The sequence below is a fragment of the Salmo salar genome, chromosome ssa28 (genome assembly GCF_905237065.1).
Source record: "Salmo salar chromosome ssa28, Ssal_v3.1, whole genome shotgun sequence".
In the NCBI taxonomy this organism is placed as follows: Eukaryota; Metazoa; Chordata; class Actinopteri; order Salmoniformes; family Salmonidae; genus Salmo; species Salmo salar.
The window spans coordinates 16,384,675-16,528,853 of record NC_059469.1 but is presented as its reverse complement, the minus strand read 5'-3'; the positions used below and the strand labels follow the sequence as shown (position 1 = coordinate 16,528,853).

At 43.9% G+C, this 144,179-nt stretch overlaps 8 protein-coding genes across 20 annotated transcripts; 4 read left to right on the top strand and 4 right to left on the bottom strand.

The window, feature by feature from the left end:
• Positions 1-35,279: 35,279 nt before the first annotated feature.
• fam20a (FAM20A golgi associated secretory pathway pseudokinase) lies at positions 35,280-44,978 on the top strand. 2 transcript variants are annotated; one of them, XM_014179767.2, is made up of 12 exons: positions 35,280-35,349; positions 36,402-36,881; positions 38,523-38,701; positions 38,840-38,890; positions 40,965-41,043; positions 41,166-41,258; positions 42,448-42,563; positions 42,737-42,917; positions 43,119-43,228; positions 43,431-43,512; positions 43,602-43,661; positions 43,864-44,978. In XM_014179767.2, exons 2-12 carry the CDS (start codon positions 36,487-36,489, stop codon positions 44,141-44,143), a joined length of 1,626 nt encoding a protein of 541 aa, XP_014035242.2. In that variant the 5' UTR covers positions 35,280-35,349; positions 36,402-36,486; the 3' UTR covers positions 44,144-44,978. The 2 variants fall into 2 exon arrangements, with proteins under 2 accessions (XP_014035242.2, XP_014035243.2); XM_014179768.2 differs by having other exon boundaries at positions 35,284-35,349; positions 36,574-36,881.
• A 924-nt stretch (positions 44,979-45,902) lies between these two features.
• prkar1ab (protein kinase, cAMP-dependent, regulatory, type I, alpha (tissue specific extinguisher 1) b) lies at positions 45,903-57,482 on the bottom strand. Of its 4 annotated transcripts, none has more exons than XM_014179785.2 (11): positions 57,212-57,482; positions 53,401-53,638; positions 53,045-53,212; positions 52,712-52,803; positions 52,516-52,577; positions 52,363-52,409; positions 51,782-51,940; positions 51,462-51,522; positions 48,816-48,937; positions 48,649-48,730; positions 45,903-48,405 (listed from the first exon to the last, which is right to left on the bottom strand). In XM_014179785.2, the coding sequence occupies exons 2-11, from the start codon at positions 53,572-53,574 to the stop codon at positions 48,233-48,235; spliced, it is 1,140 nt and encodes a 379-aa protein (XP_014035260.1). In that variant the 5' UTR covers positions 53,575-53,638; positions 57,212-57,482; the 3' UTR covers positions 45,903-48,232. The 4 variants fall into 4 exon arrangements, with proteins under 4 accessions (XP_014035260.1, XP_014035259.1, XP_014035258.1 ...); XM_014179784.2 differs by lacking the exon at positions 57,212-57,482 and adding an exon at positions 56,921-57,107; XM_014179783.2 differs by lacking the exon at positions 57,212-57,482 and adding an exon at positions 55,062-55,201.
• Positions 56,042-65,049, top strand: LOC106589602 (WD repeat domain phosphoinositide-interacting protein 1). Of its 2 annotated transcripts, none has more exons than XM_014179780.2 (12): positions 56,042-56,412; positions 60,236-60,318; positions 60,996-61,165; positions 61,430-61,526; positions 61,611-61,708; positions 61,950-62,042; positions 62,636-62,706; positions 62,846-62,953; positions 63,140-63,304; positions 63,405-63,512; positions 63,749-63,894; positions 64,033-65,049. In XM_014179780.2, exons 1-12 carry the CDS (start codon positions 56,336-56,338, stop codon positions 64,149-64,151), a joined length of 1,335 nt encoding a protein of 444 aa, XP_014035255.1. In that variant the 5' UTR covers positions 56,042-56,335; the 3' UTR covers positions 64,152-65,049. The 2 variants fall into 2 exon arrangements, with proteins under 2 accessions (XP_014035255.1, XP_014035256.1); XM_014179781.2 differs by lacking the exon at positions 56,042-56,412 and adding an exon at positions 57,106-57,387.
• Positions 65,050-65,468: 419 nt separating this feature from the next.
• Positions 65,469-80,752, bottom strand: LOC106589598 (arylsulfatase G). Of its 4 annotated transcripts, XM_014179774.2 has the most exons (14): positions 75,521-75,578; positions 75,255-75,397; positions 74,323-74,565; positions 73,847-74,034; positions 73,671-73,718; positions 73,413-73,530; positions 67,982-68,128; positions 67,127-67,323; positions 66,968-67,048; positions 66,740-66,848; positions 66,465-66,585; positions 66,241-66,331; positions 65,926-66,065; positions 65,469-65,605 (listed from the first exon to the last, which is right to left on the bottom strand). In XM_014179774.2, exons 3-14 carry the CDS (start codon positions 74,550-74,552, stop codon positions 65,510-65,512), a joined length of 1,566 nt encoding a protein of 521 aa, XP_014035249.1. In that variant the 5' UTR covers positions 74,553-74,565; positions 75,255-75,397; positions 75,521-75,578; the 3' UTR covers positions 65,469-65,509. The 4 variants fall into 4 exon arrangements, with proteins under 4 accessions (XP_014035249.1, XP_014035246.1, XP_014035248.1 ...); XM_014179771.2 differs by having other exon boundaries at positions 65,481-66,065; XM_014179773.2 differs by lacking the exons at positions 75,255-75,397; positions 75,521-75,578 and adding an exon at positions 80,671-80,752 and having other exon boundaries at positions 65,481-66,065.
• On the top strand, positions 74,898-85,521 carry LOC106589594 (monocarboxylate transporter 7). Of its 5 annotated transcripts, XM_045710404.1 has the most exons (8): positions 74,908-75,057; positions 78,972-79,081; positions 80,652-80,814; positions 81,044-81,298; positions 81,695-81,838; positions 81,943-82,071; positions 83,871-84,893; positions 85,090-85,521. In XM_045710404.1, exons 4-8 carry the CDS (start codon positions 81,061-81,063, stop codon positions 85,398-85,400), a joined length of 1,845 nt encoding a protein of 614 aa, XP_045566360.1. In that variant the 5' UTR covers positions 74,908-75,057; positions 78,972-79,081; positions 80,652-80,814; positions 81,044-81,060; the 3' UTR covers positions 85,401-85,521. The 5 variants fall into 5 exon arrangements, with proteins under 5 accessions (XP_014035233.1, XP_045566360.1, XP_045566361.1 ...); XM_045710405.1 differs by lacking the exon at positions 78,972-79,081; XM_045710403.1 differs by lacking the exon at positions 80,652-80,814 and having other exon boundaries at positions 74,909-75,057.
• A 3,467-nt stretch (positions 85,522-88,988) lies between these two features.
• LOC106589209 (archaemetzincin-2) lies at positions 88,989-89,382 on the bottom strand. Its single transcript, XM_014178930.2, has 2 exons — positions 89,247-89,382; positions 88,989-89,140 (listed from the first exon to the last, which is right to left on the bottom strand). The coding sequence occupies exons 1-2, from the start codon at positions 89,370-89,372 to the stop codon at positions 89,006-89,008; spliced, it is 261 nt and encodes an 86-aa protein (XP_014034405.1). The 5' UTR covers positions 89,373-89,382; the 3' UTR covers positions 88,989-89,005.
• Positions 89,383-97,975: 8,593 nt separating this feature from the next.
• On the top strand, positions 97,976-100,070 carry LOC106589608 (protein FAM104A). The gene is made up of 3 exons (XM_014179791.2): positions 97,976-98,651; positions 99,157-99,280; positions 99,373-100,070. The coding sequence occupies exons 1-3, from the start codon at positions 98,635-98,637 to the stop codon at positions 99,607-99,609; spliced, it is 378 nt and encodes a 125-aa protein (XP_014035266.1). The 5' UTR covers positions 97,976-98,634; the 3' UTR covers positions 99,610-100,070.
• Positions 100,071-104,048: 3,978 nt separating this feature from the next.
• Positions 104,049-117,491, bottom strand: LOC106589601 (neuronal pentraxin-2). The gene is made up of 5 exons (XM_014179779.2): positions 116,767-117,491; positions 108,743-108,962; positions 107,141-107,385; positions 106,669-106,848; positions 104,049-105,343 (listed from the first exon to the last, which is right to left on the bottom strand). Exons 1-5 carry the CDS (start codon positions 117,220-117,222, stop codon positions 105,107-105,109), a joined length of 1,338 nt encoding a protein of 445 aa, XP_014035254.1. The 5' UTR covers positions 117,223-117,491; the 3' UTR covers positions 104,049-105,106.
• Positions 117,492-144,179: the final 26,688 nt, after the last annotated feature.

Below are 144,179 nucleotides of genomic sequence, written 5' to 3'. Positions count from 1 at the left end.
CTGACACTGACACACACTGATACTGATACTGACATACACTGACACTGACACACACTGATACTGACACACACTGATACTGACACTGACAAACACTGATACTGATGCTGTCACACACTAAAACTGACACTGACACTGATACTGACACTGACACACACTGATACTGACACTGACACACACTGACACTGACACACACTGGATACTAACACTGACACTGATATTGACAATGACACACACTGATACTGACACACACTGATACTGACACACACTGATACTGACACTGACACACACTGATACTGACACTGCCACACACTGATACTGACACTGACACACACTGATACTGATACTTACACACACTGATACTGATACTGACACACACTGATACTAACACTGACGCACACACTGACACTGACACACACTGATACTGACACTGATACTGACACTGACACACACTGACACTGATACTGCCACACACTGATACTGACACTGACACACACTGATACTGACACTGACACACTGATACTGACACTGACACACTGATACTGACACACACTGATACTGACACTGACACACGCTTATACTGACACACACTGATATAGACAATGATACTGACACTGACACACACTGACACACATTGACACTGACACACACTGATACTGACACACAATGATACTGACACACACTGATATTGACACTGACACACACTGATACTGACATACACTGATATTGACACTGACACACAATGATACTGACACACACTGATACTGACCCACACTGACACTGACACTGACACACACTGATACTGACACACACTGACACTGACACTGACACTGACACACACTGATACTGACACACAGTGACACTGACACTGACACACACAGATATTGACAATGACACACATTGATATTGACACTGACACACACTGATACTGACAAACACTGATATTGACACTGAGACACACTGATACTGACACACACTGACACTGACACTGACACACACTGATATTGACACTGACACACACTGATACTGACACACACTGATACTGATACTGACACACACTGATATTGACACTGAGACACACTGATGCTGACACACACTGACACACACTGACACTGATACTTACACACACTGATACTGACACACACAGACACACACTGATACTGATACTGACACACACTGATACTGACACACACTAACACTGACACACACTGACACACACTGATATTGACACTGACACACACTGACACTGACACACACTGATATTGACACTGACACACACTGATACTGACACACACTGACACACACTGATACTGATACTGACACTGACACTGACACTGACACACACTGATACTGACACTGACACACACTGACACTGACACACACTGATACTGATACTGACAGACACTGATACTGACACTGACACACACTGATACTGACACTGACACACACTGATACTGACGCTGACACTGATACTGACAATGACACACTGACACACACTGATACTGACCCTGACACACACTGATACTGATACTGACACAGACTGATACTGACACTGACACACACTGGATACTGATACTGACACACACTGATACTGACACTGACACACGCTTATACTGACACTGACACATGCTGATACGGACACTGATACACACTGATACTGACACACACTGATACTGTCGCTGACACACACTGATACTGATACTGACAAACACTGATATTGACACTGACACACAATGATATTGACACTGACACTGACATTTATACTGACACTGACACACACTGATACTGACACTGACACAGACTGATACTGATATTGACACTGACACACACTGACACTGACACACGCTGATATTGACACACACTGATACTAACACTGACACACTGATACTGACACTGACACACACTGATACTGACACTGACACACACTGATACTGACACTGACACACACTGATACTGACACTGACACACACTGATACTGATACTGACATACACTGACACTGACACACACTGATACTGACACACACTGATACTGACACTGACAAACACTGATACTGATGCTGTCACACACTGAAACTGACACTGACACTGATACTGACACTGACACACACACTGATATTGACACTGACCCACACTGACACTGACACACACTGACACTGACACACACTGACACTGACACACACTGACACTGATATTGACAATGACACACACTGATACTGACACTGACACACACTGACACTGACACTGACACTGACACACACTGATACTGACACACACAGACACACACTGATACTGATACTGACACACACTGATACTGACACACACTAACACTGACACACACTGACACACACTGATATTGACACTGACAGACACTGACACTGACACACACTGACACTGACACACACTGATATTGACACTGACACACACTGATACTGACACACACTGACACACACTGATACTGATACTGACACTGACACTGACACTGACACACACTGATACTGACAATGACACACACTGACACTGACACACACTGATACTGATACTGACAGACACTGATACTGACACTGACACACACTGACACTGACACACACTGATACTGACACTGACACACACTGATACTGATACTGACACACACTGATACTGACACTGACACACTGATACTGACACACTGATACTGACACTGACACATGCTGATACTGACACTGATACACACTGACACTGACACACACTGATATTGACACTGATACTGACACTGACACACACTGACACACATTGACACTGACACACACTGATACTGACACACACTGATACTGACACACACTGATATTGACACTGACACACACTGATACTGACACACACTGATACTGACACACACTGACACTGACACTGACACAGACTGATACTGACACACACTGACACTGACACTGACACACACTGATATTGACACTGACACACACTGATACTGGACACACACTGACACTGACACACACACTGATATTGACACCGACACACACTGATACTGACACACACTGATATTGACACTGACACACACTGATACTGACACACACTGAAACACACTGATATTGACACTGACACACACTGGATATTGACACTGACACACACTGATACTGACACACACTGATATTGACACTGACACACACTGATACTGACACACACTGACACACACTGATACTGATACTGACACACACTGATACTGACACACACTAACACTGGACACTGACACACACTGATACTGACACTCGACACACACTGACCCTGACACTGACACACACTGACACTGACACACACTGATATTGACACTGACACACACTGACACTGACACACACTGATATTGACACTGACACACACTGATACTGATACTGACACACACTGACACCGACAAACACTGACACTAACAATGACACTGACACTGATACTGACACTGACACACACTGACACTGATATTGACACACACTGACACTGACACACACTGACACTGACACACACTGATACTGACACTGACACACACTGATGTTGACACTGACACACACTGATATTGACACTGACACTGACACTGACACACACTGATATTGATACTGACACACACTGACACTGACACTGACACACACTGATATTGACACTGACACACACTGACACCGACACACACTGATACTGACACTGACACACACTGATACTGATACTGACATACACTGACACTGACACACACTTATACTGACGCTGACACACACTGACACTGACACACACTGATACTGACACACACTGATACTGACACTGACACTGATACTGACACTGACACACACTGACACTGACACACACTGATACTGACACTGACACACACCGACACCGACACACACTGATACTGACACTGACACTGATATTGACAATGACACTGATATTGACAATGACACACACTGATACTGACACTGACACACACTGATACTGACACTGACACACACCGACACTGACACACACTGATACTGATACTGACACACACTGATACTGACATTGACACACACTGACACTGACACACACTGATACTGGATACTGACACACACTGATACTGACACTGACACTGATACTGACACTGACACACACTGACACTGACACACACTGATACCGACACTGACACACACTGATACTGATACTGACACACACTGATACTGACACTGACACACTGATACTGACACACACTGATACTGATACTGACACACACTGATACCGACACACACTAACACTGACACTGACACACACTGATACTGACACTGACACACACTGACCCTGACACTGACACACACTGACACTGACACACACTGATATTGACACTGACACACACTGACACCGACACACACTGATATTGACACTGACACACACTGATACTGATACTGACACACACTGACACCGACAAACACTGACACTAACAATGACACTGACACTGATACTGACACTGACACACACTGACACCGATATTGACACACACTGACACTGACACACACTGACACTGACACACACTGATACCGACACTGACACACACTGATGTTGACACTGACACACACTGATATTGACACTGACACTGACACTGACACACACTGATATTGATACTGACACACACAGACACTGACACTGACACACACTGATATTGACACTGACACACACTGACACTGACACACGCTGATACTGACACTGACACACACTGGTACTGATACTGACATACACTGACACTGACACACACTTATACTGACACTGACACACACTGACACTGACACACACTGATACTGACACACACTGATACTGACACACACTGATATTGACACTGACACACACTGATACTGACACACACTGAAACACACTGATATTGACACTGACACACACTGATATTAACACTGACACACACTGATACTGACACACACTGATATTGACACTGACACACACTGATACTGACACACACTGACACACACTGATACTGATACTGACACACACTGATACTGACACACACTAACACTGACACTGACACACACTGATACTGACACTGACACACACTGACCCTGACACTGACACACACTGACAGTGACACACACTGATATTGACACTGACACACACTGACACTGACACACACTGATATTGACACTGACACACACTGATACTGATACTGACACACACTGACACTGACAAACACTGACACTAACAATGACACTGACACTGATACTGACACTGACACACACTGACACTGATATTGACACACACTGACACTGACACACACTGACACTGACACACACTCGATACCGACACCGACACACACTGATGTTGACACTGACACACACTGATATTGACACTGACACTGACACTGACACACACTGATATTGATACTGACACACACTGACACTGACACTGACACACACTGATATTGACACTGACACACACTGACACTGACACACACTGATACTGACACTGACACACACTGATACTGATACTGACATACACTGACACTGACACACACTTATACTCGACGCTGACACACACTGACACTGACACACACTGATACTGACACACACTGATACTGACACTGACACTGATACTGACACTGACACACACTGACACTGACACACACTGATACTGACACTGACACACACTGACACTGACACACACTGATACTGACACACACTGATATTGACAATGACACTGATATTGACAATGACACACACTGATACTGACACTGACACACACTGATACTGACACTGACACACACTGACCCTGACACTGACACACACTGACACTGACACACACTGATATTGACACTGACACACACTGACACTGACATTGACACACACTGACACTGACACACACTGATACTGATACTGACACACACTGATACTGACACTGACACTGATACTGACACTGACACACACTGACACTGACACACACTGATACTGACACTGACACACACTGATACTGATACTGACACACACTGATACTGACACTGACACACTGATACTGACACACACTGATACTGATACTGACACACACTGATACTGACACACACTAACACTGACACTGACACACACTGATACTGACACTGACACACACTGACCCTGACACTGACACACACTGACACTGACACACACTGATATTGACACTGACACACACTGACACCGACACACACTGATATTGACACTGACACACACTGATACTGATACCGACACACACTGACACTGACAAACACTGACACTAACAATGACACTGACACTGATACTGACACTGACACACACTGACACTGATATTGACACACACTGACACTGACACACACTGACACTGACACACACTGATACTGACACTGACACACACTGATGTTGACACTGACACACACTGATATTGACACTGACACTGACACTGACACACACTGATATTGATACTGACACACACAGACACTGACACTGACACACACTGATATTGACACTGACACACACTGACACTGACACACGCTGATACTGACACTGACACACACTGATACTGATACTGACATACACTGACACTGACACACACTTATACTGACACTGACACACACTGACACTGACACACACTGATACCGACACACACCGATACTGACACACACTGATATTGACACTGACACACACTGATACTGACACACACTGAAACACACTGATATTGACACTGACACACACTGATATTAACACTGACACACACTGATACTGACACACACTGATATTGACACTGACACACACTGATACTGACACACACTGACACACACTGATACTGATACTGAACACACTGATACTGACACACACTAACACTGACACTGACACACACTGATACTGACACTGACACACACTGACCCTGACACTGACACACACTGACACCGACACACACTGATATTGACACTGACACACACTGACACTGACACACACTGATATTGACACTGACACACACTGATACTGATACTGACACACACTGACACTGACAAACACTGACACTAACAATGACACTGACACTGATACTGACACTGACACACACCGACACTGATATTGACACACACTGACACTCGACACACACTGACACCGACACACACTGATACTGACACTGACACACACTGATGTTGACACCGACACACACTGATATTGACACTGACACTGACACTGACACACACTGATATTGATACTGACACACACTGACACTGACACTGACACACACTGATATTGACACTGACACACACTGACACTGACACACGCTGATACTGACACTGACACACACTGATACTGATACTGACATACACTGACACTGACACACACTTATACTGACACTGACACACACTGACACTGACACACACTGATACTGACACACACCGATACTGACACTGACACTGATACTGACACTGACACACACTGACACTGACACACACTGATACTGACACTGACACACACCGACACTGACACACACTGATACTGACACTGACACTCGATATTGACAATGACACTGATATTGACAATGACACACACTGATACTGACACTGACACACACTGATACTGACACTGACACACACTGACACTGACACACACTGATACTGATACTGACACACACTGATACCGACATTGACACACACTGACACCGACACACACCGATACTGATACTGACACACACTGATACTGACACTGACACTGATACTGACACTGACACACACTGACACTGACACACACTGATACTGACACTGACACCGACACTGACACACACTGACACTGATACTGCCACACACTGATACCGACACCTGACACACACTGATACTGACACTGACACACACTGATACTGACACTGACACACTGATACCGACACACACTGATACTGACACTGACACACGCTTATACTGACACACACTGATATAGACAATGATACTGACACTGACACACACTGACACACATTGACACTGACACACACTGATACTGACACACAATGATACTGACACACACTGATATTGACACCGACACACACTGATACTGACATACACTGATATTGACACTGACACACAATGATACTGACACACACTGATACTGACCCACACTGACACTGACACTGACACACACTGATACTGACACACACTGACACTGACACTGACACTGACACACACTGATACTGACACACAGTGACACTGACACTGACACACACAGATATTGACAATGACACACATTGATATTGACACTGACACACACTGATACTGACAAACACTGATATTGACACTGAGACACACTGATACTGACACACACTGACACTGACACTGACACACACTGATATTGACACTGACACACACTGATACTGACACACACTGATACTGATACTGACACACACTGATATTGACACTGAGACACACTGATGCTGACACACACTGATATTGACACTGAGACACACTGATACTGACACACACTGACACTGATACTGACACACACTGATACTGACACACACTGACACACACTGACACTGATACTTACACACACTGATACTGACACACACAGACACACACTGATACTGATACTGACACACACTGATACTGACACACACTAACACTGACACACACTGACACACACTGATATTGACACTGACACACACTGACACTCGACACACACTGATATTGACACTGACACACACTGATACTGACACACACTGACACACACTGATACTGATACTGACACTGACACTGACACTGACACACACTGATACTGACACTGACACACACTGACACTGACACACACTGATACTGATACTGACAGACACTGATACTGACACTGACACACACTGATACTGACACTGACACACACTGATACTGCGACGCTGACACTGATACTGACAATGACACACTGACACACACTGATACCGACCCTGACACACACTGGATACTGATACTGACACAGACTGATACTGACACTGACACACACTGATACTGATACTGACACACACTGATACTGACACTGACACACGCTTATACTGACACTGACACATGCTGATACGGACACTGATACACACTGATACTGACACACACTGAGACTGTCGCTGACACACACTGATACTGATACCGACAAACACTGATATTGACACTGACACACAATGATATTGACACTGACACTGACATTTATACTGACACTGACACACACTGATACTGACACTGACACAGACTGATACTGATATTGACACTGACACACACTGACACTGACACACGCTGATATTGACACACACTGATACTAACACTGACACACTGATACTGACACTGACACACACTGATACTGACACTGACACACACTGATACTGACACTGACACACACTGATACTGACACTGACACACACTGATACTGATACTGACATACACTGACACTGACACACACTGATACTGACACACACTGATACTGACACTGACAAACACTGGATACTGATGCTGTCACACACTGAAACTGACACTGACACTGATACTGACACTGACACACACACTGATATTGACACTGACCCACACTGACACTGACACACACTGACACTGACACACACTGACACTGACACACACTGACACTGATATTGACAATGACACACTGATACTGACACTGACACACACTGACACTGACACTGACACTGACACACACTGATACTGACACACACAGACACACACTGATACTGATACTGACACACACTGATACTGACACACACTAACACTGACACACACTGACACACACTGATATTGACACTGACAGACACTGACACTGACACACACTGACACTGACACACACTGATATTGACACTGACACACACTGATACTGACACACACTGACACACACTGATACTGATACTGACACTGACACTGACACTGACACACACTGATACTGACAATGACACACACTGACACTGACACACACTGATACTGATACTGACAGACACTGATACTGACACTGACACACACTGACACCGACACACACTGATACTGACACTGACACACACTGATACTGATACTGACACACACTGATACCGACACTGACACACTGATACTGACACACTGATACTGACACTGACACACGCTTATACCGACACTGACACATGCTGATACTGACACTGATACACACTCGACACCGACACACACTGATATTGACACTGATACTGACACTGACACACACTGACACACATTGACACTGACACACACTGATACTGACACACACTGATACTGACACACACTGATATTGACACTGACACACACTGATACTGACACACACTGATACTGACACACACTGACACTGACACTGACACAGACTGATACTGACACACACTGACACTGACACTGACACACACTGATATTGACACTGACACACACTGATACTGACACACACTGACACTGACACACACACTGATATTGACACTGACACACACTGATACTGACACACACTGATATTGACACTGACACACACTGATACTGACACACACTGAAACACACTGATATTGACACTGACACACACTGATATTGACACTGACACACACTGATACTGACACACACTGATATTGACACTGACACACACTGATACTGACACACACTGACACACACTGATACTGATACTGACACACACTGATACTGACACACACTAACACTGACACTGACACACACTGATACTGACACTGACACACACTGACCCTGACACCGACACACACTGACACTGACACACACTGATATTGACACTGACACACACTGACACTGACACACACTGATATTGACACTGACACACACTGATACTGATACTGACACACACTGACACTGACAAACACTGACACTAACAATGACACTGACACTGATACTGACACTGACACACACTGACACTGATATTGACACACACTGATACTGACACTGACACACACTGATACTGATACTGACATACACTGACACTGACACACACTTATACTGACGCTGACACACACTGACACTGACACACACTGATACTGACACACACTGATACTGACACTGACACTGATACTGACACTGACACACACTGACACTGACACACACTGATACTGACACTGACACACACTGACACTGACACACACTGATACTGACACACACTGATATTGACAATGACACTGATATTGACAATGACACACACTGATACTGACACTGACACACACTGATACTGACACTGACACACACTGACACTGACACACACTGATACTGATACTGACACACACTGATACTGACATTGACACACACTGACACTGACACACACTGATACTGATACTGACACACACTGATACTGACACTGACACTGATACTGACACTGACACACACTGACACTGACACACACTGATACTGACACTGACACACACTGATACTGATACTGACACACACTGATACTGACACTGACACACTGATACTGACACACACTGATACTGATACCGACACACACTGATACTGACACACACTAACACTGACACTGACACACACCGATACTGACACTGACACACACTGACCCTGACACTGACACACACTGACACTGACACACACTGATATTGACACTGACACACACTGACACTGACACACACTGATATTGACACTGACACACACTGATACTGATACTGACACACACTGACACTGACAAACACTGACACTAACAATGACACTGACACTGATACTGACACTGACACACACTGACACTGATATTGACACACACTGACACTCGACACACACTGACACTGACACACACTGATACTGACACTGACACACACTGATGTTGACACTGACACACACTGATATTGACACTGACACTGACACTGACACACACTGATATTGATACTGACACACACTGACACTGACACTGACACACACTGATATTGACACTGACACACACTGACACTGACACACGCTGATACTGACACTGACACACACTGATACTGATACTGACATACACTGACACTGACACACACTTATACTGACACTGACACACACTGACACTGACACACACTGATACTGACACACACTGATACTGACACTGACACTGATACTGACACTGACACACACTGACACTGACACACACTGATACTGACACTGACACACACTGACACTGACACACACTGATACTGACACTGACACTGATATTGACAATGACACTGATATTGACAATGACACACACTGATACTGACACTGACACACACTGATACTGACACTGACACACACTGACACTGACACACACTGATACTGATACTGACACACACTGATACTGACATTGACACACACTGACACTGACACACACTGATACTGATACTGACACACACTGATACTGACACTGACACTGATACTGACACTGACACACACTGACACTGACACACACTGATACTGACACTGATACTGACACTGACACACACTGACACTGATACTGCCACACACTGATACTGACACTGACACACACTGATACTGACACTGACACACACTGATACTGACACTGACACACTGATACTGACACACACTGATACTGACACTGACACACGCTTATACTGACACACACTGATATAGACAATGATACTGACACTGACACACACTGACACACATTGACACTGACACACACTGATACTGACACACAATGATACTGACACACACTGATATTGACACTGACACACACTGATACTGACATACACTGATATTGACACTGACACACAATGATACTGACACACACTGATACTGACCCACACTGACACTGACACTGACACACACTGATACTGACACACACTGACACTGACACTGACACTGACACACACTGATACTGACACACAGTGACACTGACACTGACACACACAGATATTGACAATGACACACATTGATATTGACACTGACACACACTGATACCGACAAACACTGATATTGACACTGAGACACACTGATACTGACACACACTGACACTGACACTGACACACACTGATATTGACACTGACACACACTGATACTGACACACACTGATACTGATACTGACACACACTGATATTGACACTGAGACACACTGATGCTGACACACACTGATATTGACACTGAGACACACTGATACTGACACACACTGACACTGATACTGACACACACTGATACTGACACACACTGACACACACTGACACTGATACTTACACACACTGATACTGACACACACAGACACACACTGATACTGATACTGACACACACTGATACTGACACACACTAACACTGACACACACTGACACACACTGATATTGACACTGACACACACTGACACTGACACACACTGATATTGACACTGACACACACTGATACTGACACACACTGACACACACTGATACTGATACTGACACTGACACTGACACTGACACACACTGATACTGACACTGACACACACTGACACTGACACACACTGATACTGATACTGACAGACACTGATACTGACACTGACACACACTGATACTGACACTGACACACACTGATACTGACGCTGACACTGATACTGACAATGACACACTGACACACACTGATACTGACCCTGACACACACTGATACTGATACTGACACAGACTGATACTGACACTGACACACACTGATACTGATACTGACACACACTGATACTGACACTGACACACGCTTATACTGACACTGACACATGCTGATACGGACACTGATACACACTGATACTGACACACACTGATACTGTCGCTGACACACACTGATACTGATACTGACAAACACTGATATTGACACTGACACACAATGATATTGACACTGACACTGACATTTATACTGACACTGACACACACTGATACTGACACTGACACAGACTGATACTGATATTGACACTGACACACACTGACACTGACACACGCTGATATTGACACACACTGATACTAACACTGACACACTGATACTGACACTGACACACACTGATACTGACACTGACACACACTGATACTGACACTGACACACACTGATACCGACACTGACACACACTGATACTGATACTGACATACACTGACACTGACACACACTGATACTGACACACACTGATACTGACACTGACAAACACTGATACTGATGCTGTCACACACTGAAACTGACACTGACACTGATACTGACACTGACACACACACTGATATTGACACTGACCCACACTGACACTGACACACACTGACACTGACACACACTGACACTGACACACACTGACACTGATATTGACAATGACACACACTGATACTGACACTGACACACACTGACACTGACACTGACACTGACACACACTGATACTGACACACACAGACACACACTGATACTGATACTGACACACACTGATACTGACACACACTAACACTGACACACACTGACACACACTGATATTGACACTGACAGACACTGACACTGACACACACTGACACTGACACACACTGATATTGACACTGACACACACTGATACTGACACACACTGACACACACTGATACTGATACTGACACTGACACTGACACTGACACACACTGATACTGACAATGACACACACTGACACTGACACACACTGATACTGATACTGACAGACACTGATACTGACACTGACACACACTGACACTGACACACACTGATACTGACACTGACACACACTGATACTGATACCGACACACACTGATACCGACACTGACACACTGATACTGACACACTGATACTGACACTGACACACGCTTATACTGACACTGACACATGCTGATACTGACACTGATACACACTGACACTGACACACACTGATATTGACACTGATACTGACACTGACACACACTGACACACATTGACACTGACACACACTGATACTGACACACACTGATACCGACACACACTGATATTGACACTGACACACACTGATACTGACACACACTGATACTGGACACACACTGACACTGACACTGACACAGACTGATACTGACACACACTGACACTGACACTGACACACACTGATATTGACACTGACACACACTGATACTGACACACACTGACACTGACACACACACTGATATTGACACTGACACACACTGATACTGACACACACTGATATTGACACTGACACACACTGATACTGACACACACTGAAACACACTGATATTGACACTGACACACACTGATATTGACACTGACACACACTGATACTGACACACACTGATATTGACACTGACACACACTGATACTGACACACACTGACACACACTGATACTGATACTGACACACACTGATACTGACACACACTAACACTGACACTGACACACACTGATACTGACACTGACACACACTGACCCTGACACTGACACACACTGACACTGACACACACTGATATTGACACTGACACACACTGACACTGACACACACTGATATTGACACTGACACACACTGATACTGATACTGACACACACTGACACTGACAAACACTGACACTAACAATGACACTGACACTGATACTGACACTGACACACACTGACACTGATATTGACACACACTGATACTGACACTGACACACACTGATACTGATACTGACATACACTGACACTGACACACACTTATACTGACGCTGACACACACTGACACTGACACACACTGATACTGACACACACTGATACTGACACTGACACTGATACTGACACTGACACACACTGACACTGACACACACTGATACCGACACTGACACACACTGACACTGACACACACTGATACTGACACACACTGATATTGACAATGACACTGATATTGACAATGACACACACTGATACTCGACACTGACACACACTGATACTGACACTGACACACACTGACACTGACACACACTGATACTGATACTGACACACACTGATACTGACATTGACACACACTGACACTGACACACACTGATACTGATACTGACACACACTGATACTGACACTGACACTGATACTGACACTGACACACACTGACACTGACACACACTGATACTGACACTGACACACACTGATACTGATACTGACACACACTGATACTGACACTGACACACTGATACTGACACACACTGATACTGATACTGACACACACTGATACTGACACACACTAACACTGACACTGACACACACTGATACTGACACTGACACACACTGACCCTGACACTGACACACACTGACACTGACACACACTGATATTGACACTGACACACACTGACACTGACACACACTGATATTGACACTGACACACACTGATACTGATACTGACACACACTGACACCGACAAACACTGACACTAACAATGACACTGACACTGATACTGACACTGACACACACTGACACTGATATTGACACACACTGACACTGACACACACTGACACTGACACACACTGATACTGACACTGACACACACTGATGTTGACACTGACACACACTGATATTGACACTGACACTGACACTGACACACACTGATATTGATACCGACACACACTGACACTGACACTGACACACACTGATATTGACACTGACACACACTGACACTGACACACGCTGATACTGACACTGACACACACTGATACTGATACTGACATACACTGACACTGACACACACTTATACTGACACTGACACACACTGACACTGACACACACTGATACTGACACACACTGATACTGACACTGACACTGATACTGACACTGACACACACTGACACTGACACACACTGATACTGACACTGACACACACTGACACTGACACACACTGATACCGACACTGACACTGATATTGACAATGACACTGATATTGACAATGACACACACTGATACTGACACTGACACACACTGATACTGACACTGACACACACTGACACTGACACACACTGATACTGATACTGACACACACTGATACTGACATTGACACACACTGACACTGACACACACTGATACTGATACTGACACACACTGATACTGACACTGACACTGATACTGACACTGACACACACTGACACTGACACACACTGATACTGACACTGATACTGACACTGACACACACTGATGTTGACACTGACACACACTGATATTGACACTGACACTGACACTGACACACACTGATATTGATACTGACACACACTGACACTGACACTGACACACACTGATATTGACACTGACACACACTGACACTGACACACGCTGATACTGACACTGACACACACTGATACTGATACTGACATACACTGACACTGACACACACTTATACTGACACTGACACACACTGACACTGACACACACTGATACTGACACACACTGATACTGACACTGACACTGATACTGACACTGACACACACTGACACTGACACACACTGATACTGACACTGACACACACTGACACTGACACACACTGATACTGACACTGACACTGATATTGACAATGACACTGATATTGACAATGACACACACTGATACTGACACTGACACACACTGATACTGACACTGACACACACTGACACTGACACACACTGATACTGGATACTGACACACACTGATACTGACATTGACACACACTGACACTGACACACACTGATACTGATACTGACACACACTGATACTGACACTGACACTGATACTGACACTGACACACACTGACACTGACACACACTGATACTGACACTGATACTGACACTGACACACACTGACACCGATACTGCCACACACTGATACTGACACTGACACACACTGATACTGACACTGACACACACTGATACTGACACTGACACACTGATACTGACACACACTGATACTGACACTGACACACGCTTATACTGACACACACTGATATAGACAATGATACTGACACTGACACACACTGACACACATTGACACTGACACACACTGATACTGACACACAATGATACTGACACACACTGATATTGACACTGACACACACTGATACTGACATACACTGATATTGACACTGACACACAATGATACTGACACACACTGATACTGACCCACACTGACACTGACACTGACACACACTGATACTGACACACACTGACACTGACACTGACACTGACACACACTGATACTGACACACAGTGACACTGACACTGACACACACAGATATTGACAATGACACACATTGATATTGACACTGACACACACTGATACTGACAAACACTGATATTGACACTGAGACACACTGATACTGACACACACTGACACTGACACTGACACACACTGATATTGACACTGACACACACTGATACTGACACACACTGATACTGATACTGACACACACTGATATTGACACTGAGACACACTGATGCTGACACACACTGATATTGACACTGAGACACACTGATACTAACACACACTGACACTGATACTGACACACACTGATACTGACACACACTGACACACACTGACACTGATACTTACACACACTGATACTGACACACACAGACACACACTGATACTGATACTGACACACACTGATACTGACACACACTAACACTGACACACACTGACACACACTGATATTGACACTGACACACACTGACACTGACACACACTGATATTGACACTGACACACACTGATACTGACACACACTGACACACACTGATACTGATACTGACACCGACACTGACACTGACACACACTGATACTGACACTGACACACACTGACACTGACACACACTGATACTGATACTGACAGACACTGATACTGACACTGACACACACTGATACTGACACTGACACACACTGATACTGACGCTGACACTGATACTGACAATGACACACTGACACACACTGATACTGACCCTGACACACACTGATACTGATACTGACACAGACTGATACTGACACTGACACACACTGATACTGATACTGACACACACTGATACTGACACTGACACACGCTTATACTGACACTGACACATGCTGATACGGACACTGATACACACTGATACCGACACACACTGATACTGTCGCTGACACACACTGATACTGATACTGACAAACACTGATATTGACACTGACACACAATGATATTGACACTGACACTGACATTTATACTGACACTGACACACACTGATACTGACACTGACACAGACTGATACTGATATTGACACTGACACACACTGACACTGACACACGCTGATATTGACACACACCGATACTAACACTGACACACTGATACTGACACTGACACACACTGATACTGACACTGACACACACTGATACTGACACTGACACACACTGATACTGACACTGACACACACTGATACTGATACTGACATACACTGACACTGACACACACTGATACTGACACACACTGATACTGACACTGACAAACACTGATACTGATGCTGTCACACACTGAAACTGACACTGACACTGATACTGACACTGACACACACACTGATATTGACACTGACCCACACTGACACTGACACACACTGACACTGACACACACTGACACTGACACACACTGACACTGATATTGACAATGACACACACTGATACTGACACTGACACACACTGACACTGACACTGACACTGACACACACTGATACTGACACACACAGACACACACTGATACTGATACTGACACACACTGATACTGACACACACTAACACTGACACACACTGACACACACTGATATTGACACTGACAGACACTGACACTGACACACACTGACACTGACACACACTGATATTGACACTGACACACACTGATACTGACACACACTGACACACACTGATACTGATACTGACACTGACACTGACACTGACACACACTGATACTGACAATGACACACACTGACACTGACACTCACTGATACTGATACTGACAGACACTGATACTGACACTGACACACACTGACACTGACACACACTGATACTGACACTGACACACACTGATACTGATACTGACACACACTGATACTGACACTGACACACTGATACTGACACACTGATACTGACACTGACACACGCTTATACTGACACTGACACATGCTGATACTGACACTGATACACACTGACACTGACACACACTGATATTGACACTGATACTGACACTGACACACACTGACACACATTGACACTGACACACACTGATACTGACACACACTGATACTGACACACACTGATATTGACACTGACACACACTGATACTGACACACACTGATACTGACACACACTGACACTGACACTGACACAGACTGATACTGACACACACTGACACTGACACTGACACACACTGATATTGCCACTGACACACACTGATACTGACACACACTGACACTGACACACACACTGATATTGACACTGACACACACTGATACTGACACACACTGATATTGACACTGACACACACTGATACTGACACACACTGAAACACACTGATATTGACACTGACACACACTGATATTGACACTGACACACACTGATACTGACACACACTGATATTGACACTGACACACACTGATACTGACACACACTGACACACACTGATACTGATACTGACACACACTGATACTGACACACACTAACACTGACACTGACACACACTGATACCGACACTGACACACACTGACCCTGACACTGACACACACTGACACTGACACACACTGATATTGACACTGACACACACTGACACTGACACACACTGATATTGACACTGACACACACTGATACTGATACTGACACACACTGACACTGACAAACACTGACACTAACAATGACACTGACACTGATACTGACACTGACACACACTGACACTGATATTGACACACACTGACACTGACACACACTGACACTGACACACACTGATACTGACACTGACACACACTGATGTTGACACTGACACACACTGATATTGACACTGACACTGACACTGACACACATTATATTGATACTGACACACACTGACACTGACACTGACACACACTGATATTGACACTGACACACACTGACACTGACACACACTGATACTGACACTGACACACACTGATACTGATACTGACATACACTGACACTGACACACACTTATACTGACGCTGACACACACTGACACTGACACACACTGATACTGACACACACTGATACTGACACTGACACTGATACTGACACTGACACACACTGACACTGACACACACTGATACTGACACTGACACACACTGACACTGACACACACTGATACTGATACTGACACACACTGATACTGACATTGACACACACTGACACTGACACACACTGATACTGATACTGACACACACTGATACTGACACTGACACTGATACTGACACTGACACACACTGACACTGACACACACTGATACTGACACTGACACACACTGATACTGATACTGACACACACTGATACTGACACTGACACACTGATACTGACACACACTGATACTGATACTGACACACACTGATACTGACACACACTAACACTGACACTGACACACACTGATACTGACACCGACACACACTGACCCTGACACTGACACACACTGACACTGACACACACTGATATTGACACTGACACACACTGACACTGACACACACTGATATTGACACTGACACACACTGATACTGATACTGACACACACTGACACTGACAAACACTGACACTAACAATGACACTGACACTGATACTGACACTGACACACACTGACACTGATATTGACACACACTGACACTGACACACACTGACACTGACACACACTGATACTGACACTGACACACACTGATGTTGACACTGACACACACTGATATTGACACTGACACTGACACTGACACACACTGATATTGATACTGACACACACAGACACTGACACTGACACACACTGATATTGACACTGACACACACTGACACTGACACACGCTGATACTGACACTGACACACACTGATACTGATACTGACATACACTGACACTGACACACACTTATACTGACACTGACACACACTGACACTGACACACACTGATACTGACACACACTGATACTGACACACACTGATATTGACACTGACACACACTGATACTGACACACACTGAAACACACTGATATTGACACTGACACACACTGATATTAACACTGACACACACTGATACTGACACACACTGATATTGACACTGACACACACTGATACTGACACACACTGACACACACTGATACTGATACTGACACACACTGATACTGACACACACTAACACTGACACTGACACACACTGATACTGACACTGACACACACTGACCCTGACACTGACACACACTGACACTGACACACACTGATATTGACACTGACACACACTGACACTGACACACACTGATATTGACACTGACACACACTGATACTGATACTGACACACACTGACACTGACAAACACTGACACTAACAATGACACTGACACTGATACTGACACTGACACACACTGACACTGATATTGACACACACTGACACTGACACACACTGACACTGACACACACTGATACTGACACTGACACACACTGATGTTGACACTGACACACACTGATATTGACACTGACACTGACACTGACACACACTGATATTGATACTGACACACACTGACACTGACACTGACACACACTGATATTGACACTGACACACACTGACACTGACACACACTGATACTGACACTGACACACACTGATACTGATACTGACATACACTGACACTGACACACAATTATACTGACGCTGACACACACTGACACTGACACACACTGATACTGACACACACTGATACTGACACTGACACTGATACTGACACTGACACACACTGACACTGACACACACTGACACTGATATTGACAATGACACACACTGATACTGACACTGACACACACTGACACTGACACTGACACTGACACACACTGATACTGACACACACAGACACACACTGATACTGATACTGACACACACTGATACTGACACACACTAACACTGACACACACTGACACACACTGATATTGACACTGACAGACACTGACACTGACACACACTGACACTGACACACACTGATATTGACACTGACACACACTGATACTGACACACACTGACACACACTGATACTGATACTGACACTGACACTGACACTGACACACACTGATACTGACAATGACACACACTGACACTGACACTCACTGATACTGATACTGACAGACACTGATACTGACACTGACACACACTGACACTGACACACACTGATACTGACACTGACACACACTGATACTGATACTGACACACACTGATACTGACACTGACACACTGATACCGACACACTGATACCGACACTGACACACGCTTATACTGACACTGACACATGCTGATACTGACACTGATACACACTGACACTGACACACACTGATATTGACACTGATACTGACACTGACACACACTGACACACATTGACACTGACACACACTGATACTGACACACACTGATACTGACACACACTGATATTGACACTGACACACACTGATACTGACACACACTGATACTGACACACACTGACACTGACACTGACACAGACTGATACTGACACACACTGACACTGACACTGACACACACTGATATTGACACTGACACACACTGATACTGACACACACTGACACTGACACACACACTGATATTGACACTGACACACACTGATACTGACACACACTGATATTGACACTGACACACACTGATACTGACACACACTGAAACACACTGATATTGACACTGACACACACTGATATTGACACTGACACACACTGATACTGACACACACTGATATTGACACTGACACACACTGATACTGACACACACTGACACACACTGATACTGATACTGACACACACTGATACTGACACACACTAACACTGACACTGACACACACTGATACTGACACTGACACACACTGACCCTGACACTGACACACACTGACACTGACACACACTGATATTGACACTGACACACACTGACACTGACACACACTGATATTGACACTGACACACACTGATACTGATACTGACACACACTGACACTGACAAACACTGACACTAACAATGACACTGACACTGATACTGACACTGACACACACTGACACTGATATTGACACACACTGACACTGACACACACTGACACTGACACACACTGATACTGACACTGACACACACTGATGTTGACACTGACACACACTGATATTGACACTGACACTGACACTGACACACATTATATTGATACTGACACACACTGACACTGACACTGACACACACTGATATTGACACTGACACACACTGACACTGACACACACTGATACTGACACTGACACACACTGATACTGATACTGACATACACTGACACTGACACACACTTATACTGACGCTGACACACACTGACACTGACACACACTGATACTGACACACACTGATACTGACACTGACACTGATACTGACACTGACACACACTGACACTGACACACACTGATACTGACACTGACACACACTGACACTGACACACACTGACACTGACACACACTGACACTGATATTGACAATGACACACACTGATACTGACACTGACACACACTGACACTGACACTGACACTGACACACACTGATACTGACACACACAGACACACACTGATACTGATACTGACACACACTGATACTGACACACACTAACACTGACACACACTGACACACACTGATATTGACACTGACAGACACTGACACTGACACACACTGACACTGACACACACTGATATTGACACTGACACACACTGATACTGACACACACTGACACACACTGATACTGATACTGACACTGACACTGACACTGACACACACTGATACTGACAATGACACACACTGACACTGACACACACTGATACTGATACTGACAGACACTGATACTGACACTGACACACACTGACACTGACACACACTGATACTGACACTGACACACACTGATACTGATACTGACACACACTGATACTGACACTGACACACTGATACTGACACACTGATACTGACACTGACACACGCTTATACTGACACTGACACATGCTGATACTGACACTGATACACACTGACACTGACACACACTGATATTGACACTGATACTGACACTGACACACACTGACACACATTGACACTGACACACACTGATACTGACACACACTGATACTGACACACACTGATATTGACACTGACACACACTGATACTGACACACACTGATACTGACACACACTGACACTGACACTGACACAGACTGATACTGACACACACTGACACTGACACTGACACACACTGATATTGACACTGACACACACTGATACTGACACACACTGACACTGACACACACACTGATATTGACACTGACACACACTGATACTGACACACACTGATATTGACACTGACACACACTGATACTGACACACACTGAAACACACTGATATTGACACTGACACACACTGATATTGACACTGACACACACTGATACTGACACACACTGATATTGACACTGACACACACTGATACTGACACACACTGACACACACTGATACTGATACTGACACACACTGATACTGACACACACTAACACTGACACTGACACACACTGATACTGACACTGACACACACTGACCCTGACACTGACACACACTGACACTGACACACACTGATATTGACACTGACACACACTGACACTGACACACACTGATATTGACACTGACACACACTGATACTGATACTGACACACACTGACACTGACAAACACTGACACTAACAATGACACTGACACTGATACTGACACTGACACACACTGACACTGATATTGACACACACTGACACTGACACACACTGACACTGACACACACTGATACTGACACTGACACACACTGATGTTGACACTGACACACACTGATATTGACACTGACACTGACACTGACACACATTATATTGATACTGACACACACTGACACTGACACTGACACACACTGATATTGACACTGACACACACTGACACTGACACACACTGATACTGACACTGACACACACTGATACTGATACTGACATACACTGACACTGACACACACTTATACTGACGCTGACACACACTGACACTGACACACACTGATACTGACACACACTGATACTGACACTGACACTGATACTGACACTGACACACACTGACACTGACACACACTGATACTGACACTGACACACACTGACACTGACACACACTGATACTGACACTGACACTGATATTGACAATGACACTGATATTGACAATGACACACACTGATACTGACACTGACACACACTGATACTGACACTGACACACACTGACACTGACACACACTGATACTGATACTGACACACACTGATACTGACATTGACACACACTGACACTGACACACACTGATACTGATACTGACACACACTGATACTGACACTGACACTGATACTGACACTGACACACACTGACACTGACACACACTGATACTGACACTGACACACACTGATACTGATACTGACACACACTGATACTGACACTGACACACTGATACTGACACACACTGATACTGATACTGACACACACTGATACTGACACACACTAACACTGACACTGACACACACTGATACTGACACTGACACACACTGACCCTGACACTGACACACACTGACACTGACACACACTGATATTGACACTGACACACACTGACACTGACACACACTGATATTGACACTGACACACACTGATACTGATACTGACACACACTGACACTGACAAACACTGACACTAACAATGACACTGACACTGATACTGACACTGACACACACTGACACTGATATTGACACACACTGACACTGACACACACTGACACTGACACACACTGATACTGACACTGACACACACTGATGTTGACACTGACACACACTGATATTGACACTGACACTGACACTGACACACACTGATATTGATACTGACACACACAGACACTGACACTGACACACACTGATATTGACACTGACACACACTGACACTGACACACGCTGATACTGACACTGACACACACTGATACTGATACTGACATACACTGACACTGACACACACTTATACTGACACTGACACACACTGACACTGACACACACTGATACTGACACACACTGATACTGACACACACTGATATTGACACTGACACACACTGATACTGACACACACTGAAACACACTGATATTGACACTGACACACACTGATATTAACACTGACACACACTGATACTGACACACACTGATATTGACACTGACACACACTGATACTGACACACACTGACACACACTGATACTGATACTGACACACACTGATACTGACACACACTAACACTGACACTGACACACACTGATACTGACACTGACACACACTGACCCTGACACTGACACACACTGACACTGACACACACTGATATTGACACTGACACACACTGACACTGACACACACTGATATTGACACTGACACACACTGATACTGATACTGACACACACTGACACTGACAAACACTGACACTAACAATGACACTGACACTGATACTGACACTGACACACACTGACACTGATATTGACACACACTGACACTGACACACACTGACACTGACACACACTGATACTGACACTGACACACACTGATGTTGACACTGACACACACTGATATTGACACTGACACTGACACTGACACACACTGATATTGATACTGACACACACTGACACTGACACTGACACACACTGATATTGACACTGACACACACTGACACTGACACACACTGATACTGACACTGACACACACTGATACTGATACTGACATACACTGACACTGACACACAATTATACTGACGCTGACACACACTGACACTGACACACACTGATACTGACACACACTGATACTGACACTGACACTGATACTGACACTGACACACACTGACACTGACACACACTGATACTGACACTGACACACACTGACACTGACACACACTGATACTGACACACACTGATATTGACAATGACACTGATATTGACAATGACACACACTGATACTGACACTGACACACATTGATACTGACACTGACACACACTGACACTGACACACACTGATACTGATACTGACACACACTGATACTGACATTGACACACACTGACACTGACACACACTGATACTGATACTGACACACACTGATACTGACACTGACACTGATACTGACACTGACACACACTGACACTGACACACACTGATACTGACACTGACACACACTGATACTGATACTGACACACACTGATACTGACACTGACACACTGATACTGACACACACTGATACTGATACTGACACACACTGATACTGACACACACTAACACTGACACTGACACACACTGATACTGACACTGACACACACTGACCCTGACACTGACACACACTGACACTGACACACACTGATATTGACACTGACACACACTGACACTGACACACACTGATATTGACACTGACACACACTGATACTGATACTGACACACACTGACACTGACAAACACTGACACTAACAATGACACTGACACTGATACTGACACTGACACACACTGACACTGATATTGACACACACTGACACTGACACACACTGACACTGACACACACTGATACTGACACTGACACACACTGATGTTGACACTGACACACACTGATATTGACACTGACACTGACACTGACACACACTGATATTGATACTGACACACACTGACACTGACACTGACACACACTGATATTGACACTGACACACACTGACACTGACACACGCTGATACTGACACTGACACACACTGATACTGATACTGACATACACTGACACTGACACACACTTATACTGACACTGACACACACTGACACTGACACACACTGATACTGACACACACTGATACCGACACTGACACTGATACTGACACTGACACACACTGACACTGACACACACTGATACTGACACTGACACACACTGACACTGACACACACTGATACTGACACTGACACTGATATTGACAATGACACTGATATTGACAATGACACACACTGATACTGACACTGACACACACTGATACTGACACTGACACACACTGACACTGACACACACTGATACTGATACTGACACACACTGATACTGACATTGACACACACTGACACTGACACACACTGATACTGATACTGACACACACTGATACTGACACTGACACTGATACTGACACTGACACACACTGACACTGACACACACTGATACTGACACTGACACACACTGATACTGATACTGACACACACTGATACTGACACTGACACACTGATACTGACACACACTGATACTGACACTGACACACGCTTATACTGACACTGACACATGCTGATACTGACACTGATACACACTGATACTGACACACACTGATATTGACACTGATACTGACACTGACACACACTGACACACATTGACACTGACACACACTGATACTGACACACACTGATACTGACACACACTGATATTGACACTGACACACACTGATACTGACACACACTGATACTGACACACACTGACACTGACACTGACACAGACTGATACTGACACACACTGACACTGACACTGACACACACTGATATTGACACTGACACACACTGATACTGACACACACTGTCACTGACACTGACACACACTGATATTGACACTGACACACACTGATACTGACACACAATGATATTGACACTGACACACACTGATACTGACACACACTGACACTGACACTGACACACACTGATATTGACACTGACACACACTGATACTGACACACACTGATATTGACACTGACACACACTGATACTGACACACACTGACACACACTGATACTGATACTGACACACACTGATACTGACACACACTAACACTGACACTGACACACACTGATACTGACACTGACACACACTGACACTGACACTGACACACACTGACACTGACACACACTGATATTGACACTGACACACACTGATACTGATACTGACACACACTGACACTGACAAACACTGACACTAACAATGACACTGACACTGATACTGACACTGACACACACTGACACTGATATTGACACACACTGACACTGACACACACTGATACTGACACTGACACACACTGATGTTGACACTGACACACACTGATATTGACACTGACACTGACACTGACACACACTGATATTGATACTGACACACACTGACACTGACACACACTGACACACACTGACACTGACACACACTGAAATTGACACTGACACAGACACTGACACACACTGATATTGATACTGACACACACTGACACTGACACACACTGACACACACTGGTACTGACACTAACACTGACACTAGTAACAAACAATAACAGCACTACAGACACAGCCTGACACAAAGGAGCTTGGAGCTCTCTCTCTCTCTCTCTCTCTCTCTCTCTCATTCACTGTCCTCTCTCTCTCTTTCTCTCTCTCTCTCTCTCTCTCTCTCTTTCTCTCTCTCTCTCTGTTTGCCATTTACAACCAGAACCTTATTTCCCTCCCCTCCCTCTCCCCCAGGTGTCTCTGTGTCACCAGCTGTATGGGGACATCCAGAGGATGATGAAGGCGAGAGAGGAGGCAAGTGTTTTGGGGCGTGTGCACAACCTTCCAAGCCCTGGACGTGCAGGTGAGTCAAGGTCAAATGTCACAAACCAGCATTCCCTCCGAGCTATAGTTGATTCATGTATTGCATTACATTGTATTGTTACTGGGTTTATAAACATTTGGTTGCTAAGGGACTTGACATTTAAATCTGGGTTACTTACACCAGTATTATAATAGCTATTACCAGTAATATAACTGAAAAAGACCAATGATCAATGCAGAAGGAATTTTACAGCATAACTCCACATCCTTTAGGCAAATATTCTGTGATCAGAAGGACTGGAGTAGAAGAGGGAGCAGAGGAGGAGGAAGAACATTGCTGTTCTATTTCGGAGAGGTTTTTGGGGAGAAAAGGTATTTGTCTGCACTGTTACATAGCGACGGAGTTTGGATGCAGTTTCTTCTCTCTCACCATCTTTCTTTATTTCCCCTTCTCTCTCCCTTCCTCTATTTGTCTCTCCCTCTATTTCCCTCTCTCTGTCTCCCTGTGTTTGTTGTGTGTCTGTTGCCATGCTCTGCCTGAAGTGAGGGATTTTGACCTGCTGACTCAGTGATGGTCAGTGAGGGTGGAATGGAAAGAGCAAGATAAAGAGAGGTTTCAAAAGATTCTCAGGCTTAGAGGGAATTATTCCAACAAAGAATGGCAGAAATGTTTTGTTCTTCGAACGTCAGTCCTAAGCCTGCATGACAAATGTATTCTCAACCTGAACTTTGAACCTCACACTCTTCCTTGAACCTCCTCCCATTCCCTCTCATTCCCATATCACTCTGCACCTCCTTTACCCTCATCCCCTCTTTTTCTCCCTCTTCTCCTCTTCCCTCTCATCCTTCTGTCCCAGGACTGTCAGGAGGTGTTCTTACCGGAGGATTTACCTTTGAGCCTGTGGATGCAGTGTCAGGCTCTGAGGTGTATGAGTGAAGTGGGGCTTAGCTCCCTACCGCTGTCAATCAACAGATCAGAGCAAGAACAGGAAGCCACCTGACCAGTCTCCTCTTCCTCCTCCTCCTCTTCCTCTTCTATCAGATCAGACATTGGGATGTCTGTCTGTGATTCTCCCTGCTGTGTCTGGCCCTGGGTAGAACGCTGTACCTCAGAAATGCACTCATGCACCTAGTAATGTCCTGTGTTTAGTACGCTGTAGGGCACTGTATACATGCCAACAATGGGACTACAGTACGTACTATAACACCTCAAATAAGCTAGGCTAGCTTCATGGTAAAGAAAATATGTTGGAAAATGAAGTAAGGTCTTTCATATCTTTCAGTTATAATGTCGCTTACTTTGTCTTTTACCCATGGACTTTCTTCACACCTGAAATAACCCCTTAGTTTGAAAACAAACACAATGACAAAACAGCTCAAATGCGTGTTTTTATACATACCCTGATTCTAGTCTACTGTTATCCCAGGGAGTGCGTGTGAGTCAATGTGTCTGGTGCTACTGTATCAGTGACGTGCGGTAAGGTCGGTGGCTGGGTAAGCACTAGCGTTTAGCAAAGCTAGTTTTACTCACAGATAAACCTTGATGAAGCTTAACGTTCACCATAAAACAGATAGCGCCCAACAACCAGAGTGGTTTAGGCTATTAACTGAAATTGACCCCCCAAAAAATCACAAATTGTAAATACCAAAGTAGCAAAGATACACAACCGAAACCTCTGACGGCGACATATTTCAATTTCATCCGACAAAATGATACACTACTGAACTGCTCAGCTATAGACCGATGTAGCATCCACAGTTACAACTGATAGGTGGCACTAAAATACCAATATATGGACACAATTCATCCGAATAGTCCAAAGCCTTTCACAATGGATTTACAATTCTTCCAATGATCATGGCTTTTCCGTGCCACTAGTGTGAAGTGAAATAGCTGGCTAGCTAATTAGATGCGTGGCTTTCAGATCACAGACATCATAAATAAAACATAATGTCCAGGATACATATAGATATAGCGAGTTACAACTAAATAGCTAAGCGAAATGTTACATTAAAATTAAACAAACCAATGCATGGCATAGTCAGCTAGCTAGCTGCTAACGTGGTCTGAAAACAACAATCAAAACAAGTATTTCATAGTAGCTATAACACTCACATACATATTTACAACTAAATAGCAAACGCGACATATCACTTAAATATCTAGCAAGATATATAAGCTATGTCTTACCTTTTCAGCCGGTCGGTTTTGAATCCCTAAGCTTAGCTAGCTAGCAAGCGCTTTCCACTTTGTGAATGCAAATACGAGGTTCACACTTGACACTGACACAAAAAGTCATTCCCATTCCTTACATCCACAAAGCAAAAGTAAATGTCCAAGATCTGTAAAAGTCTGGGTAAAACGTATTAACTGATAATGACTTTTCAGACAAGTGGACAGTCTAATATTCATTTCTTTAATGCAGTTTAATTAAGGAATTAAAAAAAAGATATAATCATAAAAACGACCAGAATCATTAGGAAAAAACATGAAATAAACCATAAAGAATTAAAATGTGTTATATAATGTAAAAAATTATTTGGCTTTTCATTAACAGCTTTTTTTATTAGATTATCACAGTGTAAGCACGGTGTACCCTTACTGCACGTCACGGGGTACTATGTTATGGCAGGGCTGGCGTCCTTACAGGGTAATGCGATACAACTTTGACTAAACTACTGCAAGGAACTCTAGAGCATTCAAGGTCAGTCGCTGTGCCATTTTTTTCTCCTCTCTTGTCCTTTCTCTACTTCTTCATTGGTTTTATCTGTCACATTTCTCTCTCTTTCTTCCCCCACTCTCTATCTCTTTCTCTCTCTCTCCCTCTATCCCTCTCTCGCTCCCTCTCTCTCTCTCTCTTTCTCTCTCTTCCTCCCCTTCTTCCTCCCCCCTCCCATATTTTTCCCATCTCTCTGTCTGACCTGTTTGGCACTATCATCTCCCACAACATGTTCTGGTTCTCATGACATCATCGCAAAGACCAAATAACAGGAATCAGGGTGAGTTGTGATGACAGGTGTACATAAAATACACCACCCACTGGGCACAGACGTCAATTCAATGTCTATTCCACGTTGGTTCAACGTAATTTCATTGAAAGGACGCGGAAACAACGTTGATTCAACTAGTGCGTGCCCAGTGGGCAGGCTTCACTGTGTAAGAAGAAAAGAGACTAAACCTTTATCAGCACAATTACATTTTTTACAATATTATCCATCCCATCCTCATCACTGCACATTTTAATTATAGCAGTAAAAACAATGACGTACAACCTGGGTAGTTTTGTTGGGTTGTTTTCTTATTCTATTTCCCCCCTACTTATTGCCTTCGTGTGTCCTCCTTGTGTATTTCCCCAAAGCCAGAGTTATGCTATTTTACACTTGGTTTTCTGGAGAGAGAGTGAAACAACATTTCTAGTAGGAGCAGAGCAGTGTTTGTGTCGGGGATAAAACAGAAACAGACAGGGATAGCTCAAAGCAAGTAAACAACTCACGGTTCATACTTACACAGACATTATATGTTGCTTTCGGAATTATCAGATGATAATGTGGAGGTATTATGAATTGAACCCATATTATAATTTAAAAAATGATTTCTCTCTATCAGTGTCAGGCTACCAAGGTTTATTTTAAGGGGACTGTGACAATAGCCTTTTAAGGAGTCACATGCAAACAACAGTTTCATTAAATGGAAAACTCAGTATGTTGTGAAAAAGCGTGGTCGTCGCCTGTCTAAATAAAATGCTTATTTTTACATCAAACATTTAGGTTTGTTAGAACAACAATAGCTGCTCATATTTTCATAGTTGTGGTATTCCTAGCACTTCTAGGGAGTGCTCACTTCACTCATTTTAGTGTCTTCACACAGAAGCACTTTAACCGCTAAAAGGTCAGGTTATGGACGCCTTTCGGTAATTTCCAACATCAATCAAGGAGAGTCTGGGTCCATTTTCTCCTTCTCAGCGAGAGAGTGAAACCCCCCCAGAGAATGAGTTCCACACACACACACCCAAACACATGACAGATGTTTCTAAAATACCACAGTAACAACAACACACAGATGGAGTCTGGGAAATACCCTCTGAGTTTCTTGCTGCTCAGGGAATGAGAATAACAAATGTAGTCTACTGTGACTTTTAGTCGTGCCATTGAAGAACCTTTTCTCCCACTGAAACAGCAGAAGCATAAAAAAGAGTGTATGAGTGTGAGTGTCTGTCAACGCTGTCTTACTCTGTGTGGGTAGACGTATTCTAGCTCTCTTCACCATGCTCTCGCTCTCTCTCTGTCTCCCTCTCTCCCTCTTGCAAGTATGACAGAGTAAGGGAGGAGTGTGTCCGTGTGTGTGTGTGTGTTTTCATGGGAAGTGGGACGGGGAGGAAAGTGCTGTTGGAACAGTGCCTAGGAGCTGAACATAGTGAAGCTGAGACGAAAGGAGGGAGGTGTGTAGAGGAGAGGAAGAGTGCGGCAGCAGTGTAGAGGAGAGGAAGAGGGCGGGAGCAGTGTAGAGGAGAGGAAGAGGGCGGGAGCAATGGAGAGGAGAGGAAGAGGGCGGGAGGGAGGGAGCAGTCTAGAACAGAGGAGTAAAGGAGAGGAAGACCGAGAGGAGCAGAGGGGAGAGGAAGAGGGGGAGTGGATCTGACTGAGGAACAGGTGAGAGGAGTTGAGATTACAGGAGATGGGTGGAGAATAATAGAATAAAAGAGGTGCAAAGGGGGAGGAGTGGAGAGAGACGAGAGAGAGGTGAAGAGGAGAGAGAATGGAGGAGAAAAGAGGAGAGAGGGTGTTGAGAGTGTTGTGTTCACACCCGACTCACCCAACGGAAGAGAGGAGAGCAAGAGACAGATGACCAGAGACAAGGCAATCACACTGAGACGGTTGACTTAACACACCCACCAACGCACACACACGCCACACACACACACACACACACACACCACATATACACCACACACACACACACACACACACACCACACATACACCTAAAGAGAGCAACTCAGACACATGCACAAAGACTGTAAATCTGTTCAGACACATGTACAAGTAAACACACAGACAAACACACAGACAAACACACAGACAAACACACACAGACTTTCACTTTTCTCAGAGAACACTGTTCGCTAGGTCCAGAGGAATGCGTTCAGGTGGACGAGAGGCGACCAGGAAACACACACTGGACTTGGACCTGCAATCTCCCACCAACAGCCGTGTAACAAACACACACACACACACCGTCAGAGCAAGACCAGGAGGACAGAAGCTGGACTGCACTCTACATTCTGCTGTGACAAGAGATGGGCACACACTCTCGTCACAAAACAATCTGTCACTTGGAGTAACACACTGTTCCTCATCTGATCTGAGCCAGAACGGAACCAAGCACCTGGAACCTGGAACATTGACTGTGTCCAGCACATGCTTTGGGCTTTGACCACCTTCATCCAGGAGGATTGCACACAGACAGAGACCCAGATCTAGCCTCTGACCTCTCACCTGTAACCTGTGGCTGGCGGTGTGACGGCTTGTCTACTGTGGAGCAGCACCTACTCTCTTTCTCTGTTCTCTCTGGTCTCGCTCCTTACATGGTCTCGTTCTTTAGTCTCACTGTCTAGTTTATTATCTTGGTCTCTCTCTTCTGTCTTTTAAGACTTCTTTGGTTACTCTCTCCATCTTCTTGTTCTCTCCCGTGTCTCACCCTAGCCACTATCTCTCTCCTCCAGTCTTTCTGGTCTCGCTTCTGTCTCTCCCCTCCATCTCCCTCTCTGTCTCCTCACATCCTCCCGCTATGATGCTGAGGAGAGACCGTCTGCTCCTGTCTGTGACCCTCACAGCCATCTTCACTGCTGACCTCTACTTCGTCCTGCTCCCCAAGCTCCGCCACAGACAACCAGGACCAGGTGATGGAGGCTGCATTTGTCCCTCCTCCAGGGGGACTAACTTCACCATTGCTGGGTACAGCGGCCTCACCACCCCCTGGCCCTCCAACACCACCTCAATGGACCTCCAGGGGATGGAGGTCAGAGCTACGGACAACCCTACAGATTGGGGCTCGAAGCTGGGGAGGCTGTTTGCTCACCCCCTGTATAACATCCAGACACCGGAGCTGGTGCTAGAAGAGAGGCTGTTACAGTCTGAAGAGGTAATGGGGTATTACAGGAGGAAGGTTTCGCGCTGGGAGAGGTGAGTACAGTACACACAGCCCTGAGTTTAGACATTTCTCAATGTTTTGTTGTGGTTGTGATTTAGTTTTGGTGGGACTAGAAATGTTAGGAGACATGTGTGTTTCCCCACTGTGGCTTCGATATGGTGGAGGGGTATCCCTGAAATTACAGCTGTGGATCCCTGACACGTGCATAAACACACCGTTCTCTTTCTCCCTCTTTCTCTTATTCTCTCTCACACACGCACGCACAGACACTCAAGCATAAGCACGTCGACTCAAAACGTTTTATCTTAGGCAAGCAATTTTTCCATAAAGACTAACCCCGTAAAATGTCTTTAAAGTCGATGTTGTAAACAGCATTTAATGGTGGTCTGGAAGCAGTACTCCAACATCATTTGAGAGGCTATGTCTGGATCTCCCTGTGCTAGGTAAACAAGACCCTTAAACCTGATGAAATCCTTTAAACCTGTGAGAGCTGAACAGACTGTAGCTGTCTTGACTCCTGTCTAACACTGTCCATCACAGCTCAGTGCATTCCCCTCAGAGAGATCCTGTTTGGGCTTCATTGGTGGAAAACCAGAAGAAATATGAAGAGAGGAGGTTTCTACCCCCTTGGCTTACTTTTAAATGGCACATAACAATAGATACCCCAGGGCTTAGAGTCTTGCAAAAATCTTGCAGCAGCCTGTTAACAGAAGAGAAGTGGACTTAACAAGAGGATGGATGGTTTTCATAAGGACTTCTGGGGAAAGTTTTGACTGTTTTATTTGGAGGCTGAAATAGAGCAGTTATAGTTTACAAGTCAACCACTACGATTTATGGTGTGTGTGTGTGTGGGTGGCATACAACAATAGTTTGAATCAAGACCACTGAAAGCCAGCTGCTTGGTTCCTAGTTTCTAGTTTCTGGGTTTGTGGTCTCCGGTTGTGGTCTGTGGTCAGCCTTCCTGTGACGACCCCTCCTGTCATCTGACCACAGCAACTGATGATGTTTGAACGCAGAGAAGCAACCAACCCTCCCACCCACCGTGGTCAGAACTGGCACAACGGTGCACCAATGCACATGCTTCCCAAACCTCCTTAATGGTTTGAATGTTTGCTTTGGATCCGGGGTGATTCCTGCCCTTACTTTAAGTGTTTGTTCCTGTGGGGATACATACAGAAGTGTCAGGAGAGGAAGGAAGGGGGATTTCTAAGTGAGGGCGAACAGCTCGGAAGCTTCGAGAGGGAGTCAGAGAGTCCAAGAGAGAGGTGGCGACTGTTTACTAGGCTTTAGTTTGTCTGGAATGCTGCCACTACAAATGTTTTCCTCCGAGAATAATCTGCATTTGTCTTTGACTGATTACCGCTGACTCTATTCTCCTCTGTGGAAATACCCTAAAGGTTTGGATGATTGTTGGTCCGGTGAAGGAGCTGTTGTCCTCACCATGGATGTTGCAAGTGTATTTTTAAAGGCGCTTTCAATAAAGTTTGATTTGATTTGATACTGTATGAGTTTCACAGTGTGTATCACAGGCTTTCAAGGATAACTCCACTGTTTTGCATACTCTAACTCTTCTCTCACCCCCTCAGGCATACATTATGACGTTGTACAGCAAGGGCAAGGCTATGCATAAACTTAACACCACTGTAACACCCCTCTCTCTCTCTCCCTCCCAGGCATATGAAGCTGTACAGCGAGGCAGCAACGTTGCTGGAACACCAAGCGACCTTTGACCCTGAGGCCAGCTGGCTGAAGTTCCACCTGGGTATTAATCGCTACGCTCTGTATGCCCGCGAGGACCCCACAATCACCCGCCTGCTGAAGGACATGCAGTCCACCACCGTCATCAGCGCAGGTTGGACCTGTTGTATGAGTGTTATAACCATTCATATAAGCAGTATTCATATGAGTGCATGCAGGTGCTATAGGACCCGAAGCTTTAATCATTTATATGATTGTTATAGGTATTCATTGCAGAAATGTCTTTATGCAGATTACACTCAAGACGAAAAGGCCCTCAAAGGAGCGTGTGACTGTACCCGGGGTAAGGTCCAGTGCTGTCTTGTCTACGTATCTGCTCTGTTTTGTTCCTCTGTGATTTATGTGTTTTGTGTTCTGTGGTGGAATATTCTATTCAAGTGATAGAGACTTGGTCATTTCTTCAAACAATCATCTTTATTCAATATCGATTAATTATGGCAATAATTAAACCGTCGACTCAACACTCTTGACTGTTGGGTTGAGAGCCTACCCTTTACAGAACATGCTGTTTCTTATATACCTGATACCAAGATTGCTCAGTCATAGCTGGTTCAACTCCCCCCATATAGATTGGGGGCACCATAAGCCACTTTGGGTTCATCCTGTGGTCATCTGCTTCTGGTATTGTCTCCCAGATGCCAGGATAATTAGGACTACTGAGGCATTTGTTCTGTTCCTCCAGGCTAACTCTATCTCAGTGACACCCACCACATCTGATCTATGGAAGGCCAGCTGTAGGTTTTAATCACCAAGCCATCACTTAATCAGTTGCCAGCCAAAGCTCCATAAAGACTTCTCTCAGTTAACTCAGAAAGGAGAGAGAGTCCTAAGAACCTTACTCTATTAAATAAAACAACCATTTGGTGCATAAATATAACATCATCTTGTAAACCTGCTACCACAGTTCTTAGATGCATTCCATTTGCTTAACAAGTTTCCCATGAGGACAGGGAGAGAAAAGAGAGAATCAGTTGACGCGGTCATCTTCATGACTGGTTCTTTTGTAGTTTTGCTCCCTCTGTTATTTCCTTTGGTGCTCAGCCGTGCTATCAGAGCCGAACACCCAGTCGCACCACCGACAAGACTTTTGTTTTCATCTGGTTCCAAGCTCCATAAATTAGCATCATTTTAATTTCTCACACTCTCCAGATCTTCATAAGTCACATCCCTGGAGACAGAGAGCAGAAACAGACTCATTTAGTTCAAAGGAAGAGTGTTCTTTAAAAAGCTTTATCTCATGAAGCAGGAGAGTGGGGAGATGCTACAACAGCCCACACACCGGCAATCTCCACAGCTTTGCTATACCTTCAAGCAACAAACAACTCAGACCATGGATACACACTCACACGCTCACAGAGAGACAGACAGACAGACAGACAGACAGACAGACAGACAGACAGACAGACAGACAGACAGACAGACAGACAGACAGACAGACAGACAGACAGACAGACAGACAGACAGACAGACAGACAGACAGACAGACAGACAGACAGACAGACAGACAGACAGACAGACACAGCAATCTCATCTAACAGGGACCTGCAGCCGGCTGCATTCCAAGATTTGTAGAGCTTCCAACCACACTCCCTAAAAACACACAGGTGGCTCCAACCACAGCAACAACACAAACACACTTCCAAGAACCCAAAATCCCTCTATTCCTCTGTTCCGCTTTAAAAAAAAAAATTATTTATGGCTTTTTCAACCACTTCTGGAACAGTTGAAATAGCAACAATGTTCCCTTTGCACTTCAAAGCTTGTTTGTGTCTGTTTGATTTCCCTCCAGTTAAACACAGCGGAGAGAGATTGTAAACTATTAATAAGCCACAACTTCAGAAGACAGCTGAATCAGCTGGAATCAAGAGGAGAAGTGTGTATCTTTATGGTTACTGGTTAGCCTTGCTTTCTGCCACGCTATGCTAAATACCCTGACATACTAGAGAAACCCTACTGAGTGTAGTTCTCCATCTGTGGAACCATTACAGCCTCTGTCATGGTCTTATCATTGGGAACAGGTCCAGGCTGAAACAGATCTAGAGCAGAGAAAAAAATATCCAACAGAATCAAATAGAAACCCCAAGGATTCGAGCTGCAAAATAAACTTGGGTCAGATTTCCGGCCAACTATGTGTTTTTTGGATAGGATTTCTAGCGAGCTTAGCTTTGCCAAGCTTTCTCTCTGTACGAGACGAAGAGCTGCCGAGAGAGACACAGAAGCTGAGGGCAGGTGGTTGGCTGAGTGGTTGGTTAGAGAAAAGGCCTCATTTAGTTCATTTAATTTCTGATCCGTCACTGTCTCTCTCTTTATCTTTCATGTTCTCTCTCGATCTCTTTCTCTCTCTTTCCCGGTATCAGTGGTGAAGCCCAGTGGATACCACCTCAAGCTGGCCCTGAAGATGCAGAACTTTGGCAAGGCCATGTTCAAACCCATGAGGTGATTGTTTTTTGGGGAAATCAATCAGGGGGAGTGCTCTGGTTTGTAGTGATATTTTGAACAGTGCTGTAGTTATATGAACCCCTCGTTAGCAACTCTCTCCTCTCATCTCCTTCTCTCAGACAGCAGAGAGACCAGGAGACTCCTGATGATTTGTTCTACTTTGTTGACTTCCAGAGACACAATGCTGAGATTGCTGCCTTTCACCTGGACAGGTAACCTTGGCAATCTGTACTCTCCTCATATTTATTTCGTTTTTTTTAATTCAACCTTATCTTACCTGGAACTCTCTCGCGGATTCAATCTATTTTCTGAGAAAGCATATAAGAAACCTTCAAATTGAATGATTTTCAAGCATACTGTATTTCCCAAGTTGCCTCCCAACAAACAGATCCTAAAATGTGTACCTCTGTATACCTTTGATTGTGAAAGAGTGTCCTTGGGGAGATTAAGGCCTCTCCACTATTTCAACATGTCTCCTTCCCAAGCCAAGCATTTTATTTCCACAGACTTAGGTGTAATTACTGCTGTCTACTGTAAAGTCTCTCTAACCTCCATGCCTCCAGATTACTGCACATTAACTGAAGTGACTCATCAGTCACATACAGTCATTTGAGTCACAGCTTATCAACCCAAAACCGCACAAGACAGCAAGTCAACGTGGTTGATATACCTTGACGCACAACAACATTATGGATGGGTGTACATGGGTGTAGGCTAATAAAGCTCAAAGACGTTATCAAGTTATTACGTTCCATACATTTTTACCTCACAATATGCCATTTAGTCAATTTTGAATTTCACGAAGTGGAAAAGAAGAGAAGAAAAGAAAGAGTAAATGCTCGGTTATCATTCATGAATTGAACACTGTGACTCTACACTACCGTACTGTCTAAGGCTAGATACTGTATGTCTAGTCTGTCTGTGTGTTCCCACTGTGTTGTGTCTCTGTCTCTGTGTTGTGTCTCTGTCTCTGTGTTGTGCCAGAGGCTTTATCATTATAAGGCCCAATCAGCAGGTGAGATACGCAGCACCTCAATAACATCTACAGTATTTAGTCTCAGATACACACACTGATGACTGTTATTGAGACACACAATTCTGTCAGACTGTAAATATGGCCCTGGGGGCTGTTGCCACACATCAACAACTGCTAGACTACACAGCGGGGAACGGAGGCAATTACATAGGCGTTATTATGGATAGAAATCTGTAAAGATGAATTCAATTCCTGTGACTTTGCCTATGTCAACTGAGGTGAGAGATTGCAGGAGCTATGAGTTCATCTGACTTTCTATTGTTTGTTCTGTTCAGAATGGAACTCTTATTTCTACAACTCTGAGTAGCAGAAGATGTATGAGTTTGCGTTCATCAGAATGGAACTCTTATCTTTCTCTCTTCTAGAATCCTGGACTTCCGGAGGGTACCACCAGTGGTTGGCAGGCTGGTGAATTTGACAGGGGAGATTCTCCTGACCACTCACAATGAGGACCTAAGGAGTGTGTTCTTTACCTCACCAGGTAGGCATTGCCCTACTGGAGCAATATAGTTCCACAATAAGACTATTTGGCTTGAGAGTCTAAACACCTGCTACCTAGATCTTAATGAATTAGTCTGTGATTAAAAGGCGAGGATGAATACTGCTGGTTTAAACTAATCTACAGTATATCTATCTATATTCTCTTTCAAACAGCGAACAACACGTGTTTCTTTGCTAAGTGTCTGTACGTGTGTAAGACGGAGTATGCAGTGTGTGGGAGCCCTGACCTGCTGGAGGGCTCCATGTCAGCCTACCTCCCCGGTCTCAGCATCGCCCCTCGCATCTCCATCCCCAACCCGTGGATACGATCATACACCTTCACCGGCAGGGAGGAGTATGCGCACAACCCTTACTTAACACTGAGACCTACTGTCGTCACTTCCCATATGCCATTTTGGAGCCTCTCATTTCCATTTAGAAAGTTATCCATTTTACTGTTTTTTTGATAAGGTAATATGGCAGACTGAACATCTTGGTACAATGAATATCTTGTTATACTATCTTGTTACAATCTGCGTGTGTCTGTCTCTACCAGGTGGGAGGTGAACCCCTTATACTGTGACACCATAAAGCAGCTGTATCCCTACAACTCAGGGAACCGACTGCTCAACATCATAGACATGGCCATCTTTGACTTCCTTATTGGTATGTACGACCACCCATCACCCCTGATGGATCCCTGTCGTTGTTCCATATGACACCCTATTCCCTATGTAGTGCACTACCTTTGTCTATACATTGAATAAACACGCTGTGTCACAAATGACTCCCTATTCCCAATTACAGTGCACTACTTTTGTCTGTAGCCCTATGTGAGTGAATATTTGTTCTTGGCACTCTCCCTCAGGTAACATGGACAGGCACCATTATGAGATCTTCACCAAGTTTGGAGATGAAGGTTTTCTTCTTCACTTTGACAACGCCAGAGGGTGGGTACTAGAGTTGCTTTATAACTTCAGTCATTGCACAATGGAATATTTCTAGTTCTCTTATGATGACATCACGTCCTGTGTTTCAGGTTTGGGAAGCATTCTCAAGATGAGATGTCCATACTGGCTCCACTGTCACAGTGCTGCATGTAAATATGGAGAGCATACACTGTAGTCACTAACACAGATGAACTAACACCAATATTGAACCTGTATTCATATTTAACTTGGCATGGCAATTCTCGAGGCAAGTCTCACTCTCTGCCTATCTCTCCCTCATCCTCTCTCCCCCTCTTCACTTCCATCCCTCCCCTCCCTCTACCCCCTCTCCCACCCCTCCTCACCTCTCAGTATAAAGCGTTCCACGTTACTGCGGCTGCAGCTCCTCTCCCAGGACCGCTACAGGCTCAGTGACGTGATGAGGGAGTCCCTGGGAGGAGACGCACTGCAGCCGGTCCTTACTGAGCCCCACCTGCAGGCCCTGGACCGCCGGCTGCAGCGTGTTCTGAAGACAGTCCACAGGTGTGTCCGCAGGCTGGGAGAGGCTCAGGTGATCACCACAGACTTTGTTGATACCTCCGCCATGCCTGAGTCTGTCAAACCAGTGTCTGCGCCCAACAAGGAGAGGTAACTAAGGTTAACAAGGAATTCAAAAGAAGTGCACTATAATAAGGGAATAGGGTGACATTTTGGACGTATCCCCAAGTCCTACAAGGTAACTTTATACCAAGGGCAGCCTGAGGACCATGATGGCAGGTGACCTCGTCCTGTAAAAGCAGGAACCACAAGGTCTGGTCCCTCTCACAGTGTAATGCATTCCGAACTAGTCTTTGAAGTCAAACCTTTGGAATGATACGGTCTGCTTTGACAATAGACAGCAGCACTGCTTTCCTGCACTGTCAAAATGTCACACATGGCCTTGGGCTATGAGGTCACCTGAGGTCACCTTCCACCCTCTCTGGAGATCCCCTCTGCCTTGCAGTGCATTGAAATGGACCTACAGTATCAGTGCATCAAAGGAGCCTAGTGACTGTGGAAGAAGCACTGGATAATTTAAGATGATTTCTGCCTTTTCACGATTTCACACCTTTCTTCAGTACTCAACAGTCATGTGACTGTTATTTCAATTCTATGTAAGGATGATTCCACATCGGTTCTGTGAAGTAACCTTGTGCCAACAGATATTTAATCAAATATACATTTGTAAATAAAGTTTATGATTTTGGGTGATTCATTGAACAAAATTCTAATACGAAGAAATGATGACACTTCAATACGCATTATATTTCCACTGCTTTCTGTTGTGTAACTGTTTTGATTGATCTGGATTCACATTAGACATACATAGTGAAAGTTAAAAGGAAAGAGAAACCGAGAGAACGTGCATGGATGAAAAAGAAAGTGTGTGTATGAGGTGTTTCTTCCTACAGGAAAGTGTTACCTATTAAACCTTCATATAAACGGCCCATGGTTTTTCCAGATAGCACGTAGATGTCTAATGCCCGTCTGTCTGTCTGTCTCATCAGGTGTCTGTCTGTCTTTCTGACTGTCTCATCAGGTGTCTTTGTCTCATCAGGAGGTGGCTGTCTGTCTGTTTAATCAGGTATCTGTCCGTCTGCCCTTTAAGCGCTTTCACAACCTTAACACACCCTGACATAAATACCTCAACCTCATCACAGCTACAGTACTGTATGTGTACGTGCAGCTTTGTTCTAACTAGTCTGAAACAAAGTATTGTCTTCAAACAACATTCTGTTTGATGCCATTTCATCTCAACATGTCTGGACCTTTTGCTCCGAGCTGTTCTCATTGTTGTCCTGACTACAAATCCAATGCATCCTGATGTTTTTGAAGAGGGAGAATAACCACAACTATTTTAAAGAGCCTGAGTAAGTGAAATCACACCAAATGAAGTTTGGCTTCTGTCCAACAATGCTGGAGGGAGCTTATGGAAGACTGTTTTATAAGGTGTCAGCAGCAAAAACGCTCAGAACATTTATTGGTTGTGCAACATTGACTGATCATAAATGCATGCAGGAGTGGGTTCTGGGTTTACTAACTTTATGAGCTCTCCAATGAAGTGGGTGGCTTTCTTTCATCCACCGACAGTTAAACATCTAATTTCACCGAACACCAATAGCCTACAGTGGAGTCCTTTTCTCATCTCTTTTCTTCATATGCACTGAACCAATAAAACAGAATGTCAAGAGGCCCTCCTGGAGATTTGCCTTCACCTGTCCTGTTTTCTCGGATCAACGTGGGTATAGTGAGTAAAGGAAACCACTGAAGAATATTGAGAAGAGGTACTAAACTGCCCTCCAGAGTTAGGACTATTCATTAATATTATAGTAGGGACATATTCAGACAACCAATGAGTAAATGACTCAGTCTGTGACTTTACCTTTTATTGCTTAAACTGCCATCTGGAACAATCTATACCAAAAGGATAAATGTCTTTGCACATACAGGAAGTCAAACCGAGTACAGTCATTTGGTAGAATATAAAAAGAATGGTCCTCAGATGACCTGCAGCTCTCAGAGCCTGCTGCAGGCCGCGCAAACTTGCTGAAGGTCGGGCTAGCAGGAGTGCCTACGCCCAGGTTACATAAGCTAAGGCAAACTGGGTCAATTGCAGTGTGCCTACTAGTTAGTAGTAATCTTGTGGTGATGTGTTTTACCACATCAGTACTTCTATGTGATTGCTATGTGACAGAAGAAACACAAGCAAATCATTGGTGGGAGTTTGAACTGTCAGCAAATTGACAACTGCAAAATTCCATAACATCAACTGAATCTGAAAGCACTACAAAAGTTTTGGACCAAGTAGGCAACACTGCAATCGACTCAGGATCATGTTGACTGGTTTTGGACATACAAACAAGCGGTTACACAAGTCAATCCATCCATCCAATCAGCCATACTGTTTTGTACACAAGATTAAGATTGGAAACATGACAGAGCCTAAACAAGGAGAACACCTCAGAAAGGGATAATAGCATTACAGTATGTAAGGGTACTTTCTGTAAGAAGGGGGTGAGGGGCAAGCTGTGAGGCAGGAGTGCAAAGGAATACAACCTTGAGACTATAGATTTCTGCAGGAGTTAATAGGGGGAAAAAAATGCTAAATACATTTGACGGAATTACATTGCATTCTTAAGATTCAAGGGGTGAAACTGTTTGACCAACACAGGGAATACCAGTTTGAGAATACTCTTTCATTCACACCATCTCATCACTTTACATTATGCTGTAGGTAAGCATAAAGTAGATCACAGATTGTTTCAAAAACACATTCAAATAATTCTTACAAAGCTTTAAAGCGGCTTCGCTGTTAAAATAAATATGTAATCTTAAAACGCAAGACAATTTAATCTGATGTCTGAGTCACCAGTCACTGGGATTCTTTTGCTTTTTTAAATTCAGCGCTCAAATACATAAATAATTAAAAGTCTTAAACCCATAAAACAATCTACAATTTGGAGACTTAAAATGCTAATTATTTTAAAGCCCTTTTGCCTACTTTTAAAAGGTTAACCCATGACATTTTTCACAATACAACTACATACTGTTTTGTCGGTTGACAAGAAGCATTTATTTACGCTGTGGCACTGAACACCTAAAATAGAATTTATGGAAAAATAAGCATTTACAAAAAGACATTTAAAACATACTTAAGATTACCATCACTCCAAACCATAGCGTAACATTAGTTTGTTCAGTCAATAAAGATAATACCTTTAATAATAATAGAATAACTATATAATAATTCTGTTAAAAAAATTATAGTGATGAAATTATTTGGTGTATACTGAATAATTATGAATACTGAAATAGACTAATACTGCCATGTTTTCCCCCCATTGTAGCCAATAATGTACCAACCAATCAGAGGTGAGTGTTAACATGGTGATAGATACTTCTTGTTTTGAGTTCCACTGTTTCGGACTATAGAATAAGAATCTATGACTTCCGAGTTGTGAAAAGAATTATAAAATAATTATCAACATTTGGCACTAGTTTGATCGCTGTTCAACAGAAAACCTTCTGGTTGCATTAAGTTGTACAAACGCTCTCAAACTAGATAAAACAATAGTGAATTAGATTGATGGAACAATCAATGGAAACAATATGAGAAATGTCAAAATAAATTTGATTTAATGTAGCAATGGAGGATAAACAGGCGATCATAACATGAAAGCTACATAAGAAATTAGATGCAATTCTTATGCTTCCAGCATTCTTTTCATTCTGAAAGGAACATTTTTATAATTTTGTGAGAACGCCAAACTTGACACTTTTATATGGAACCAAAATATCTGCATAATATTCATCATGGATCCTTACTTCACCATGTTTGATTGTCCCATCTTATCATTGGCCTGTCCTAACCTCGGCCAATCCCCTACTGAATCACCGTTCGTGTTTAAATTAGAGTAAAAATATATATATATATATATAAAAAAAATATATAAGTGAATGTAGTGAAAGCATACTGTATGAAGCTGGTACATGTAACAAACTGTAACATAACTGTTCCTGTATGGGTGACTAGGATGGCTAGGTGATGGGTAGCATAAAATGAATATGTGTAAAAAAAAAAAGGCTAAAGCAAACGGAAGATCAAATTAATTGACATTGAAGCAAAATTGCATTGGTGGACCCTGGGTCTAAAAGAGGGGGGGGGGGGGGGATTAGGGGGTACAGGGGGTGGGGAAACCCCTCAGACAGACAGTGAAACGAAGCTGTTGTACTGTTGGATGTTGCGTTTGAGAATGTCCGAGCAGGGTCCTAGGACGCGTTCGAACCGTGGTCGGTCCAGCTTCACACACTTCAGAGGACCGCGGGCGACCACAGTGGCAGCACGGGGACGGTTCATCAGCAGAGCAATCTCACCTGGAGGAACGGAGTACATGGTCAATACAAAACAGGCCTCACAGATTGGGTTAATTTCTGCTAATATAACATCTAAATATGTAAGAGGCTTGCCAAATCAGGTTAGAGCTTTGTGCTTTTCTCATCATATCACCTTAAAAATGTGAGATTCAGGCTTATATAGTGCATATACAAACAAATTAAGAAAGAAAGAAAGCTGATGAGAAGAGAGGGAGAGCTGAAGCCTGAGCAGGTTCTTCTTACCAAAGTAGTCAGACGGTTGTAATCTCCCAACCTCCACAAACTCCTCGTTCTCAGAGCGACGCTGCAACACAGCTGCAGAACCCTACAGAACACACCAACATCAGGATCCTGTTCAGTAGGGGGAATTGAAAAAAAAACTAAATGAAACCCTAGAGTGAAGTACATACCTCCAGTATGATGAAGAACTCGTCGCCAGGCTCTCCCTGCACCACGATCTTCTGTCCGTCATCAAACTGCACCGGCTCCAGAGAATCAGCCACCGTCAGACGCTCCCATTTGTCCAGAGACTCTGAGGGGATGGAATCACAAGACAGAGACGTAAGTGACATCACAATAAAGAGACCATACACTGTACAGTACACCTAGGTGGTGGACGAAGAGTTGATAACGTGTCTTGAAAGCCACTGTATGCAAGTGGCTATAATCAGGGCCTGCTAAATGAGGGTAGATTTTGGCCTTGGTGGGTAAGATGTCTATTTCATTAATCACGTTGCCGGGCGGTCAGGCCTCCACAATGCAAGCATTTCACTTACATTTGTGAATAAAACTTGTCAAGTATGATCACATTTATAGTCAAATGCTGCAGTAGCTGTTATCAAAGTATTTCTGCCATGTTTCATAGATGGGAAAATAATTGCTAAAAGTACTACGAATCCTATCCCACCTCGCGCTGCAACACTGCCTGGCTGGGGGCTGCGCGCACATGAAGAGCTGAGTAAAATATTCATTTTTAGAAACGCTGCGCATAGGCATAAAAGTTGGTCTAATTTACTTGAAACGAAAGTCTACTGAACTGAGACTTTGTCCTTGTGTTTCTTGGCTATTGACATAGTTTTGTTCACAAGCTGGGTTGTTTTTCCAATGTTTGAGTTTCAACTTCTAGGGAAGAGAAGATAACGCTATTTATTACCTGTCAGACTCAGTCTCACAGGCACAAACATGACTGGAGTTGCATTACCACGGTAACATCCTGCATTTTTGTCTCATATAATATTTTGGTTAAAAGACTCAGGTCATAAAAAATGTAATGAAACAAATACCAAATTTCTTCTTACTAAAAATACATGTATTGTTTTCGAAACATTACAAAAGCATGCTCATCAGTTTTTTTGTGTAACTTTAGCAGAAAATAATCTATTTTGTCTGGTAAAAAATCTGAGTGAATGGTAGATTTTTTTTTATATCTTCTTGGGTATGACGCTACAAGCTTGGCACACCTGTATTTGGGGAGTTTCTCCCATTCTTCTCTGCAGATCCTCTCAAGCTCTGTTCTGTTGGATGGGGAGTGTCGCTGCACAGCTATTTTCAGGTCTCTCCAGAGATTTTCGAATCGGGTTCAAATCCGGGCTCTGGATGGACCACTCAAGGACATTCAGAGATTTGTCCGAAGACAACGCAGGTGTCACGTCCTGACCCTTGTAAGAAGTCATTTGCCATAGTAGAGTGGTCAGGGCGTGACAGGTGGTTGTGTTGGGTGGTTTTGGGTTTTCTGTTTATATGTGGGCTTTTTCTAGTATTCTACTTCTATGTTTTGTTTTCCAGGTTTTGGCCGGGTATGGTTTCCAATCAGAGGCAGGTGTCTTTCGTTGTCTCTGATTGGAAGCCATACTTAGGCAGCCTGTTTTGCTTTGGGGTTTGTGGGTAGTTGTTTTCTGTTTTGTATACGTACCTGATGGAACTGTTGGCTGTCGTTTTGTTATTTTGTTGAAGTGTTATCATAAATAAAAGAAATATGAGCACTTTACACGCTGCGCCTTGGTCCCCTTTCAACGACCCCTGTGACAGCAGGAGTGGCTTGGCTGTGTGCTTAGGGTCGTTGTCCTGTTGAAAGGTGAACCTTCACCCCAGTCTGAGTGCTTTTTCATCAAGCTCTCTGTACTTTGCTCCGTTCATCTTTGCCTCGATCCTGACTAGTCTCCCAGTCCCTGAAAAACATCCCCACAGCATGATGCTGCCACCACGCTTCACTGTAGAGATGGTGCCAGGTTTCCTCCAGATGCGACGCTTGGCAATCAGGCCAAAGAATTCAATCTTGGTTTCATCAGACCAGAGAATATTGTTTCTCATGGTTCGAGAGTCCTTTAGGTGCCTTTTGGCAAACTCCAAGCGGGCTGTCATGTGCCTTTTACTAAGGAGTGGCTTCTGTCTGGCCGGGTGGCCAGCTCTAGGAAAAGTCTTGGTGGTTCCAAACGTCCTCCCATTTAAGAATAATGGATGACAATGTGTTCTTGGGGACCTTCAACGTTGCAGAAATTTCTTGGTACCCTTCCCCAGATCTGTGCCTCGACACAATCCTGTCTCGGAGCTCTACGGACAATTCCTTTGACATCATGGCTTAGTTTCTGCTCTGACATGCACTGTCAACTGTGGGACCTTTTATATAGACAGGTGTGTGCCTTTCCAAATCATGTCCAATCAATTGAATTTACCACAGGTGGACTCCAAGTTGTAGAAACATCTCAAGGATGATCAATGGAAACTGGATGCACCGGTGCTCAATTTCACATCTCATAGCAAAGGTGTCTGAATACTTAAGTAAATAAGGTATCTGTTTTTTATTTTTAATACATTTGCTAAAATTTCTAAAAACCTGTTTTCACTTTGTCATTATGGGCTATTGTATGTAGACAATCAATTTTAGAATAAGGCTGTAACATAACATAATGTTGAAAAAGTCAAGGGGTCTGAATGCACTATACATGCCACAGTGGCTGGTGGACCATTTTTTTTTTTAACATTGGCTATTATTATTATTATTATTATTATTATTATTAGTAGAAATGTCAAAAAGCAAAATAAACAGTGAACCTTACCTAAGATGGAAACTTTGCTGAGGAACTCCTCGTACATCTTCCTCTTCCTCAAAGTGCTTCCCTGTGAAGAATAACAACAAGTCATAATGTTTATTCCTGAGTTCTGACAATTGTTGTAAGCCTTCAAAAACATCATGCATAAACTGGTCATACAGCTAACCTTTTGTAGTTGTCTGTATTTTCCATTTGTAAAATCCAGCAGGTATAAAAAAAAAAAATGCAGCATTTCTACATGTCCTTACTCATCGTTAATCACTCCAAAAGTAAATCAAAGCATGTCAGTCAGGTGAAGTGTCAGAGCAGAGCAGGACGAGGCTCACCATGAGTATCCTCCTGTAGCTGTCTCTGTCGATGCCCCACAGTTTGACGTTGCTCTTGGCTCGGACGGTGGCAGCCCTGGGGGTCCCGTAGATCAGAGCCAACTCTCCGAAGCTGCCCCCCTCCCCAATACTGGTCACCCACTCGTTGTTCACATACACCTGGAAGGAGGGGGGAGAAGGGTATTTAGACATTAAGATCAGGTAAGGTCAGCGTGTTACTGTCGCTATTAAGATGCTGTTGACTGCCTATGTGTATGTCGTTTCTTGTATTATATAGAAAGGATGCGACGTAGCCATATAATTACAACACTAGATCTATGAGAGTAGGCATTGCTAAGGTAACAGATAATAGGGATCTGAATAGCGAAGTAACATATGACAAAAAAAGAAGACAGAACAGTCTAAAAAGACAGTTGCAAAAATAAGCCTGTCATATTCAGGAGGGAAAGAAAACAAGACAAGCTTTCAACTTGGGGGCCTGTTTTCTTTCAAACTGGAATGCTTGTGTGAGAATGTTTGTTTATTAATACAAGAGTCATTGTGCAAAAATGTGTGTTCCTAAAATACATCAAGAGACTTACATCCGTCTCTCCTTGGTCGATGACGTAGAAATTATCTCCCTCATCACCTGAGAGAGAAGGAAGACATTGTTAATCTTTTCTCTGGAATAAAAAGACACTTCAGTTCTACTTGAATTTCCACTGAATCTAAAGGACAATGAGAACCTACTGTACCTTGCATAATAACAGTCTCTCCAGCGATGTAGGTAACTGAAAACATGGCGTCAAAGATGTCGCTGTGAATAAAGATCGTGTTTGTAAAGTTTCAGGTTTGTGGCATGATCAGTGGGATTGATCTAAACTCACATTGACAACCAATCTTTACAGACAAATCAAAGACCATTAACAACAAAGCGTGTTAACAACATACCTCCTCTCATTGTCATCCAAGTGAGAGAAAAGCACATTCTTTTCGATAGCTTTAGCTAGGGCAGCCATTGTTTTGTAGTCTTTAGGAATGACCTTGAAAACAAAACCATCCATGATTAAGCAAATCACCCTAAGTATTCACAAAATCTCCAGCCAGCCTATAGATATGACTGTAAGTAGAGAATATTGTTTTGAGGGCTGGTCTAAATGACTGCGTTTTGTCAGATGCTTTGTTTTAGTAGAGCCATGTGTTTCAAGATTATGTACGTTTTTATGTGTGCAGTTGTGTGTGTGTGCGTACAGTATGTTGTTAAGAGTGTGTGTGTATCCTCACCTTTCTGACATAGGATGCAGCGTCCTCCTCTGTGTAGACCTCAGCGCTGATGGCTCCTCTCCGCCGGCGACCCTTGACAACAGGGTTCATGGGAGGAGACACCTCCTCATCCCGGGAGTCAGAACGGCTGCTGGCCTTCTGCTGGTTCAGGATTTGCTTGGCCTCCTCCTGCATGGTTCACAGGTCAGAGTTCACACAGCCAATCAGCTGCCAGGGCAAGACTTTACAATACAAAGGCACTACAATTATAAAACTAGTTTCATGGAAGGCCATGGGCCTGGAGGAACACAGCTGGATGATGCGCACAGTTGAACACACACACACACGCACACGCCACCCTACCAGCCCAGACTCACCTTCTCCAGCCTCTCGAAGTACTCTCTGAGGAAGGCCATGGGTCTGTCAGGCCGGGAGGTACACAGCTGGACGATGCAGTCCTTCAGCAGCTGCTGGATGTTGTGTTTCTGCACGTACAGCTCACACTCCCTCAGACTCCTCTCCTCCTCGCTGCTCGTACTGCCCGACGCCATCACGATTGAAGACGCGCTACTGCTCTGCTACGACCTGGTGAACTGGCGAACTCTGGCCTCTAAACTAGAGATTGAGAGAGACAACTTGGATTGTTACTTCTACTACGCATATATATATATTTTTTAAAGAGTTACAATCTTCTTCTAATGTGGTTGTTATAGTCTTATAACATCTGATAACTGACTAATATGCAGATGCGAGAGAGAGGAAGAGAGGGAGGGACTCATTGGAAGGGATTAGAGGAAGGGAGGGAGAGTGTGAGACAGAAAGAAAAAGAGACAGGCATTTCAGGGATGCTTGAGGGTAACTTGTCATATGATGTAATTAAGTCTTAAAATGGTGGTAAACAGATAGGCCCAAACAACAAAACAAACTGTGTCCTTGTTTGACGGGAGAAGAAAAGTTACATTTCTTATCAGTTTCATCATGTTGCGGTCAAAATTACTGTATATCATATGCCATTTAAATAGGACCATGTCATTACTAATCTGTCAAAGTAGATTTAGATTGATAATATTGACCAAAAAAAATGGAGCTAGTAGCAAGTACGACATGCTGCTTTACTTCAAAAGAGAGGATCTAGTGCATTGGTCACGTTAGGTACACCACCAAAGGGTTGCATTGTACACTAAGTACAGATCATGAAGAGTCAAATTATATAAACAACCATTTACATCAAGTATCAATAAAATAAATAGTTAGCCGAGCTACTGCTGATTGGGATTTCAGACAGTTCTTGAATGTCCTGCTATCTAGCAATGCTTTTTGCTCTGGCGTTTTCAATACTGCCCATGAACTGTCTCCTGGAATAATATGACAGATCCCCCACCAAAAAGAAAAACATTCAAAATGACCTTGCTTTCAAAACGTTGACTGGAGCAGTAACGTTACAACTTCGATAAAATAGAAGGCAAACTATGGTTGGCTACCAACAAACATGGAAAACAAGGTACATTTCGGGGGCATCAATGCTAGCTAGCCAGCCACCTCTGATAATATAGCTGTTAAAGATACAACACTGCGTTAACTAGGAGCATAAGAGATGACAGCAACCAATACCTAACTGGCCTAGGCTATAATACCGTAGCTAACGTTACTAGAGTTAATACGCATCAGATGGCTGTTTGATCGCAGTTTACTGGTACGTTAGCTAACTTAAATAAACATAATCATGACGAAGCTAACTTGCTAAAACTGTATTGATGGATATCAAATCTATCAACCAGCTAGGTAGCTAGCTAGAAAACTAGTTGGCATTTTGGCCTGCAAAGCCAGTCAGTCCAGAGATACTTCAGTTCTGGCCAGTCTTGCCAATGACGCCATCTTGAGCTCTATCATAAACAAATACAAGGCGGAGGCTACATATCCCGCGATCGCAAATGGCATCAATTTCAAACAATGTGCGCAATACTTACAACAATCCGCAAATTATTGGCGAGCCCTTTCGACACTAACTCGGTTTTGGATGTTATTTCCACAAGCTTACCAAAAAATCTCTCTTCGATTTTTCCAAAAACTTGGACCGCTGCCCCACCGGATATGGGTTTAGAACCAATCACGAACCGTCATTGACGTCAATTCGCCTCATTCTGACACGTGAGCCGTAACCCTTGGCAACCTTAAAGGGGAACGCATGGAAATCATGACGTCAATGGGAAATCAATAGCAGATATAAGGACCTGATAGCCTCATATTAATTTCCCATGAACAGTGGAGCGTCCTCTATTCAAATAATATTAAATGTATGAATATTTTGGGAGGATATTGTTGTTTTATGAAGATAAATGTTCTGCGCACTGTACTTCAGCAGTTTAACCTTAATATAAACAATATATGGCTGATCGCGGTGCCATTGGATTAGATTATGTTTAATGACAGATCAGCCAAGGAATATGTATAATGCATTGTTGTACAGATGTAGGATCTTAATTAGAGCCAGGTTGCTACAGCAGTAAAATAATCCTGGAGCAACAGGAAATGTTAATTATTCAGTGGATTATAATTAAAGTACATTTTTGTAGGGCTCGATACCCTTTTCGTTAGGGCATATCAAGTCTGAAATTTCAAAGTGGAAATTACAGACTTTAGAAGCCTTTTTAAAACTCAAATACACTACAAATGTGCATTTCCTGCTGTGCAAGAAAATTCCCAGAAACAAAAGAGTGATCAATTTAAGTAAAATCCTATGTATGTGTTGCTTTTGTGCAAACTCTGCAAAGCTTCACATAGAGAGATGTAGCAAAGATGCGGTCAGCAAAACACTTGATGGGTTCATCCAATCAAAACAATCAAAACAATTCCTCGTGCCCGAAGAAGGTAAAGTGAACCAATCGCAATCGTGTAATTTAGAATGGGCGGTGCTCTCTGGACTGTTTTCTTGTAAACCAATCAGATACAAGTTATGAAAAGGTCGGCCAATCTGAGTGGTGCAGAGGTAATGTTCTAACCAGCCAATAGAAAAGTCACGCATACAGCCCTCAGCGGTTTTTGTTTCACTTGTTGGTCTCCTGTTATTTATTGATGTTAAGGATAAAAACAGAACAATACAAGTGCCTTCCTCAAACAGTAAAACAAAAACAATAACAGGGAATTATAGTTTCAGGATTCAAACCAGCCGTTTGTAATTTGTATAGCATTTATTACATTGTATTAACTCATCTCTAGCGCAAACGTGTGTAGAGGAGCTGGGTTTCGGAGTGATCGATCAGATCCCAGCTCTGCAAACTAGGGCAGTGGAGCAGGATAATAACCGTGGACGAGATGGAGGACCGGGAGACATTCGACGGTCCAGGAGGGCCACAAGACTTGATCAGTTCCTCGTTCAACCAGGACACCACGTAATCTAGCGGATTCTACTTGTCATACTGCTAGATATATTCTTGCATAATCTAGGGCCGAAGTATTTCCTTATGCTTCCAGCTATAATATGGTCTGTAGCAGAAATATGTTACTGTAAGAATTGTATCTTCCAACCTCACCTACTTGTGCATTTTGTTTATCCAATTGTCCCATGGTGTCTCTTCAACACAGTTCCTAAAATATAGGTTACTAGCTTGTGAAGTAGGCCACCACACTACGAAGGCCTATTGGTGGCCAAAGAAAAGTATCCAAGCTAGATTTGACCTACAGTGGAGATACTGGTCAGCAGACTACACACTAAAAACAAATGGTTCTATATAGTGCCAAATCATTTTCGAACGCTTTTAAAACACGGAAGCCAAACGCGAAAACTATGGACACAACTCCGCGCTCGGACATGATCATAATTAATATGTGCGCCACCAGAAAGGGGATAGGGGATTTTAGAATCACTTAAAATATGGGCTGTGTTTCGTGTAGACTTACCCTGGCGTGACGTTTTGATAACCATGTAAATCTCTCTCGGATAAGGCGATTTATCAATATATTCGGCTGTATTTACTCTCAGATTCGGAAATGCTCATTAGCGTCAAAAGAGACATCATGCAAAACTACAAATCCCTATATGCTCCTGCACGTTCTCTAGCTGACACTTTTGCTAACATGTATTTTGTCAATTTAAAACTAGCATGAGACAGTTCACATAATTTTCCATTTAAAGAAATGTAACCAAGTTATTGATTAATACATTTAGATTGTTAATCCAGAGATTCTTACCTTCGCTTCGGCATTCTTGTCCATATCATCATGGCATTTTTAGTTCTTTATGATAGCCACATTAGCAGCTAATCAGCATTTAATGTTTTTTTATGGGGGGTAAGTACAGGCAATATCTTGATAAAAGTCACCTTGTCCTGGAGAGATTTACGTGGTTATCAAAATGTCAAGCCAGGGTAAGTCTACACGAAACACAGCCCTTATTTGAAGTGTTTATAAATTCCCCTATGGGAAAAATGAATGGTGGAAAAACGATTGGAACCATTTCCCTGTTTGACTGCTATGTTTTATGGGCATTATGACTCTTACTGTGGTACTCTTTTATGCCATAATTTACTTGAATGGAGACGCCTGTTCTATTCATTCTTATATCTATTGTAGAGCTGTACGAGTTTTTTTACGTTTTGGTTTGATAGCCATATTATATTATAAAAATTCCACAGGTTTTATTATGTTTAATAACAAGTTGAAATAGGTGTGCTAGCTCTGGAACTGCTGGGGGTCCCTGGGGAGAGAATTGAGAACTACTGACTAGTCAACTGTTCATAAAACACGGTCACTGGCCTAAGTCATATACTGTATAACATATGATAGCATAACACAACATTTTAGATCAACTGGAATGACACTCACTCACGGTTGCACAAAAAGATCTGTGAGCAAACCAAGCCCCAAAATATTCTAATGAGCCGCCACCCCTACATTTGAATTATCACAAAAAAAGGAAATAACCTTTTTTTGAACTGCAAATAACTATTGAAGGGTTCTTTGGGTTAGTATGGTTACACATAGAACCATCACTCTTCGCAAAGAACACTTGAGGAACCCACATTTTTTTGTGTGTATTGTGCAAGTCTGGTATTTGTCTCAGATGATGACACATGCAATGCGTTTTGGAACTGTCAAATACTATCACAACTGCATGAATGGGGCGGTTGGATGTATTGGGTTATGGCAACATTAGTGTGAGTGATAAAGGAGCATCCAGACACTTGATCTACAGGTCAATTACAGGTGTAATAACAGCTGCATGGCTGGGGTCTGGCGTCGTAAACAATCCAGGTGGTCAAACAGACACATTGACATTAAATCTCTCCCATTTTCAATCTTTCTCAGCAGTTAGGCTATAAGTTGCCTGGCTGGGCAAGGACCTATATCCAACTGAACCACTCACCTGATCAACTCTGGGTAGCGGTTGCCCTCAGGCACAGATCTAGGATCAGCTCACCCTCCCGATAGCGTAACCTAAACCATACAGGAGGAAAACATTAAACTGATCTTAAATCAGTGTCTATTCTAGATTGAATATCCTATATTATCCTACTCCATCCTATTCCATCTGTTGACAGACGCCTGCCCCTCCTTTTCTCTACACAGTATTTCTGTATATGCCCATAGATAGTGTGCTTGATTATCAGTGCTGTTTGAAGTGCTTAGGGTGATTACATCCTTTCGCAACAGCGAATGGGGATCTTAAAAAAAGAAAATAATAATAATAATACATGACCTGATTCAACTCTTACTGTGTTGGCTATACAGCACACTGTGTATCCTTAATTTCCCCATGACTGCTATATATAGCTCACTGGGTAGTGAGGCATTGCACATATTCCCTACACTTCCCGGTCAGCCGAGTGTGTGTATGCTTAGAAAACAACATCCTCTGCCTTTAGTGGTCCAATCAGCCTTTCCACTCATAAACATTGTGTCATCTAATTTTTTATTGTATGTTTTTTTCTGTTATATGTGCATTTATTTCCATAGCTTAAGACCCCTATGGTTTATGATTTACATAGATTATGGCACCACAAGTTAACATCTACAGTACCAGTCAAAAGTTTGGACACACCTACTCATTCAAGGGTTTTTCTTTATTTGTACTATTTTCAACACTGTAGAATAATAGTGACGACATCAAAACTATGAAATAACACATATGGAATCATGTAGTAACCAAAAAAGTGTTAAACAAATCAAAATAGATTTTAGATTCTTCAAAGTAGCCACCCTTTGCCTTGATGATAGCTTTTCACACTCTTGGCATTCTCTCAACCAGCTTCATGAGGAATGCTTTTCCAACAGTCTTGAAGTAGTTCCTACATATGCTGAGCACTTGTTGGCTCCTTTTCCTTCACTCGGCCCAACTCATCCAAAACCATCTCAATTGGGTTGAGGTCGGGTGATTGTGAAGGCCAGGTCATCTGATGCAGCACTCCATCACTATCAAATTTGGACTCATCAGACCAAAGGACAGATTTCCACCGGTCTAATGTCCATTGCTCGTGTTTCTTGGCCCAAGCAAGCCTCTTCTTATTATTGGTGTCCTTTAGTAGTGGTTTCTTTGCAGCAATTTGACCATGAAGGCCTGATTCACGCAGTCTCCTCTGAACAGTTGAGGTTGAGATGTGTCTGTTACTTGAACTCTGAAGCATTTATTTGTGCTGCAATCTGAGGTGCAGTTAACTCTAATGAACGTATCCGCTGCAGCAGAGGTAACTCTGGGTCTTCCTTTTTGTGGCGGTCCTCATTAGAGCCAGTTTCATCATAGTGCTTGATGGTTTTTCCGACTGCACTGCTCTTGAAATTTTCCGCATTGACTGACCTTCATGTCTTAAAGTAATGATGGACTGTCATTTCTCTTTGCTTATTTGAGCTGTTCTTGCCATAATATGGACTTGGTATTTTACCAAATAGGGATATCTTTTGTAGACCACCCCTAACTTGTCACAACACAACGGATTGGCTTAAATGCATTAAGAAGGAAAGAAATTCCACAAATTAATAGGGCACACCTGTTAACTGAAATGCACTCCAGGTGACTATCTCATGAAGCTGGTTGAGAGAATGCCAAGAGTGCTCAAAGCTGTCAAGGCAAAGGGTGGCTACTTTGAAGAATCTCAAATATAAAATATATTTTGATTTGTTTAACACCAGGACTGAGTTTGGGAAAGTCTGATAAAGAGTATACACATAGTGGGCACCATCTTGGATGTGTAATAACAGTTGGGTCGCTTTGTGTCTCAGGTCTCTATCAGTGGGCACTAAGTCAGGCTACAGACTCTTCTCTGTCACCTCGGTGGACAAGATGGACTGCATCCATGAAGGAGGTGAGTGAGTTTCCTTATAGCCTGTGTGTACTGGTAGCTAGTATCTACAGTTAAACACTGGCAGATGTTCACTAAACTGGTATCATAGGACAGGGACAAAACAAGCACCTAGTAAGCTGTGGTCAGGTCAACCAGCGTGGTTGTACAGTAGTCTCTGTAACCAGAGAACAAGTTGTTCTAAGCTGACACAGTCCACCCTCTCCCACTTATGTAAGCAATGGTAGTGAGTAATGTGTTACACCATAAGCCTGTTCCCAGTAATGCATTCTACAAGTATTTTATCAGTGTTTCATATCACGGTGAGAGGAAAGTGTCAGCGTATTAATGTTTTGGTATGAGTGTCAAATCAAAAAAATCAAATACAATTTTGTCACATGCGCCAAATACCGTGAAATGCTTACTTACATGCCCTTAACCAACAATGCAGTTTTAAGAAAAATAAAAGTTCCGAAAATATTAAACTATGAAATGAATGTGATGGAATGTGCGCCTGCGTGAGTGTGTATGTGTTTGCGTGTCTGTGCATGTGTGCTCTATGCATATGTTTACCTGTGTGTGTGTGTGTGTGTGTGTGTGTGTGTGTGTGTGTGTGTGTGTCTTCTATGCAAATCGTTTTTATATAAGCACATCTATGTGATTTAACCCTTCCCACCCACTTCCTTCCCTCCCTTTCCCAGTGGAGTGTCCAGACGTGTGCATCGTGGAGCGGTTGTTCTCCAGCAGTCTGGTGGTGGTGGTCAGTCTCTCCATGCCCCGACGTATGAACGTCTACCACTTCAAGAGGGGAACAGAGATCTGCAACTATAGCTACTCCAACAACATCCTCTCAGTCAGGCTCAACAGACAGGTAATGGCCATCGGAGGCCCCATTCCAAACCCACTCCTCACCCCTATCCCTAGGTCAGATTGAGGCCCACCTGAGAGGGATTCCCATTCCAAACCCACTCCTCACCCCTATCCCTAGGTCAGATTGAGGCCCACCTGAGAGGGATTCCCATTCCAAACCCACTCCTCACCCCTATCCCTAGGTCAGATTGATGCCCACCTGAGAGGGATTCCCATTCCAAACCTTATAGCTCTGCAGTAACGTTTCTCTCTCCGTCCCCTGTAGAGGCTGGTAGTGTGTCTGGAGGAGTCAGTCTACATCCACAACATCAAAGACATGAAGCTGCTCAAGACGCTGCTCAACATACCACACAACCCCTCAGGTACTGAATACACACGTAGGCACGCGATGCGTACCCTCAACTATGCTCCGTTTTTAAACACAGTCACACCCTCCAACCCGTCAGGTCTCTGTGCCCTCTCTGTGAACCATGGAAACTCCTACCTGGCGTACCCTGGCAGTCAGACCATCGGAGAGATCATGGTTTATGACGCCAACAACCTGGTAAGACCTGACATTCAAACTTCTTCTGCCACCGCTGCTATTCAAGTCAGTCTACACAGCACAACGCAGGGGGTATTCATGTTGATCTCAATGGCAGCTTGCGATTAGGTAGTAGAGTGTTTGCAGTGGTAGTGGAAATGCCTTAATACTTTTGAGTACATGGAGTACAGTCATTGCATGTCACGGCTGTTGAAGTGGTCGCAGGTTAATGTCAACGACGTATGACCTGTGTGTTCCTCAGAGGACGGTGACGATGATCCCAGCCCATGACAGTCCCCTGGCAGCTCTCACATTCAACGTGTCAGGAACTAAACTGGCCAGCGCCTCTGAGAGGGTGAGTCTGACTGTTCCTCCCTCTCTCTTTTTGTTTATCTCTGCCTGTCTTTCTACTGTATCGCTCTCTATATACACTGAGTATACCAAGCATTAGGAACACCTTCCTAATATTGAGTTGCGTTCCACAGGGTTGCTGGCCCATGTTGACTCCAATGCTTCCCACAGTTGTGTCAAGTTGGCTGGATGTCCTTTGGGTGGTGGAGCATTCTTGATACACACAGGAAACTGTTGAGCATGAAAAACCCAGCAACGTTGCAGTTCTTGACACAAACCGGTGCGCCTGGAACCTACTTCCATACCCTGTTCAAAGGCACTTCAATCTTTTGTCTTGCCAATTCACCCTCTGAATGGCACACATACACAAGCCATGCCTCAATTGTCTCAAGTCTTAAAAATCCTTCTTTAACCCGTCTCCTCCCCTTCATCTACACTGATTGAAGTGGATTTAACAAGTGGCATCAATAAGGGATCCTAACATTCACCTGGTCATGGAAAGAGCAGGTGTTCTTAATGTTTTGTACACTCAGTGTGTCACTCCCTTTCTCTGTGTACAATAGTTCTGTCTGACCATCTCCTCCTCCTCCTCTCCAGGGTACAGTGATCCGAGTGTTCACCATCCCAGAGGGACAAAGACTGTTTGAGTTCCGCAGAGGGATGAAGAGGTCAGATTATGACAGACAGACTACAGACACACACACACACACACACACAATACTTTAGAATGTCTCCCACTATAAGGTTTTGTAGGGGTAGGTTTGGTCTCTTGAGGATGATGACTTTTACCATGTGTGTTTGTCTCAGGTACGTGAGTATCAGCTCGTTGTCCTTTAGTTTAGACGCTCAGTTCCTCTGTGCCTCCAGCAACACCGAAACGGTCCATATCTTCAAACTGGAACATCACAACCCCAGGTACACACGGTTTACTCCCTTTTGATTTTGTTGTGTTGATTGTGTTACAACCTGGCCCTTTCTTGTCCTCAGTGGCTAGTTGTCAGGAGTGGAAGATGCTTTGTGTTACAGTTGTCTTTGTAGTCAGTTGGGAAGAGGAGTGTGATTGACTTGTTGAGTGTGACTATGTCTCTTCTGCCTGTTTAGTCGAGCGGGGGAATCTCCTACGTGGGGTGCATACATGGGAAAGATGTTCACAGCAGCCAGCACCTACCTTCCCTCCCAGGTCTCTGACATGATGCACCAGGACCGGGCCTTCGCCACCGTGCGACTTAACATGTTCGGACTCAAGAACATCTGCGCCTTGGCCACGTAAGTCTGTGTGTGTTTGCGGGGGGGATGGTGTGTGTCTGTGTGCGTTTCGATGTTTGGTAACTCTTTATTTGATAGTTCTATTTGTTATGATTTTCAGGATTCAGAAGCTGCCTCGTCTGCTGGTGGCATCATCAGATGGACATATCTACATCTATAACATCGACCCACAGGAGGGAGGAGAGTGTGTGTTTGTCAGGAAACATAGGTGAATAAGTGTGTGAGCCTCAGGGTTGGGGTCAATTCCATTTCAATTCCAGGAAGTACACTGAAAGTCCCATTTCAATTCTCTTCAATGCTTTTCAATCAGGAATTTGGTTTACTTTCTGAATTGACTGGAATTTAAATAGAATATACCCAACCCTGGTGTGTGTGGAAGCATATTCGTATATGCGCTTCTGTGCGTGTGTATTTGCTCTCAGGCTCTCATTGTGTTTTCTCCAGACTATTTGAAGGAGATGAGGAGCCACAGGAAGAACAGGAAGAGGAGGAGCTTGAGGATAGAAGGTCCCTCCCACCGTCAAACAGCCCATCATATGCTGCCACTGTGGTTCTCCCCTCAACCCCACCCTCTTCTACCACTCTCACAGGTATTATGTGGATGTTTGGTTGTGTGTATGGTGTGTGTCTGTCTTACCTTGTGTAGTTTAGTCTGGTGATGTGACCTTTTGTCATCTCTCCTCTCTTTCCATCTTCTTCCTTCTCCGTTCCCTCAATCCTCCTCCCAGGCTACTCAGACAGAGGGGCTGAGAAAGGTGATGTGATCCCTGAACATGAGTTTACCAAGGGACCCGTCTGTCTGGATGACGAGAACGAGTTTCCTCCAGTCAGCAACCAGAGCAACTGACCCGACTCTTCCCGGGAACCAATCAACTGGAGCCATTCAAGCTAGAAGGGATATCAGTATTCAGAGAACTCCCCGCCCAGGTCCCACCCCCATGTCCCCAATGAACCAATCAGATGGGAGAAATGTAGATGCCACAATGGTGATTGGTTACTATTATGTGCCACTCAGAAGTAGTGTATGGATAGACAGTAGACCGGTCTCTGTACATTGTCTTATACCTGGCCCTGAAGATCAATATGAATAAAAACATTTCATTCCCTAACTATCAGAAGGAAAGGAGGTCTGGGCTCTGAAGTTGTAGCCTACCTCTAGTCTAATATTAACCAATATTAACATGGTTAAACAGGGACTTTAATATTTAATTGCATTCATATAGCGCTATTGAGAAGTGTTCAAAGTGCTTAACATTGTCAAAAGGGGAAGAGGCAAAACCATTCAATTGTACTTTTATAACCACTTAGTATCGTTTAGTGATATATAACACTGACTGGATAGTGAAGTCGGAGTCCTATTCTGCTGCTTGATGCAGATTGGCTAGAACCCAGTGTAGGGTGGCAGAGAGGGGCACAGAGACAGGCTTATCAGTGGGCTCTAGCTGTGGCACGCCCTGAGAGAGGAGGGAGGGAAGAGATAGAAAGAGGGGGGGCTGCTATCATATGTCTGAAGCGATAGTTTTCTAACAGCTCTAGGAAAAAAGGTGGAATGAAGAGTCAAATACTGAAATGTGAAAAACTGGAATATAGAACTGTATTATAGGATTGTACAGGTCCTTTTATTTCATTATTAACACCATTGACTACATAATATTGAATATTGTAACATTTCAGACATGACAGATGTTTTTACTTTGTAAAAAAATTATGATGACTTGTACTAAATACTCTTTTGGAATATGAAATTAGTATTATTCATCAATACATTAGATCTACAGTACGTAAGTGGTTTTGACGGAAAGTGATTTTTTATTGTTTGTGTATATATACATTTATACATATAGTATGTAAATAGCACACCTATTGTTATGATCCTGTGACTGATTTGCCAAAGGGTGGAGCTTTAAGAACACTCATGTTCTTCGAATGTTTTGATTTTGGGTTAAAGTGAAGTTATTCGAGGGACAAACTAAACTGGTCTTAGATCAGTGTATTGGCAACTTCATCCTACTTATTGCATGGTCATATACTTCCCACCAGAGAGTGCTAGAGCAACCCAGAAGCCTCCGTGGTATTACTACACAAAAAGCCTGTGTACAGGAAAACACTTAATATTGGTAATAATACGGTGAATTGTCCTTGCTACGCAACAGCAGCTGTCTTCCCATGTTTCCCCTCAGAGCAGCAGTGAGCAATGTGTCTCAGTCAGTCCCCGGTACTGACCTCCAGGAGAATGACCCACAGTCCGGCCTCCTCACAACAGGCAGATGCTAGTTCTACTATTTGCTTTTCTTCTTCACTCTGTTTACATGAACACAGATGTAGGCTACAGGTCAGTGATTTCTACATTCCCATGGGCACGCACATACCTCCAAGAGCAAACAATTATTGGACTAAAACTAAAGTGTGTGTGTGTCTGCGTATCAGTCGGTCTTTTTTTCTGTGAATGTCAAACTGTGTGTAACTGAATGTGTGTGTCCTCAGCCCAGGGTGTGGCAGCGGCAGGCTGTGTGCCGGGGGTCACAGCAGGGGGCTGCTGATTGGTCTGTGGCGTAGTCGGCCGTGGACACTGATTGGTCAGTGGCAATGTCATAGAGCAGCGCCTCCCTCCACCTCCTCACCCTCTCATCCACCTCCTTGTACTCCTCCGTGGTGGGGTCCAGGGGTCTCTCCTCGCCCTTGTCGACAGACAGGTCAAATATCATAGGGGGGTCGTGGAGCTCCTGCCTCCCTGTAGACCCCCCACACGCCTCAGCCGCACCTGTAGGGGCAACATGTACTACAGTAAACTAAACTATCAATACTACTATTTCACTAAACTATCAATACTACAGTAGACCAATCAAATCTCAGTCAGTCACTCACTACACCTGACCAAGCATACCAATGGAGTTTATCCAGATCCCTTTTAGCCGTTACTTTAGCGGCTGTATTACCCGTGATGTAGAAGGCCTTGTGGCGCCCCAGTCTGACGGTCTGCAGGTCCCCATACTTCCCTGCAGCGCCACTGTTGGGGTGGAAGAGGAACTGCAAGTAGGGAGAGGAAGACAAATGAGAGAGACTCGTTCCAGAAATCCATCCGGTCATATTCCTGTTTCAGAGTAGTTCTACGACACTACATTTGTGTTATGACTAGCTCTGATAGCTCAGTGGGTCATACCTCATTTCCTGTTTCTTTGCCGTGTAGGAGGACGTCTGTGGCGTCGATACCGTCATAGCGTCTGTCCGATGGGGGGTTCACTCCAGCTAGGGAGAGGAGGGTGGGGAAGATATCCAGACCACTGGGAGAATGGAGAGGGGAGAGGGAGGGAGATCAGGAGAAAGAGGGGGTCAAGTTTGCACAAATAACGCAAAAGTGTAACATTCATTCACCTGTGTTTTGCATCTGAGCTGGGAGTAGCTTCAGATATATCTGTACTGTAATTATGACCAAACCTGAGCAGGGCAGAGCTGGTGCTGTTGGCTGGTACTCTGCCAGGCCAGTAGGACACTGTGGGCACCCTGTGCCCCCCCTCCCAAGTGGTCCGCTTGGCAGAGCCCCCACCTGACAGACAGGTAACAGACCAATACATGGACCATTGATGTCAATAAAACATAAGATTCATAATTTAGTTCAGTGAATTGATGCACTAGAATGCAAGTGCTGACCCAGGAAGTACTAACCTCTGCTGGTCTGCCACTTCCCCAGGAAAGGACCCACACTTCCTGCATACTGGCACTTTTGCTCCCAGGGGCCATTATCACCTGGAGAAAAACAAACAATACAGTGATGTTCAATGATCCAAATGGAAACATGATCGCTGGTAGTCAGTGATCACTCACCAGTGAACCAGATGAGAGTGTTCTCCTTGTCTGAGGCATCAGAGGCATTCTTTATTGCCCCCACCAGACCGTCCATCTCCCGCAGACTGGCAGCGTACACACCGCCCTCTGAGGGGTTGGGGGCGTAGGAAGGGGGGGACAGGGGGACGTGCATGTGTGCCAGAGCTACATAGAGCAGAAAAGGTTGTCCCCGTTCCCTATGAAGAAACATGTCATCATGATATTGATAACATAAAAGATCCCACATTTAAATGTTTGAGCACTGAGAAGGTATATTTGAGCTATGAGTATGGTAGGCTACTGTATATGCCTATAGATAGCCACTTGACTTGCTGGAGAAAGGGCAAGCTCTTCTCTTTGGCAGAGTGAGAGTTTATTAAGCCGTCACGAGACCTGATACTGTAAGCGATGGGCACTTCAAACAGGTGTGATGTAAAACGAGAGAGAGTCAGACTTACAGAATATTGTTCAGCACAAATAACCCCCTCTTAACACACATTTCTTACTGTTTAGGCAGCTGTGCTCTGACATTAGAGAATGGAACACCATCTTTGCTTTCGGAATCAGAATGTTGGCAAGAGACAGATTGTGAAATTGGGTTCTGAAAATAAACAGCACGTGCACTGACAAAAACATGTTACCATTTCTGTTCTAACAATCTGGGCTACATTCGTTCAGAACTATGTTCCCCTGCACTAACCTGTAAACATATCATGACATGACCAACATACAACTGTCTCATAGGCTATATCAACGGCAGCAACCCAAGTTACAGTACTGCATATGAGGGTTTTGTTCTATTAAATAGCTGTATGTTTTTTCCTGTCACATATATGTTTTATGGGCATATTTTACCTGGCTATGTGTATGACATTGAGTGCAGTGGATGTGTATCGCTGTGTTAGCCTCCACAGGTCCAGAGGCTGCTCTACAATGGTCCGGTTCTCAAACAGAGGCAGAGCCACTTTGGTGTAACAGCTGCTGTAACCACTCCTCTTCAATCTGGTTAAGTAGACAACACAAATATTCAGTATTAGGAGAATACAGAGTTCTGACTAGGGCTGTTACGGTGACCGTACTACCGCCACACCAGCGGTCAAGAGTCATGAAGGCAGTCAAATTCCACGTGACCGTTTAGTGGAACATTCCTGCTAATAGCCTGCTGCCGTGTGCTCACTGCTGCGCTTATAATGTGAAGAAATAGCCTTATAGTTTATCAACATTTTAAGCTAAACGTTCTGATCTGTTGCATCAGCCTCATTGGTTACATTTTTTTTTTTATGCTAATGGTTGTATTAATTTAGGATCTATCGCATCCCACAACTGTCCCAGACTATGTTTGGAATATTTATTTCTCGAATAGAATAGGTCGACCTTTGTACTATGGGGATAGTAAATTGACATAGGCTAGTGCTTTTGCTGTTCGTTAGGCCTACTCATCTTGTTGGCTGACAAAAATGAAATGTGGACAGTTGTTCCAATATCTTCAATATGCACCTCAGAATTGGATAAGTACGCGCGCAGTTGAGTCCCCGATGTGTCTGTCTTCACTTGTAGCTTATGAGAAAGACCCGATCATGTGACGAGCCATGTGAGTGAGAGGTGATTCGGAGCAAGCAGCACACAGGGAGAAGGGAATTAAAATTATTATATTCAGCCCAAGGGCACAATGACCACTGGCCACAAAATGCATGGATTTTTTAGGGGGCATTAGAGTCACACAAAGGGGATGCTGCCGGGAAATTCGAGGCATTATCAAATGCTTGTCAAATTGTGAATGAGAGACTGATAAAGTGTGTACAGCCTGCGCAAAAAACTAAGCAGAGCTCATGCCTTTCATGCTACTTTTTTCCAAACATCATTAGAGTCGCATCATGCAGCCTTAGAATGTATAAACATCATTCAGCTTTAGAATGTATAAACATATAGCCCAATGTTTGTATCACAACTAAAGTTACATTAATATCTCTAAAATAAGCATATAGGAGTAGCTGTTTCTTTATTAACCGCTCAACACAGAATAGCTGCATGTGTGCACTCCCGTAAATAGTTTGTAGAAAATATCCTTCCTGTTTTATTCAGCTTTGTTCAATTGTATTCTTCATGCTATAAAATACTATAAAATAATGCCATGGAATTCTAAGCAAATATTGTCTGCTAAATGAGCTAGTGGAGCCCACAGCCATTTGGCATAGCCAGATCAGGACAACTCAGAGTATGCTATTCTGTTCTTCTGAAATAGACTACATTTTCTTCATATCATGTTTCTTTTTTATCTTTCTTTTTTAAATGTAACCTTTATTTAACTAGGCAAGTCAGTTAAGAACAAATTCTTATTTACAATGACGGCCTACACCGGCCAAACCAGGATGACGCTGGGCCAATTGTGCGCTGCCCTATGGGACTCCCAATCACGGCCGGTTGTGATACAGCCTTAGACCTGTCTAAAAGAAATAATCAAATAAAATGTTATTAGTCATATGCGCCGAATACAACAGATGTAGACCTTACAGTGAAATGCTTACTTACGAGCCCTTAACCAACAACGCAGTTTTAAAAAAATACGGATAAGAATAAGAATAAGGAATAAAAGTAACAAGTAAACAAAGAGTAGCAGTAAAATAACAATAGCGAGACTATATACAGGGGGGTACCGGTACAGAGTCAATGTGCGGGGGCACCGGTTAGTTGAGGTAATATGTACATGTAGGTAGAGTCATTAAAGTGACTATGCATTGATGATAACTACAGAGAGTAGCAGCGGTGTAAAAGAGGGGGGGGGCAATGCAAATAGTCTGGGTAGCCATTTGATTATGTGTTCAGGAGTTTTATGGCTTGGGGGTAGAAAATGTTTAGAAGCCTCTTGGACATAGACTTGGCGCTCCGGTACCACTTCCCGTGTGGTAGCAGAGAGAACAGTCTATGACAAGGGTGGCTGGAATCTTTTACAATTTTTAGGGCCTTCCTCTGACACCGCCTGGTATAGAGGTCCTGGATGGCAGGAAGCTTGGCCCCAGTGATGTACTGGGCTGTTCGCACTACCCTCTGTAGTGCCTTGCGGTCGGAGGCTGAGCAGTTGCCATACCAGGCAGTGATGCAACCAGTCAGGATGCTCTCGATGGTGCAGCTGTAGAACCTTTTGAGGATCTGAGGACCCATGTCAAATCTTTTCAGTCTCCGAGGGGGAATAGGTTTTGTCTTGGTGTGCTTGGACCATGTTAGTTTGTTGGTCATGTGGACACCAAGGAACTTGAAGCTCTCAACCTGCTACACTGCAGCCCTGTCGATGAGAATGGGGGCGTGCTCGGTCCTCTTTTTCCTCATCTCCTTTGTCTTGATCAGGTTGAGGGAGAGGTTGTTGTCTGACCTCCTCCCTATAGTCTGCCTCGTCGTTGTCGGTGATCAGGCCTACCACTGTTGTGTCATCGGCAAACTTAATATTTTACATTTTAGTAATTTAGCAGACGCTCTTATCCAGAGCGACTTACAGTAATGAATGCATACATTTTTTTGTATTTTTTTTTTAGTGCTGGCCCCCCCGTGGGAATCGAACCCACAACCCTGGCATTGCAAACACCATGCGTTGCAAACACCATGCTCTACCAACTGAGCTACAGGGAAGGCTGGTGTTGGAGTCGTGCCTGGCCGTGCAGTCATGACTGAACAGGGAGTAGTACAGGAGAGGACTGAGCACACACCCCTGAGGGACCCCTGTGTTGAGGATCAGCGTGGCGGATGTGTTGTTACCTACCCTTACTACCTGGGGGTGGCCCGTCAGGAAGTCCAGGATCCAGTTGCAGAGGGAGGTGCAGGATCCAGTTGCAGAGGGAGGTGTTCAGTCCCAGGGTCCTTAGCTTATTGATGAGCTTTGAGGGCACTATGATGTTGAACGCTGAGCTGTAGTCAATGAATAGCATTCTCACATAGGTGTTCTTTTTGTCCAGTTGGAAAAGGGCAGTGTGGAGTGCAATAGAGATTGCATCATCTGTGGATCTGTTGGGGGGTATACAAATTGGAGTGGGTCTAGGGTTTCTGGGATAATGGTGTTGATGTGAGCCATGACCAGCCTTTCAAAGCACTTCATGGCTACAGACGTGAGTGCTACGGGTCGGTAGTCGTTTAGGCAGGTTACCTTAGTGTTCTTGGGCACAGACACTATGGTGGTCTGCTTAAAACATGTAGGTATTACAGACTCAGACAGGGAGAGGTTGAAAATGTCAGCGAAGTCACTTGCCAGTTGGTCAGCGCATGCTCGCAGTACACATCCTGGTAATCCGTCTGGCTCTGCAGACTTGTGAATGTTGACCTGTTTTACTCACATCAGCTGCGGAGAGCGTGATCACACAGTCATCCAGAACAGCTGCTGCTCTCATGCATGTTTCAGTGTTATTTGCCCCAAAGCGAGCATAGAAGTAGTTTGGGCAGCTCTTGGCTGTGCTTCCCTTTGTAGTCTGTAATGGTTTGCAAGCCCTGCCACATCAGATGAGCATCAGAGCCAGTGTAGTACGATAGTACGATTCTATCTTAGTCCTGTATTGACGCTTTGCCTGTTTGATGGTTCGTCGGAGGGCATATAAGCTCTTATAAGCTTCCGGGTTAGAGTCCCGCTCCTTGAAAGCGGCAGCTCTAGCCTTTAGCTCAGTGGGGATGTTGCCTGTAATCCATGGCTTCTGGTTGGGGTATGTAGGTATGGTCACTGTGGGGACAAAGATATCGATGCACTTATTGATGAAGCCAATGACTGATGTGGTGTACTCCTCAATGCCATCGGGGGAATCCCGGAACATATTCCAGTCTGTGCTAGCAAAACAGTCCTGTAGTTTAGCATCTGCTTCATCTGACCACTTTGTTATTGATCTAGTCACTGGTGCTTCCTGCTTTTTGATTGTAAGCAGGAATCAGGAGGATAGAATTATGGTCAGATTTGCCAAATGGAGGGCGAGGGAGAGCTTTGTATGCGTCTCTGTGTGTGGAGTAAAGGTGGCCCAGAGTTCTTTTTCCTCTGGTTGCACATTTAACATGCTGATAGAAATTTGGTAAAACGGATTTAAGTTCCCCTGCATTGAAGTCCCCGGGTACTAGGAGCGCTGCCTCTGGTGAGCTTTTTCTTGTTTGCTTATGGCGGAATACAGCTCATTCAATGCAATCTTAGTGCCAGCCTCTGACTGTGGTGGTATGTAAACAGCTACGAAAAATACAGATGAAAACTCTCTAGGTAGATAGTGTGGTCTACAGCTTATCATGAGATATTCTACCTCAGGCGAGCAATAGCTTGAGACTGCCTTAGATATCGTGCACCAGCTGTTATTTACAAAAATATAGTCCGCCACCCCTTGTCTTACCAGACGCCGCAGTTCTATCCTGCCGGTGCAGTGTATAACCAGCCAGCTGTATGTTGATAGTGTTGTCGTTCAGCCACGTCTCCGTGAAGCATAAGATATTACAGTTTTGAATGTCCTTTTGGTAGTCTAATCTTCTGCGTAGGTCATCTATTTTATTGTCCAAAGACTGCACGTTTGCTAGCAGAATGGAAGGAAGTGGGGGTTAATTCAATCGCCTACGAATTCTCAGCGGCCAGCCGGTCCTCCTGCCCCCTTTTCTCCACCTCCTCTTCATGCAAATAACGGGGATCTGGGCCAGTTCCCGAGAAAGCAGTATATCGTTCGTGTTGGTCAGACTCGTTAAAGGAAAAAAAGGATTCTGCCAGTCCGTGGTGAGTAATCACAGTCCTGATGTCCAGAAGTTATTTTTAGTCATAAGAGATGGTAGCGGTAACATTATGTACAAAATAAGTAAAAAAATAAGTTACAAACAACGCAAATAAACTAACAAAAAAACACAATCGGTTGGGGGAACGTAAAACATCTGCCTTCTTCACCTGCGCCATCTTAATAGCCTACAATATAATGGCTTTATTGTGAAGGTGTAGGCTATATTACATGGATTTATTAGACTTGTTAAAATGTAGATGTTCCAAAGGTCTGCATCAGCGGCTTGTAGGCTATGTGTGGAAGACAGGACGTCCTAAATGTGTTTATGTTAATTAACGGTCAATTACTGTGAAACGGCAGTTATTTGCTTGACAATCACCGGCTTACAAGATTTTGTGACCGCCACAGCCCTAGTTCTGGCAAGTAAATGTATGATTCATGCAGGAAAAATGATATTTCTGGGTCTCAAATTAGGATCTAGCCCAGTCTGTATAGACTCATCTGTCTATGAGAGCAAACAAAGACCCCTGTGTATGTTTGTGTACCTCTGTTAACCATGAGCATACAACCCCCACCTGTTGTGTAGTATCTGTGGTCCGGGGGGACAGGGAGGGCAGGAGGGCAGGTCGTAACCAGGCAGGTCTGTACAGCCCATATCATTACTGTATGGGATCCCCAGGTAGTAGTCGAAACCTGCCCACAGAAAGCAATAAGACACTCGTTGTTTAAGTCCTCACATTCACTGTAACACCTGCACTACTGTGGCTTCATGCAGATAGATATAGTAGGTATAATATGTCAACAATTTAACTCAAGAATCCAATGCCTCTTACCTCTGTTGGTGGGACTATACGGACCATTGTGCCCTAGATGCCATTTACCTGCACTTACAACAGAGAAAACACAACGGGTTAGAACAGAATAAAATAGAATAGAGCAGGATAGAATAGAACAAAACATAATAAAATATAGAACAGAATAAAATAGAAGAGGTCTCTTTGCCTCTCACCGATCATGGCTGTGTAGTATCCACCCTGGTGCAGTATCTCGGCCAGGGTGGTCTCAGAGAGGGGTAGCCCCCCCACGGATCCCACAGCGAAGTTATGTGTGACCCCGTTCCTCAGGCCGTGTCGGCCTGTGAGGAGAGCAGCACGGGACGGGGAGCAGGTGGAGGCTGGGGAGTGGAAGTCTGTCAACCTGGAGGACACAGATGAAAGGGGTTATGGAGGACAAAATGGGTTTTGAACAAATAAAGTGGTGGTGACCAACACTTGTTCTGGACTAGAGAGTTACAGGGTGTGCAAATACTTACAATACATAAGTAAGACATGTGTAGCTCATGATTCAATAATGGTATTTGACACCAGGACTGGAACTAAAGCCTTTACCTCCTGTAGCAGTTATCCATGACAGTTCTATCCTGTGAGAAAAAGCCTACTTTAAGTTAGGCTAGTTGGTTAGTGAACAGGCTAACAAGAGCTGTACCTCATTCCTTGCTGGGCCATCAGATCCAGATGAGGGGTTTGGCTTGACCTCTGACCCACCTGCTGGTTGGCTCCTAGGTCTCCCCATCCAATATCATCTGCCAGAATGATGATGAAGTTGGGTCTCCTGCTGCGGGTCCTGTCCCCAGCTTCATTCTGGCTCACTGTGTGGAACAGTAGCCCACAGAGCAGTGTCCCAGCTAATAGGAGCAGGAAGACACTCCCTGCCATTCTGGTTCAAGACCTGGGAGAGTGACAGAGTAAGACAAGGCAAAGAACTGATCAAAACTAAGGTCCCACGAGACACTTTTATAGCAGCTTTGGGTTGAACAATGTATTATTCATTACTATAACAATTATAACAATCATGGTCAACTGCACACAGGCAGCACTCTGACAGTTATTAGGTGCAGGGGGCTGCAGTAGACTGATATAGGACCGAGCTGACTGATTGTAACCTGATCCCCTTAACCCCTGTGTTTCTTCATGAGTGTGTGTGTGGGGGTGTGTAGGTGTGTGTGTGAGTGAGAGTATGTGTGAGAGAGAGAGAGAGAGAGAGAGAGAGAGAGAGAGAGAGCGAGAGAGAGAGAGACAGAGAGAGAGAGAGAGAGCCACAGTAAGGTTGTCACTGGTTTCACCGGTCATAAACTGAACAGCACACAAGATTACCACACAGCACAATGTGAAAAACATTTGGGAAAGAGACAGATCTTTTATCTCTAAAACTGAAAAACAGGTAAGATTTATGCAATACTAATTTTACTATCTTGAAGTAAAGATTCTGTATCTGACTGAGAAGTATTGATTGAAAAGGAGCAACAAGTGAGCTGGCAAAGAGTAAACAAACCTACAGTTATCTACAATCCACGTTACCAACAGCATGAGACCTATACTATGGGTAGTTCAACGCTGTCCTTCACAAACACGTGCTACCTTTAAATTGAAGACGCGGGCTTTCCTCTCCTCAGCTCTCCTTTCCTTAATTCATTCTTCAAAATATTGGAGAAGTGGAAGCAATATGGCAGAGACCCACCCTGGGGATTTGCTTTCACCGGTGGTTATTCGAGATCAGTCCACTAAAGGTGAGGAATAAGGTTAGGAGCCTAAAGTTCTGTTCTCATTATAATAATTATTTAGACAGTTCCAAATTAGTGAGATTTTTCAGTTAGTAAGTGAATGTTATTTATAATAAGGTTTACCTGTAGAAAATGGATGGTCCTCCCTTTGGCAAAATAGTTTACCTAAACCCTATCTGAACGCAAAAAAATAAGAAGACCCTCCCCTACAGCTAAATTAATAATTAAAACAAAAGTGGACGGCGTTTACCCGCACTTCTTGGACAGACCAGGCAGAGCCTCAAATATGAGAAACTGTTCTTCGTCCTGTAGCCTACATGGCAATGCGGAATTTTGATAGTGCAAAGGGCTGCAGGTCAGGAGGTTGTGGGTATGCAGACCACCGTGGACATGAGTAGGGGTGCAAAGATCTCCTTTATAGTAAAAGCACTGCATTAATCTATCATCGTATATAGAAAAAATAGCATTTTCTAATTAATTTGACATATTAGAGGAATATTTTTTTATACCACAATAATTACCGAAATTACAGCCTAAGAATGGACAAAGAAATAGGCCTATGTGTTCATTTTATCACATTTCTCCCATGCCAAATCAGTGTGTCTTGTTTGCAACGAAACTGTCCGTTTGCAAATAATTACATCCGAGACGTCATTATGAATCTGAGCATTGTACTTTCAAAAGTTAGGCCTACATTTCTAACCCAGACAGAGTAGGCCTACCGACACAGAACAGTGTAAGCTTTAACTGTTGGCTACTCTTCTTCCGTGGCTTAACCCAACGAGAGAAGGTCGTTGGGTTAAGTCTTTCCCTAAAAGTGTTTCCCTAAAAGCTGTCTGGGTTTAAACATCTTCTATTGTACAGAAAGTTAATAGCTTAATCAATTGACAGTGAAAGGATTAGATTACTTCATAAGCAAAGTCAGCCTCTGAAGGTCAACGAAACTAAACAATGATATCCCCATTTGCATCGGAGTCACGTCTTTCCTGGGTATTTTACAGCTTGTTTCTAACATAAAGCATCGCAGACTAAAGCTCTGTTATAGATCACTTTATATAATCGGATACATTTGATTTTCTTCAAAATCATTTGCCATTTTCTGTAATAAAAAGGTATGCCTATGGCATATCCTCTCATCATACCCCCTCAATTCGAGTTTTATGGTGGGTGGAGGAATTGACCCACAAATCCAGCCTATAGCCTAAACATATAGGCCTATCTATTATTTCTTAAAATGGGAAGAAATAGGCTCCAACACAAAGCACTCGTTGTTAGTAAGACCCCCATGAAATGGACAAAAATGAATGGCAACTTATTGGCATTGGGAGAACCATACACAATCGCAAATACCACTCAAATGGACGGCAGTTCATCAAAACCATATTGCAACCGGGAACATTGCAAATGCAAAGTGTAATAAACCAAAATTCCCATAGGGGATGAGCGCCCTCCACCATAGATTTTCATATGGGAAATGGTCACAAAGTCAGGTCCCAAGGGTGAAATTTTCAAAATCTAATTTTTTTCAAAATGTTAAAACCTCATTAAAAAGTGCTTTGTTTTGCCAATTATACATATTTTTAGGTCAATTATACATATGTAGTAACCGTACGGACATACATTTGTCTTCTTTTATTGAGTTTGTCCATAAGGCTATATTTTGTCCATTTGCAATATATGATCATAGGAAGTCGGCTTCCGAACCAAAAAGTCAGTGTACCATGTACAAATGGCATATGAAATGTCCAAATGGCATATATACTGACCAAATGATATATATCACTTTGTTAAGCCCTGAATCAACCTAGAAGGTTTATTTGTCATGTTTGATCATAGGAAGTCATAGGAAGTAAGAATTTCTCATTGATGTTGATTCAGCATGTCCATTTCGTAATGGGAAGTCCTTATGGATATACATTGGCAATGGACACTGTCAACTTGCAGAAGAGCATATTCACACTGACAATATAGAATATGTGTAATGGACACTGTCTAATCGCTCATTGGTGTTGATTTCAGCCTGTCCATTTGGTGATGTTAAATCCCTCATTAAATACATTGGAAATGTACAATTGTACACTGTCCATTGACAATGTCTTACAATGGGCATTTAACATCACGAATTGGACATGCTCTAATATACTGCAGAAATGCCCAATTGAATGGCTCGTTGAACTCAGGATGGCCGAGCAGTGATAGACGTTCCTGAGTTTCAAGTCTTTACGTTAAGAACTGACTGATTTATAGAGGGTTGAATGCAGTGTTTTTCACTAACTACAAGTTGTGAAATCAAAACCACTTTTAGGGTGAATTTAACCACTCCCGGTTGCTCCAGGAAGCTAAGAATCAACACAGGTAATCCTCATAGTGGCCTGATGGATTGTCATTGAAGACAGTTTGATTTGGCAATTATAACCCACGAAAGCATCAGGTTGAATTTAGGGGAGGAGGCAATGTATTCCTATGGGGAGAGATGTCATTGTAAACTGTCAGAAGAAAACACCCTGTTTTCACTGTTAAGGGTTAATTCTACACGGTCAATGTTAGGCTTGCGCATTCTCCTATATTCCTTTCACATTCCACAACCTTGTGTTTCCTTTCAAATGGTACCAAGTATATGCATATCCTTGCTTCATGGCCTGAGCTACAGGCAGTTAGATTTGAGTATGTCATTTCAGCCGAAAATTGAGGGAAAAAGGGGTGGATCCTTAAGAGGTTTAACTCGGGTCAAACGTCTCAGGTAGCCTTCCACAAGCTTCCCAAAATAAGTTGGGTGAACTTTGGCCCATTCCTCCTGACAGAGCTGGTGTAACTGAGTCAGGTTTGTAGGCCTCCTTGCTCGCACACGCTTTTTCAGTTCTGCCCACACATTTTCTATAATATTGAGGTCAGGGCTTTGTGATGGCCACTCCAATACCTTGACTTTGTTGTCCTTAAGCCATTTTGCCACAACTTTGGAAGTATGCTTGGGGTCATTGTCCATTTGGAAGACCCATTTGCGACCAAGCTTTAACTTCCTGACTGATATCTTGCTTCAATATATCCACATAATTTTCCTCCCTCATCTATTTTGTGAAGTGCACCAGTTCCTCCTGCAGCAAAGCACCCCCACAACATGATGCTGCCACCCCCGTGCTTCATGTTTGGAATGGTGTTCTTCGGCTTGCAAGTCTCCCCCCTTTTCCTCCAAACATAACGATGGTCATTATGGCCAGACAGTTCTATTTTTGTTTCATCAGATTAGAGGACATTTCTCCAAAAAGTACGATCTTCGTCCCCATGTGCAGTTGCAAACCGTAGTCTGGCTTTTTTATGGCGGTTTTGGAGCAGTGGCTTCTTCCTTGCTGAACGGCCTTTCTACCCTCCTGATATAGGACTCGTTTTACTGCAGATATAGTTACCTTTGTACCTGTTTCCTCCAGCATCTTCACATTTGCTGTTGTTCTGGGATTGATTTGCACTTTTCGCACCCAAGTACATTCATCTCTAGGAGACAGAATGCGTCTCCTTCCTGAGCGGTATGACAGCTGCATGGTCCCATGGTGTTTATACTTGCGTACTATTGTTTGTACAGATGAACGTGGTACCTTCAGGCGTTTGGAAATTGCTCCCAAGGATGAACCAGACTTGTCAACAATTGCTGATTTCCCCATGATGTCAAGCAAAGAGGCACTGAGTTTGAAGGTAGGCCTTGAAATACATCCAAAAATTTGACTCAAATGATGTCAATTAGCCTATCAGAAGCCTCTAAAGCCATGACATCATTTTCTGGAATTTTCCAAGCTGTTTAAAGGCACAGTCAACTTAGTGATTGTAAACCTCTGACCCACTGGAATTGTGATACAGTGATTTATAAGTGAAATAATCTGTCTGTAAAGAATTGTTGGAAAAATGACTTGTTTCATGCACAAAGTAGATGTCCTAAACGACTTGCCAAAACTATAGTTTGTTAACAAGAAATTTGCAGGCCGGACTCAGGGTTTGAATATCCATTGCTGTGTGTAATGCAGCCTATTTTTATTTACACCATCCCAGCAGCTATCTTACTAATTAAACTTTGTTCTGTGCATCTCCGAGCATGCACTTCGTAGCCAATAGCCTATAGATCATTTGATTGAGACCACACTAAATAGCCAGTTCGCAGATGTAAATGAGAACTTGTTCTCAACTGGCCTACCTGGTTAAATACAGGTGAAATTAAAAAATAATATGATATTGAGCGCCCAGCAGAGAATCAGAGATGAGGGGCGGCATTCGGCACACATCGATATGTAGCCTAATAATCAACTCATTATAAAACACTCCGAAATATTGAAACGTAATTAATGACAAATGACATGACCCTTCCTTCCCCTGGACGAGATTTAAATAATACTAACCCCTCCCCTTGACTGAAACTGAAAAAGCATGACCCTTCCCCATTTTCCTACTGTAAATACAGGTTTTTCAAGAGGCCCAATAATCACCTCTGTAGCCTAGTTAGAATACTTTTCATTGTGGTCTAACATTAATTACTGATTAAAATACTTTGGCAGCTTATAGCTTACAGCTTATAGCCAAATCGGTTAGATGCAAAATATCTAGAAGGCCCTAGAATGTAAGAGAACATGATGCCATGGGCTAAGACAAGTAAAGTAGTATCGGTGTTATACTTTAGGCTAAGTCAAGTCTATAGAGGGCTTACATTTATCTGCTGTTTGTCTTTCCTTTGGCTGAATGAGATAACGTGTTGGCACATTAAACATTGGTGTGGGTCGACCCACACAGATCTATACACACACTTTTGGTTATAAGACAGACAAGTCAGAAAAGACAAGTCAGCACTGCAGCAGCATAGGTTATGACCGTCGGAATGGATGAGTTACCAATGCCATAGGCTATTCACCAATGACATCAAGGGATGGCATTGCTCATTCATTCGTTGAGAAAAGGCTAACTGGATATGTGGAACGACAATAAAAAGGCAGTGAGTGAAACAGGTTTATGTGTGTGTGAATTGTAGTTATTGTTGCGTAATTGACGATGTGCTAATTAGCGCTGCTGCATTGATTAGGATCCTTGATGCAAAGTAACAGTTGCGTTGATGTAGCTTTTCAGGACACGTTGCTTGCTATATTGTTCCGGATGTAAGCAGCAACAACTTTCATCATAACATTGCCTGAAACGACAATAGTTTGCAAGTTGCAACTTTGTACCTAACATATGAAATTGATAAAGGATACTTTGTATTGACATTTTGCCATGTAATCCACAGGTAACAGTGATTGTATTACCGCTTTACAGTGACGTCTTGCTTGCAGAGTTATTGCGGACTCGAAGAACGTGCACGTTCACGCCAACAATGCGCGTTCACACATACCCACAGTGACCAAAGAGGGTTCGTTACAGTTGGGAGGGACTGACTCAGAAAGTCACATGTAAACTGCAATTTTTTTAATTTACTCTTCATAAATCAGCTAATCCTAGCCTTATATATATATATATATATATATATACACACACACACAATGTTAATATTAACATATTAACCTTATACCATACCAATAACATTTGCATTATTAACTATGTATTTATTTTCTTCCCAATCACAAGTGTTGTTTACTTGTTACCTTTTCTAAAAGTTCTCTATTGCCCCCTTCCCTACAGCATCTTCTGCTCCAACTATGACAGTGTGGGGGTCCAGAGTGAAGCGCTACATGGGGCCTAACGTCTACACGGCTCCCCCAGATGGTGGCTGGGGCTGGGTGGTGGCGGTCTGCTTCTTCCTGGTGGAAGTGTTCACCTACGGAGTCATCAAGAGCTTGGGCATCTTCCTCCAGGACCTGATGGGGGAGTTCGGGGAGAGCAACAGCCGAGTGTCTTGGATCATCTCCATCTGTGTCTTCACTATGACTTTCACTGGTGAGACTGGGGATGGGGGATGAGAGGGTCTAGGGCAGGGGTTCTTAAGCTTTTTCAGCTCAAGACCCAAATGAGGAATTGACTGTCCTCTCGTGAGCCAAATGGTTCTCCAAATTAAGAAGACATAGTGCATGATTATAGATGTATTCTCATAACTCATAAACTCTCACATGCCCAGGGCCCACTTTGGGTCCAGACCCATAGTTTAACAAACCCTAGTCCAGGGCAATTCTGGTTCTGAAGAGCTGCTGAGTGTGAAGGCTTGTGTTACTGTGCCAGACTGCTTGACCTCATAATAATGTTTTTAGGGTGATATTAACTGAAAAAGGTCAGATGCTCTATAGTGTGTCATATCTTGGCGCTAACAAGAGATACCTATCCGCTCTCTCCTCACAGCTCCTCTTGCTTCTATAATGACCAACCGATTTGGGTTCCGGCCAGTTGTTATGATTGGTGGACTCCTCATCTCCATAGGAACCATCGCCAGTGGCTTCACCAACTCCATCAACGAGATGTACATCACCATCGGACTCGTTGCAGGTAAGACAAAACAAATACACACAGGATATTGACCATCATAACTGTCACAGCGGCACCAGTGTTGTCACCAGTGGGTGTGCATGTGTGTCCTCTCCCCTCCACAGGTCTGGGGTACTGTCTGACCTTCCTGCCCACCGTCACCCTACTGTCTCAGTACTTCTCCCAGCGACGCTCCCTGGTCACAGCTGTCGCCTCCACGGGAGAGTCCTTCTCTGTGTTCGCCCTCGCCCCAGGTAAGAGGTCACAGTGGGACTAAAAGCCTCTGCTTACTAGCAAAGTTTCTCTTTAAAAATACAATGTTTCAGTTTACCAACCTTCCCATTACCTTAATCTCACTTTTCTCAATTGCTTTTTCTTTTAAAATTAACCCGCATTTAATTTGAGGTTGGATTGCATACCCTGACTACTATAGTATTGTACACTGCTCAAAAAAATAAAGGGAACACTTAAACAACACAATGTAACTCCAAGTCAATCACACTTCTGTGAAATCAAACTGTCCACTTAGGAAGCAACACTGATTGACAATACATTTCACATGCTGTTGTGCAAATGGAATAGACAACAGGTGGAAATTATAGGCAATTAGCAAGACACCCCCAATAAAGGAGTGGTTCTGCAGGTGGGGACCACAGACCACTTCTCAGTTCCTATGCTTCCTGGCTGATGTTTTGGTCACTTTTGAATGCTGGCGGTGCTTTCACTCTAGTGGTAGCATGAGACGGAGTCTACAACCCACACAAGTGGCTCAGGTAGTGCAGCTCATCCAGGATGGCACATCAATGCGAGCTGTGGCAAGAAGGTTTTCTGTGTCTGTCAGCGTAGTGTCCAGAGCATGGAGGCGCTACCAGGAGACAGGCCAGTACATCAGGAGACGTGGAGGAGGCCGAACGAAGGGCAACAATCCAGCAGCAGGACCGCTACCTCCGCCTTTGTGCAAGGAGGAGCAGGAGAAGCACTGCCAGAGCCCTGCAAAATGACCTCCAGCAGGCCACAAATGTGCATGTGTCTGCTCAAACGGTCAGAAACAGACTCCATGAGGGTGGTATGAGGGCCCGACGTCCACAGGTGGGGGTTGTGCTTACAGCCCAACACCGTGCAGGACGTTTGGCATTTGCCAGAGAACACCAAGATTGGCAAATTCGCCACTGGCGCCCTGTGCTCTTCACAGATGAAAGCAGGTTCACACTGAGCATGTGACAGACGTGACAGTGTCTGGAGACGCCGTGGAGAACGTTCTGCTGCCTGCAACATCCTCCAGCATGACCGGTTTGGCGGTGGGTCAGTCATGGTGTGGGGTGGCATTTCTTTGGGGGGCCGCACAGCCCTCCATGTGCTCGCCAGAGGTAGCCTGACTGCCATTAGGTACCGAGATGAGATCCTCAGACCCCTTGTGAGACCATATGTGGGTGCGGTTGGCCCTGGGTTCCTCCTAATGCAAGACAATGCTAGACCTCATGTGGCTGGAGTGTGTCAGCAGTTCCTGCAAGAGGAAGGCATTGATGCTATGGACTGGCCCGCCCGTTCCCCAGACCTGAATCCAATTGAGCACATCTGTGACATCATGTCTCGCTCCATCCACCAACGCCACGTTGCACCACAGACTGTCCAGGAGTTGGCGGATGCTTTAGTCCAGGTCTGGGAGGAGATCCCTCAGGAGACCATCCGCCACCTCATCAGGAGCATGCCCAGGCGTTGTAGGGAGGTCATACAGGCACGTGGAGGCCACACACACTACTGAGCCTCATTTTGACTTTTTTTTATGGACATTACATCAGTTGGATCAGCCTGTAGTGTGGTTTTCCACTTTAATTTTGAGTGTGACTCCAAATCCAGACCTCCATGGGTTGATACATTGGATTTCCATTGATTATTTTTGTGTGATTTTGTTGTCAGCACATTCAACTATGTAAAGAAAAAAGTATTTAATAAGATTATTTCTTTCATTCAGATCTAGGATGTGTTGTTTAAGTGTTCCCTTTATTTTTTTGAGCAGTATATTAAAAAAAAAACTCCCCCATCTGCTCCTCAGCATTCTCTGCTCTGAGGGACTGTATCGGCTGGCGTTACACTCTGGTGGTGATCGGAGCTCTGCAGGGCATCATCATCATCTGTGGAGTTTTGCTAAGACCCATCTTCATCAGACCTGGACCAGCCACGGAGACAGAGACAGGTGGACTGGCTGACCAAGAGCTGAAGGCTCTGGATACTCTGAACAGACAGGAGGAGTCCTACACTAAGGAGAGATTGTACACTAAGGACAGTTCATATGCTAAGGATAGCTCTTACACACTGCAGAGTTCCTACTCTCAGGAGAACAAGCTGACTCATTGTTACTCCCTGAGCTCTGGAGAGTCTGAGGACTCTGGGGTCCAGTCCCTCCATCACCAGGTCCTGAATGATGGTAGCAAGGCAGGGGAGGAGATTCCTCTGAAGGGGAAAGAGGAGAAGGGAGAAAAGGGGGGGAAAGAGAGAAGAGAGAAGGAGGCGTCTTCACAGCTGTGCTTAGGAAGCAAGAAGGAGATGGAGAAGGATGAGGAGCAGACACCGACAGTATCCGCCCAGAAGCCAAAACTCCTTGACTTCTCCGTGCTGAGAGAAGGCAGCTTCATTTGCTATGCTCTCTTCGGCCTCTTCGCCACATTGGGTTTCTTTGCCCCTCAGCTCTACATCATCGAGCTGAGCGTGAGCCGTGGCGTAGAGCGCGACCGTGCAACCTACATGCTTTCCACCATGGCGGTTGCAGAGATCTTTGGTCGCATCTCCATTGGTTGGGTGCTAGGCAGGAAGCTGTTTAGAGGCAGGAAGCCCTTGGTGCTGCTAGGATGTGTAGTCCTGCTGTGCCTGGTGCTGGTGGCCTTTACCCTGGTGTGGGAGTTCTGGGGTCTGGCGATGTGTTGTGGGTTCTATGGTTTTTTTATGGGCACTGTGTCATCAACGCATATACCCATGCTGGCAGAGAAAGATGTGGTGGGCATAGAGAGGATGGCGTCAGCCGCGGGAGTCTATGTGTTTATACAGAGCTTCGCTGGGCTGGCCGGACCACCTCTAGGAGGTAAGAGATGCATTCAGGTCTCATATTTATTCACAGCTCTCTGTCATGTCATGTCTCTTTTGCTCTCTCTCTCACTAATGATAGATTTACCATTTGTTTTATTTTCATTATCATCAAATGAAATAACTTGATTAATTTGTGCATCATTTTTATGAATGAATTTTTTCAACTTATAAAAATGTTATTGTACTCTCAGGTGTTCTGGTGGACCTGACTCAGAACTACGGCTCAGCTTTCTACTCCTGTGCGGTGGGTATGGGTTTGGGAGCTGTGTTCCTGGGACTGGTACGACCAGCCAAGAGAGGCTTGCTCTGCTGCAGCAAGAGGGGGCCTCAAAATTGCCCAGAACCCCTGCAGGTGGGGCCAGGGAACCCTGTACCTCAGCGAGAGGGGAAGGAGACCCAGGACAGAGACAGTCTTCAGGACTTCCTAGAAGTTGACCTTGAGTTGGACCAGAAACAGGAAATCATTACTGAAAAAGGCCAACTGATGACAATCTCTACTTGAAAAGACATCACACAACTCAGAAGGAAACCCCATAAGAGTCTGAACTGAAGTCTTGGTTAAGCTAGTGCTGATTGAGACAAATCAGACAAATATGTGAATAAAGACTGCCATGGACGGATAAGGAATCTCTATCCTGTGATTTCAGATCTGGTTTTGGGAGTCTGGAGAGGTTTCATATATCCAGTCACTCACACTGAATAAAGGAAAGGGCATACTGAACATCCTGGATGTAAGGGGTGAAATGAACACTACAATCTTTGTTGTAAACTGAGACAACAATGTTATTATGGCTTCCATGAACATCAAAACACTGTGTTTTAGCTCATGGTACTGTTAGAGAGGATATACAAACAATATGTAGAGGCCAGTCATTAGATTTATGAAGTCAGCTGGGAAACCTTATTACGCTCACACTTGATTTCAAAGGTCAATTGTAAGGCAACTAGCTACAATAGGATTGTGAGTTTGCTCCCAAAAGTAACATTATAGTTGATTCAACTTACAATTGTATCTCATTTGGGAGTAAAGCTGAACAAACATACATTTTCAAGTTGAATTGTATGTTCACTCAACTTTTAATTTTAGGTTGAGTGAACATACGCTGATCAAAAATATAAACGCAACATGTAAAGTGTAAAGCCCATGTTTCATGAGCTAAAATTAAAGATCTAAATTGTCCATACGCACAAAAAGCTTATTTCTCTAAAATGTTGTGCACAAATGTGTTTACATCTCTGTTAGTGAGCGTTTCTCCTTTGCCAAGATAATCCATCCACCTGACAGGTGTGGCATATCAATGAGCTGATTAAACATCATGATCATTACACAGGTGCACCTTGGGGACAATAAAAGGCCACTCTAAAATGTGCCGTTTTGTCACACAACACAATGCCACAGCTGTCTCAAGTTGAAGGAGCGTGCAATTGGCATGCTGACTGCAGGAATGTCCACCAGAGCTGTTGCCAGAGAATGTCATGTTATTTATCCACCATAAGCCGCCTCCAACGTTGTTTTAGAGAATTTGTCAGTACGTCCAACCGGTCTCACAAGCGCAGACCATGTTTATGGCGTTGTGTGGGTGAGCAGTTTGCTGATGTCAACGTTGTAAACAGAGTGCCCCATGATTGTGGTGGGGTTATGGTATGGGCAGGCACAAGCTACAGAAAACAGCGAACACAATTGCATTTTATCGATGGCAATTTGAATGCACAGAAATACCGTGACGGGATCCTGAGGCCCATTATCGTGTAATTAATCTGCCGTCATCACCTCATGTTTCAGCATGATAATGCACGGCCCCATGTTGCAAGGATCTGTATACAATTCCTGGAAGCTGAAAATGTCCCAGTTCTTCCATGGCCTGCATACTCACCAGACATGTCACCCATTGAGCAGGTTTGGGATGCTCTGGATCGACGTGTACGACAGCGTGTTCCAGTTCTAGACAATTTCAAATATAACTTTGCACAGCCATTGAAGAGGAGTGGGACAACATTCCACAGGCCGCAATCAACAGCCTGATCAATTCTATGCGAAGGAGATCACACCAGATACTGGCTGGTTTTCTGATCCAAGCACCCAATTTTGTTTTGGTATCTGTGACCAACAGATGCATATCGGTATTCCCAGTCATGTGAAATCCATAGATTATGGCCAAATTCATTTATTTCAATTGACTGATTTCCTTATATGAACTGTAACTCAATAAAACATTTGAAATCGTTGCATGTTGAGTTTATATTTTTGTTCAGGATACAATTGAACTTGAAAATGTATTCTACCCTATTCGCATAGTTTCATTTTACACTAGGAAAAATGACAATACATTAATCACAAGGCCTTTCTTTGAGGGCCTAATTACACACTAACACAGTGGTTTGAAACTCCATGTTAACAGGCCACATCTGCAATTCACATTATGCTGACTTGCAAAGGATAGCCAACTACTGGAACTTTTAATCACCTGCAAACTGCATTCAGAATGACTGCCAGCATAAGTAAGATTGTTTATTGAGACTACCTAAATCATATAAACTGGAACAGCCACCTCAGTAATGGGTCTAAAAAGTCCAACCACTAACAGATTGAATTACTTTAGAAATGTTATTTATGTATCATAAGATTAATCAACCAAATCAATGAACATGCACAAACAGGTATTGAAACAAAATATTCTGAAATTCAACCTGCGATATTGCATGCTGGGAAATGTGATAATGATGGGCATGGTTGAGTGGTTTTGAGCAAACATACATTTATAATTTTACTCAACAAGCTTGTTCAAATTCAGCTCACTTAAAGGAGAGTTTGTTGAATCAATGTACAATTGTAAGGCAACTAGCTGCAATAGGATTGGGAGTTTGCTCAACATTTGGGCATATAGCTGAACCAACATACAGTGTTGCCTTCCAAAGGCAAACATGAATTTGACATTTTACTCAAAAAGCTTTTTTAAAATTCAGCTCACTTCGAGTTTGTTGAGTGAACTAACTTTAAAGGGTGACTGCTCTTCCTGATTTGGCCTCGTTTTAGATTTGGCTAATTAAGAAATGATAGCAGCCATGACTGAATTTAAAACGTGGGACGTGATTTGACGTGGATGTCTCTTGTGTGTGTTCACAAGTGGGAAAAGTTAGCTAAACGATTTAGCCAATTAGCTTCAGCTGGTTGGTATGCGACCATAGCAAAATTGGTTTGACTTTGGATAGCCCATCTCTGGGTATAGTTAGCGACGGTCAATAAATGACACAATGTAAATGGGACAACATTTTCATGTTGCACATATTTTGTTGTCTCATTAAATGCTTTCAATATTTGTATATGAATTTCTAGTTGGTTTGAGGTTAAGTCATTGAAATCTGGAGCTATTGACCTTGTACAATATTGTCCCATGTACACTGTGTAATTTACTGATGGTCCCTAACTAGCTCCATAGGGATATCAAATGTCAAACCAAATTGACCATGGGCATTATGATCAGATCACTTGCAGCTGCACTCTGAATTGAAAATTACTTGGGTGCTGTCAGCTGTGGACAGAATTAAAATAAACACAATCCACAGAAAACTGTTACTTACCCTTTCTTCTGTGACATACTATTTTTTCTTATCATCTCGCAAATCTCAATTTTGGACAAGACTTACTTTCTGACCAAAATTATGTTATTTACACTTTGTAGTCAATTATGACACTAGAATAAATGTTTTTGACTCATATCGATGAAACATAGGCAATTTTCCAAACGAGAAGTCGCTTTTTAGGGGCATCCCCTCTTCAAGCATTTGAGCAAATGTGTTATCCATTTGAAGTCCACTCAACTGGCAGAATAACGCTGATTAAGCATTTGGTTAAATAACATTTTTACCGTGCAGGAGAATGACAAATCATGACATTGTTGTATTTACTTTTGAATCTTAACTGTTTGTTTTCTAGACAATTAAATAATGTGAGAGTCATACGATATTTTTGGACAAATAAAACATATCACAATAATGTGTAAAGTCAGTAAAGTACTTTGAATAGAAATGTACATTCTAGGATCTTTATCTCATCCTTGTGTACATTCATCAGTCATATCTATTTCCGCAGTGTGACCATTCTAGAATCTAGAGGTAAATCTGCCACTGTCTGGAGGTCTGGAAGGCCATGGTGGGTTTGGGACAATGGGGCTCAGAGTCAGACTGGGAGACAGTGAGGTGTCCATGGCTAGCTACTCCCTCTTCCATCCATCGCAGCAAGGCCTGAGAGAGACAAGTCACCCCATTATACTGTACCATGGGAAATAGACTTGCAACCAGGCTACAGAATATAGTAGTGTATCAAAGTTTATGCAAATGATGTGCTTACCTTGCAGAGGCAGGGGTCCAGGGGCTGGGTGTCTGACTCCTCCAGGTGGTTGGAGCCCTGCATGACACACTGCAGCCACTGGCATTGCTTCACCCCAAAGATTTGCCCTATCTCATGGGTGACCATCTGGAGGCAAACATAGGGTAGGAATAGGCATAAATGTGGAAGCAGCAAGTAGCCTAGCGGTTAGAGCATTGGGCCAGTAACCGAATGGTCGCCAGTTCAAATCCACAAGCTGACAGTGAAAAACCTGTCAATGCTCCAGGATCTGTAATTGCTCCACCTTGAAGGAGTGGAGTGACATGGGAGAACTTAAGAAGGTTTAACACCAGGCAGGCTGTGGCATTCTGGATAAGCTGCAGGGTTTTGATATTCCCCCTGATCAGGGACTTATTTTGACCTGGGACACCAGGTGGGTGCAATTTAGTATCAGGTAGAAAAGAAAACGAGCAGGCTCTGGACCTTGTAAGGTAAGAGTTGAATACACCTGTTGTAGCGCATTAACCAGCAAGAGCGACTCACTGCTTTGATGTTTGCAGAGAACTAAAGGATGTTGTCCAGGGTCATGCCAAGTTTCTTTGAACTCTGGAAGGGGGACACCATGGATTTAGCGATGTTACCTCTTATGCCGGAGTTCCAAGGCACGCAAAGCAGTGTACTTAGAAGCAGTGTTCCGATGCCTGTATCACTTTATCAGAAGCACGTGATCAATGACGTCCGAAGCTTTGTTTAGTCTAACAACCACCTGATTGGATTGGTATTGGTTTGGTAGAAGACAAAAAGACTATGCTGCGCACACGCTACGGGTGTGGTAAGTCATCTATAATAATCTTTTGACCAGCAGGTGCCACTAGTGTACACTGTTGATTAAAGCCTTGAGTAATGAACCTATTTTCGGCACACTTGGCTGGAAAACGTCAATGCTTCAGGATGCTTCGATTCCCCATCACTATGTGGACTTATCAACTGTGGTGGAGAGGTCTTGGACTGGGCAGGCTTTTCCTGGGAGGAAGAGCAGCTCTGTTTTGTCGAGGTTGAGGTTGTGAGCTGACATCCAAGCTGAGATGTCTGCCAGGCACACAGAGATGCATGACAAACTGACAAAGAAAGGATCAGTCTATAATTTTAATGGTAGGTTTATTTGAACAGTGAGAGACAGAATAACAACAAAAATATCCAGAAAAATGCATGTCAAAAATGTTATAAATTGATTTGCATTTTAATGAGGGAAATGAGTATTTGACCCCCTCTCAATCAGAAAGATTTCTGGCTCCCAGGTGTCTTTTATACAGGTAACGAGCTGAGATTAGGAGCACACTCTTAAAGGGAGTGCTCCTAACCGCAGCTTGTTACCTGTAAAAAAGACACCTGTCCACAGAAGCAATCAATCAATCAGATTACAAACTCTCCACCATGGCCAAGACCAAGGAGCATCCCAAGGATGTCAGGGACAAGATTGTAGACCTACACAAGGCTGGAATGGGCTACAAGACCATCGCCAAGCAGCTTGGTGAGAAGGTGACAACATTTGGTGCGATTATTCGCAAATGGAAGAAACACAAAAGAACTGTCAATCTCCCTCGGCCTGGGGCTCCATGCAAGATCTCACCTCGTGGAGTTGCAATGATCATGAGAACGGTGAGGAATCAGCCCAGAACTACACGGGAGGATCTTGTCAATGATCTCAAGGCAGCTGGGACCATAGTCACCAAGAAAACAATTGGTAACACACTACGCCGTGAAGGACTGAAATCCTGCAGCGCCCGCAAGGTCCCCCTGCTCAAGAATACATATACAGGCCCGTCTGAAGTCTGCCAGTGAACATCTGAATGACTCAGAGGACAACTGGTGAAAGTGTTGTGGTCAGATGAGACCAAAATGGAGCTCTTTGACATCAACTCAACTCGCCGTGTTTGGAGGAGGAGGAATGCTGCCTATGACCCCAAGAACACCATCTCCACCGTCAAACATGGAGGTGGAAACATTATGCTTTGGGGGTGTTTTTCTCCTAAGGGGACAGGACAACTTCACCGCCTCAAAGGGACGATGGACGGGGCCATGTACCGTCAAATCTTGGGTGAGAACCTCCTTCCCCCAGCCAGGGCATTGAAAATGGGTCGTGGATGGGTATTCCAGCATGACAATGACCCAAAACACACGGCCAAGGCAACAAAGGAGTGGCTCAAGAAGAAGCACATTAAGGTCCTGGAGTGGCCTAGCAAGTCTCCAGACCTTAATCCCATAGAAAATCTGTGGAGGGAGCTGAAGTTTCGAGTTGCCAAACGTCAGCCTAGAAACCTTAATGACTTGGAGAAGATCTGCAAAGAGGAGTGGGACAAAATCCCTCCTGAGATGTGTGCAAACCTGGTGGCCAACTACAAGAAACGTCTGACCTCTGTGATTGCCAACAAGGGTTTTGCCACCAAGTACTAAGTCATGTTTTGCAGAGGGGTCAAAAACGTATTTCCCTCATTAAAATGCAAATCATTTTATAACATTTTTGACATGCGTTTTTCTGGATTTTTTGGTTGTTATTCTGTCTCTCACTGTTCAAATAAATCTACTATTAAAATTATAGACTGATCATTTCTTTGTAAGTGGGCAAACGTACAAAATCAGCAGGGGATCAAATACTTTTTTCCTCCACTGTAGCTCTGTAAAATGGGTTCAATGGAACATTCTGATGTTTGTACTGTAGCCCCAAATACTGTTTCTGTGGTCTTTGTGCCTGGCTCAGAAGGAAAGAAAAACTAGGAGATCCACTGGTAGTGTATGCCCTATCCGGTCACTTACAGTAGCTGCTGTGTGTGGATCAACAGTAGTGGTCAGCTCAGCTCAATCACACACAAATTAGTTTGTTGTACATGGTGCGCCACCTTATGGCATCTGAGTCACTGTTATTTTCAGAGGATCTTGCCACTACAGGGAAACTGTATCTCTGTACAGTATTAGGCCATAGGGCTTGAGAGACGACAGAGAGAGATTGTGGACCCACCTACTGATGGTCTATGTGTAGATAGTACTGTGACCCTTGACGGGCGTGCTGCGGTAGGTGTTGCTGCGGTAGGGGTTGCTATAGAAACTAGAAGTCCAGCAGCTCCTCTGTGTGCGAGGGGATCCAGTCGGAGTACAGTGATGAACCAGGACCCGTCCCCCGGATGGAGACCCTCCTCCAGGAGCCTCCGCTCTTGTCGGCTGTACTTACAGTAGCGATCAGTCAGGTCACAGCGGCTGGACACAAGGGCAGTGCGAAGTGTATACGGGGGTGCTGGATCACCTGCATCTGTGGAGCAGCCAGGTGGAGGGGAGGGGAGGACACAGGTGTGACGCAAGGTGAAGTTAGAGTAGGATGAAGTTGCCCTAAAGGCCTAGACACTGTACCCCCCTCCTAATGGCATTGGTTAGGGTTTGAGAAGGAGTCAATCACCACCTTCCGGAGACACCTGAAACCCCACCTCTTTAAGGAATACCTAGGATAGGATAAAGTAATCCTTCTAACCCCCCCCCTTAAAAGATTTAGATGCACTATTGTAAAGTGGTTGTTCCACTGGATATCATAAGGTGAATGCACCAATTTGTAAGTCGCTCTGGATAAGAGCGTCTGCTAAATGACTTAAATGTAAATGTAAAATGTTTAATATTTGTACCGTAGAACATCTTCCAGAGCCTTGTATGGCTCAGCGACAAGTGAGACTAAGACTGCACAGGTAAGACACACCTTATATGTGGGGCTCAGACAACAGAAACTAAACCCAGCTGAAACATAACGTTGTGAGAACCATATGTTTCTCCGAGCTTGGTGAGAGGTTGGTTGTACTATGGTTATTTTGCATACAACCTTCCCACAACTTTCTCTGAATGTTGCAGGATAGTTGCTTGGCTTTGGAACATTCTCAGCACATTTAAGGAACTTTACATTATTTTAACAGAACGTTTCATAAAGGTTCAAACATGGTTACATTTACGTTCAATGTTGGTAATGTTCTCCAACTGGTTTGACATTGGGGATGCTCTCAAAAATTTCAGAGAACATTAAGAAACAACATTCTTTTGTGGGAATCTCAGTATTTCAGCGTAACGTTTCCTCATGGTTCTATTTAAAGATATGTTCCCAAATTGTTCTGAGAACGTTAAGAAACTGTTCCATAAAACCAAAAGAACACCTTAGTAATGTACAGAGAACATTAATCTCAGCATCAACAAGACTCTCTCCTCTATATTGTTAAGTGTGTTCAGGTGTGTTGGCTGCGCCCACTAATCGGCCACTAATGAGTGCTTGTTTCCTTTTGAAATGGGTTATGGTTGAATACACTAAAATGAACAGCTTTGTATGCATAAAAAAACATGGCATGCTTGTTCCATCCTGGTGGTGCAGTATTTGTATTTATTATGGATCCTCATTAGCTGCTGTCAAGGAATAGAGTTCCATGTAGTCATGGCTCTATGTAGTACTGTGCGCCTCCCATAGTCTGTTCTGGACTAGGGGACTGTGACGAGACCTCTGGTGGCGTGTCTTGTGGTGTATGCATGGGTGTCCGAGCTGTGTGCTAGTAGTTCAAACAGACAGCTTGTGCATTCAACATGTCAATACCTCTCATAAATACAAGTCAATCTCTCCTCCACTTTGAGCCAGGAGAGATTGACATTCATATTATTAATTTTAGCTCTCTGTGTACATCCAAGGGCCAGCCGTGCTGCCTTGTTCTGAGCCAATTGCAAAAAGTCACTTTTTGTGGCACCTGACCACATGACTGAACAGTAGTCCAGGTGCGAACAAAACTAGGGCTTGTAGGACCTGCCTTGTTGATAGTGTTGTTAAGAAGGTAGAGCAGCGCTTTATTATGGACAGACTTCTCCCCATCTTCGCTACTGTTGTATCAATATGTTTTGACCATGACAGTTTACAATCCAGGGTTACTCCTAGCTGTTTAGTCATCTTTCACATTATTTATTACAAGATTTAGTTGAGGTTTAGGGTTTAGTGAAAGATTTGTCCCAAATACAATGCTTTTAGTTTGAGAAATATTTAGGACTGACCAATTCCTTGTCACCCACTCTGAAACTGACTGCAGCTCTTTGTTAAATGTTGCAGTCATTTCAGTCGCTGTAGTTGCTGACGTGTATAGTGATGAGTTATCCGCATACATAGACACACTGGCTTTACTCAAAGCTTACTCACAAGCTTTAAGAGATGTCCTACCCTAAATGACAAATTAGTCCACAGCTATCTTCCTGGTGACTCTCAAAAAACTTGGCTTGACCACAAACCCAAGGGCTCTTTTAAAATGTAACCAGTGCAACAATTGCAGCAATATTGCAGAGGAAAAGTATTTTGTGGACACCGCTTATAAAATGGAGTATTAAGTTAAACATTTCATTAACTGCAAAACCACTCATGTCATCTATAGATTGGAATGTCCACAGTGCAAGGTGTTCTACATTGGACGGACAAAGAGAAGCCTTCAAGACCGCTTAGCGGAACACAAGTACGCCATACGGGTAGGCAATGAAGACTACCCCATGGCAAGGCACTACAAGTCCTTACACCATGGCAACCCTGCTTCCCTTCAAGCTATGGGTATTGATCATGTTCCGGCCTCAATTAGAAAAGGGGGCCGTCTTAAACAGCTAATCCAAAGGGAATGTTTTTGCATTTGCAAACTACAGGCCACTAAGTACCCTGGTTTAAATGAAGATATGGATTTCTCACCCTTCCTGTAGGGTCGTGATAGGTCCATTTGCTATCATCTAGGGGACATTTTGCTCAATTGCCCTCAGCTATGTTTAGACTGTTGTTTATGTTTGCTGTGTTCTAGTGTAATATGGAATATATTGCTTTCTTATTCTTGACACTTCTCCCAGTCATATTTAAGGTTAGAACTGCCTTTCTAGGCGTTCTGATACTTCTAGCTTGGAGTTGAATTTTTGGATAACATAGCTACAGTCTTTCACTTTTTAATGTGTATAGTATTGCTTACTAGGTGTGTCCAATCAATTTTGTAACCACTCCCTCTTCAAATTAGGGCTAATTGGAAAAGCTGTTCAAAAGAGGATATTGTATTATTTCTTTGTACTCCCCGACGAAGGCCATGCATCCGAAACGCATCAGATTTTTAAAACTTTGTTTATATTGAACATGCCATTCAAATAAGGGCATTTTAATTAATTATATGAAGAGTGCCTTGGTCCTCCTTTCTACCTTCTGTCTACCAAAAGGTACTATTGTGTACCTTAGTAGTGCTTCCCTTCCTCCTCTTTCTGCCATTGGCATGTCGTTTGTAAAGATTGAAAAAAGTTAGGGGCCTAGACAGCTTCCCTGGGGAATTCCTGATTCTACCTGGATTATGTTGGAGAGGCTTCCATTAAAGAATACCCTCTGTGTTCTGTTAGACAGGTAACCCTTTATCCACAATATAGCAGGGAGTGTAAAGCCATAAGACATGTTTTTCCAGCAGCAGACTATGATCGATAATGTCAAAAGCTTCACTGAAGTCTAGCAAAACAGCCCCCACAATATTTTTATTATCAATTTTTCTCACCCAATCATCAGTCACTTGTGTAAGTGCTGTACATGTTGAATGTCCTTCCCTATAAGCGTGCTGAAATTCTGTTGTAATTTTTTTTACTGTAAAATCGCATTGTATCTGGTCAAACACAATTTTTTCCAAAAGTTTGCTAAGGGTTGGTAACAGGCTGATTGGTCGGCTATTTGAGCCAGTAAAGGGGGCTATTCTTAGGTAGCGTAATCACTTTTGCTTCTCTCCAGGCCTGGGGGCACACACTTTCTAGTAGGCAATATCATCCACTATTATCCTCAGTAATTTTCCATCGAAGTTGTCAGACCCCGGTGGCTTGTCATTGTCGATAGACAACAACAATAATTTTTTCACCTCTTCCATGCTCACTTTATGGAATTCAAAATTACAATCAAATCAAAATGTATTTGTCAAATGCGCCGAATACAACAGGTGTAGACGTTACAGTGAAATGCTTACTTACAAGCCCTTAACCAACAATGCAGTTTTAAGAAAAGTATTTTGGGTACCGGTACAGAGTCAATGTGCGGGGGCACAGGTTAGTCGAGCTAATTGAGGTAATATGTACATGTAGGTAGAGGTGAAGTGACTATGCATAGATAATAAACTGAGAGTGACAGCAGCATAAAAATGGGGGTGGAGGGGTAGAAGCTGTCAAGAAGCCTTTAGGACCTAGACTTGGCGCTAGCCGTGCGGTAGCAGAGAGAACAGTCTATGACTAAAATGGAGTCTTTGGCAATTTTTATGGGCCTTCCTCTGACACCGCCTGGTGATGCAATCAGTAAGGATACTGTCGATGGTGCAGCTGTAGAACTTTTTGAGGATCTGAGGACCAATGCCAAATCTTTTCTGTCTCCTGAGGGGAATGTGTAGTGTCAACGTTTGTTGCTGGCATGTCATGCCTAAGTTTGCTAATCTTGCCAATGAAAAAATTGAAATTAAAGTAGTTTGTAATATCAGTCGGTTTTGTGATGAATGAGCCATCTGATTCAATGAATGATGGAGCTGAGTTTGACTTTTTTCCAACAATGTCATTTAAGTTGCTCCAAAGTTGTTTTACTATCATTCTTTATCTAATTTATCTTTGTTAGTGTAGTTTCTTTTTATTCTGTTTAGTCACAGGATTTCTTAATTTGCAATATGTTTGCCAATCAGTTGTGCAGCCAGACTTATTTGTCATTAATTTGGCCTCATCCTTCTCAATCATACAATTTTTCAATTCCTCATCAATCCACAGGGATTTAAGTTTTTAGTCATTTTCTTAATGAGTGCATGCTTATTAGTAACTGGGATAAGCAATTTCATAAATGTGTGAAGTGCAGCATTGGTTTGCTCCTCATTACACACCACGGACCAATAAATATTCTTTACATCAACAACATAGGAATCACTACAAAACTTATTGTGTGACCTTTTTTAAGTGGACTAATTCCAGGGATACAGAAGATTGATGCAGGGTCGCAATAAATGGGTTTGCATGATTCATGCATAAGGAAATTAATTTCCATTGGTCCTATCTATGCTTGGAGTTAGCCCAAAATAAGATAGCAGTGTTATTAAAAGGCTTATTGAAACATTCAATAAAATGTTTAGGGAAGTTATTATAAATCTCCAAAGAACCTATAATACCCGTTCTCAGAGCGCTAATAAAACTTTCGGGAACCAGAGTAAAACGTTCTCAGAACATTCCTGCAACTGAAGAAAAAAAATCCCAGACAAAATGTTCACTTCTGTTCTCAGAATGTTTAAAACTATATATAGGTTTTACCAGTCGGAAAATGCATGACGTCGTTCCCACAACCAACATCAAACAAAAAACATACGTTCCCACAACTTCCAAGGAACCAAATGTGCTAGCTGGGAAAGCCTCCTGACTTTTTTGTTTTTGTCTATTGTCTTTAAAGCTGCACTATGCAGAAATCGAATTATGGTCCCTATAATTCCAGAACTGGTGGAGGAATAAAAATAACTTCTAAATGTCAACTTTTGCAACCACCAGTAACACATATGACACACAGTCATTATTTTTCTTCGGTGACCCAGGTAGATAGAACAATGATGGTTAGTTATATATATATATATATATATAAAAAAATGGTATTACATGTGATTTGCAAAAGGTACTGTAGATTTTGCAGATGGCATTCGGTTGATTTCTGCTTCAAGTGGATCGTTACGTCATCGAACGTCAAGTAAATACTATCAGCTGGGTCTTTTTCCTAGCAGCAGCTCACTCGCTAGCTTGGATTCCTGGTGCTGTACTTCTTTCGGATCTGTCATTTCACCAATACGGAATGATAGTTTGACTGATCTCAAATAAGACTATCAACACTCGAGTTACATTGACAGTTTGGAGGAATCTCTCACTTGTTTCGTTATAGTTTATACAGTTTTCTATGCTAGCTGGTTAGCAAAGTAGCGTAGGCTATACGTTAGCTAGCTAACAACGGTGAACGGTAGCCAACTCTAGCAGAGAGAGCCTGGAAATAGACTTCATTGCATAACGTTAACTGAGAGAGATGCTAGTTTACTGACACAATTGGCATCCATATTCAGGGAAAGTGACAGTGAATGCCCAATTCTCAAGACTTAACCAGTCAAGGGTTGTTACCTTGCTAACCAGGGCAGGGAGGCTATTCAACAAGCTAACGTTAGCATTCAGATAGATCAGAATGCCCTGACTGAGCTTGTGCGGTAAGTTTGGGGAGAGCTGCTGTGCGTACGATAATAGATTTTCTGCCAGGCTGAAAGCTTCCAGGGAGAGAAGTTGTTTTCATTCAGACGTGTCCAGAGCAGGGGCCTTAACGAACGTCTTTCTCACTAAAAAGAAGCCATAGACAATCGTCTCCCAAATGTTGACAGAAAACAGGTGAGTTTCTTTCTTACAATAACGCCTTATTGAGTTACTATCGACCTCAGTGACTGTTAGCCTACAAGAGAGACAAATACAGCTAACTGATCTCACCGTATCAGTTTAATATCTTACTTGGTTGTTTTCTACCCTGTGTACTGATCAATACGTTGTTATACCCATGGCTGATAATTTGAGCACGTCTGCTCCTGTAACTAGGCGGTGCCTGAGATCGCCTCTCTCTCTATTTTGGGTGCTTGGTGTTCTCTCACACATACACCTGCCCTCTCAAAATAGGCCTAATAATATATGCCATTTAGTAGATGCTTTTATCCTAAGGGACTTAAAGTATACATTTGAAGTGTGGGTGGCACTAGTGGGAATCAAACCCATGGCCTTTGTTGTTGCAAGCACGATGATCTTCCGACTGAGCCACACAGACCACAAACTTCCTCTATTTCTCTCTAAGATGGTCACTCTCTCACTTTTACTCCCTGGCCTCTCTCACTCTCACTGTGTACAGGAAGCGGCGGCGTGGTGGAGACAATGAGGGGGACCAGCTGAACCCCCAGGCCAAAAGGTCAGGAGGGGGTCAGGAGGGTCACGTCATGGTGTCCAAGCTGGGCCAAGACGTTTGGGACTCTGAGGTGACAGAACACGCACACACACATACTTGTGATGGTTTGGGCAACAAGTATTTTCTGTAAGTCATACCTGTTCTTCTCTCTCTGTGCTCCAGTCGTCCAGTAGTGACAGCAGTAGTGGTATCAGTAGTCCTGAGAGGGCAACGGGAGGAGGCAGCACATATACGAAGAACCGCACGTCCCAGGGTCTCCTCAGACCCTTGCCAGAAGACCCTTCCATTTCCTCGTTGAGTCTTTATGGCAACGACACCCCCTATGACCACATCAACAGTGTCCTGAGGGAGGCCCACTTCAGCAGTCTGCAGACCAGAGGTCAACCAGGATCTACGTGACCTCACCCCACCCCAGACCCTTGTTACCCCACTGGAACAAGCCCCTGGGTAGGATCCAGGAAGAAGTTGCCCATAGGCTCAAATCTAGAATAAACTTACCCCAGTTTTGTGTCCAGGAGCAACTTCATCCTACTGGGATTCAGGATGTGGCAGATGTGGGTAAAGATCCTTTGGGCTCTGGACCCAATCCATACCATTGTCCCTGTGCTGTACACCTTGAAATGTGCCATACATAAAGCACACCTACATATCCAATGGCCCACCCACTGTGGTACTACTATATGCAGTATGTATGTACTCCAGCACTTTACTGAGGGGTCTACTACTCTGTGGTGGTCTCCTTACATGAGTGAGTTGTTGTTGGACATTATCATTGCCACTGGTGCTATCTACTACAGACAGACATCTGTATGAGTGTCTAAGTGCTTGCTGTAGCCTAATTAATAAAGTGAAGCACTTTATCCTGCCTGTTTTATATTTTCTTGTCCAGCCCAGTACTCATCATGCTGTTTCTATGTAAAGCTGAGTGTGTGTTGGTGTTGATTAGTCTCTGTGGTTACTTTCTATGATCATCACATTGGCCTAGAGGAAATCCCGAAAGAGAATTTCAAGCCACACTGCCAAGCTTCTTGTACTGGTAAGGCGAGGTTCTTTGCAGAATAAAGGCTGAAGTTTGGGTTTGTCCTTGTGTACACATGTTGGCAGGTTTCTGTGGAACTGGCATTTCCAGCAGCTGCAGTCACCATCGACTGCTCATCCTCCCACCACGAAAAAAGTAGAGGGAACCATGAGTACACTCACTTGCACAGAATACATTTCTCTGTGACTATAACAGGCCACATTCTCCATTGTTCAGGGGAGTGAATTGAACATTACAGAATGTTCCAATGGAAATTGTATTTTTTTGTTTCTCTCTACAACATTGTTTAACGGAACACACACCACTCAATAGTATACGCCTCAGACCCAGGGGTGTGGGTCAGTCTGTGGGAAGGTCAGTGGGTTCACTGTAACGAGACACAATCTACATTTTGCCATACCTCTGCTATTTTCCAGATACCGTCACAAACATTGAGTTGCAGGGGCCTTTGAGTTTGTTTTCATACAGCCTCCAATAACCTTTTCTTTATCCTTCCCTGTGCTGGGATCATCTTGGCAATGCTTACCTTAATCACTGTTATAGCCTGTCACCTTAGGAAGTAAACGACAACACAGGTGGGAGACTGTGCTGGGATCATCTTGGCAATGCTTACCTATACAAAAAACAGGGTGTGTATTAGAAGTAAACGACAACACAGGTGGGAGACTGTGCTGGGATCATCTTGGCAATGCTTACCTTAATCACTGTTATAGCCTGTCACCTTAGAAGTACAACAACACGGATGGCAATGCTTACCTTAATCACTGTTATAGCCTGTCACCTTAGGAAGTAAACAACAACACAGGTGGGAGACTGACAGCTCTGGTCTTGTTGAAAAATGTTTGGCCCTGTTTGAAAAAGCATACTTTCTTCCTCCAAGTATAGTCACTGGTTGATTACTTAAGAGTCTGTTCTACACTGTCCACAAGGGGGCAACCTATACCAAACATTGATGAAAAATCAACAAAGGATGGCTGCAGTCAGCAGCCCTGTCAAGTGACAATTTCGCAGTGTATGTACTTGTTCAGTTTGAAATTACTATGAGACAATTTATTTTGTTACATACATTAACCTTTAAGAACAAATTCATATTTCCAATGATGGTCTAGGAACAGTGGGTTAACTGCCTTGTTCAGGGGCAGAACGACAGATTTGTACCTTGTCAGCTCGGGGATTTGATCTTGTAACTAGTCCAACGCTCTAAACACTAGACTATGCCCCATCATTAAAATGGAACTGCAGCCCCATCAGGACATCCCTGATATCAGTAGTGATCTGTACAGTTTAAGTGGGAAGTTTACATACACTTAGGTTGGAGTCATTAAAACTTGTTTTTCAACCTCTCAACAAATTTCTTGTTAACAAACTATAGTTTTGGCAAGTCGGTTAGGACATCTACTTTGTGCATGACACAAGTTATTTTCCCAACAATTGTTTAGACAGATTATTTCACTTATAATTCACTGTTTCTAAACGCCTGAAGGTACCATGTTCACCCGTACAAACAATAGTACACAAGTATAAACACCATGGGACCACGCAGCCGTCATACCGCTCAGGAAGGAGATGCATTCTGTCTCCTAGAGATGAACGTGCTTTGGTGCGAAAAGTGCAAATCAATCCCAGACAATAGCAAAGGACAGTGTGAAGATGCTGGAGGAAACGGGTACAAAAGCCACTGCTCCAAAACCACCATAAAAAAGCCAGACTACGGGTTGCAACTACACATGGGGACAAAGATCGTACTTTCTGGAAAAATGTCCTCTGGTCTGATGAAACAAAAATAGAACTGTTTGTCCTTAATGACCATTGTTATGTTTGGAGGAAAAGGGGGGATGCTTACAAGCTGAAGAACACCATCCCAACCGTGAAGCACGGGGGTGGCAGCATCATGTTGTGGGGGTGCTTTGCTGCAGGAGGGACTGGTGCACTTCACAAAATAGATAGCATCATGAGGATATATTGAAGCAACATCTCAAGACATCAGATACGATGTTAAAGCTTGGTCTCAAATGGGTCTTCCAAATGGACAATGACCCCAAGCATACTTCCAAAGTTGTGGCAAAATGGCTTAAGGACAACAAAGTCAAGGTATTGGAGTGGCCATCACAAAGCCATGACCTCAATCCTATAGAAAATTTGTGGGCAGAACTGAAAAAGCGTGTGCGAGCAAGGAGGCCTACAAACCTGACTCAGTTACACCAGCTAGCTCTGTCAGGAGGAATGGGCCAAAATTCACCCAACTTATTGTGGGAAGCTTGTGGAAGGCCACCCGAAACGTTTGACCCAAGTTAAACAATTTAAAGGCAATGCTACCGAATACTAATTGAGTGTATGTAAACTTCTGACCCAGTGGGAATGTGATGAAAGCTGAAATAAATCATTCTCTCTACTATTATTCTGACATTTCACATTCTTAAAATAAAGTGGTGATCCTAACTGATCTAAGACAGGGAATTTTTACTAGGATTAAATGTCAGGAATTGTGAGAAACTGAGTTTAAATATATTTGGCTAAGGTGTATGTAAACTTCCCATTTCATCTGTATGTGTCCAGGGCAGAGAAAGGAGAGGTCCAAACCCTTCTGTTGCAGCACGGTACCAGAGCTGACACCTATTTGCACCGCAATTAGTCTTCATTTACACGCTTTTGATTTGGGCTTTGCTTGTCTGATTCAAGTAAAATATTGATAATTTGTTATAAATGGATAGTTCAGGATGAATAATGTAACATTGAACTATTGATTCATTCATTATAACTTGATACCGCTGCAGTTTACATTTCCTCTGTTTGTGTGCATTTTACAATTTTACTATTTGCCTTAATGATCCCAAGACCCAGCCAGAAGTCTGACCCCTAAAACAAAGTACCATCCAGGGTATTTTAGAGGATTGGATCCACCTATGATGATAGATGAGAGCTGCCAGTAACACTGTAGGGAACGGTCCTAATGGCTGTTACCTAAAGGCCCCACCAGCACAGCAGCCAGCCACCTCTCTGTCTGGGCTACAGAGCACCAGAGATTAATTCATCAGTCACATGACTAATGACCTTGAGCTGAAAGACATGGACTTGATTGACATGTACCATTTTATTGCAGCAACTGAATTCGAATTTGGGGTTTGGTGTGACTCACCAACACAATATCAAATGTTTTTATGGAGCAGAACATCTAAACAAATCAATTCTTTGGTAGCAATTTAACTTGTTATATTTACATGCTTATGTTCCCCAAAATGTATATATTTGTTAGGCAATAGATCTCTGTGGCTGTTATTTCTTTATATGTATCATGTTACTTACAATTGTACTTGCTGCTCACGACTGTACCAAAACATATGTATTTGAATTGTATCTTACAATACCATCGAGTAACTTGATTTGTACTTCAGTAATGCTACTTACCCTGACTTTGAATTCCAGACAGAAACTGGCCTTCAACTAAATAGTCTCTGGTAGCATAGAATAAAAAGTGAATGAATTTGATAGTAATACAGGACTGCATTGCATGAACATGTGGATACAGTGAAGACTGAGTGGACACTGACCCTGTCCCACTTCTATTCACAACCATATTCCATTTATTTTGCTGAAGAGTCAGGCAGATGTTTTCACATTAGTTTGTAGGAGTCGGTAGGAGTTGGTGTGTAGGAGTGTACCCAAATGACTGTGATGTCACCGTTGACCTTTGAGCTGCTGTCATGTCTTAATTAAGCATTACTAATGCCACCAAGGCTTTGGTCACTTGTTGGTTAAGGCTACTGGTCTATGAAATGTAACTGCTATATAAACAGTAGACTGCTTTTCAATAGTGTTTTATTTTTTCTTAATTTTTCACGTTCTTGTTCATTTTCATTGGCAAAGCAAAGGTTAGGTTTGTAAAGCACATCCGGCACAACATCCTTAAAAGAAGGCCACATGAAAAGTCAGCAGTGTAATATATTTACGCACATTACACACCCAACATTGTTTTCCTGGAAAGAAACACTTGTACACATTAACGTATTGTTCATATCATACATAACAAATTGTTCTTATCTGCTTAAAAATGTACATGTACACATTTAACAGTAACAATGCTCCCATATAAATGAGTCTTTGTTTGTTCTTAAACTATACACTGCACAGACATTGTAGACCTAAACAAACCAACGTGTCCCAAACAACAAGATGATAATTACGGAACAGTTTTGTGAGACAACAGCATTTCCTGCTGCAGGCATTGAGGTGGACTTGGGGTTTTGAAAACAGTATGGGTAATCATGGAAAATAAAACCTTATTAACATTATACTACAACAGACATGCCACAAGTACAAGAACACCAATTTCCACACATAACTATGACATGTTTACCAATACTAACTCAAAGATCATAGCTAGTCACTGATCATCTCTGCTATAGGTTGTACCATGGAAACCTGGCTTCCGTGTTTGATTTGATATTTGCCTAGATCTGCTTAGGCTGTCTCCGGTCGACGCGGAGAGGCTTTAATGACCTCTATCAGGAGACCAGGAGACTTAGGCTACTGTACTGTATGTGAGTCCTGGGACGGCTAATCTGTGCCTTACACCACCCACGCCACACGCCACACGCAAGCCTTAGCCAGCCTCACATGTCAAATCCAGTGTAATTAAGTCTGTGTCTGCCGGTGTGTAAGTCTGTATGTGAGTGTCAGCACGTGTGTGAGTATAACTGTCTCGGTGTAGTAGAATTATCTGGAATTAGATCAATCAAAGCCTTTTCTTACACAAACAGCTAAACAAAACATGACAAGCATTACACGTAACATGTACAGTATGCGTCAAGATCAAGAACATGAATCTAAACAAGTCATAGACAGACTGAGACGCCCATCCTAAGACTCAGTCTCAGACAGCCGGTCCTGGCATAGCTCTAGAGACAGTTTGGCTGCTCCCCCGCCAAACACCTCCACATCACTGTCCAGCCAGGACACCACGTTCCCGGGGGTGTAGGAGGAACAGTTGGCCATGGTGAGGATGTCGGATGGCTTCAGGACATTGTCCCAGATGTTAACCTGGCTCAGCTCACCCACAAAGGCCTGCGTGGCGTCAAAGCGCCCGCCCACTATGTCCTGTTGAGGCCATAAATGACAGGCCTCGTTAAAAACAACAACAATAACATCATCCTCCTATTCGCTGTGTACCACCAGGCTCAACCTGTCACACTCAAGGATGCTGTACTCTCTCTAGACAATGTTTTGCTTTCTCAAGTCACTGATAGTTAGGATTTTATTAGCGATTGGACTGTTCATATTTGGACTGCACTCTACAGCACGCTTTCCCAATAGGTGCCATCCGCTCAAGGGTTGCTATTCAGCTGTGGTCACCAACCTTTTATGAGTCAAGATAACTTTCTGAGTCCAAAAGCAAGCCGATATCTACCACAGATTTTTTTTTTAAACAGGACTTAAAAACATAAGCCTATGCGACATTAACATATTCAAAACAGTTCTGTAGCAATGAAGTTTGTGCAGTAGGCTATAGGCCCAATTATTATCACTGCATATTGGCTATGCTTCAATTGCCCTGCCAATGTTGTTCTTCTCAGACCATTTTGAAATTATATTTCAACATGTTAGGTAACACAGGTAATATATAATTTGTTGTATTACTTGTGAGGCACAGCTGAGTGTGCATAATCATTAGCTTTTTGTATTTTATTGGACTGATGGCCTGCATCTGATGGTCAGTCTGAGGGGAGGGAGGGAGGGAGGGAGCAGCGGTGAGGTGTTGAAAAAGTGTTGACAGTGCTGAATAACAACTTACACAAGAACGTATAAAAACACCAGCTCTTTGCTGTATTCATTGAGTCTCTCTCTGGTCATGGTTTTAAAAGTTTTGAAATCTCATAGGGGTCAATGTAAATAGTCCGGGTGGCCATTTGATTAATTGTTCAGCAGTCTTATGGCTTGGGGGTAGAAGGTGTTAAGGAGCCTTTTGGTCCTAGACTTGGCACTCTGGTACCGCTTGCCGTGCGATATCAGAGAGAACAGTCTATGACTTGGGTGACTGGAGTCTTCTACCTTCAGACTAATGAAATGGTTCAAATTGGGAACACTGACTTCCCAGCGATAGGGCTGCTGAATCAAGTGCACCTACCACCAACAGCTCAACATTAAAAAATAAAAAAGGAACGAAAGGCTTTATCATTGTCTTTTACAGAAATGTTTGGTGATCGACTACGAATGCCTTGGAGATCGACCGGTTGGTACCCACTGCACTAGAACCTATAGCACAGGACTCGTGGTCATGCTAAGCTACTGTATAATTAAAATCTGTGAAAACCTGATGATGCAGTTTAGTAAACCAAGAGTAAAATAGGTTAAAATATTTCACATACAAATAATATATGCAATTGTGTATACTACAGATAGGAGGCACTAGCCAGCAGATTCACCTGTTCCTGCCCCAGTATGATGGCTCCTCCAGGCTTGATGGGGTGCCAGGGGGCCAGGTTGTCCCCGGCCCCCAGCCTCTGACCATCCTGGTAGGCTTCCCACAGACCATCCCTGGTGGTCCAGGTGATACAGATGTGGTGCCACCTACCGTCACGCACCGACAGAGGCAGCTGAGCCACCTGGACAGGTAACAACATAGCAGAGGAGTGTAAGGAAGGTAACGATGCTTACAAACAGAAAGAAGAAGTGCATATTAGAGGGAGGAAGGTTAGGGTTTGGTAAAGTTGGTATAAAACACCAGACACTGTTTTAGACCGTGCATGCAAAAACAAAAAATCTGCAACCTCATTAAAGCCAGATCTAATTTAAAAGTAAGAACTAAGACTCCTGTCAAGCAAGGTAAGCTCCCCCTCAAATATCAGCACTACTGAGAAACACAGAGAGTTATTGAGTCATTTAGAGTGCCCTTACCTTGTCATTGATGAGCAGTTCTATGGGGTTGTTGCCCCACTCGATGAGCACAATCTCATTGGCCTGTCCTGGCACCCCATAGGAGAAGGGGGTGCCTATGCCAGGGCCGGCGCTGGACCGGAGCCACATGCAGAGCGTGAAGGCGTACATCTCAGGAAGGCTCTTGGTCATGCGGCCGTACAAGTAGTTAGTACGCAGGGGGAGGACCAACTTAAACTGCTCAGGGGACTTGAAACCACCGCCACCTACAGAGAAAGCAATGGGAGAGCTGTCTATGAAGTCAACTCTATACTGTATACGCAGTATGCATATAGTAAGACAGTATAAGACAGGGTTTCCCAAACTCGGTCCTCGGGACCCCAAGGGCTGTACGTTTAGTTTTTTGCCCTAGCACTATAGCTGATTCAAACAATCAACCAGTCATCAAACTTTGATCATTTAATTCAGCTGTTTAGTTGAAACCAAAACTTGCACTCCTTGGATTCCCGAAGACTAAGTATGGGAAATGCTGGTATAAGAGAACAAAATGATAAGCCAATGTTTGTCAGATTTTATCTAAAGCCTCAGTCTTCTACTACTATGTAGTGTAGTAAGTGAGTGACAGTTAGTAAGCAGGTAAATTGATAGTAGATTGAATGACTCGTTGTGCTTACAATATGTGAGTCTTCCTGTTTCTGCTGCATGTGCGTGTACTCCTGTCATCTGATTGTGTACACAGACGTTTGTGCGTTTTAGTTTTACCCGGTAAGTTGACTGAAAACACATTCTCTTTTACAGCAACAACCTGGGGAATAGTTACATGGGAGAGGAGGGATGAATGAGCCAATTGGAACATAGGGGATGATTCAGTGCCCATGAAGGTCAGATTGGGAATTTAGCCAGGACACCGGGGTTAAGACCCCTACTCTTACAAAAAGTGCCATGTATTATTAATGTATTAATGTATTATTCCAGCCCAGGTGCAATTTATATTTTGGCCACTAGATGGCAGCAGTGTATGTAATACGTTTTAGACTGATCCAATGAACCATTGCATTACCGTTCAAATTTTTGTATCAAGACTGCCCAAATGTGCCTAATTTGTTTATTAATAACTTGTCATGTTCAAAATGGTGCTCTCTCCTCAAACAATACCATGGTATTCTTTTACTGTAATAGCTACTGTAAATTGGACAGTGCAGTTATATTAACAAGAATTTAAGCTTTCTGCCAATATCAGATGTCTATATCCTGGGAAATGTTCTTGTTACTTACAACCTCATGCTAATCACATTAGCCTAAGGTTAGCTCAACCGTCCCGTGGAAGGGACACTGATCCCAAAGAAGTTTAATGACCAAAGAGAGTCAGGATACCCATTTAACATCCCATCCGAAAGATGGCACCCTACTCAGGGCATTGTCCCCTACTTGCCATCCAATACCATTTCCATCAGGATCTGGTCTCCCATCCAGGGACCAACCAGGACCAACCCTGCTTAGCTTCAGAGGCAAACCACTAGTGGGATGCAGGGTGGTATGCTGCCAGGCATGTGTGAGTGGGTATGCACGTCTGTGTGTGCCCTTTTGTGTCTCTGTCATATCTTCCTTTTTCCAGTTATTTACCTTTCTCCAGCTCGTTAATCCTGGTCAGCAGGGAGTTGAGGGTGCTCTCCGTCTTCTGCCTGTGGGCTGCGGTCTCGTTGTAGAGCAGAGACTTCTCTTCCTCCAGGTTGTTGACCTTACTGAGCAGCTGTTTCTCCAGATCTCCCAGCCTGCTCTGCAGCAGGTCTCTCAGTTCGCTGGGGAATGACGTTCCCGACGTGTTGGCTCTCTGCTGCTGTTGCTGTGGGGGAGATGAAGATGTCACAAAACAATTAAATAAGTAGAGGCAACGCAAGATGGTCAAAGACAATCAGTAGAGGTTTACGCAAAGAGTGTAATTTTGAAAGATCATTGGCTGAGTGGAAATCAGGTGCACTGTGTGTAGACCAGTATGTCTTCAGAAGGGCCACATGACCTGACAAGGGAAAACTCTGGGCCCTTGTTGTAACTAATGGAGAACATTGGATCTCTCCAATTGTCTCACACCAGTTTCCTAAGTCTGTTAATGCAGAATGAGCTTAAACATCGTTATATGTGAAATGAAACATAGCTCTCTAAGAGAGCTAAATATCCCAAGAAACACATTGCATTCTTGGTCATTTGACAAAATATAAACGAAATACATAACAATTTCAAAGATTTTATGAGTTAAGTTCATATAAGGAAATCAGTCAATTGAAATAAATAAATTAGGCCCTGATCTATGGATTTCACATGAATGGGAATACATATATGCATCTGTTGGTCACAGATACCTTAAAAACTTATTCGGGATTGGTGGTTCCCCTGCGAGACGGTTGAGCTAACGTAGGCTAATGCGATTAACATGAGGTTGTAAGTAACAAGAATATTTCCCAGGATATAGACAAATCGGATATTGGCAGAAAACGTACATTCTTGTTAATCTAACTGCACTGTCCAATTTACAGTAGCTATTACAGTGAAAAAATACCATGCTATTGTTTGAGGAGAGTGCACAGTTTTGAACATGAAAAGTTATTAATAAACAAATTAGGCACATTTGGACAGTCTTGATACAAGATTTTGAACAGAAATGCAATGATTCATTAGATCAGTCTAAAACTTTGCACATACACTGCTGCCATCTAGTGGCCAAAATAAAAAAATGCACCTGGGCTGGAATAATACATTATGGCCTTTCTCTTGCATTTCAAACATGATGGTACAAAAAAATATTTAAAAAACGGTTGGTTTTTTCTTTCTATTATCCTTACCAGATCTAATGTGTTATATTCTCCTACATTCCTTTCACATTTCCACAAACTTCAAAGTGTTTCCTTTCAAATGGTACCAAGAATATGCATATCCTTGCTTCAGGGCTTGAGCTACAGGCAGTTAGATTTGGTTATGTCATTTTAGGCGAAAATTGAAAAAAAGGGGTCATCCTTAAGAGGATCCTTAAGGGGATTATCCTTAAAGAAAAAGGTAGGGACGTGGATCAGAAAACCAGTCAGTGTCTGGTGTGACCATAATTTGCTTCATGCAGCGCAACACATCTACTTCACTTAGAGTTGATCAGGCTGTTGATTGTGGCCTGTGGAATGTTGTCCCACTCCTCTTCAATGGCTGTGCGAAGTTGCTTGATATTGGAGGGAACTGGAACACGCTGTCACACACATCTATCCAGAGCATTGCAAACAGGCTCAATGGGTGACATGTTTGGTGAGTATGCAGGCCATGGAAGAACTGGGACATTTTCAGCTTCCTGGAATTGTGTACAGATCCTTGCAACATGGGGCTGTGCATTATTATGCTGAAACATGAGGTGATGGCGGCGGATGCATGGCATGACAATGGGCCTCAGGATCTCGCCAGGGTGTTTCTGTGCATTCAAACTGACATCGATAAAATGCAATTGTGTTCGCTGTCCATAGCTTATGCCTGCCCATACCATAACCCCACCGCCACCATGGGGCACTCTTTTCACAACGTTGACATCAGGAAACCGTTCACTCACACAACACTGTCTGCCATCTTCCCGGTACAGTTGAAACCGGGATTCATCCGTGAAGAGCACACTTCTCCAGCGTGCCAGTGGCCATTGAAGGTGACCATTTGCCCACTGAAGTCAGTTACGATGCTGAACAGCCTTCAGGTCAAGACTCTGGTGAGGACGACGAGCACGCAGATGAGCTTCCTATGACAGTTTGACAGTTTGTGCAGAAATTCTACAGTTGTTAAAACCCAAAGTTTCATCAGCTGCCTGGGTAGCTGGTCTCAGACGATCCCTCAGGTGAAAAAGCTGAATGTGAAAGTCCTGGGCTGGCATGGTTACACGTGGTCTGCGGTTGTGAGGCCGGTTGGACGTACTAACAAATTCTCTGAAACAACGTTGGAGTCGGCTTATGGTAGAGAAATTAACATTAAACTCTCTGGCAACATCTTTGGTGGACATTCCTGCAGTCAGCATGCCAATTACACGCTCCTCAAAACTTGAGACATTTAAACACTTTTCAATTTAGAGTGGCTTTTTATTGTCCCCAGCACAATGTGCACCTGTGTAATGATCATGCTGTTTATTCAGCTTCTTGACATGCCACACCTGTCACGTGGATGGATTTTCATGGCAAAGGATAAATGCTCACTAACCAGGATGTAAACAAATTTGTGCAAATAAAATTGAGAGAAAGAAGCTTTTTGTATGTATGGAAAATTTCGGGGATCTTTTTTTCAGTTACAAAAGCTGAAGAACATACGCACATCCCGGTACTTCCGCAGGTGCTGGAGTTGTAGGCAAACTCATGGAAAATAGAAAGGAAAACTCCACAGACTGCTGCTCATGCTCCCTGGTGATATTTATAACAATGTTTTGACCCTTCATCAGACATCCATATCCCAGGTGGGGTGGAAGGTCCTATATATATGGGTAGTACTCAGTGACATCACTTCCTGAAACTTGAGGTAAAAAATATATAACGTAGGTTCACAGTATTAACATACAATGTATCGAAATATATGATCATACACAAGGAATGTGATACATTTTTACAGTATTACTGTAAATATTGATCACATTCTGTCACAATTTCCGCCGAAGTCGGCTCCTCTCTTTATTCGGGCGGCGTTCGGCGGTCAACGTCACCGGCTTTCTAGCCATCGCCGCTCCATTTTTCATTTATCCATTTGTTTAGTCTTATTCCCTGCACACCTGCTTTTCATTCCCCAATCACCCTACATGTATTTATTCCTCTGTTCCCCCTCATGTCTTTGTGTGAAATTGTTTTATGTTATGTGTCAATTTTGACGCGCTAGACTGGTGTTCGTTTGTTCCGTGTTTTATCACAAAGTATGTTTATTTGTTTGAACATAATTATTGTGACTGTTTGCGCGTTTTGCACTTTTGCCAATTGGCTGGAGGTTTCGACGCAATGGCGTCCGTCTGTTGGTTTCTCCTGTCTCAATAAAGTGTGTGCCTGTTCACAACTCTCTGCTCTCCTGCACCTGACTCCGCTCCCAGTACGCACAGCATTGACAGAATTTCACACCTACCATGGAGTCAGCAGGAGCAGGTACACCGGTCAGAGGAGTCAAGGAGCGCGTCCAGGAACAATCGGCAATGCTGCATCATCTCGGTGCCATGATGGATCGCGTTGTCCAGACGATGGACTGCTGGAAGAGACAGGAAGTCTCTCCAGCGCCTCGACCAGCGCAACTGGGGTTACCTCTACCCGTCCCATCCGGATCCAGTTCCAATGGGATGTGTCTCTCCTTTCCCAGGGAGTATGATGGGACGGCAGCACAGTGCCAGGGGTTCCTCTTACAACTGGACCTATACCTGGCCACCGTTCACCCAGCTCCCTCGGGAAGCACCCGCAGACGTCCAGAGGGGGCTTTGTTGCTTCCATCTTCCAGCACTCCCGCTCCGGTGCCCATGGAGTGGAGGGGCCTTCACGTGCACCATCTGTGGCCGCAGAGGGCACACTGCCGGTCGGTGCCGGGATGGTCCCTCTGGGAGTCGAGGCAGCAGGCAGGGCACTCTGGCGTCACCCCAGGTGAGTATGCACCACTCTCATCCAGAGTCCTCTGTTGTCCACCTATTTGTAGCTGTTTGTTTTCCTGAGTTTTCCCCGCATTCCCACTTCACCCGCCTCCTCGAGTTTCTTTCTTGTGAAGAAGAAGGATGGAGGTCTGCGCTCGTGCATTGACTATTGAGGTCTCAATCAAATCACGGTGAGGTACAGTTACCCGCTACCTCTGATCGCCACGGCGATTGAGTCAATGCACGGGGCGAGCTTCTTCACTAAACTGGATCTCAGGAGTGCGTACAACCTGGTGCGTATCCGGGAGGGAGACGAGTGGAAAACGGCGTTTAGTACCACCTCAGGGCATTATGAGTACCTCATCATGCTATACAGGTTGATGAATGCTCCATCAGTCTTCCAATCCTTTGTAGACGAGATTTTCAGGGACCTGCACGGGCAGGGTGTAGTGGTGTATATCGATGACATTCTGATATACTCCGCTACACGCGCCGAGCATGTGTCCTTGGTGCACAGGGTACTTGGACGACTGTTGGAGCATGACCTGTACGTCAAGGCTGAGAAATGCCTGTTCTTCCAGCAGGCCATCTCCTTCCTAGGGTATCGCATTTCCACATCAGGGGTGGAGATGGAGAGTGACCGCATTTCAGCCGTGCGTAATTGGCCGACTCCCACCACGGTAAAGGAGGTGCAGCAATTCTTAGGGTTTGCCAATTACTACCGGAGATTTATCCGGGGTTTTGGTCAGGTGGCAGCTCCCATTACCTCACTGCTAAAGGGGGATCCTGTACGTCTGCAGTGGTCGGTTGAGGCGGACACGGCTTTTGGGCACCTAAGAGCTCTGTTTACCTTGGCTCCCGTGCTGGCCCATCCGGATCCCTCTTTGGCGCTCATAGTAGAGGTGGACGCATCCGAGGCTGGGATAGGAGCTGTGCTCTCGCAGCAGTCGGGCACGCGACCGAAGCTCCGCCCCTGTGCTTTCGTCTCAAAGAAGCTCAGCCCGGCAGAGCGGAACTATGATGTGGGGGACCGGGAGCTGTTGGCTGTGGTTAAGGCTTTGAAGGTGTGGAGACATTGGCTTGAGGGGGCTAAACACCCTACCGCAACCTGGAGTACATCCGGGCAGCGAGGAGACTGAATCCTCGTCAGGCAAGGTAGGCCATGTTCTTTACCCGTTTTGTATTTACCCTGTCCTACAGACCAGGTTCCCAGAATATGAAGGCAGACGCACTGTCCCAGCTGTATGACACAGAGGAGCTGCCCATGGATCAGACTCCCATTCTCCCGGCCTCCTGCCTGGTAGCGCCGGTCGTATGGGAGCTGGACGCGGACATTGAGCAGGTGTTGAGTACAGAGCCCGCTCCACCCCAGTGTCCCATCGGGCGTCAGTACGTTCTGTCTGCTGTTCGTGACCAGTTGATCTATTGGGCCCACACATCACCCTCCTCTGGTCATCCGGGGATCGGTCGGACGGTGCGCTGTCTGACTGGGAAGTACTGGTGGCCCACCTTGGCTAAGGATGTGAGGGATTATGTTTCCTCCTGCTCGGTGTGCGCCCAGTGTAAGGCTCCTAGACACCTGCCCAGAGGTAAGCTACATCCCTTACCTGTTCCACAACGGCCTTGGTCACACCTGTCGTGGATTTTCTGATGGATCTTCCTCCCTCACAGGGAAACACCACGATCCTGGTCGTTGTGGAACGTTTCTCTAAGTCCTGTCGTCTCCTCCCTCTGCCCGGTCTCCCTACGGCCCTACAAACTGCGGAGGCCCTGTTTACACACGTCTTCCGGCACTACGGGGTGCCTGAGGATATAGTGTCTGATTGAGGTCCCCAGTTCACTTCGAGAGTCTGGAGGGCATTCATGGAACGTCTGGGGGTCTCGATCAGCCTCACCTCAGGTTTCCACCCCGAGAGTAATGGGCAGGTGGAAAGAGTGAACCAGGATGTGAGCATGTTTCTGCGGTCCTACTGCCAGGACCGGCCGGGGGAGTGGGCGGCGTTTGTGCCCTGGCGCAGAACTCGCTCCGCCACTCCTCCACTAACCTCTTCCCCTTTCAGTGTGTATTGGGGTACCAGCCAGTTCTGGCACCGTGGCATCAGAGTCAGACCGAGGCTCCTGCGGTGGACGATTGGTTCAGGCGCGCGGAGGAGACATGGGAAGCCGTCCATGGTCACCTCCAGCAGGCCGCGCTGCGCCAAAAGACCAACGTGGACCGTCACCGCAGTGAAGCCCCAGTGTTTGCACCGGGGGACCGGGTCTGGCTCTCGACCCGAAACCTGCCCCTCCGCCTGCCCTGCCGGAAGCTGGGTCCGCGGTTAGTGGGGCCCTTTAAAGTCCTGAGGAGAATGAATGAGGTATGTTACAGGTTACAGCTTCCCTCCAATTACCATATTAACCCCTCGTTCCATGTGTCTCTCCTCAGGCCGATGGTGGTTGGTCCGCTCCAGGAGTCTGAGGTGCGGGAGGTTCCTCCACCCCCTCTGGACATACTCCATCCGCGGCGTACTCCGTCCGGTCCATCCTGGATTCGAGGCATCGGGCGGGGGGGCCTTCAGTATCTCGTGGAGTGGGAGGGGTACGGTCCGGAGGAGAGGTGCTGGGTTCCGGTGGCGGATGTGTTGGACCCTGAACGTAGTCCTGTGTGGCTCAGTTGGTAGAGCATGGTGTTTGCAACGCCAGGGTTGTGGGTTTGATTCCCACGGGGGACCAGTACGGGAATTGTTTTTAATGAAATGTATGAAAATGTATGTATTCACTACTGTAAGTCGCTCTGGATAAGAGCGTCTGCTAAATGACTAAAATGTAAATGTAACTGCTGCGGGAGTTCCACCGTCACCGGCCGGGTCTCCCTGCGCCTCGCCCTCTGGGTCGTCCCCGAGGCCGGTGTCGGCGCGCCGCTGGAGCTGTGCGTCAACGAAGTCGGCTCCTCTCCTTGTTCGGGCAGCGGTCGACGTCACCGGCTTTCTAGCCATCGCCGCTCCATTTATCCATTTGTTTTGTCTTATTCCCTGCACACCTGCTTTTCATTCCCCAATCACACTACATGTATTTATTCCTCTGTTCCCCCTCATGTCTTTGTGTGAAATTGTTTTATGTTATGTGTCAATTTTGACGCGCTAGACTGGTGTTCGTTTGTTCCGTGTTTTATCACGAAGTATGTTTATTTGTTTGAACATAATTATTGTAACTGTTTGCGCGTTTTGCACTTTTGCCAATTGGCTGGAGGTTTCGACGCTGTGGCGTCCTTCTGTTGGTTACTCCTGTCTCAATAAAGAGTGCGCCTGTTCACAACTCTCTGCTCTCCTGCACCTGACTCCGCTCCCAGAACGCACACCATTGACACATTCCTTGTGTATGATCATATATTTTGATACATTGAATGTTAATATTGTGAACCTATGTTATATATTTTTTACTTCCTGTTTCAGGAAGTGATGCCACTGAGTACTGCCCCTATATATAGGACCTTCCACCCCAACCTGTGATATGGATGCCTGATGAAGACCTAAGGGTCGAAACATTGTTATAAATAAATATCACCAGGGAGCATGAGCAGCAGTGTGTGGCGTTTTCCTTTCTGTTTTTCATCATTTATGTTAGCTCATCAAACATGGGACCAACACTTTATATGTTGCGTTTACATATTTTGTTCACTGTAGTTGTTACTGTGCCATTAAGAGGAAATACAACGTTTGTTGATTAAGGTGACATAAGGGAACTTAATCACTGGAAGGTAAATGAGATAGAAGGCTAATCCATTTAGGGCACGCCTCCAGATGGTGGCAAAAATAGATGGATATAGGCTACAGGTCAAAATAGGAGCAAAGTTAATGGCTATTCAACGTTGACCACAGGAACTGGTGTTCACTTTAGATTCCATGACTTGATAAGCAGACAATCAAGCAAGGGCCAACAATGTAAAACAAACATTAGGCCTATTTCAGATGTATTTAATTCACACTGATAACGATAATTTTCAGCACTCCCTTTCCATTATTTAGGAACCAGAGTCATGTGGTTACTATCCACTCCTGCGCCTTACCTCTAGGTTCTCTAGTCGGTCCTTCAAACTCTGCATGGTCTTCCCGAGGTTGTCGATTGTATCATTGGGATCTCTGGGTAAATCTCCCATTGTATTCTGATTATCTTTGCTTTTACTCCAAGATCCAGCACTATCATACTTCCCTCCATCGGAGGCTGACTCACAAAGGGAGAGCTTTGCAGTCAGCTCGTTTATGGTCCCAAGTTGGTTGACTATAGTCTCTTTCTGTTGGAGAATCGTTTCCCGGAGCTGCATGACTGTGTTCCTCAACTCTTCCTCCTGTGCCGCTGCGTTAGTTTCGGGACGTACGGGGACCAAACATGTGTCGGCGCCGACGGGGATGACTCGGCATAGGAGCCGGGTTCCCGTGCCCGGGGTGTCATCCTGTCCACGTACAAGCTTCCCATAGCCCAGTCCCAGTGCGTAAAAACACAACAATCTCAAAAGAAAGAACATACCTGCGGCAGTATTTTGGTCGTTAAGCTTTAGTGAAATCAGGGGTGGTCCCTAACCGATGATTAAGCGTTTCAAATCCGGTGCGTAATGCACACCGAGAAAGCGGTAATCTACTCGGAATACCATAGTCAATCTCGGATTAAACGATATATTTTGTTTCAAAACTTTATCATTCCATAGGAAAGAACATTTTGAAAAATAAATTCTTAGGAAATGATAAAACCACGTGAAGAGTCTGGGTTTACACTAAGTATCCCTGGCTTTACGCACGTTAGTGCTGAAAGGACAGCGACCGTGAGTTAAGAAGAATATCGTCAGACATATGGCGCGATTGGATTGGTTGTAGCATGTTGACGTAACTACAGTCCATAAAGGTAGGGTCCGTATGATGAACATGATGTGTTTACCTGGTACTAGATTATCATTGACCAATCAATTGAAATAGATGAGCTAAAACAATGTCCACTAGTCCAAAATTCTATATCCTTAGAAAAACAGTAGTATTAAATAAATTAGGAAAAGGCTTCACACATATGGTTCAGTGCCATCAAACATGTACTGGCAGGCTCTTTATCCAACAGCATAATAACCCTGCGCTTAGACGGTTACTTCCTCTAGTTCCTGATTGGAGGAAAGTTTTTGACTTACATGCTGCTGGGGCCACGGGTGAAAGGATAGGCAGTTTGTTATACAGACAGGCACAGTGAGAGGGTTATGAATAATCTTGATACCACCCATGGACAAATCGAGAACCGCCTGGTGTGATAAAACTAGACACTGCTTGAAAAATGATGGAAATGAGGACAGGAAAGATGATGGAAAGGAGGATAGGAAAGTTGATGGAATGATGGAAAATGAGGTGAGTAGAGTTGACAAGGAAACAGATGTTTAACCGGACCATATAAGGATATACACTGTTGCTCGTTTAGCATTGCCACCATCCACACTGATTATGTCAGCCTGTCTTTAAGAACACTGGGCATCTACCAATGTTCATGACAAAGGATGTGCGGGTAAACCATTACATTTACGTCATTTAGCAAACGCGATTATTCAGAGTGACTGCATAGATTTTAATCTTTTTTTCGTACTGGTCCCCTGCGGGAATCGGACCCACAACTCTGGCGCCATGCTCTACCAACTGCGCTACACAGGACTTCAATTAGCAGAATCACCTGCGTGGTCTGACTGGGAAATCTGAAAGGCAATAGCATCGTAACAGCAAGAGAGGAGCACGGGCAGGAAGACAGGAAACTATGTACCACGGGTGGGATTGGCTTTGGATGTGGCATCCAAAACAGTCACTATCCAGCCAATTAGTGATCTATGACACAGTGTGGCATACTACATTAGGGCTCAGAGCTCAGCTGGTGAAGATAGAATATATTTGTATATATACTGAACAGAAATATAAGCGCAACATTTAAAGTGTTGGTCCCATGTTTCATAAACTGAAATAAAAGATCCCAAAAATGTTCCATACACACAAAAATATTATTTATTTCAAATGGTGAGGACAATAAAATGCCACACTAATCCAGCCCAGGACCTCCACATCTGACTTCTTCACCTGCGGGATCATCTGAGACCAGCCACCCGGACAGCTGATGAAACTCTAGGTTTGCACAACCAAAAAAGTTCTGCGCAAACTGTCAGAAACCGTCTCAGGGAAGTTCATCTGCATGCTCGTCGTCCTCACCAGGGTCTTGACCTGACTGCAGTTCAGCGTCGTAACCGACTTCGGTGGACAAATTCAATGGTCACTGGCACGCTGGAGAAATGTGCCCTTCGTGGTATAAACCTGGTTTCAACTGTACCGGGCAGATGGCAGACTTTGTGTGGGACAGAGGTTTGCTGATGTCAACATTGTAAACAGAGTGCCCCATGGTGGCGGTGGGGTTACGGTATGGGCAGATATAAGCTACGGACAACGAACACAATTGCATTTTTATCAATGCAATTTTAATGCACACAGATTTCGTGACGAGATCCTGAAGTCCATTGTTGTGTCGTTCATCCATCACCTCATGTTTCAGCATGATAATGTACGGCCCCATGTTTCAGGATCTGTCCACAATTCCTGGAAGCTGAACATGTCCCAGTTCCATGCTCTGCATTTTCACCAGACATGCTACCCATTGAACATTGACGTGTACGATAGCGTGTTCCGGTTCCCGCCAATATCCAGGAACTTCGCATAGCCACTAAAGAGGAGTGGGACAACATTCCACAGGCCACAATTAACATTGTGTTTCACGCTTCGCGAGGCAAATGGTGGTCACACCAAAAAGTTTTAAGTTCCTCGGCGTACACATCACGGACAAACTGAAATGGTCCAACCACACAGACAGCATGGTGAAGAAGACGCAGCAGCGCCTCTTCAACCTCAGGAGGCTGAAGAAATTCGGCGTGTCACCAAAAACACTCACAAACTTTTACAGATGCACAATCGAGAGCATCCTGTCGGGCTGAATCACCGCCTGGTACGGCAACTGCTCCGCCCATCACCGGAAGGCTCTCCAGAGGGTAGTGAGGTCTGCACAACGCATCACCGGGGACAAACGGCCTGCCCTCCAGGACACCTACACCACCCGATGTCACAGGAAGGCCATAAAGATCGTCAAGGACAACAACCACCTGAGCCACTGCCTGTTCACACCGCTATCATCCAGAAGGCGAGGTCAGCACAGGTGCATCAAAGCAGGGACCGAGAGACTGAAAAACAGCTTTTATCTCAAGGCCATCAGACTGTTAAACAGCCATCACTAACATTGAGTGGCTGCTGCCAACATACTGACTCAACTCCAGCCACTTTAATAATGGAAAAATGTATGTAATAAATGTATCACTAGTCACTTTAAACAATGCCACTTCATATAATGTTTACATACCCTACATTACTCATCTCAAATGTATATACTGTACGCTATACCATCTACTGCATCTTGCCTAAGCCGTTCTATACCATCACTCATTCATATATTTTTTTAATGTACATATTCTTATTCATTCCTTTACACTTGTGTGTATAAGGTAATTGTTGTGAAATTGTTAGGTTAGATTACTCGTTGGATATTACTGCATTGTCAGAACTAGAAGCACAAGCATTTCACTACACTCGCTTTAACATCTGCTAACCATGTGTATGTGACAAATAACATTTGATTTGATTTGATTTGATTTACTGACTGGTTTTCTGATCCACGTTCCTACCTTTTTTTTTAAAGGTATCTGTGACTAACAGGTACATATCGGTATTCACGCTCATGTAAAATCCATAGATTAGGGCCTAATTAATTCATTTCAAATGACTGATTTCCTTATATGAACTCTAACTCATTAGAATCTTTGAAATTGTTGCATGTTGTGTTGATATTTCTGTTCAGTGTATATATATACATATATATATACATATATACATTGTATTCGGCGCATGTGACAAATAAAGTATTCAGACACCTTGACTTTTTCCACACTTTGTTAGGTTACAATCTTATTCTAAAATGTGTTCAATCATTTTTTCCCCTCATCCATCTGCAAACAATACCCTATAATATCAAAGCAAAAACAGTTTTTAGACATTTTTGCTTATTTATATAAAAAAGAAAAACTGAAATATTACATTTACATAAGTATTCAGACCCTTTACTCAGTACTTTGTTGAAGCACCTTTGGCAGCGATTACAGCCTTGAGTCTTCTTGGGTATGACATTACAAGCTTGGCACACCTGTATTTTGAGAATTTCTCCCATTCTTCTCTGCAGATCCTCTCAAGCTCTGTCAGGTTAGATGGGGAACGTTGCTGAACAGCTATTTTCAGGCCTTCTAGAGATGTTAGATCCAGCTCTGGCTGGGCCACTCAAGGACATTCAGAAACCTGTCCGAAGCCACTCCTGTGTTGTCTTGTCTGTGTGCTTAGGATCGTTGTCCTGTTGGAAGGTGAACCTTCGCCCCCAGTCTGAGGTCCTGAGCACTTTGAAGCTGGTTTGCATCACGGATCTCTCTATACTTTTTTCCGTTCATCTTTCCCTCGATCCTGACTAGTCTTCCAGTCCCTAATGCTGAAAAACATCCCCACAGCATGATGCTGCCACCACCATGCTTCACCATAGGGATGGTGCCAGGTTTCCTCCAGAAGTGACACTTGGCATTCAGGCCAAAGAGTTCAATCTTGGTTTCATCAGACCAGAGAATATTGTTTCTCATGGTCTGAGAGTCCTTTAGGTGCCTTTGGCAAACTCCAAGCGGGCCGTCATGTGCCTTTTACTGAGGAGTGGCTTCTGTCTGGCCACTCTACCATAAAGGCCTGCTGCAGAGATGGATGTCCGTCTGGAAGGTTCTCCCGGAAGGTTCTCCCATCTCCACAGAGGAACTCTGGAGCTCTGTCAGAGTAACCATCGGGTTCTTGGCCCTTCTCCCCCGATTGCTCAGTTTGGCCGGGCAGCCAGCTCTAGGAAGAGTCTTGGTGGTTCCAAACTTCTTCCATTTAAGAATGATGGCCACTGTGTTCTTGGGGACCCTTCCCCAGTTCTGTGCCTCGACACAATCCTGTCTCAGAGTCCTAGGGACATTTCCTTCGACCTCATGGCTTGGTTTTTGCACTGTCAACTGTGGGACCTTATATAGACAGGTGTGTGCCTTTCCAAATCATGTTCAATCAATTGAATTTACTACAGGTGGAATCCAAACAAGTTGTAGAATCATCTCAAGGATGATCAATGGAAACAGGATGCACTTGGGCTCAATATCGAGTCATCTAGCAAAGGGTCTGAATATTTATGTAAATTTTTATTTCATTTAACTAGGCAAGTCATTCAAGAACAAATATTTTTTTACAATGACGGCCTACCCTGGCCAAACCCTCCCCTAACCCAGACAACGCTGGGCCAATTGTGCGCCACCTTGTGGGACTCCTGATTACGGCCGGTTGTGATACAGCCCGGGATCGAAACAGGGTCTGTAGTGACGCCTCTAGCACTGAGATGCAGTGCCTTAGACCACTGCGCCACTCAGGAGGTATTTCTGTTTTAAAAAACGGTTTTCGCATTGTCATTATGGGGTATTGTTTTTTATTTATTTAATTGATTTAATCAATTTTAGAATAAGGCTGTAAACATAACACAATTTTGAAAAAGTCAAGGGGTCTGAGTAGTTTCCAAAGGCACTGTATATTCTCCCAACTATCAGTGACAAAGACAGGCAATCAGCTTGCACTGGCTCAAACACAACTGTATTCTATCAATGTCCTCCTATTTGTTTGGATTTTCTATTCAACAAACTTGTGTATTCAGTGTGATTACGGTAAATGGAAGTATATATTTGGTAAAATATCTTATCTGCCAAAAAGCACAGAGAAAATGTCAAGAAAATGACAGTGAAATGATTGGCAGAGAAAGTACAGGGGGACCTTGCTATAGCTACAGTGGTCCGCCATCAACACCTTGGCTTCACAAGGTGAGGAAGAGACAGTCAGGTAGGTATAGGTCTAGTTCTAGGAACTGGGGATTGGCTGCTGACCAATTATGACCAACACCTAGTCATTGCACAGAGTCGACACCCAACAGCTACTTATGGGGTGAGGGGGGCACCAGGATCGGTCAGAGCTGCCTTCTGCCAATCATTTATGGATGTAAAAATAACACCTCAGAGATGGAGAGAAAAATAAAGCCGCTAGGAAAAAGTTGTTCAGAAAAAACACACATCTAGTGTAGATACTGCCATATCTGTATGAGATGTGCACAGTGCACATGAATGATTGAGCACACAAGAAGCCTTTCAAGATGACATCACTCAGGGGATCGAAGCTGAGCAGAGTCTCTCAACAAGAGAGACAGCTACAAGGTTATACCATAGGCCTACTCAACAGAGGGTATATAGGCTATTGCACACTGAAAAGGGGCACTAATGTAATGGAGTGATGAGTGTTTTTTGAGAGCAAATGGATAGAGAGCTTTTGAATCACCCACTCCAGGTAGGTTAGAGCCTTCACAACAAGTCTCATTATGAGATGAGATGAGCTGAGCACAACACCACAATGAGCTTCAGTCAAAGATCTTTACAGGTCGACATCACTGTTAAAGTTAGTCAATGTTACATAAAACCATATTAGGCCCTATGGTTCACACTCATTCATAGGACTCCTCCCCACACCTTGTTTTTTTCTCTGTGCACCGACAGCCCATCCACGCCTGGAAGAGTGCTGAATGGATCCTGAACTAAAATCCATTTGAAGCCAGTGTGCTGAGTCTGAGGCCTCCTCTGCTGCACTAAAACAGATGCAATTGTACATTCAGACTAATTAAAAAGCCATTCACAAAGCCAGCTACAAAAACCATTTAGCAAAGGCTCATGCAGTGGAACCATGCTCAAGACAAAGATAATCCCTTTTCAAAATCTATTAATTACTGGTAGATACTGTAGCATACATCAATGGCTTGATGGTGGATAATGGCTAATATGAATATGTAACCAGAGGTGGAAAAAGTACTCAATTGTCATACTAAAATTAAGATACCTTAATATAAAATGACTCAAGTAAAAGTGAAAGTAACCCAGTAAAATACTACTTTAGTAAAAGTCTAAAAGTATCACATTTTAAATATACTTAAGTACAGTGGTGGAAAAAGTACTAAATTGTCATACTTGAGTAAAAGTACAAAGTCAAAGTAAATGCTACACATCAAATTCCTTATATTTAGCAAACCAGACGGCACAATTTCCTTTTTGTATTCCTTTTTTTTGACAGCTAGGGCCAACTCCAACACAGACATAATTTACAAAGGAAGCATTTATGTGAGTCCACCAGATCAGGGGCAGTAGAGATGACCAGGGACGTTCTCTTGATGAATGTGTGGATTGGACCTTTTTCCTGTACTGCTAAGCATTCAAATTGTAACTAGTACTTTTGGGTGTCAGGGAAAATGTATGGAGTAAAAAGTACATTATTTTCTTTATGAGTGTAGTGTAGTAAAAGTAAAAGTAGTCAAAAATATAAATGGTGAAGTAAAGTACAGATACCCAAAAAACGACTTAAGTAGTACTCTAAAGTATTTTATTTAAGTACTTTACACCACTGTATGTAAAAACCCTTGAAATAACTGTTTGTAGGCTATTTCAAATAATTAAAGGGTTCTTTGTGTCACGTCTTGACCAGTAAAGGGGTTATTTGTTATTGTAGTTTGGTCGGACGTGGCAGGGGGGTGTTTGTTTTATGTGGTTCGGGGTTTGTTGGGATATGTGTTATGTAGAGGGGTGTTTGTTTAGAGTGTTCCGGGGTTTATGGGTTATGTTCTAGGTTAGTGTATTTCTATGTTAGATCTAGGGTGTTTAGTTCTATGTTTAGTTAATTGGGATTGGCCTTCAAGTGGAGGCAGCTGTTCCTCGCTGCCTCTGATTGAAGGTCCTATGTATAGGGGTGTGTTTGTAATGGGAAGTGTGGGAGGTTGTTTTTGCATTGCTGTGTGTAGCATGCATTACTGTTCGTTCGTTTTCTTGTTTTGTTTCGTAAGTGTCTCTAATAAAGTTAAAATGAGCACTCAACCCGCTGCGCCTTGGTCCACTTCATACGACGACCGTTACACTTTGATTTTAAAGTACGGTAACTGTCAAGGGAAAATCGCGCTTTTAAAAGTTAATATTCTGTTAATTCATACCCAAATAATGCTCGTATTTGTGGCCAAAGCATAAATTGGAGAAAAAATACTTCAAGAGCAAGTGCCCTTAAAAAGCCATTGATGTATACATAGAAAAGAGTCGGCCCAAGGATTGAACCCTGTGGTACCCCCATAGAGACTGCCAGAGGTATGGACAACAGGCCCTCTGTTTTGACACACTGAACTCTGTCTGAGAAGTAGTTGGTGAACCAGGCGAGGCAGTCATTTGAGAAACCAAGGCTGTTGAGTCTACCGATAAGAATGTGGTGATTGACAGAGTCGAAAGCCTTGGCCAGGTCGATGAATACGGCTGCACAGTATTGTCTTTTGTCGATGGCGGTAATGATATCGTTTAAGACCTTGAGCGTGGCTGAGGTGCAGCCATGACCAGCTCAGAAACCAGATTGCATAGCGGAGAAGGTACGGTGGGATTCGAAATGGTCAGTGATCTGTTTGTTAACTTGGCTTTTGAAGAGGCAGGGTAGGATAGATATAGGTCTGTAACAGTTTGGGTCTAGAGTGTCTCCCCCTTTGAAGAGGGGGATGACCGCGGCAGCTTTCCAATCTTTGGGGATCTCAGACGATACGAAAGAGAGGTTGAACAGGCTAGTAATAGGGGTTGCAACAATTGCGGCGTATAATTGTAGAAAGAGAGGGTCCAGATTGTCTAGCCCAGCAGATTTGTAGGGGTCCAGATTTTACAGCTCTTTCAGAACATCAGCTATCTGGATTTGGGTGAAGCAGAAATGGGGGAGGCTTGGGGAAGTTGCTGTGGGGTGTGTGGAGCTGTTGACCGGGGTAGGCGTAGCCAGGTGGAAAGCATGGCCAGCCGTAGAAAAATGCTTATTGAAATTCTCGATTATCGTGGATTTATCGGTGGTGACAGTGTTTCCTAGCCTCAATGCATTGGGCAGCTGGGAGGAGGTGCTCTTATTCTCCATGGACTTTACAGTGTCCCAGAACTTTTTGGAGTTTGTGCTACAGGATGCAAATTTCTGTTTGAAAAGCTAGCCTTTGCTTTCCTAACTGCCTGTGTATATTGGTTCCTAACTTCCCTGAAGAGTTGCATATCGCGGGGGCAATTTGATGCTAATGCAGTACGCCACAGGATGTTTTTGTGCTGGTCAAGTTCAGTCAGGTCAAGAGTGAACCAAGGGCTATATCTGTTCCTGGTTCTACATTTTTTGAAAGGGGCATGCTTATTTAAGATGGTGAGGAAAGCACTTTTAAAGAATAACCAGGCATCCTCTACTGACGGAACAAGGTCAATAACTTTCCAGGATACCTGGGCCAGGTCGATTAGAAAGTGTTTTAGGGAGAAGTGTTTTAGTGTTTTCACTGAAGTGTTTTAGGGAGCGTTTGACTGTGATGAGGGGTGGTCGTTTGACCGCGGACCTATTACGGACGCAGGCAATGAGGCAGTGATCGCTGAGATCCTGGTTGAAGACAGCAGAGGTGTATTTAGAGGGCAGGTTGGTCAGGATGATATCTATGAGGGTGCCCGAGTTTACAGATTTGGGGTTGTATCTGGTAGGTTCCATGATAATTTGGGTGAGATTGAGGGCATCTATCTTAGATTGTAGGACGGCCGGGGTGTTAAGCATGTCCCAGTTTAGGTCACCTAACAGTACAAACTCTAAAGATAAATGGGGGGCAATTCATTCAAATATGGTGTCAAGGGCGCAGCTGGGGGCAGAGAGTGGTCTATAGCAAGCAGCAACAGTGAGAGACTTATTTCTGGAAAGGTGGGTTTTTAAAGTAGAAGCTTGAACTGTTTGGGCACAGACCTGGATAGCATGACAGAACTCTGCAGGCTGTCTGCAGTAGATTGCAACTTCACACCCTTTGGCAGTTCTATCTTGGCAGAAAATGTTATAGTTGCGGATGGAAATTTCAGAATTTTTGGTGCCCTTCTAAGCCAGGATTCAGACACGGCTAGGACATCAGGGTTGGCAGAGTGTGCTAAAGCAGTGGCTTCTGATGTTAGCATGCATGAAACCAAGGCTTTTACGGTTACAGAAGTCAACAAATGATAGCGCCTGGGGAATAGGAGTGGAACTGGGGGCTACTGGGCCTGGGTTAACCTCTACATCACCAGAGGAACAGAGGAGGAGTAGGATAAGGGTACGGCTAAAGGCTATAAGAACTGGTCGTCTAGTGCGTTGGGGACAGAATAAAAGGAGCAGATTTCTGGGCGTGGTAGAATAGATTCAAGGCATAATGTACAGACAACGGTATGGTAGGATGTGAGTACAGTGGAGGTAAACCTAGGCGTTGCGTGACGATGAGAGAGGTTTCGTCTCTGGAGGCATCAATTAACGTAGGTGAGGTCTCCGCATGTGTGTGTGGTGGGATGAAATAGCTATCTAAGGCATTTTGAGCGGTACTGAGGGCTCTAAATAAAGCAATAAAAACTAGCCAAGATAGCAGTAGACGAGGCATATTGACATTAGAGAGAGGCATAAAGCAATCACAGGTGTTGATTAGGAGAGCGGGTAAATGGCGATGAAAGGGCAGAGCGGTGAAGGTTGAAGGTTGGGTTTGGATTACAATTATGTCAACAAATTATGCCCGTTTTGGCCAAGCTCCATGTGCAAATCGCCTCTGCCCACTTCGCTTTCCTTCATTGAATGGGGCTCTGTTGTTTCATCGCCCCCAATGCGTTCAAAGGATCATGGCCATTTGAGACTGAAAAGCCCTATACGGATTGAGCATGCCTCCACAGACAAAGTTCTTTGGCTTGCATGCCCTGCCGAAGGACCTAGCATGCGGAAAAGTGGTTGGAGTTCATTGGTCCCCAACTCTGCAACATTAACGCTAGCTTGGTGGGCAACGGTTACGTTTAAAATCACATTTTAAGAAGTTACATTTTAGAAATAGGCAAGGTTTATGACTTTGTGGCTGTGGTAATTAGTGACAACCTAGAATTAGCTTGACCTGAGTTACTGCCATGAAGGCACAGACGGCTTCATCAACAGCGGTAATGTGTGTTATGTGAAAAGTTGCATAAAAAATACACGCTTTGATAAACTAGTAGGGTAGTTACCCAACCAAGCAGATACAAGTAGTAGAGTCATTTTGGTTGTGAAGTGCGTTATCAAAAATAATTTTCCTTTCTTAATAACAAAATGCATTTACCACTTGGCTGTCTATTGTATCACCCTGTCACAGTCCCTTCCAGTCAACACCACCTCATAAGATGAGAAAGTACATTGGATATGAGGATTGCCTGCTGCAGTTCGAGAGATGTCCAGTTTGCAACATAGAGAAGACCAGTAAGGGGCCCCTCAGCATCACGCAGACATGGCCTCGCTGTGAGAATTCCTATAAATGGAACAGGGAGGACACTTGAGTCGGGTTGGTGACATTTGACTCTGAGTTTTGTCCCAATAAGCTAGCCTGGTGGAACCATTCTGATCGCTGTGATATCTGATATCATGATATCGGAAGTGAAATAGAAAGGTAAATGCAGTGATCAGGTTGGTTCCACCATGCTAATCATAACCACCGTTGATAATTTAATCAGTGCTCTGTGTGTGTTTGTCTGTGACCAACCAGTATCTTTGATGAGGGGCCAGGAGGATCTACGCCGCCATGCCCATCAATGGGGCTCTGGGAAAGACCTTACCTCCAGCATCACCTCTTGCTTGCTCACCAACGGTTGTTGGTGATGAGACCAGAATTAGGTAGGTTTAGTCTGACCTGTTCAAACTTTAACATAGTGTGTGTTTATTTGTCAGATATCACATATTCTAACTGCCATTAGTAATAAACAGTGACTGTATGTGTTCAGATGCATCTCCCTGGGTCGCTCCTCTTTTCAGTTCGCTGCAGCTAGCGACTGGAACGAGCTGCAGCAAACACTCAAACTGGACAGTTTAATATCAATCTCTTCATTCAAAGACTCAATCATGGACACTCTTACTGACAGTTGTGGCTGTCAGTAAGATATGATATATTGTTCTCTCTCCCTTCTTGACCTTTGTGCTGTTGTCTGTGCCCAATAATGTTTGTACCATGCTTTTGTGCTGCTACCATGTTGTGTTGCTACCATGTTGTTGTCATGTTGTGTTGCTACCATACTGTGTTGTCATGTGTTGCTGCCTTGTTATGTTGTTGTCTTAGGTCTCTCTTTATGTAGTGTTGTGTCTCTCTTGTTGTGATGTGTGTTTTGTCTTTTATTTATATTGTATTTATTTTTTTATTTTTTAAATCCCAGGGCTCGTCCCCGCATGAGGCCTTTTGCCTTTTGGTAGGCCGTCATTGTAAATAAGAATTTGTTCTTAACTGACTTGCCTAGTTAAATAAAGGTTAAATAAAAACATTATAAATAAAATCTATGGAGCCAGCACTTGGAGACTTGCAAGAGGATGTGATGGAGTCCTGACAAACAGACAGGCTTGATACTGACGTCTCTGAGACGAGGGAGACCTGGCACTCAACACATCCACAATGTGCAACTGAAAGTGCTTACTAATAATACAGTACAGCAGAAATATCCAATATTTGCAACACTCTTTTCATTCCATGTGTCACTGATGAACTCTGCCTCAACTCTGCCTATTTATACAGATAGACTGTAGATGCCAGACTGCAGCCTCAGTTGTTTGATGGAGAGACCATAATTGGGTAGGTTTTATCTGACCTATTTAAACTTCAACATTGTACCTGTTTGTGTGTCAGAAATGACCTATCCGAACTGCCATTGGTAATAGAACAGTGACTATGTGTGTATGTGTTCACAAAAACATGTATGAAGCAAATCAAATCAAGTTTTATTTATACAGCAAATTTCAGACATGGAATGAAATGCAATGTGCTTTACAGGAAAAAACAAATATACAATTTCAAATAAAAGCTGAAATATTGGCCTCCCAGGTGGCACAGTGGTCTAAAGGCACTACATCGCAGTGCTAGCTGTGCCACCAGAGATCCTGGGTTTGAGCCCAGGCTCTGCCGCAGCCGGCCTCGACCGGAAGGCTCATGGGGCGATGCATAATTGGCCCAGAGTCGTCCGGGTTAGGGAGGGTTTGGCCGGCAGGGATATCCTTGTCTCATTGTTCACTAGCGACTCCTGTGGCGGACTGGGTGCAGTGCATGCTGACCCGGTCGCTAGGTGTACGGTGTTTCCTCTGACACATTGGTGCGGCTGGCTTCCGGGTTGGATGTGTGTTGTGTCAAGAAGCAGTGTGGCTTGGTTGGGTTGTGTTTCGGAGGACGCATGGCTCTTGACCTTCGCCTCTCCTGAGTCCGTATGGGAGTTGCAGCGATGAGACAAGACAGTAACTACTACCAATTGGATACCATGAAAAAGGGGTAAATTAATTAAAAATTAAAAAGCTGAAATATTTACTATACAACAAACATAAGATTAAAAAAAGAAAATAATGACACAAACTGAACTAAAAAGCACCCTAAGGAAAAGAAAAGCTATACAGATGTATTTTAAGATCTCTTTTAATTATGTCCACAGTTTCGGCCCCCCTCAGTTTCTCTGGCATGCTAATCCAGAGACTGGGGGCATAATAACTAAAGGCCGCCTCTCCATGCCTCTTGGTCTTAGGCTTTGTAATAGTTAAAAGGCCAGTGCCAGAGGACCTGAGGGACCTACTGGGTACATAACTTAACTTAAAAGCATGTGTGACATGTATTGTGGTGCATAATGCAGCATTCTGTATGTTTTGCAGTTGACCAATGGCTTTCTTGAGTAGGCCAGACAGGAGAGCAGTACAGTAGTCAAGCCTGCTTGTAATAAAAGCATGGATGAGTCTCTCTGTATCAGCCTGAGAGAGAAACGGCCGTAACTTGGCAATGTTGCTCAGGTGGTTAAAAGCTATTTTGGTCACATTCCTAACGTGTGATTTCAAATTTAGTTTCAAATCTAAAATTACACCTAGATTTTTTATGTGCTGTTTTAACTTTGTTGCCTGTGAATTAAAATGTGCGGCTATATTCTCTCTCTGCTTTGGCTCCAACAATAAGTACCTCGGTCTTGTCTTGATTTAGCTGGAGGAAGTTGTGAGCCATCCAAGTATTTCAATCACTAATACAGTCTAATAATTTATCAGTGGAGCTAAAATCCTCTGGTGACACAGAAATGTAAAGTTGTGTATAGTCTGTGTAGCAGTGAGGATCAATGTTGTGCTTTCTGATAACGCCGCCAAGGGTTAACATATACAGTGCATTCGGAAAGTATTCAGAGCCCTTTACTTTTTCCACATTTTGTTACGTTATAACCTTATTCTAAAATTGATTGAAAATATTATTTTCCTCATCTACACACAAAACCCCATAATGACAAAGAAAAAACAGGTTTTTAGAAATTGTTGCAAATGTCTTAAAAAAAAATTAAAAAAATATTACATTTACATAAGTATTCAGAAACTTTACTTTTTTGTCCTTTATTTAAAGGGAGAGATCAAGCTGATCTTAACTGTTATAGGCCTAATTATATTTTGCCCTGTTTATCAAAAGTGTTGGAAAAACTTCAATAATCACCTGACTGGCTTTCTTGATGTCTATAGTATTATCTCTGTAGACATCAGCACAGACAACACTTTGTGCTGTTGTCTGTGCCCAATAATGTTAGTGCCATGTTTTGTGCTGCAACCATATCATTGGATCAGTCTAAAACTTTGTGCATACACTGCTGCCATCTAGTGGACTAAATCAAAACTTCACCTGGGTTGGATTAATACATTACGGTATTTACATTTACATTTACATTTAAGTCATTTAGCAGACGCTCTTATCCAGAGCGACTTACAAATTGCATTTCAAAGATGATGGTACATAAAAAATACAAGAGAATGGTTGGTTTTGTATTTCTATTATCTTTAACCAGATCTATTTTGTTATATTCTCCTACATTCCTTTCACATTTCCACAAAGTTTAAAGTGTTTCCTTTCAAATGGTACCAAGAATATACATATCCTTGCTTCAGGACCCATTTTAGGCGGAAAAAAAAGGAAAAAAAGGGGCGTATCCTTGAGGTTAACTGACTTGACTAGTTAAATAAAGGTTAAATGAAAATAAAACATTTACTCAAATAAAATAAAATCTAACTTTATTTGTCACATGCGCCAAATACAACAATGCTTACTTACAAGCACTAAACCAACAGTGCAGTTCAAGAAGAGTTAAGAAAAGATTTACCAAATAAACTAAAGTAAAAAATAATAAAAAGTAACACAATAACATAACAATAACGAGGCTATATACAGGGGTTACCGGTACCGAGTCAGTGTGCGGGGGTACAGGTTAGAGGTAATTTGTACATGTAGGTGGGGGTGAAGTGACTATGGCTAGATAATAACAGCGAGTAGCAGCAGTGTACAAACAAATGGGGGAAGGGGGGGGTTAATGTAATAGTCTGGTGGCCATTTGATTAATTGTTCAGCATCCTTATGGCTTGGCGGTATAAGTTTTTAAGGAGCCTTTTGGTCCTAGACTTGGCGCTCCGGTATCGCTTTCCATGCGGTAGCAAAGAAAACAGTCTATGACTAGGGTGACTGAAGTCTCTGACAATTTTATGGGCTTTCCTCTGACACCGCCTATTTTATAGGTCCTGGATTTCTCCCATTCTTCTCTGCAGATCCTCTCAAGCTTCATCAGGTTGGATGGGGAGTGTCGCCGCACAGCTATTTTCAGGTCTCTCCAGAGATGTTCGATCAGGTTCAAGTCCGGGCTCTAGCTGGGCCACTCAAGGACATTCAGATACTTGTCCAAATGCCACTCCTGCGTTGTCTTGGCTGTGTGCTTAGGGTCATTGTCCTATTGGAAGGTGAACCTTCACCCCAGTCTGAGGTCCTGAACGCTCTGGAGCAGGTTTTCGTCAAGGATTTCTCTGTACTTTTTTCCTTTCATCTTTCCCTCGATCCTGACTAGTCTCCTAGTGCCTGCCGCTGAAAAACATCCCCACAGCATGATGCTGCCACCACCATGCTTCACCGTAAGGATGGTGCCAGGTTTCCTCCAGACGTGATGCTTGGCATTCAGTCCATCAAGTTCAATCTTGGTTTCATCAGACCAGAGAATCTTGTTTCTCATGTTCTGAGAGTCCTTTAGGTACCTTTTACTGAGGAGTGGCTTCTGTCTGGCCACTCTACCATAAAGGCCTGATTGGTGGAGCGCTGCAGAGATGGTTGTCTTTCCCATCTCCACAGAGGAACTCTGCAGCTCTGTCAGAGTGATCATCGGGTTCTTGGTCACCTCCCTGACAAAGGCCCTTCTCCTCCGATTGCTCAGTTTGGCTGGGCGGCCAGCTCTAGGAAGAGTCCTGGTGGTTCCAAACTTCTTCCATTTAAGAATGGAGGCCACTGTGTTCTTGGGGACCTTCAATGCTGCAGCCATTTTTTGGTACCCTTCTCCAGATCTGTGCGTCGACACTAGCATGTCTCGGAGCTCTACGGACAATTCCTTCGACCTCATGGCTTGGTTTTTGCTCTGACATGCACTGTCAACTGTAGACAGGTGTGCCTTTCCAAATCATGTCCATTCAATTAAATTTACCACAGGTGGACTCCAATCAAGTTGTAGAAACAGCTCAGGGATGATCAATGGAAACAGGATGCACCTGAGCTCAATTTCGAGTCTTATAGCAAAGGGTCTGAAAACTTGTGTAAATAAGGTATTTTTTATGTTTTATATACATTTGCAAAAATGCCTAAAAACCTGTTTTCACTTTGTCATTATGGGGTGTGGATTGCTGAGAACAAAATAATTTAATCAATTTTAGAATTTCTTTAATGTAACCTTTATTTAACTAGGCAAGTTAGTTAACAACAAATTCTTATCTACAATGACGGCTAACCAAGGAACAGTGGGTTGTTCAGAACGACAGATTTTTACCTTGTCAGCTCGGGGAATTGATCTAGCAACTCTTTTGGTTACTGGCCCAACGCTCTAACCACTAGGCTACCTGCAGCCCCAGAATAAGGCTGTAAGTCACAAAATGTGGAATAAATCAAGGTGTCTGAATACTTTCCAAAGGCACTGTATATGTTTGTGTGATCTCTGTGGTAACCTGTATATCTGTACAGGGTGACTTCTAAATTACTCTATGCAAAGGGTTTTTATTGTCCTCTCAGGAATTATGTTATTTACATTGATCTCATCCCCCACACAAGCCTTTAGATGCTGTGACGCTCAGTGGAAATTGGGCCTTGGTGGTCAAGTTATTGTAAACTTGGTATCGTTTTATTAGTCAATGGTGGTTGGTTTTGGGTTGAAAGAGTTACACCTTCAATGTTATAAATTTAATTATAGGCCTCTGTTCCCTCTTATCCTGTATCCAATCTATGGAAGAAGGTTGTATGATCAATTCTCATTACCTAGGCCACTAGGCATCTTTTTGTTCATGCTTTGTCTTGTAAGTTAACCTTGGACTCTATATGGTTGGAATAATGCCTTGTAATGCTTTCAACTTAAGCTTTATGCCTTGTATGTGAATCCATTCATTGTACAATGTTAATTAACTATCTGACAATACTCAAACCAATTCCTACTAGTCAACTCATTGCCTACTGCTTGCTTGTATATTTTCATTATCTTTATGGAGTCAAACATTTTAATAGGCTAATCTGAGTCAGATGATGAGTCACATGTGATGTATATATAGATATATATATTTGATATGCATATCAAATATTACTTCACTACACACTCTACAACCAGTCCCATTCCTATTGAATGTGAATCAACAGGAAAAATAAAACACACTTGTGAAATAACACTCATTACTACTGTAAATGTAAACATTGTATAAGTGCACCAAGTGCCAGGGAAGAACAGAAGACATATTACTCTAACAACTGTTCTTAATAACCTGAACTAGCTCATGAAAATTACCTCCACTTTTGCAAAACATAACTATGCAAACTGAACATACTGTGGACTTGGCTCCGTGACAAACCGTATAGTCGTTGTTTTAGAGCAGAGATACTTATGGTGACATTATCCTAAACATTACCGTTCGAGGTCAGAGGTTAAGGAAAGAAAAGGCTGAGGTTGATTGGCTGCTGGTGGGTGTGAGGTCGCACATAGGCGTTGTATCACTGTTGTCATCGAGACAGAGTAGCGGTGTGTTTGTAGGGGTAACGCTCTCCATTTCAACGCTCAGATGTTCCCTCCCGTCTCTCTTTTCCGCCTCAGGCTGCATGTCTCCATTCCTCTCTGTAAGGGTTGATGGGCACACAGACTTCCCTCTGGTCACCAGCTCCATGCCACTGAACAAAGTGAGTCTGCCCCCACAGGGCTGCTCAATCTTGGGGTCCTTGAGTCGGATGGGGTCCCTCTCTGTATGGAGCTCTGGATCTTTAACTTTAAGATCTGAGGTGAGCTGGTTCTCACCAGTCCTGAACCCAGTCTGACTTTCCACAAACTCTTCATCCTGAGTAGCAGACCTATCCTCCTCATCATCATGGTTGTAATTTAGTAACCTCTCAGATGTACCCCTTTTGTGCCAGCCCAGGTCAAGTACAGGAGGGGAGTGATTTCGCCCCCCAGGTAAGGGCTCAGGGTCTCTCCTTCTATGATGGTTAAGGACCGTGGTGTCACCTGGGAGTGTTTGCAGTAGAAGTGCGGGACTTGTGAGAGTAGGGGGCTGGTCCGAGGAGGAGGAAAGAACAATACTGGCTGCTGCTGCATCACGTCTGGCACCACTGATTGGCACGCCCATCAGAGCCTCAAATTGACGAAGGATCTGGAAGGCAAAACCATCCTTTTTTTTACAATACAAAATGAAATATGTGCTCAGAGTCAACCATCATCTTAGATTTTAACACCCAGGCTACTCCCATGCTCCCTCTCTGGTTTTACATGATTTAGTATTATAAAAGTTAATAACTAGATTGTTATTATGGGTTACCTTGGTGGCCTTGTTGGCTACAGCCCCTGGGGGTTCCTCACTCAGATGGACCAGCCTCCTCTGGGTCGCCCCAAAGATTTGCTCCAGAGACAGCAGATCAGAGATCATGAGACAGGCCACGGCACACAGAGCCCTCTCACACATATTTGATGTTTGAGATCGTGTTTCTTTTTCAAGAAAAATCGGGTCAAAATAGCAGCACATTCCGACAGCCAATTGATTGTACCATCTGGACAGTCTGTGATGGGTCCTGAAGTCTGTGATGGGTCCTGCAGTCTGTGATGGGTCCTGCAGTCTGTGATGGGTCCTGCAGTCTGCGAGAGAGCAGCTCCACCACCACCTCACAGTTTAGAGTGGAACACCTGCAGACAAAGGGGAGGGAATTAAAACATATCCAAAAGACACTGGACAAAAATCAAGGTGAAGGTAGAGAGGAATAAGGGTTGAATGTTGGTTGGTACTAACTCCTTGATGAAGCGCTGGCTCTCCTTTCTGGAAAGGAAGACCTTGGAGCCCTCAGTCATTCTGCTGATTAGCGCCATCTCCTGGCCACAGTCCCCTAACTGCATGGCCTCCACCCTGACAGAGAAAGATGGATGGAGGGAGAAAAAGGGAGACTCAGAATGGTTGACTCATTTAGTATTTTGACGGTGAAGACTTATTATATCATTATTTATTTTTTTGACTCACCGTTCTGATTGGTCCCCGAAGCTGTCCCTACTGGCTTCCGATTGGCTCCCGGTGCCATACGACTTGCTGCTCCCACCCCCTGAGGCCTGGCTGTGGTCTGCGTTCCCCTGACATGAGTTGTGGGAGGAGCTATGGCCACTGTCAATCTCCTCCCACCTTTCTCCACCCTCTCTTCCGATCCACTCCCTCTTTCCCCCCCCGTCTCTTCCTCTACCTCACTCCTCCCTGCTTCATCTCCTCTTCCACCCTCCCTCCCACCCTCCCTCCCTTTTTCTTCATCAAACTCTCTGTCAGGAGGATTGGGTTAACTTGATTGTAATCAATTCAGTAGCCAGAGGTTTGTCATTAGTAGCAGTATTAGGGCAGAGATAGTTTCCCTCCAGGGCTCGGTTCTAGGCCGTCTCTTCTCTCTATATACCAAGTCACTCGGCTCTGTCATTTCCTCACATGGTCTCTCCTGTCATTGCTACCCAACTACTTTTCTCCTTCCCCTCTTCTGACACCAGGCGGCAGCACGATTCTCTGTGTGCCTGGCAGATATCTCAGCTTGGATGTTGGCCCACCACCTCAAGCTCAACAAAACGGAGCTGCTCTTCCTCCCGGGGAAGGCCTGATCGTTCAAAGACCGCTCCATCACAGTTGACAACTCCACGTGTCCCCCTCCCAGAGTGCAAAGAACCTTGGCGTGACCCTGAACAACACCATGTTGTTAACCAATGATATTAGGCCACATTTGGCCATGATTACAGACACCTGTGTGTCTTCTGACACTATATAAACAAGTCATCTCGCAGTGTTTGATGATACCCTGATGAAGACAGCTTGGCTGTCGAAACGTTGGATATTACATTTTTGCATCTGAGCTCCTAGAGTGTGTGGCTCTCCCTTATTTTCAAGTGACCCTGAACAACACCATGTGATTCTCTGCAAACAGCAAAGCAGTGACTCAATCCTGCAGGTTCATGCTCTACAACATCTGTAGAGTACGACCCTACCTCACACGCAGGTCCGTATCCTAGACTTGTCCTCTCCTGTCTGGACTACTGCAACTCGCTGTTGGCTGGGTTCTCCGCTTATGCCATCAAACCCCTGAAACTTATCCAGAACACTGCAGCCCACTTGGTGTTCAACCTTCCAAGTTCTCTCATGTCACCCCGCTCCTCAGCACACTCCACTGGCTTCCAGTCAAATCTCGCATCCACTACAAGACCATGGTGCTTACCTACAGAACAGCAAGAGGAACTGCCCCTCCCTACCTTCAGGCTAGGCTCAAACCCTACACCCCCAACTCGAGCTCTCTGTTCTGCCACCTCTGGTCTCTTGGCTCTCCCACCCCTACAGGAGGGCAGCTCCCGCTCAGCCCAGTCCAAGCTCTTCTCTGTCATGGCACCCCAATGGTGGAACCAGCTTCCCTCTAAAGCTAGGACAGCAGAGTCCCTGCCCATCTTCCAAAACAATCTGAAACCCTACCTCTTCAAAAAGTATCTTAAATGATCCCACAGCACCCTGACTCGCACCACCTCCGAACCCCACCACTTAACTTTTTTTTCTCTCCCTTACTAGCTCTGACCTCGCTGATAGCTACTTTATTGAGGAAATCTTACTTACTATGACTGAGACATGTGGTTGTCCAACCTAGCTATCTTAAGATAAATGCACTAATTGTTAGTAGTGCTGGATAAGAGCACCTGCTAAATGACTAACATGTAAATGTAAGGTAGACATGCAGAACATGGAATAACAACAATATAATGTACCCACGCATGTTGGGCATGGCTAGTTTGCATGGAGACGTGCTGCTCTGGGGAGAGGCTGTGCCTGTGAAAAGTAACCTGGCTGTGTCCTGGAGACAGATAATGACAGGATTAGCATTGTGTGTGAGATACATAGAGGGATAGTGATAGGCTTAGACATTGTCTATCATTTTTTTGGCTTACCTGTGCTGTGTCCCTCACTTTCTGATACAGAGCAATGCCATGGATGGGTTCAGGGGGACCACTGTAAACTGAAGGGAAAAACCCACATTCAGTATAACACTCATAGCTCTCTGAAATGCTACTGTCGTAAATAGAAAGATGAAACGGAGACAGTGAGGTGTGTTAGTGGTCATATCATCATCATCGTCATGTTCATCATCTCACCTGAGGCCTGCTGGATGAAGGTGGAGTTCCGTCTAAGTTCTGTCAGAAAGTGAGGCGATCCGTGGCCACAGAGATGGACGAAGATCTTCAGAACCTGGAAGGACAGAAATGATGGAAAGGGAAGAGGGATACGTCTCAGGAGGAACAGATTAATAGATTATATTATCTATGGTGAAGATTAGCTGCATTCTTCTACATGATTCCTCTTCAGCCTCAGTTAACAAACTCTGGTAAAATTCAGTGTTTGGGGTTTCTCAATACAGGTGAAAGCCTGCTAACCTGGCTAGCTGAGCTCACCTTTATTTTGACTTGGCAGGATTCTACCTCCAGCCTCTTCAACAGGTACTCCAACAGGAACTGACCACACCCAGTGGACTCCTGGGAGATTTCTACACAGCAGGAGGGTAAAAGATGCAAACTGTACTGTCTTCGGGTTGACATTGAAAAGAGGTGAAACTTGCTAAATGATCTTTCATATCAGAACACAGTACTGTATCATCATACAGTGGGAGGTGATGGGGTTAAAAGGATACTTCAAAGAGGATGCCAGGACAAGGCGATTCATCATCTGCTGTCGCTTTCATCAGAGTGGGAACCTGAGAGAGAGATCATCAGGCATGGATTGGCCAACAGGTGAACCTCAGACCATTTAGCAAGGATTGCTGTCATGTCATCATTTTTGGCTTTATAGCAAACCGTATGATACATTTTTTTACATTTTAGTCATTTAGGAGATGCTTTTATCCAGAGCAACTTACAGTAATGAATGCTTACATTTCATTTCATGCATTTTTTTGTACTGGCCCCCCGTGGGAATCGAACCCACAACCCTGGTGTTGCACACCCCATGCTCTACCAACTGAGCCACAGGGAGATACAGTGTGGGAAGAAAAATATCAACGGACTGTAGAGCTCAAGTCTGGTACAAGTCTAGTCTGACGATGACATACGATTTCTGTTCAGAGACACATCAACATTTTATTTCCAAGTGTTTATATTTGTAAATAGCACCTACTTTTTGAAGGAAAGACAGTCGTTCCATGAATGTTGCCATCGTTTTGCCATCGTTGAGGTTTATTGGCAGACAACACTCAAAGGGTATTGCCGCCACCTACTGTAAAGGGTAGCAAAAAAAAAATATATATATATATATAATGTGTGTGTGTGTTTTGAATGAACAAATTCACACCAATTACCAAAAACACTAACCAAATTCACGCTACTACCCTGAATTTCAAACAAAAAAACGGTACTCCAGCTGGATTTAAATGTCTATTCATATCCCTACACAGGCCCTGGAACCTGGGAGGGGAATCTCTTCATTCAGTACACCCTGTAACATTTCGGCTGTAAAGCCCTGGACATCCAGAAATATATTTGTGCCTTCACAATGATGTCTAGCTTCTTAGATTTGATATTAGATAGACTAGTGAAATGTATCACTTGCGCTATAAACGCAACAAAGTTCACATTTTTCACTGTTAGTGCGTCGGATCCTTCTCCTGCATGACATTCACTGCAGACTGTGGGTCACACTACCATCGCATCTCTACTCACTCCAGCTATTTCCACTGCCTCCACATAGGAGACATGCTGGATAGCTCTGATCCTAGCTACCGCGACATCCTTCATCCTTACAGGGAACTCGGGAACGCGATTCCTGTCACAATTACAGCAACATGCGTCTGCACATTGCTTCCTTGGCACAGACAAGGAAGGCGAGGCCTATAATGACAGGTAGACAATCAAACAACCATGGGTAGGATTTATACGATACCATTGGTCCAATACTTTTGAGTTAGGGTACCCATTGGCGAATAAAAAATATCATAATCCCTTTTCTCCATAGATTAATTTGCAAATTAACAAATCACAAATTAACGAACATGTCGCTGTCCATGGTCTGGATAATCCAATGGTTTGAGTAAATATTTTTCTACGACTGCATTTTATTTATATGATACTATGCTAATCTTGTACAAGAGCTAATGCTGAGGCATTACATTGTTATTCAATTATTTTCCTTGTTTTTCCACCGTCAAAGAGTATTGATCAAGTGTCCATCTCTGCTGCTGCTCACTCAACTGATCATGTCGGGGACAAATGTGTGGACTCGCAGTCAAGAGAGGATGAGATGTCCCAGTGTTTCCTCTACCACTGTTTAACCAGGGTGGCCCGCCAAGGAATTTGTCTTGTGGCCCTGGATGATGCTTTGGGGGCCTCTGTGCCTCACTAAGAAAAACAATCAAGGGGAAACACTGCCTTGAACAATAATGTACATATTCTATCCAGCGCAATCATCCTCCAACAGAAGTTTGATCTAAATACTGACTTTTGAATATCATGTCCTCAGGCTGCAGCTTATGGGAAGTGTGTGACAGCTACTACCACAGGCAGACAGGAGCTGAGAAAGGACCTGTGTGGTAAAGAGTTTGATGCTCTGAAGACTTGCTTCGTTACAGCAGTGAGTGGCATATTACAGGTGTTCCATCATTTTTTATTACATTTTGTCTGTCTTTGATGTATAAATTCAATTGACTTGATCATCTTATTGTCTTACAGGCAAGAAGGGAGTGAAGTAGACCATTCCACCCAACACGTCTTTTTTCCTCATCAATCTACACACAATACCCCATAATGACAGCAAAAACTTCCCACAGTTCTGACCAGTGCAGTTGGTCCCACAGTTGACAGTGCATGTCAGGACAAAAACCAAGCCATGAGGTTGGAGGAATTGTCCGTAGAGCTCCAAGACAGGATTGTGTCAAGGCACAGATCTGGGGAAGGGTACCAAAAAATCCTGCAGCATCGAAGGTCCTCAAGAACAAAGTGGCCTCCCATCATTCTCAAATGGAAGAAGTTTGGAACCACAAAGACTCTTCCTAGAGCTGGCCGCCCAGCCAATCTGAGCAATCAGGGGAGAAGGGCCGATGATCACTCTGACAGAGCTCCAGAGTTCCTCTGTGGGGATGGGAGAACCTTCCAGAATCCCAACCGTCTCTGCAGCACTCCACCAATCAGGCCTTTATGGTAGAGTGGCCAGACGGAAGCCACTCCTCAGTAAAAGGCACATGACAGCTCGCTTGGAGTTAGCCAAAGGGCACCTAAAGGACTCTCAGACCATGAGAAACAAGATTCTCTGGTTTTATGAAACCTAGATTGAACTCTTTGGCCTGAATGCCAAGCGTCACGTCTGGAGGAAACCTGGCACCATCCCTACGGTGAAGCATGGTTGTGGCAGCATCATGCTGTGGGGATGTTTTTCAGTGGCAGGGACTGGGAGGCTAGTCAGGATCGAGGGAAAGATGAACGGAGCGAAGTACAGAGAGATCCTTAATGAAAACCTGCTCCAGAGTGCTCAGGACCTCAGACTGCGGGCGAAGGTTCATATTCCAACAAGACAACGACCCTAAGCACACAGCCAAGAGGATGCAGAAGTGGCTTCGGGAAAAGTCTCAATGTCCTTGAGTGACCCAGCCAGAGCCCGGACATGAAACCGATCTAAAATCTCTGGAGAGACCTGAAAATAGCTGTGCAGCATCCTCCAGCTCAGCGTCGTTCTTCCTCTTCTCTATCTGGACCTCGTCGTGAGGGATGGGCGGCTCGTGCCGATGGGCCTCCCCATCAGGTACCGCCACACCTGAAGGTAGGGAGGAGGGGGAATTCACACACAGGTATAACACATGGGTTTTCAGGTGTTGATGTAAATAGTATTCCGGTCTTCTGGAAAAAAACTGTAAAAACCTACCACTTATAGATTACTGGTTATCTTGTATGTTCTAGTCTAGTGGATTCTGCCTGGTTCTATAGGGTTCTAACGGATTCTCCATGGTTCCAACAGGTTCTCCCTGGTTCCGTACCTGCTTTGGGCGGTCCAGTTGTACCTCCTCCTCCTTATTTTTCATGTCTGCTACTCCTTGTTCAAGTCCTTTGATCTGGGGGGGCTCAGCCTGCTCCTGCTGTCTCTCCACTGGACGGTCCGGCTCTACTGCAGAAGGGGCATTAGGCCTCTCTTCCAACACAGGCTTCACCTCAGGCTGTTTCACTGGCTTCTCTACTGCTGGGAGGGAGAGGGGGGAGAGAAATGGAGAGATAGATACAAAAGAGAGAGAGAATGCAGAACATCATTTTTATCTATATACTAATATGTGTGAGTGTGAGATCCACTAGATGGTAGCAGAGATCTAAACTATAAAGAGATGCAACACTAATGCTGAAATACAATACCTGCTACAGTACAGTCTAAGAGAGAATCAGGAGAGGATGGAGAGAAAATGACGAGAGGGTACAGAGAGAGAGAGAAACTGTTCCACTGGCCTCACTTATCTGCAACAAACAGGAACCAGGTTTGGAAGGAAGTGTGCGACTATCAGTCAGAGGGAGTGAGAGAGAGATAAAGATAGGAAGAGAGTGATAGAGGTAGAAAGAGGAAAACAGAAGGCAGGATGGGGCTGTGTGAACTGTCCTTGCTCCTATGTGTGGAGCTCTTTCTAATTTTTACGATCCCCCTCCTCTCCTCTTACCCAAACCCCTCAAGCCCCTAACCCCAGCCCTCCTGTCTCACTCATCTCTCCCCTCATTTCCTCTGTCTGTACCTCTCAACCCCTCCCTCCATACCACTTCCATCTGATACCCCTGTTACAGGAAAGAGCTAGCAGGCATTTCAGCTGCCCAGGAGAGGAGGAAGAGGAGAGGGAGTAGGTGAGGGGGAAAGAGGGAGAAGGAAAGGGGGAGAGAGTGGGGGAGATAAGAGGAAGATGAGAAACCACTGGAGTTTGAAGGGCATCATTCTGGCTCCATCAATGTCAAACGCTGCTTCTCTTCGATATTATCAAGTGGTTATCCTCTACCCCCGTCTGTCAGTCTGTCTAGCTGTCTGTCAGTCAAAAACCCAATATATTCCCCCATTTATCCACGGTTCCATTTTTCTTTGTTTTAAGATTGCTTTCACCTTTTGGCTCTTGCTCTCTATACTCTCACTTTTCTGCACCTCTCTCTCCAACAATGACATCAAAATGTGAACTTTGGAGTTTGGAGCATTGCAGATTTGGAACTGATTAGAATAGAATAACAAAGAACAGAATAAAATGGAAAGTTCACTTGGCGATGGAACATGGCCTGTGGCTATAATGGTAATATATGGTCTGTACCGTTCCGTAAATCAGGACTATCAGGAAGGACTCCAAAGATGGCACTCTTGACCGATGTAGGGGGAGGAGGGGCCTGCTTGGGGGTGGAGTCACTGGCTGAGATTGACAACGTGGTAAGGGTGCTGACCAGCAGGATGCCTAACCCCACCCATAACACCAGCTATAGAGGGAGAGAGAGAAAGATTATATATACTGCTCAAAAAAATAAAGGGAACACTTAAACAACACATCCTAGATCTGAATGAAAGAAATAATCTTATTAAATACTTTTTTCTTTACATAGTTGAATGTGCTGACAACAAAATCACACAAAAATAATCAATGGAAATCCAATTTATCAACCCATGGATGTCTGGATTTGGAGTCACACTCAAAATTAAAGTGGAAAACCACACTACAGGCTGATCCAACTTTGATGTAATGTGAAAAATGAGGCTCAGTAGTGTGTGTGTGTGT

Coding starts and splice junctions, on each gene's coding strand:
- fam20a (XM_014179767.2), top strand. CDS start 36,487: ATGATGCTGAGGAGAGACCGTCTGCTCCTGTCTGTGACCCTCACAGCC. Junction 36,882..38,522: donor AAGGTTTCGCGCTGGGAGAG/GTGAGTACAGTA, acceptor TCTCCCTCCCAG/GCATATGAAGCTGTACAGCG. Junction 42,564..42,736: donor TGTGTTCTTTACCTCACCAG/GTAGGCATTGCC, acceptor TCTTTCAAACAG/CGAACAACACGTGTTTCTTT.
- prkar1ab (XM_014179785.2), bottom strand. CDS start 53,574: ATGGCGTCGGGCAGTACGAGCAGCGAGGAGGAGAGGAGTCTGAGGGAG. Junction 48,938..51,461: donor CAGCAAAGTTTCCATCTTAG/GTAAGGTTCACT, acceptor CCATCCCCTCAG/AGTCTCTGGACAAATGGGAG. Junction 48,731..48,815: donor AGTTCTTCATCATACTGGAG/GTATGTACTTCA, acceptor TGTGTTCTGTAG/GGTTCTGCAGCTGTGTTGCA.
- LOC106589602 (XM_014179780.2), top strand. CDS start 56,336: ATGGAGGACCGGGAGACATTCGACGGTCCAGGAGGGCCACAAGACTTG. Junction 56,413..60,235: donor TCGTTCAACCAGGACACCAC/GTAATCTAGCGG, acceptor TTTGTGTCTCAG/GTCTCTATCAGTGGGCACTA. Junction 62,043..62,635: donor TGGCCAGCGCCTCTGAGAGG/GTGAGTCTGACT, acceptor CCTCCTCTCCAG/GGTACAGTGATCCGAGTGTT.
- LOC106589598 (XM_014179773.2), bottom strand. CDS start 74,552: ATGGCAGGGAGTGTCTTCCTGCTCCTATTAGCTGGGACACTGCTCTGT. Junction 66,586..66,739: donor ACCAGCTCTGCCCTGCTCAG/GTTTGGTCATAA, acceptor CCATTCTCCCAG/TGGTCTGGATATCTTCCCCA. Junction 66,332..66,464: donor GCAAAGAAACAGGAAATGAG/GTATGACCCACT, acceptor CCCTACTTGCAG/TTCCTCTTCCACCCCAACAG.
- LOC106589594 (XM_014179757.2), top strand. CDS start 75,202: ATGAGACCTATACTATGGGTAGTTCAACGCTGTCCTTCACAAACACGT. Junction 75,404..81,043: donor TCGAGATCAGTCCACTAAAG/GTGAGGAATAAG, acceptor CCTTCCCTACAG/CATCTTCTGCTCCAACTATG. Junction 81,839..81,942: donor CACCATCGGACTCGTTGCAG/GTAAGACAAAAC, acceptor TCCCCTCCACAG/GTCTGGGGTACTGTCTGACC.
- LOC106589209 (XM_014178930.2), bottom strand. CDS start 89,372: ATGGTCACCCATGAGATAGGGCAAATCTTTGGGGTGAAGCAATGCCAG. Junction 89,141..89,246: donor TGGACCCCTGCCTCTGCAAG/GTAAGCACATCA, acceptor TGTCTCTCTCAG/GCCTTGCTGCGATGGATGGA.
- LOC106589608 (XM_014179791.2), top strand. Junction 99,281..99,372: donor AAGACGTTTGGGACTCTGAG/GTGACAGAACAC, acceptor TCTGTGCTCCAG/TCGTCCAGTAGTGACAGCAG.
- LOC106589601 (XM_014179779.2), bottom strand. CDS start 117,222: ATGTTCTTTCTTTTGAGATTGTTGTGTTTTTACGCACTGGGACTGGGC. Junction 108,963..116,766: donor ACCGACTAGAGAACCTAGAG/GTAAGGCGCAGG, acceptor TCTCCCCCACAG/CAACAGCAGCAGAGAGCCAA. Junction 107,386..108,742: donor GATTAACGAGCTGGAGAAAG/GTAAATAACTGG, acceptor CTTTCTCTGTAG/GTGGCGGTGGTTTCAAGTCC.